General features: G+C 45.7%; 1 long non-coding RNA gene across 1 annotated transcript; it reads right to left on the bottom strand.

The window, feature by feature from the left end:
• Nucleotides 1–81,612: 81,612 nt before the first annotated feature.
• LOC142589015 (uncharacterized) lies at nucleotides 81,613–120,998 on the bottom strand. Its single transcript, XR_012829776.1, has 4 exons — nucleotides 120,901–120,998; nucleotides 115,015–115,319; nucleotides 93,324–93,439; nucleotides 81,613–81,861 (listed from the first exon to the last, which is right to left on the bottom strand). It is a non-coding gene; the product is annotated as an uncharacterized LOC142589015 (long non-coding RNA).
• Nucleotides 120,999–144,179: the final 23,181 nt, after the last annotated feature.

Raw genomic sequence — 144,179 nt, 5'->3', positions numbered from 1 at the left:
TTTTTCTTTAGAACTTATCATTAGACAGCTAAAATACATCCAGCAAAATCCTCATCTTAATATTTCAGTACTTTTCGTTCTAACGTACATATCCGTGCTGATCCATATGTTACAAAGTACTGAAAATGTACCCAATGCTTTCCTCCAGGCAGCTGTTTTTATTCATTATTATGCCAGAAAACAGAGCGTGATGCCACCAACGCTCAGAAACCTAATCGGGAGCGCGCACAATGTTCTCGCACACCTTGTGGGATGTAGCGTAGCGCCGAGGTGCTTCTTGTATAATGTATGAGAATCGGTTGTAAAGGCAGTTGTGCAAGGTTGGGCACATGTGCTTAAGCTCATGAAGTTGATTTGTGCCAAGATAACCTGTTCAAGCTTTCACACTTACTTTATAAGAAGTCTACAGCACCATAAATATGCCGGCTGCTTTTAACTGCACGAAACAAAGCTATTGAAACGATACAAACAATGTTAACATCATTTTATCATTCGAGTGTTCAGATTGGTAATCTCTAGATGCCGAGTAAGTTGAGAAGTTGTTTGCGTAATTAACAAAGCTACGTTAATTGAATTTTCAGTAATGGTTCTTACGTGGCTAAAGAAAATGAGTAATTTGGAGCCCGTCCTCGAGATTATGCAGCCAAGCGAAAAACTTTCGACTAAACATGCTTCTGTAAAAGCCATGCGAAGAAAAATTTTCCAAGTAAACACTCTTGGAAGGCGTAACTGACGCTGAAAAGGAACATATGTAAAGCCACAGAAAGAACTGCAGTTCACGACGGGACACAAAGGAGGAACCCACACACAAACTGTGCTAACAACTTCAAGCGCTGTTCTTTATGTGATAATGAAGCAACTATTCACCGTCAGTCATTCCTTCCAAACCTGTAAAGTCAACCTGACCACATCTTTTTACGATGCTGTCATCAAGAGTATGGCCCCGCGAACATGTTCCCCGTGGCCTTATAGTCGCGTTCCATTTTTATTCGGGCTGTTTTCTCGAAGGCAAGCAGTTTAAAGTTTTGGTGTCAATGCGGCAGTGTACGCGTGCCGCCGAAAGCTTGCTTGGTCGCAGAAGCGATGCAGGACGGAATGATGGTGCAGATTAAGTGCGTCGCTGGCATGAAGACAATGCGCGACCGCCAAGGGAAGGAAAATAACGAAAATGAACAGCTTGGTAGCTGCTCACGGAGCCGTGCCGATAGTGACGGTGCCATCATGACGAAATCTGAGGCGGCGCTATTGATGGCTGCAGCGTTTTTTTTTCTTTTATTCTTTTCTTCTTTTTTTTTTACAGCGAAGTCGTTAAGAGGAAGCTCCGACTCGGCCTATTCAAATAGATGTAAAACGCCGAAACGCTTTTCTTAGATAACCCCTGGACCGATTTTAATGAAATTTGTTGGATTCGGGAGAGAAAGGTAAATTCTAGTGACTATCGGAAGCGGAATTTCTATTTAGGGCCTCAATTTAGACAAAAGATATTCAAAAATTTGAAAGTGCGAAAAGTACACAAGCACGAAGTTTACAAATTATTAACTCCATATCAAGAACTGAGATCGCGGTTCTGTAAACAGCATCCATTAGACAATTCAAAGCGGGCAAACCCAATATGCCGATTTATATCTTACGTGAAGTCGTTACGTTGTGAACAAGGGTTGTGGAAAAGCTGTATATCCATATTACTAAATTTTTTTGAGATTCATGCGTAATATTTCAATTTTGTCTGCTTTAGATGTGCGGTTAGATGCAATGTACCTAATTTTGATATTAGTTTTCATTGCCGAAAGAGTTGTAAACTTTATGGTTTCTTTTTCTTAAAATTTGCGATTTTTGACAATTTTGAATAAACTAATGATGACCTAAATCAAGAATTCGAAACCAACAGACACTAGATTTTAAGTTTTTGTTTTAAATGCAACAAACCTTGTCAAATTATATGCAGTGGCTGTCGAGAAAAACGAATTCTCCTTTTACATTTATTTAGATAGGACCACCACAGCTAAAGCTTCCTCTTAAGGGCTACTTTCCCCGCTATCGCGTCCGCGTGTAGAGCCAAATCCCGAAGATAGCGTAATACCGGCCCGATCCGCAGTGGTGGTGAAGCATGCGTTTAGCGCTCCCCATACGTGGGCTGATCCCGAATGTAACGCCATGCCGGGGAGACCCGCGGCGGAGATGAAGCAGGTGTTAAGCACTTCCCATACGTGGGCCGATCCCGAATACAGTGCAATGCGGGGCTGACATACGGTGGAGGTGCAGTTGGCCATTAAGGGGCCCACATACACAGCTTTGCAGGTCATGTTTCTTCACAGAGTGGAAGGGCACTGAGATTTTTTAGTTATCCGCGTTTATCCTGCATGCGTCTGCGATGAAAACAAGAAGCAGGTATGCCTGGAAAATCTAAGGCGGTGGAAGCAGGTGGTAGCAGAGAAGTTAGCATACATGAGTGCGTGGTAGTTAGCATTGGTAGTGGTTAGCATTGACATGAGTGCGTGGTAGTGATAGTGACCAACGCTCTACTTTTTCTGCGTACTCTAGTCACTGTGAAACTAAGGATGTGGTTAGCATGCCCAGCCACTGAATGCAAATTGCAGAAGTTACGAGTGGTTGAATCCCGCTGGGGCTGATTGTGAAGAAAGCTTCATTTCTCTGTCTACTCTCGCGATGGCGAAGCTAAAGATGAGGAGGAGGCCTGACGGACACAACGTTGATCGTCACTATAATAGAATGGATGGACGATCGGCGGAAAGGACAAGGCACACCAAGTTTTTAGCACTTAACTTGTCCTACAGTAAAGCGCTAAGATGGCTAGTATGCCCTCATGGGAATGGTAGGCCGAACTGCTTCTCATTGCTAACACTGGACTGATACTGAGAAAATACTCCGTCCGCAGGCACCACGCTACACTGAAATGAGCAAAAAAGAATGTCAGTTTTTAAACTGATATTGCCAATTATCTGGTGTCCTTCTTGTGCGTGTGGAGGGCATAAAGCGTCTGGCAATGAAATGGTAGTATCTTCGTTTTTGCTGCAGTTGCACACAAACAAAATTCTTTGAAGTGATCGGACAGTGATCTACCGGCGGAGAAGACCAACCCTCAAATTAAAAATAATTGCTGGTTTCAGATCTTCCAATGTAATTTGCGCTTAGCTACCATCTGTTATATTTTTGTTTTTGTGCTCTTATAAAGAAGAAAACTTCACATTACTACAATATCAACAACCATGTACAAAATAGACTGGCTTTGAAGCTCTGACCACGCACCGCACTTTTGTACATTTAGCACATGTAGTATTGGGGCAACACGTTTGCGCAAAATGATTAGGTTTTTAGTCAAAGCACTGTGACAGGCGGGAAAAACTTGTTGTCATGCCCGGTCGAAACAATACCATCTGAAATCTTATTTACTTATATTCATTTTTGAAAAATCACTATAACCGTTTATACACTTGCTTCGTATGAGTTATATACTAGCTTGCCTCGTCAGTCTCAAAAATGTATTCTCCTTTCGGGAGACGGCATTCGTGAAAAACGACGCAACATGACAGTAAAACATCCATCAAGGTTTCTATCCAATGATTGGCGAAATTGTGCACTCAGGGCGTGTCAACTAGCGTGCGAGTGAAAGTTGAATTATGAACTTTGTAAGCTTGTGTTGCCTCTAGCACGAGCGAGTAGTGTTAGCGATGACATTGGTGTGAAAATGGTCAGCTCGGTCTGCGATTTGTTCTTGTGATTTCCACATTGAACGTCGCAGTTGTCACGATGAGAGTACTTCTGGGACATTATTAGCCCAGGGGGCTGGGAAGGCTCGAGTGGTAGCTCACCTTGAGGAGTAACACTTATTAAGTAACACTTATTATTATACGTACTTTGCGATGATTTAAAAGATGCAGAAACACCACTGGTGATGTCTAACTATTCGTAAACAGGTCCCCAAATTTCAATTGGCCCACCCCAAACACAAAATAGGCCCACGGCCAAATTTCAAGTTGGCACCCCCTCAAATTTATATTGGCCCACCCCCAAATTTAAAGTCGGCCACGCCCGATTTTCTTTTCGCCCAGCCTTCAACTTGGAGTTGGCCCAATCCCCAATTTCATTGGGCCACCCCTAATTTTCAAGTTGGTCCACCCACGAAATTCCATAAATCGTCCCCCAAATTTCCAGTTGACGCGCCCCTAAATTTAGTTGGCCCACCCCCATATCGCCCCCAAGTTCAGATCGGCCGACCCCGAGATTGCCCCCACATTTAGGTAGGACCAACCCCATATCACCCCAAAATACATATTGGCTCGCCTCCACAACACCACCAAATTTATATTGGCCCACTCCAATACCACCTGCAAATCTAGGTTGACCCACCCCCATATCCGCCCCAAACTAACGCGGGCCCACCCCTCGATCACCTCAAATTTAGGATGGCCCACCGCAAATGATCCCCCAATATAGGTTAATCCACCCATCACCTACCCCAATTCAGCTTGGCCCAGCCAAACATCACTCCCATGGTTAGGTTAGCCCGTCCCCATGTTATCTCCAAATTTAGGTTGGCCCACCCCCATACCATCCCCAAATCCAGGATGACCCACCCCCATACCATCCCCAAATCCAGGATGACCCACCCCCATATCAGCCCCAAACTTAGCCTGGCCGACCCCTCTATCACCTCAAATTTAGGATGGCCCACCGCAAATCACTCCTAAATTTAGGTTAGCCCCCCCTACCCCGCCCCCCGATTCAGCTTGGCCCAGCCCCATGTCACGCCCATGGTTAGGGTGGCCCAGCCCCCATATCAGCCTCAAATTTCGGTTCCACCCCCATATCATCCCCAAATCCAGGCTGGCCCGCCCCCCATATTCCCCCAAACTTAGGCTTACCCACCCCCATATCAGCCTCAAATTCAGCTTGGCTCACTACCATTTCACCCCAAATTTACGTAGGGCCACTCCCATATCACTAACAAATTCAGCTTGACCCATATCTGTATCACGCCCAAGTTTATGCTGATGCCACTTCCAATTTCAAGTTGGCCACCCCAACCCTTTTTATGAAGGCCTATATATTTATATGGGAAATGCGTCAAGCTTTTGGCGTTACAGACACGATTTTGCACGATTTTGCTACCAAACTGCTGGGGTACTCGCCAAAGAATGCTGCACATTAAAAACAAATGCACCGAACGAAGGACACCATATGTTGATCCTAAATGCTGAGGGCTAGCCAAGCTAGCTTCTCTGTAGAGCGACCGGGGCAGACACAGCACGGGACATTTATTCAAATGGTTTTTACAGCCACAACTACGGATTGATACCACTTGGCTGTAGGGAACACATTAACAGTAGCTATTAATCCAGACGCTGCACATCTTGTTCTAGTTGGTGCATTTCTTATTTGGATGAATCTTTCGAAATAATTAACGTTCGGGCAGCGACTCAGCCTAGCAGACCCTTTGTTCCACACGAATGTTGCATAGGAATGGCACTGGCCACCGGGTGGCATTGTGGCACAGGTGGACGTGATTCACTCGGAGTGTGTGCCATTAAGGACAGCCGAAAGTCGATGAAAACGGACCTTCCAGAAGAACGCAATAAGAATAGCTATTTTGTTCTCCCAGGTTCCACGCTACAAAGCACGAAAGTGTTTCTTTTCATAAAACAAAGCCATGCGCAAGCTTCTAGTTATGATGTCCAATGAATCAAATCTTCATAAAAGCGATGACTTAACAAATGAACACGATACTGCTACGCTTTATGAAGGAAAAATAGAAAGCATAATATATCAAGAGCATCACTGGTAAACCAGAAGCGAAAGCAAATCTTTAGTTTTGTGATTCTGCCTTCTAGTGAGAGACTACAAAACTAGGTCCTATGCGGTTTTAAAAAAGAAACTGCGAAGCGGGAATCGAACCGCGGCCACCGTGATGCGGGACTAAAGGTGCTCGCTATTCTACCACTCGGCCACGGTTACCGAGGCTTCGCCAGGCGGTACGCTCATGCTTTTATACATAACACGTGAATTTTCACGACAGTTACAAAAATCGCTTTCAGGAACAGTCTTACGCCATATGTGGAGAGTCGAGATAGGCATCAATCGAAAGCTGAGTCTCCGGACTACATACGCTGCACTGCATATTACGATAGACCGGATAGTTTTATTACAGTCATCGTTCTTGCCTCAAAAATGGAGCACAAATTTTCGTCGTTTCCATAGGCTTCCATTGCTAAAACTTTAACCGCTGTGCGAACAAAATTTCTACGTGCCATAGAGTGATCACTGCATTTGGCTCGTGTGGATTGTCTTCCAGAACACGTGTGTCACCTGCCTTTTTCAATAATCGGCCTGCAACTTTTGTTATTCGCGAAAAACCCGCTCGTTCCATTGAAAACGCGCTAGCTTCGTGCCGGGGCCGCTTGGGGCGCTAGTAGGTACGTGTCCGGAAAAGCTGGATATCTTAGTAGATAACAGGGAGATCATTTAAATAATTAAATAGACATTGCACTTGTACCCTCACCAACACACCTAAAAGATCGTAACATGTTTTAGCTGATAAGTAACCTTGTCAATACACCCCATTCTTGTGCGTTCTACTGAAAGTGTGACAGATATGTTCATCTCGGAGCATGAGAAAAGAGACATTGCCAGACTGTTCCAACCAGAAATAAATTGCCATTCTTAACGTGATTGTTCAAAGCTGCAGTCACTATTCTGAGGATGTTTGTTCGGCACGGGCATATTGCATTAACACCCGAAAAATGTGCACAGTCCCGCCGAGTATCTTTATTTCAGCGATTTATAATATAGGAATCATTTGGAATTGTCACATTTGTTTCTTATTTTGATAAGTGCCCTATGTGTCATATGAATCTATCTTGAAACGAAACGTACCGTTTCTGGCACCAGCGACCATTACGGTTGTCTAACTGCTTATCATACTGTAAATACTAAACATTAAAATGATACTGATTGGTATTGGCATGTAGTCTTTAATCAGACGTATACCACGATAAGTAGAGTCATAAGTGGTGATACCCAACTATATATAAAGCTGATAATGAACCGTCAAAATAACTCTGAATAATTTTCCCTCATATTGTCGCCTCTGCCTTACGTGTCTCTTTCTGTGTCCTAGTCTTCCGTACTAGGCTCATGTTGCCATAAATTACAAACTTGCCCAAGCCCTTGTCAGCTTTATTGAACAAGAGAGTCAATTCAGTTGAATCTAATACTGGATGTCAAGTGAGTGATGTGTTCTTCGTTTTATCAAAAAATATGCACTTGCAGTACCTCGCAAGCATTCATCACAATATTTTTTTATTCCACTTATGCATAGGCTGTCATAAATTGCAAAAGAATTTTTATAAGAACAGCCAAGGAAGACTTGGAAAAAGATCGGGGAATTTGAAAATATCGGCATAGGTATGCTGTCTTGTTATATGGCATAGAAGGTTTCCAGAGAATATGTCTATTAAACATGTTTTACAATGTTTCACCTCACAATTAAATGAGACAAATTGGTACAATTTATTGAAAAACAGTGTAAGTGAAGCATACTGACATGGCCATTCTTACGCAATTTTTTTTGTGTTGAATAAAATTTCTGGCCCTCGGAACCCCAGAAAATATGCTCATGTTTGAGAGAACCTTACATAATTTACTGTGATGGCATCCATTCGAAACACTTTCAGTTTTGTTTCCAGGATGCGCATATCTATCGTGCCCTGACACAGTGTTCGAGTGCTAATTCAGGTGATCATGTGGTATACCTAACTTGCAACCCTGCTAACATGCCCAGGAGCCCTCATAATCTGTAAGAAAGTGAGTGGCCATACGAATACAATCTATCCATCTGCCTATTGTTGAAATTATGGCCAATGATGCCTTCATTTAAGAGTATGACGAAGACATTTCTATGCGTATTAACAAAAATAAATGACAATCTTTGGCATGATAGGATCAATACTCCAGTCACTCTTCTGAGCATATCACTCTGCACGGACACATTTAATTACCAGCCAAAAAATGAACAGGCAGTCCGAATGGGTAACCTTATTTCAGCAGTTGATATAGAGATCACTTGGGATAATTAGAATAATGTGTCACATATGAATTTCTATTAAAAGCAACATACTATTGCTGCAGCACCAGCAGAAGTTGGGTCTGTTTAAGTGTTCATCATGCCATAAAATGAAAGAAATTATAACAGTACTGATTTGTATTCGCAAGCAGTCATTAGTCATACTTAAACCGCATTGATTATTGACTGAAGTGGTTTTGGTAAATATATTAGGCTAGCGACATGAACATACAAAGAATGCAGAATTGTTATTTTTGGCCACATTGTTACATCTACTTATTTGCAGCGCACATATCCAGCATCTTTGGAACACGTGACAGGCAGCTCAAGGACGTCCTGGCGACCTTGCCCGCCAAGGTGAAGCAGTCTGTAAATCTATAAATAGTCTCTTTCGATCCTAGCGTAAGTAAGGCCTGCATTTTAAGGCAATAAATATATCGCGCAACAAAACGAGTGAATTCAATATTGGTGCACTTGTTTTCTTCTTAACACTGCATGATTCAGCGCTAGTGGAATTGCTTCAGTTTTTTTTCTCTTTATGCGACATGTGAAAGTGCAGCTAGTTCAGGAGCATTATTAAAGGGAAGCTGAAGAGTGTGTCGAATTCAATAAGGCGCTCATATACAGATGCGGGAACCTTATAAACCATGTAGGTAAAATTTGGGCGTTTTTTTCAATTAGGAGCGACGTAATCGTCGGTTGAAATTGCGCTGTAGCTCCGCCCCCCTTTGAGTGAGCGAGCGGAGCAGAGACCGGAAACCGCGGTGTTGTGACGTCAACTCTGCTTCGTTCCTTCGTAGCGTCCGCCGTGCCTGACCGCGCTTGTTTCTGCGTGCGTGCCATCGTAATCTGCTTCGATAGACCCTGCATTCCTTTGTTGGTGCGTCTGCGTGTATGTTGAGTGGTAGTCAACGTGCGTGGTAGTCAAGGTGAGTGGTAATTAACGTGAGTGGTAGTCAACGTGAGTAGTAGTCAACAGATGAAGGTCACTACACGTACTGCATGAACCGGGAAGCTTTTCACGCGTTTAAACCGTCTTTGTAGATTGCCGACAGCTTTGGACAGCGCACAAATGCCGACGATCGCATCCCCGCTTACGTTCCACTAGGAGGCATGCAGGAACACAACACTACAATTGTTTGACCGGAAACGAGCTCACTAGATCGGCGAAAGATCGGCGAGATCACTAGATCGCTTTGCAAAAAACATACTCACCAAAGAGCATTTCCAACACGAGGAGATCCCAAGACTTTGCTTTCGTTCGCGTCGAAAGCACTGCTCGCACCAGCATCGTTTGCTTCTTCGAGAGGCCGGCTCTTCGCAATCGGCTCGTACATGTAGGGAGTAACGCCGAACTCCTCAGAAAAACGCAGTCTCTCTAAATTTTCCATTACCGTCTCAGAAAAACAGCACCAAACTACCTGGCACCGCGCTTCATGTGTAGCGGCAGCGGTCGGCAGCGGCAGAGTTGACGTCACGAGGCGCACCAACCAATCACAGGCGGAAACGAGACGCGCGAGCTGGGCGTGTCCGCTGCTGCACTTTTCTTCGAAATAAAATATATTTGCGCTTTCTTTCGCTCAATTTCGATACGATATTCGAATTCGGAGGGTTGAAAACCATTATGTACAGATGTTTACTCATTTTTTCTGGAAAACCTTTCAGCTTCCCTTTAAGCTATTGACATTAATGCATAAGTATAGATGAGAAACAGCACATGAACACCCTTGATATACAGTCAACTTTTTTTGCCGCCATATATAAACAAATATGTAAACTAACTTGTAGTTAGCAGGTAGCTAGCAGATTTCGTTAAAGCCGATGTATCGCATGCAAGTGTAATACTTTCTAAATGTTCTCGTGCACAAATGCTCTTGCAGTCTTACATAAAGATTCACGGGTACATGCATTTGAGATTTTGCGCTGATTCCATCCGCATGCATGATTTTCAGTGTACAGTTCACTGGGTATGTTCCAATGTGCATGCGGGGTGCAGTGCATTTTTATAGATATTTCCAATAGAGTGCTTTTAACAAATCCAGCAGTCACACTCTGTCTATATATAATCGAAACATGGTCAGAAAAAAGCGGCTTTTATAGATTGTATACAGGGTGGCGATCTCGCCTTTTTATACAAGTTTGTGAATGAAATTAAAAGATTTAAAAGAAAATACGGTGCAAGATATACTATTATAAAATACCAGCACGTCAGATCTTTGACGGCTGATCACTACAAGTCTTCAGTTCCGAACTTGCTGCAACGTCTTTTTTTTACATTATTCTACGTTGGACAGCTTCACTGAATATATGTTAGCTCGCACACCCTGTGTCGACAATAATCGACAAATAGTGTAACGCTAAGTCTATGGATTAGCTATAGACTGATCTACGTGAATTGTCTACAGACAGCTAATGGACTTATGGCCTTACACTTTTTCTAGACTAGTCTATAAAATATCTGTGTCAATAGATACTCTAAATACTGTCTATAGAATAATAAGAATTCACGTTTATAGACAAATGTCTGCAGAATGTCTATAGAGAAAAGTGTATATGGTTACACAGTTCTACTTTTGGAAACTGAAGTCTACAGAATGTCTATAAATAGTCTATATATAAAAATTTGGTTATCGACACTATACAAACTTCAGTTTACAGAAGTAAAACTGCATATAGTTCTGTTTTTGTTGACTGAAGTCTATGAAATGTCTATAGACAAATGTCTATATGTTAATCTATATACATTTCAGAGATTTCAGACTACAAAAGTAGAACTGCTGTACACAGTTCCATCTTTTATAGACTGACGTGTATGGAATGTTTATAGATAGTCTATAGATATTTGCTTATAGAATTTTGTTGACTTGAGTCTATAAAAGTAGTATATATGCTAGGCCTGTTAGAAAAGTATCCGACCTTAATTTTTTCGAACACCTAATGGATATGAAACAAGAGCGCTTGCATCTGCCGACCTTGAACTTTCGTGCACACGCGTGAATTTCCCCCCTGCCGATAGCGTCAGTCACGGGGACACAGGGATTGAGTCAGGTAGTGAGCAGTGCTCTTGTCGGTATTTTGTAGCAAGGAAGAATGCGCAGTGACTGCAGCATCGCTACTGCATCAAATTTTGCCAGAAACAAGGCGACAGCCAAGTAAAAATTATTCGGAAGATTCATACGGCTTTCGGTGACGATGTTGTGAGGAACACATATATTAAGGAGTGGTACAACCGGTTTAAAGACCGCCGCACATCGGTGGAGAGCGAGCCACGGTTCAGTCGGCCATCAACATGCCGAAATGACCAGGTAATTTCCGAAGTGAACGCTGTGGCGATGTGGGACCATCGTGTGACTATCCTACAAATCCAGGGAAAACACGAGGAATGCGGGAGATTGAAATTCAAGACGATGAGCAAAACGAGAACAAGGTGAAAGCAGCAGCCAACGTTTCGACAAGTGTACTTGTCTTCTTCAAGGCGACATATGCTTTCCTCGCCACAGTATATATAGGTGATGTGGGCCTTTTTAACAAAACATTCTAATGCACTCCCAAACATAAACAACATTCTATGAAAGTACCACCCAATATTATCAAGCAACGAACGTCTGCGAAAAGAGTTCCCGGATGTACCTAGGGTTACCTATCGCCAAAACAGGAACTTTAAAGACATGTTAGTGCCCGCAAAAGTCAGCCAACAGCGTTCCCCCGTAATTAAAGCATGTTGTCGCCCTAGTTGTAATACCTGCAGGCGCCTTCAAAGTGACATTAATATTAAAAGCACCGCAAATAGTTATACATGTGAACTCAAATCCAGCTTGACTTGTACAAGTTCGGATGTGATTTATATTCTTGAATGTTCCTTCTGTAAGAAACAATATAGCGGTGAAACAGGACAATAAAATGAACGTCAGATTAAACGGACATCGCGCAGACACACCTAAAAAGCTTCCCAAAGCCATCGCCTAGCATTTCAACCTACCAGGTCGTAACTTTGATGAACTTAAACTCTATATCTTACAGTAAAATTTCCATTTTGAACAAGAAAGAAAATAGAGAGAATCATACCTTATCCATAAGTTCAAGACATTGCAACCGATAAGCATAAATGTTTCAAAGGGAGCTTTAGAATCTATTCGCTATGCTAAATTTCAAGCTATATGCAACACCACTTAGTTTGATTTCTTGGCGTATACCCCCCCTTTTTTTTCTTTTTTCCCTTTCATTTGCTCTCTTTTTTCAGCCGGCATCCTTGACAGACGCCCTTCACTTTTGACATCCTTTCAGACGCCCTTGACACGCCGGCTAACACGCGTGCCTTGACAACCTGGGCGGGCGGGGGGGGGAGGGGGTGTTGCCCTGGCCTTGGCGTTGTGCACAGCATTTCTTTACTCTCAATTCAACATGCTAACACACCTTCCCTCGTTTCCGAACCCTCCCGCCTTACACCCTCTTCCCTTTAGAAGAACCCCACCCATTTATATATATACTGTGGCGAGGAAAGCATGCTTGGCCTTGAAGAAGACAAGTCCACTTGTCGAAACATTGACTCCTGCTTTCACCTTGTTCTAGTTTTGCTCATCTTCTACCCTAGAAATGTAAGAAGAGGTGGGCATCAGACCTTTTTTTGCACATTCGATAATAACCGAAGAATATGGCCATGATTATCGCCATTATCCAGATTTGGCCAGATAATCCAGATATGATAATGCAGATAATCCAGATAATCCAGATATGTCCAGATGATGGGCGCGACCGAAGACAGGGCCATGAAGAGAGTTGCGGCGAAATTCCTCTCGAAGCTGCTCACGGCGAAGTAAAAGCAACTTCGTGTACAAGTCTCACAGGACACGGTGGATCCAACAAGCGGTGACCCCTACTCCATGAACACCATAATCACTAGTGACGAGTCTTGGGTGTACGGGTACTACTCGGAAACCAAATCTCACTCCTCACAGTGGAAGCATTCCACGTCACCAAAACCAAATGAGATCTGCCAAGTGCAGAGCAATGTCAAAATGATGCTGGCTGCTTTTTTTTTACTCCCGCGGTGTGGTACACCACGAGTACGCACCACAGTGTAAAATAATTACCAAAGAGTAATACAGGGATGTCCTCCATCACCTATCTGATGATGTGCGGCGTAAGGGACCGGAGTTGTGGGCAACAAGAAATTGGCGCATCCATAACGAATATGCTCATGCACATTCCTCGCACTTGAATCAGACTTTTTGGCGAAAAAGCAGGCTCCTGTAATTCAAGAAGCTCCTTACTCTCTTGCTTTGGCCCCCTCGAAGTTCTAGTTGTTTCGCAAAATTAAGAGGCCATTGAAAGGAGCGCGATTTCAGACAAGAGAGGACATTATGGCTGCAACGACAGCTGAGGTAAACTCGACTCCGAAACAGGCCTTCTCAGATTGCTTCCGTCAATGGTAGTACTGCTGGGAGAAATATGTGGAGTGCCACGGTGACTACCTTGAGGGTGATTGGCTTCCCAGCGGTCCAGTTAGGCCAGTTGATTTAATTGGGCGAAATGTCGTATACTTTTCTAACAGACCTCGTACTTTTGTAGACTAAGTCGATAAAATATCTCTAAGCAAGTGTCTTTAGACTATCTATAAACAATTGTCTATGGACATTCCATAGAGTTCAGTCTACAAAAGTAAAGCTGTATGACCCTATACACTTTTGTCTATAGACAGTCTGCAGACATTCTAGAAAAATTTGTAAGGGTAAGACAGCATGCGTCGATGTACCATTCCGTTACAGACAGTTCCAAGGGCTATGGTCAATCACCACTGCTACAAGGATGACCCCCCCCTCCGTTCGCAGCATCTTTTGTTCGAGATAAATGCTGCTATCGGCGAGAACGAACTGGAATTGGCGTTCTCAGCAGAGCAAGACAGTGTACCTATTCCACATACAGCAAGCGACTCTTCCCACCCGGTGTACTCTCAACGAGAGGAAAGTGTTCTTGAAAACAGAGAGACAGAGAACATGAACAAAGGGGTGACAGCACTCTCTTTCATATTGTTACGTGTGGAAAGACACATACGAAAGAGGCTATATACAGGCTATTTACGCTGGAGCCAGACCACTAGGCCGACATTCGCTCGTGCCAAGGGAACAGGTCCACTACTTCGTCGTTCTCGCGGCGGCCCGTCCCTGGAGCATCGCTCGATGATATCGTAATACTACCCTCCGCTGGCAAAGGCGCCGACACGGTGGTGTTAAATATCCAAGGCGCTTGAAGAGTTGTATGGTTTCAGTCAGGTGACGTGGACACTTTCACTGGCTTTCACAGCTGAGGACGTAGTGGGCGTGGCTAGAACGATTTCATAGGTGACATCGGTCACTTGGCGGAGCACGCGATATGGGCCTGTGTAGCAGGAAAGCAGTTTTTCATAAAGGCCAACTTTACGCGATGGTGACCAAAGCAACACGAGGGTGCCGGGCACAAAATAGACATCACGGTGACGGAAGTCGTTGCGTTGCTTTTGTTTGCCTTGAGAGACTTGTAGAGAAGCGCGCACAAGTTCGCAAGCATGATCAGCATAGGCGATAGCATCACAGGCATAAGCATTAGTTGAAGCTATGGTGGACGGAAGCACATTGTCCTGCGGTAGCGTCGGTTCACGGCAACAGAAAAGGTAAAAAGGTGGTAAGCCAGCAGTTTCGAGACGGGAAGAGTTGTACGCAAATGTAAGGTAGAGCCTGGTCCCAGGCACGGTGGTCGTCTGAACCGTATTTGGATAGCATGTCTGTAAGGGTGCGGTTCAAACGCTCAGTGAGGCCGTTCGTTTGAGGATGGTAGGAGGTGGTAAATTTATGCTGTATTGAGCAGGCACGCATGATGTCGTCAATTACTTTGGCTAAGAACGTACGGCCACGGTCTGTTAGCAACTGACGCGGAGCACCACAAAAAAAATGATAACATGCAGGAGGCTAGTCCGCAACATCAGTTGTGCAACTGGTTGGAAGAGCGCGGGTTACGGCGTAGCGGGTCGCGTTGTCCACCGCGATTGCCACCCACTAGTTTCCTGATGTAGATACCGGAAATTGGCCGAGAAGGTCTAAGCCGACACGATGGAAGGGCTCGGCAGGAATGTCGAGTGGCTGCAGCCAACCAATGTGGAGCTGGGAAGGCTTCTTGCATCGTTGACAAAGTTCACAGGCGACGAAGCAACGTCTTACGGTACGGGCAATGCCCGGCCAGAAAAAAATGGCGACGTACACGGTCATAGGTTCGAGATACGCCGAGGTGACCTGCCGTTGGTGTGTCGTGAAGTTCTTCTAGAATGGTTGAGCGGAGGTGTTTAGTTATGGCAGGTAGGAACTCAGAGCTGTCCGGATGAAGGTTGCGACGGTACAGAGTACCATCGCGGAGGACGAACTGGCGTAGAGTGGCATCGGCCGGAGAGTGTTCAAAACGATCGATGAGTGCTCTGATGTAGGCGTCACGACGTTGCTCATCAGCGAAATGAAGTAGCTGCGATAGAAAGAATATGCAAGCAGCACTGGTGATATTGGAGGAGTCGGTGTCGTCAACAGGGTAACGCGACAAGCTGTCAGCGTCTTGGTGGAGGCGGCCAGATTTATAGACGACGGAATATGAAAATTCTTGTAGACTCAAAGCCCATCGGCCCAGCTGGCCTGTAGGATCTTAGTGATGAGACCCAGCCGAGAGCATGATGGTCAGTGAGTATGGAAAAAGGGCGACCGTAAAAGTAAGGACGGAACTTCGCTACCGCCCAGACTACAGCAAGGTATTCTCGTTCCGTAATGGAATAGTTGCGCTCGGATGGTGTGAGGAGGTGACTCGCATAAGCAACAACGCGATCCTGGTAACGCTGACACTGGGCTAATACAGCACCTACGCCATGACCGCTGGCATCTATGCGCAATTCTGTAGGGGCATCAGTGTCGAAGTGGGCGAGAATGGGTGGTGAGGTTAGAAGAATGACGAGACGAGAGAAGGCAGCGGCTTCTGCAGTACCCCACGAGAATTGTACGCTTTTCTTCAAAAGATTAGTGAGGGGTCTAGCAATTGGCGCAAAATCTTGAACAAAACGACGAAAGTACGAGCATAGCCCTAGAAAACTTCGAACGTCTGCGGCTATCTTTGGAACCGGAAACTCTCGGGCAGTGCGAGTTTTGTCGGGATCAGGCTGTACTCCGGAAGCGTCAACGAGGTGGCCCAAAGCAGTAATTTGGCGGAGGCCGAAATGACATTACGGCGAGTTAAGTTGCAGCTTCACCTTTGGAAATACATCAACTATAGCTGTTAGACGCTCAAGGTGAGTGTCGAACGTGGGCGAGAAGACGATGACGCCGTCGAGATAGCAGAGACATGTGGACCATTTGAAACCTTGGAGCAAGGAGTGGCTCAAAGGTGGCAGGGGCGTTGCATAATCCACACGGCATTACTTTAAATTGGTATAGACCATCAGGTGTGATGAACGCTGTTTTTCTCAGTCCATATCGTCCACAGCAATCTGCCAGCATCCCGAGCGAAGATCAATAGAAGAGAAATAGCTGGAACCGCGGAGGCAGTCAAGGGCGTCGTCTATACGTGGGAGCGGGTAGATGGCCTTGTTAGTAATGTTGTTCAGATGACGGTAGTCTACACAGAAGCGCCACGTGCCATCCTTCTTCTTAACCAACACTACAAGTGACGCCCAGGGACTCGAAGAAGGCTGAATAATGTATTTATCTAGCATTTTCTTCACATCACTTTGAATTACTCGGCGTTCTGACGTAGAAACTCGATACGGTCGTCGGTGTATAGCAATAGCATCGTTAGTAAGAATCCGATGCTTGACCGCGAGCGTCTGGCATAAAGGGCGATCGTCGAAGTCGAAAATATCTCTGTAGGACGATAATACTAGGTAAGGGTATTCCGCCTTCTCAGAAGAGGTCCTTCGCAACCATTTTCTGTATCTTGGTATCGGCGGCCGAGGCTGCCACGATGGGCCTGTTAAGCTCGCAAGAAGCATCGGTCGATAAAGTTGCCACGTGGTGGTCGCCGAGATAATCAATGTGGGCAAGGCAAATACCTTTCTGCTTTTTGCTTTTCCATCCATTTCCAATTCCATTTGCTTTTCCAATCCAAAGTTAAAGGTAAGCATGAAAGTGCGGTTCGCAGTAATAGTACGTATACTGTGAGGCACGGTAACGTCATACTGTAGTTAATGTCGGGCAAAGGAGTGGCAAGGTACTTGCCATTAGAGACTGGTGGGGAAGACAAGAGTTCAATATAGCCTATTGATTTTGGCGGCATGCGAGTAAAGCCGGTTGGGCGTAGGTGGTACAGGGGTGCGTCAGAAGGCTCTGCGAGAATCGGCAACTCAAGGCGAAGGGTACTGGCAGAGAAGTCAATTAGAGGAGAATTAGCGGAGCGAAAATCGAGGCCGAGAAAGAGGTCGTGGGGGCAATGAGCAATCACGGTGAAGAGGACAGGAGTGTGGCGGCCGGCGATGCTAACACGTGCCGTATACATGCCGATGGTAGGCACAGTACCGCCATCCGCAACGCGGCCGACGCGGACCGACGCTGCGGTGACGAGCTTGTTCAGTGGTCGTCCGAAGGCAGCACTCATAATAGAAAGATGGGCACCTGTATCGATGAGTGCCTTGTCAGGATAACCACCAATGTCAACGTTCAAGAAGGTCTTAGTTCGTATGTAACGTGAGCAGAGGATTTCAGAGCAGGGCGGAAAACGCAGCTTCACCTCCAGAAGCTGCAGTGCCTAGTTTTCCGGCTGGATCCGGGAGGTAATAGGCGACGAAGAGAAGCGACGGTTTGGGCGAGCGAGACTGATGGCGTCGAGGTGAGGGCGAGTGGCTGTAGCGAAGGTTTGGGGCAGGAGCATCAGCGGCGCTGGGTTTCTGGTGGGTGGCATAGAGAACAGAAGGTCCAAAGGGGCGGGAATGAGCGGCGGTGTATGTCCGAGGACGTGGTGGCCATCGGCTGCGGCAGTGACGAGCGACATGGCCGATGTGACAGCAGTGGAAGCATATCGGCTTGTCATCAGGGATACGCCATTCGGGCGGGTTGTGGCGAGATGTGGCAGAGAAGGACTGCCGAGGACGTGGAGGGCTGCCAGAGAACTGGGGAACCGTGGGTGGAGACGATGAACACACGGAGTTGAGACCCATTTTCTCAAATTTCTGTCTGACGACGGCCTGAATCATCGCAATCGTGGTTGCTGGTGGATGGGGAGGCCTCGCGGAGAAAGCTGGCGAACAGGCGGCCTCGAGCTCGCGGCGAACAATACGGGTTACGCCGTCACAGGGGGTCTGACAGGGGGTCTGACGCGGCCGACCCTCACATGTCGACGTAGCAGCAGTGTTGGGCAGCCGCGTGATTTGATGTGTGATACGGCGGCTCTTAGTTTGATTAAGGTGACGGCATTCTTTGATGAAGGCGTCGATAGTCGATACATGGCCGAAAACAAGCAAATTGAAAGCATCGTCGGTGATGCTTTTTTGCACATGCGACACTTTATCTGCTTCAGACATCGTATCGTCAGCTTTGCGGCATAGAGCCAATACGTCGAAGCTGTATGAAACGTACGGCTCTGTAGATGTCTGAACACGAGATGCAAGAGCCTTTCTCGCGGCAGCCTTGCGCCCAATGGTGTCGCCGAACAGTTCCCTGAGCTTTTCTTTGAAACTGTCCCAACTGGTTACCTCGTCGTCATGCGTTTGGTGCCACACGCGTGGGGTGCCGCCGCGATAGAAGATGACATTGGCGAGCATGATCGTTGGGTCCCACCTGTTATAAGTACTGGTGTGTTCATAGAGCTTGATCAATTCGTCAACGTTCTCTCCCTCTAGGACAGAGAACACAACAGGGTCGCGATGTTGGGCAACTGTGATGATTGGAGCAGTCGGACTAGCCGAATCCGTTGCAGAGGCGGTCTCGTTGCCAGGGGGCATGGTGACAAGCTCGATGTATCGACCATTCCGGAGTTCCGTGGTGAGAACGGGGATCGCTGACCTCCACCAGAATGTTACGTGTGGAAAGGCACAGATGAAAGAGGCTTTATACATGCTAATTACACTGGAGCCAGACCACCAGGCCGACACTCGCTCCTGCCAAGGACACGCACCCACTTCGTCGTCGTTCTCGCGGCGGCTTGTCCCTTGAGCATCAATCGGGGATATCGTAATATCATTGCAGCACAAATAGATGGGGCGGCAAATATTTGAAGGTATAAAAGCTTCTTACATTACATCTAGCAATTAACGGGTTATGGGGACGGGGTTTGTCGTAACTGGCCGTCCAGCTTAAGAAAGGTCGCATCGGCGCAGCCAACCTTTTTAGAGAAATTTCCAAAGGGGCTGAAAAAAACCGGTTGTCTTGAGGCGCCGAAAGCTACTCCAAGAAAGCGATAGTGTAAATTGGATACATTTCTTTTTAGGTAAGAAAGAAAAGGTGGCGGTGGGCGGCCAAGGCTCTTATGAAACAAACTTTGTATGATTAGTCTTTATTGAAATATACTTGCTAAAGCATTGAAAGTCATTGAAAATATAAACAGAGCCGTGGGGGCAGGATACCAGCAGCCGGAAAAATTTGAAAGAGGAATAGTTCAGAGGAATAAGGGCTTTATTTTAGACAAAAAATAGCAATCGAGATTAGGTGGTGCCATAATGTGCGTTTGTTTGAAGATTAAAACATATGCAACTATGTGACAGCTGTTAGCGATTACATGCTGTCACGAGCAAAATTTCTTCGTAATAGGCGTGAGCATTTCAACTTACGTATGAAATATGACTCAGTGGATTTTGTATCTTATGATGAACGAAAATTTGTGGTAGATAAATGTTGCGTCATTGAAGTTGTGGCGTTCGTAATTAAGGTGACTGCCTGCTGCCTGGTGCCTGGTGGTAAAATATATTTCCTATCTTCTCGAGGCTGTTGAGTCTTTTATGAGTTTCTTGTGCACTTTCGCCAAGGTATTGCTAGCTATAAAATAGAACAATCCACACCCTATACTACATTGATTGGCGCACACGTATAAACGTTGTCATCTTGAAAATATAACCTGACGAGGTACTTTTTTATTTTAATGGCTGAGCGTAAGTGTTTGCATGTCGAGCACTAGGAATGGCCAAAGGGATCGGATTTGAACAATGTTAAATTATACCATTTAGCTTTCACTAGAATGTCCCTGAAATTGCTGTTGCGTCTTTGGGTTAGTATGGGATAGGTAGAACAAATATTAGGGTACTGCTGTCCATACGTCCGACGAGTCCGTTCAACTTTTTTACAAGCAGGCTAGACGAAACCGGCAGGGTCTATGCGAGTGTGCCTGATGTCTTTCGTTGCTTTTTGCTTGTGTCACGTTAATATACACCGAGCATTAGCACGCTTAACAGCTTATGTCACGCGAATGCTCACTCTCTGTGTATTGTGGTGCATCGTGCCTCAGTCGGTGCAGGCAGTGCAGATCGGCGCGCTCATCACAGCTGCAATCGCTGCAGCATCTGTATGCCCGGTGCTGGTGTGGCGCTTTCTGAAAACAAAATCCATTATGTTCAGTGCCCCTCGGTGAGATACTATAACAACGCGTGCTTGTCGCAGATGGACCAGTGATACAATCGCGTTCCGCTACAGATTACCTAAGTGATTCGTGAAAATGCATCTGTGCCACAGGATTTCGCAATGACGTAGATGTCGAAGTCGAAAGGGCGATCCACAGTTTGAGAAGCGTTAACTAACCGTAGCAAAGAAGCGCAGTTCCTCACCGCTCCACTAACCGTTGTTCAAGTCCCCTTCATTTTATGTTTCTTTTTCTTGGATTTCTTACTACTATGTTTTCCAGTTCATCGAAATATGGCTCTATGCCAAATACCTCAGCCTTTGCACAGTCATATTTGTCTAATGCGAGTTGTGGCCTCCTAATTATTGAAATTATGGATCAAGCAACGCGGATCAGACCTATTCCTATATCGGAGCACCAAGATTAGTTTTGCTAGGTGCTATTTAGAGGCTCAGATGGTAGCTCACCTGCTTTCTATCAACTGCATTAAAATATTTTTAAGTCAGATTGTGCCTCATGGACAAGTAAAATTTAGGCGTCGTGCTTCTTATTCTTTATTATTCAATTTCATTAACGATGTTTCTTTCCTGAATGTGCGATCAAGGCCATAGATGACGTACATCTGCATATCTAAACCTATACTTTCCTAAACGATGTGTACCTTATTATCTTTCTGCTGATAAATAAGAGATGTCAACTCTTAGCTTTTGCCTACGTATTGATGTTTGCAATGTCCATCGAAATCTTCGTTTTGTTACACGTTAGTGACATACACATTGTTGTACCGTGAGCATATTTCGTCGTCTTCCATGCATACATCACTACTTTTGGTAAAACTTTGTAGAACCGCTAAAGATGCTTAATAGCCAGCTAGATGCACGATGTTTTCATGGCATTGAGTGTAAGTGAGCACGAGATCGTTACAAATTTTGAATGTCTTCTGCTACGCGCTGTATAGTTTGCCTCAAAATGAGCATCATAAGTAAATTTTTATATTATTTTCGACTGAAGGTATGGCAAGAATGGCGTAAAGTAAAATCAAGGAACTGGCAAACCCCGCATATTGTTTTTAGGACGCATGCACTAATGTGATTTTGTTAACAGCGTTGCAGTTTGTTCCATCAGAGAGAGACCCTTCGAGCGAATTTGCTCTCGCCTGATCGCTTTACTATAAACATAATATGGCATGCCCACCCTAGGAGCAAACCCGAAGAAGTGCATTAGATACAGAGATTGTCACTTTCTAAACCTTACGTTTGTTTACATACTCCTATCCCAGCCCACTCCTTCCACAAACATTTGGGGAAATGAAAAGCTCTACCTACGTAGCCATTACGTTATCATTAGCGTAACAAGCGTGAGGTGATAACTTGCACGCATATTTCTTTCACAGACCTTTGCTAGAAATGGAGAATTGTTGGCTAGGGCTATAGTGCATTTAGGCAAAATAATTTCCTTTGATGTTGCGGCCTGTGGTTATTGCAGCTCCTTAAGATCATTTTTAACTGTTTTATGTGCAAGATACTACTGCACTTAGAAAATATTCTCACCGAACGTATGTTGGCCCGTCTTCTTGCAATATGGCCTTTACAAATTGAGAAGATAATTAACAACGATATTGGCATGTTAGGTTACTCCCGCCGTAACTTTTCACCAGCGTCTTCCTTTTTAAAGCTCTTGTGATATAAAACACTCTTTCGATATAAATTAGAATACTTCACTCCAGTGTGGGATCCAAGCACTAACAATTTGGTTGCGTCACTAGAAATTGTGCAGAATTGCTCTACTCGCTTCATCTGCTCCTGTTATAACCGCACTGCCAGTATAACATATATGAAATCTGATATCTCTCTTCCATCTCTAGGATCCCACCGAAAAAATTTTCGCTTGAACTTTTTCCATCTGTTTTACTACCACCCGATCCACCGTGACAAATTCATGCTTCAGCCACATTACATATCTGACCCTGTTCACGATCGCTTTAAGGTTGGTATCGAGCCATGTCCCCATACTAAAACCTTTCTTTACTCTTTCTTACCGCAAACTTCACAAGATTGTAATCACCTTCTTTCCGATATTGTTTCCATTACTGATAACACCAGATTTAAGCGTGCCTTAGCTAACATTGTATAATTACGAGTTACCATGCATTACCATGCTTTGCCATATTATGTTTATTATTTTTACTATTATTTTGTTATTAGTATAATATTATTGTGCACTGTAATTATTCTCTACTCACTCCCCTCTGTAATTCATCGGCCCTGAGGGCAAATAAATAATAAATAAGTAAATAAATATGGCAACAACAAATCCCTGCCAGAAAGCTCCAGGTAAATATACTCCTAAGTCAATTAATGAGCAATTGATGCAGTTGGTGGCTGTACACTGAACATAGAAACGGATGCTTGATCGTTGAAATGTTTAATAATGGAAATCATGAAAAAATAGGTATTTATTGCATACTACCTCAAATGCGTCCGGCCATCTAATACTACTGTTTAGCTCAATCCAATCTCTCTTCCTCGCTTTATACAAAATGGGTCTTACACTAGGAAGGGGAATTTATCGCATCGTAGGCGCTAAACACAGCTGCAGCACGAAATGAACAATAACACATAACTTCTAGCATCCTCTGTTTTATTTATTATTTGCATGCGGCCATTCGGCGATGTTAAAATGCTTCTCTAAGATTTATGACATCATTCTGTTTCAACAAAGTACCGGATGAGGCACCTGCGCGACCAATATGGACATCCTTTGTCGCGTCACTGAACCAATTCTGCGTTGCCTGCGTCACATGCGAATGACTCACATATCCGGGAAATTACGATGGTAGTACGGCGGAGCACAGACGAAAACGCAGCAATTCTGCCAACAAGTTCAGCAAATGTCGATATTTCAGAAACTGCCGCTGTGTAGCTGTACTAAATGTTTCAGGCCATCCAGTCATCCCGTAACACAATAACAGTCATTCAACAGATTTCAGCTTCGTTTCGAAGCCATATTCTTAGACCTAGAAGCTTGTAATGTTCAAATAGGGAGGTACAGGGGGTCTCGCGACTTCTTATCTGTTTCCGGAAAAATTTATATCGGTAATCAAATCGCTTCATTAATTTGAAATGCATTACCTTCAGTAAATATAATTGTTGAAGGAACAGTTGATTTAAAATGTGGGGTCCAACATCCGGATACTGCACAGTGAGTAATTCGGTCATGAGAGACGCCACAGAAAATGGCGCAGATTTCAAGGTATCTTAACACATAAGTCACAAGCAGATTGTTTTTTACATCTTTGCGAATGACTTCATAACGAAGAATCAGAAAACGTATTTATTTCTGTATTCAACTTTGACCCTGCATGTTGAACTAAGTCATGACATCAACTCACCGCTGTACTTAAGTGGTCAAATTGACACCATTTTAATCGACTATATCAAAGCGTTCTATCACATTCGTTATACCGAGCTCATTCTCGAACTCGGGGAATTCTGTACTGGTAATTATGATACTCAATTACTCAAGTGAATTTCCGTCTGCATACAGTTAAGATGTCAATTTGTCAACGTGATTGCTTTCAGTCTCCATCCATTCAGGCAATGTCATGTGTGCCCCAAGGCTGAGCACTGGGACAAATTTTATTGCTTGTTAATACAAACGACATCGTTCAGATCATAGCTAACATGCGCGGATGACTAGAATCCGTCTTTCGCAGATGACTAGATTTGGCAATGAAATGTCACTAATGCTAACGACCAAAAACTGCTCGATGACGTTTCTAATTGGTTCTGTGAGCAGCTCTGCCCATGGCGAATAAACGTACACTTTAGGTAAGCTGTCACGGCGATTTTAAAAACAAGATCCACTGCGCCTTATGTATGTACACGGCGGGTGTCCCCTAAATATGACAAACATTTGATATGTTGTATCATGAGAAGCCAACAAACACTGACACCAAAGACAACATAGGGAAAATTAGTTGTGCTTAATAAATAGAATGAAGAAACGATAAATTAATGGAAATTAAAGTGGATGAAAAAACAACTTGCCGCAGGTGGGAACGGAACCCGCAACCTTCGCATTCGCTTGTGATGCTCTACCAATTGAGCTACCGCGGCGCTGTTGCCCCATCCACTTTCTTGGGTATTTATGCATACTAGTAAACCCTGGGAGTGTGAGCCAGTTAGAATATTTTATTTTACCCTTTTTGAAAATAAACTACTATGCGGTGCCAATTTCATCATCGAAGGAAGTTTCTCGTGCATTGTTTCAAAGCAGACCCCCTCTAGATAAGGCATCCACGCTGCACCCTTTTCGCGCCAAGTCAATGTAGTCCTAGCTGTTCGAATCATCACTTTCAGTACAAGAAGCGATGAAAAGTCTAATCATTCACTTAGCTCGAAAGAATGAAACTGCAGTGATCGCTTTCGCTCTCACTTTCAGTGTCAGAGTTAAGCAGTGGCACTCGTTTGCACGTGCAACTCACCATCGAGCTGTCAGTGGTAGACGCAGTCGTTACAAATCTGCCAAAAGACGAAAAACAAACAAACAAACAAGCCCGAAAACGCACCATTCGAGCACTGGTAAATTGCTGCGATCTATGTTGTAGAACAGAAAGATCGGAATAAACACGCCCAGCTAGCGCAGAGGAATTTGCTGCCATCTATGCTGTTGTCTTATTCAGGGCCTTCGAGGCCCTGAAAATAAAATACATTCATGCACTAAAACGAAAAAGAGTCAAGTAACCGTTGATTTGCAATTAACATTACAGGCGTCTATGTAGTAGAATAAAAACTGACAAAGTTGACATGCTGAATTCGCCCAAAACACTGTGATAACAGTATTATGGCCGTAGACAAGCTGAGCTCGTCCTAAGCTCCTTAAGGTTCAAATGAACATAAGGGATATGCAAAAGTGCAAGCTGAGTGTGTGCAAATCGTTCGTCCGGCCCATTTTGGACTATATCCCCTTCTGTCTCGAATTACGTTTGACTGTCGATAAATGTGTCAAATTTACATAATTTTATGCCAAGGTGTTGGAGACTCCATAGAAAGCAAGTCAAGGCGGGTTGAGAATAACTCTTTGCATTTTTAGACACTCACCATAATTACATAGTAATTAACTATTCATTTATTGTACAGTCAGTCATGCTGCCTTTCGGCCTTCCTTCAAGGAAAATATTGAATCACCCGCTCAAAATAAAAGCACAGGTTAATTATGGGGTGCAAGCATATCAACGAGGGAAAAATATTTCGTGATAACTACAGAAACACCCCATTTCAAATGTCCCGTCAAATACACTCGTGCTTTCACCAAAGCGGTCGTCTGAAGCAATAAACTTCACACAAAAGTGATATGGATGTACTTTAGGAAAGCAGAATGTTCAATTTACTGGAAGCTTAATATTCCCTGTCTTTCCCTTGCAACCACTCTTCAGTAATGGAAAAAGTAAGCCGCGTCCACCAATATGTACGCCGTGACTGAACGGTAGATGTCAGTTGTGTGGCCGCCAAGCACTGCCTACAATGCCTATGCATTACTGTCTATGCATTATGCAAGCACTGCCTATGGGTGGACGTGCGGGGTAATCACTTGCGCAAGACGGAGCTCCGCAGCGGACGTAACGTGGCCGTCATGTCCTCCGAAGCAGATAGTTCAACCACGGCCCCGTCGTCCGCAACGATGGTCATCCCGGCCGCTTGTGTCTCTCATTCAGTTGGTAATTCGCCAAGAACTTGCGAACGTGGGTCTTCCGTCTATCTGCTCCGCTAGCCGTCCTGAATTTCCTTCGTCTGTTGCCCCTGCCCCTGTTAACCGGAGCCAATATGGTCCATATTCGAGCTATGACGACCCGGCCGAATGGCGCACACCTGACTATAGACCCATCTGCTTCTACTGTGGACGTGCGGGCCACATCTCTCGCCACTGTCGAAGTTCCTGGCCAGCCCACTCTCGACCAAGCTTTCCCCCCTACCGCCACTCCCCACTGAATCCTCGCCTGCCTTCACTCTACACCGAGGTTGAAGATGCACCTGACAACGCTCTAGCCACCGCGACCTACCGCTCGCCATCACCACATAGTCGCCGCTGCCGTTCGCCCCATCTGCGTCGCTCTCCATCCCCAGCTTACCGTCGCCGTTCTCCGACGGGAAACTAACTGGGGCAGCTCCTGGAGCTGACACTGCTCTAGAACCCCGGCCTGAAATTCCTCTGCTGACCCTGCCTACTAATCGGAACCTTCTAGACGTGGACGTGGATGGTTTGCCCGTTACAGCACTCATCGACAATGGAGCCCAAATTTCCATCATGAGTGCGGGCTTCGAACGCACTTGAAGAAAGTACTTACTCCTGCTCCGACTCGACTGCTCCAGGTCGCCGACGGTGGATCTCCGGCTGTGCTTGGAAAGTGTACTGCTCGTGTGAATGTAGCCGGTCGCCACACGTCCGTTTTGCTTAGTGTGCTAGAACGTTGCCCTCACAATGTGGTCCTCAGACGCTACTTTTTGGCCGCCAATTCTGCTATCATTGACTGTTCCGCCGGTGATGTACAACTTGACCCACCCTTACCTGTTACCGTTGACTTTCCAGCTCAAGCTCCAACTCAGATTTGTGCCGCGGATTTTAAACTCCTGTCATCTATTGCAGCAACCTGCATCCCTTTCTTAGCCTGCCCACCTGTCCTTACTCCCGCGTCTTCAGTCCTGCTTTCTCACAATGTCTCCTTCCCGCACACCATCCTTTCTGTTGCAGACAATCAGACATGTCTTCCCATCCTAAATTTCGGGCAGTGCCCACAAGTACTTCCCCGAGGCATGTCTCTTGCCAAATTGTCACCGACGCACGAGTGTCACATTTCCGCTCTATATGTTGTTCAATCGTCACTTACAGTGCATACATAGATGGAGGACAAAAAAGAACGACGTAGACAAGCGCTGACTTCCAACTGATTTTTATTTTCAGAAACAAACGTATATACCCTGAAACACCAAGACAAAAGCGCCCTCTACAAGCAGCAACCCGACATGAGAATGCATGAGAAAGTACCAGAATTATCATTGAAGCAGCAGCGATCGCCGATGGCGACTCGGGTAGTAAGCCATCAATCGCACTAACAGACAAAGAACTGGTTTTCCTGAGGTCGCACATGGGCTCTCGCTCATCTTAGGTAACAAATTCTGAATGCATTCTCATGTCGGGTTGCTGCTTGTAGAGGGCGCTTTTGTCTTGGTGTTTCAGGGTATATAGGTTTGTTTCTGAAAATAAAAATCAGTTGGAAGTCAGCGCTTGTCTACGTCGTTCTTTTTTGTCCTCCGTCTATGTATGCGCTGCAAGTGACGTTTGAACCATGGAATACAAACTCGTCCGTACTCAAACCTTGCTTCAGTATATGTTGTGCCGTCTTCGACCAATGCTCATTCTGCGCCTTCTGCATCAGCCCCGACCGACGTCTTTACAAAGATGATTGCACCGGACTTCTCAACCCAACAAGCCGCAGAGCTCCGTGGCCTCCTCGAGTCCTACTACGACATTTTCGACCTGAACCATTGCCCTCTGTGTCAAAAAACGGTCGTGAAGCATCGTATACATACCGGCGATGTGGCACCTGTTCGCCGACGCCAATACCGGGTGCCGCCCTCTGAGCGTCAAGTTATCCAGAGCGAGGTTGACAAGATGCTTGCCAAAGTAATTATTTAAATTCTTCCAACCAGTGGGCGTCCCCTGTTGTTCTCGTCAAAAAGAAGGATAACAGCTGGAGATTCTGCGTTGACTATCGTCATCGAAACACGATCACCAAGAAAGATGTATATCCACTTCCCCGCATTGACGATGCTCTGGATTGTCTCCCAAGTGCCACTTATTTTTCATCTATAGACCTTCGCATATACATGACATATTTTCATATGATATGGGATTCTTGAACTGGACAAGCAACCTTTGTCACTGCAGCCACCTCACTATGCAAGGTAATTTTTTAAACCCGCGGAAGTCAACTTCTGCATAATTTCTGCTTAGTGCGCCCTCAGATATTAGTTTGCCCAGAAACTGACATCACTCACCAAACTGATGAAAACATTGCTGCTTGCATATGGCAGTCAGTATGTAGAATAATATCACTGGGCCAGTCAGACTCATCACTAGCCCAAGAAGAGTGAATGTAGTCATAATTACACTCCCTTCAAGAATAAAATCGGTAGGTACTTGGTGCTAGCACTCTCAAGGTGTTTCTTTGTGCCCATTTCTATGTGCTATATGTCTACTAGTATGTCTGACTTAGTAGCTTAAGCAGAAGTTCTGTTACAATGTATGTTATCCAAGGTAATTTTATTACCCCAAACAATGTTGGCAATACAATGTGACCTATATAACAGGGACATAAAATTTCCTTGTATCTTTTATATATTTTATCTTTGTCGCAAAACTGTACTGGTTCAGGTGGGTTACTAGAAGCGAAGGAAATAGCTTAGCCGAAAAGATGTGTTCTTTGCTCCAAAACTGCAATACTATAACTGATGAATGCCCGTGTGACTTGAATTTGACCGTTCTGAAGACCAAAGCAACGAAGGGTGCACAGTGCCACACAGCAGTATTTACACCATGTCTTGAGTTCCTTTCAAGTGCATCTCTTTAGATCACCTGAGGGATGTTTTAGCACACAAAGTGTATCCTTCTTGGCTTTTGACTTTTAGCAGTTGGCAGAATTCACATGGAGAACTGGCAAGTGACCCGCCACAAAATACCCGCTGTGGAGGCATAGTGGCTATGGCGCGCTGCTACTAAGCCCAAGGGCTTAGTAGCACCGCAGCTACAGCCAAAGCCAGCCACAGCTAGCCACAGCCGCCACATTTTAATGGGGGTGACATGCAAAAATACCTGTGTACCGTGCATTGGGTACCTGTCAAAGAACCCCAGATGGTCAAAATTAACCTGAAGTCGCTCACTACGGCATGTCTTAAGATCAAATTGCAGTTATGGCACGCAAAACCCCTGAATTTATTTCTATATTTAAGCCATGACATGAGTAGCTAGGAATTTGCAATCTTTGTTTTGTGAGGTTGACTCCGGGAGTTCTCAATCAGAGCTTCTACAAGATGATGACATCATTTTGAAAAGTTGGCTGCCAGTACAGAAACATACTGCCCTGGGATATCATCTATCATGCATTAAAAAGAAGTGTGTAGTGGAGCCAACGTATAGACGGTGAAGCAGAACTTTGCGGTTTTACTTCTGACGGACCCAGTGCAGCCTCAGTTGTACAGGCACAAATCTCAATGACAAGCCTTGCTCATCCTCAGTAGGGAAATGGTTAAGTGCATTTCGCTTCCTAGTTTCAAGTTCTGCAACAGTACAATATACAGTTATGTTCACTTTCGTTTTTTGGGGCGGGGGCATAAACTGAACACAATTACCTAATCACATATTTATCATGCAAGTGATGTTTGCCTTTCTTAGTAGTCTATGTAAAGACAGAAAACTAGGCTCAGGTGATTTTATGTCTAAAAGAAAAGACAAGCTTTTATACGGCAACCTGTCAACTTGAAGCCCACAGTAGTAGTTCAGCTTCTATGCCATCTAATTATTGAGCACGAGTCAAATAAATATTAATCCAAAAATGCAAAAGTATTAGTGTTTCATGCTTTTAATTCACGGTAAAGGGACAATAAAGGAAAATAATAAGTTAAATTAGATTGAAGGTTAGCCTCTTGTAAAAACAAATTCATCAGTTGTAGGAAGAACAGAGCTTTTCTAAGCAAGAAAATTAGAGAACTGTAATATCAAAGGGCACCAACTAAAAACTTGAACCAAACTCTGTTGTTTTATGTGCCGAAACCACAACATGATTATGAGGCATAATCATATGAGGATACTGTACATACAATGCACAGCACACATGCGTTTTCGCACTTAACGCCACCCTCAGGCTTGGCAGCGCAGCTTCAAACAGCCCAACTCAGAGCCCATGCTTGTCAGCAACCTTCCGCAGTGAGTGCGTCACTTGGCGCACATGAGGCAGTACTTCCATCTGTTTCAGCTGCTTCTAAGTGTGTGCACTGCTGGCTTTTGCTGTTTTACAGCCCTTAAAGCCCAACTACAACAGTTAGTGCTGCGTAAAAATGATTCAAACAGTATAAATACAAAATAGCCCAGACTGAAATGCATGCAACAATTACCAGTAACTGGCAGTGAGACATGACTCAGATTGCAGGGCTCCTTAGTGTGGCCTGCGGGATAAGCGACCACCTGCTGCTGCCTGCAGTGTGATAAAAATCTGGAGGCGATGCGGTCTCTCGTCATAGCCACTAACCGTGTTGATGCGTCATCTGCTAATACACTATTAAAAGAATATCAAAAAAAAAATTAGACAGTTACCAGCCCCGCAGCTTTGGCGAGATCACTATAGTAGTATTTACTGCTCGAACGGGTGGATGTCTGATTTTCCCCTTTATTTATTACCAATTTAGCCAAAGTGAAATTTCATTGCATTTGGCATTTAAGCCTATGCACTAGGGTTATTGAGATGTGATAATCACAATGCTCCTGTGCTTTGTGACATTACATCACTACATATTTGACAAGTAAGTGTTTTTAGATACATAGATATCTTAATTCTTTTACAACCTAATTCTAATATGACACATGAGAATACAGTAGATTACATTTGAAATCTTTTTAACGGGGACGGGAAAGGACTAACCTTTACAAATGAGACACGCAAGGCTAAAGCATTGTAAGCAAGGCTTCCACGTGTTTTTCAATAATTTTTCATTTTGGTCGGTGTCAGTTCTGTTTTTTCCCTTGACTCTTCCTAACCGGACACGACTTCGTCAGACTCAACTTCAATAACTCATTCAAAATATGCTGCATATCTTAGGTAAACATTTGGTGGCCATATTAAAGCATGTTTCCCGAAATTACCAACCAAGAGCAAAGAAATGTTAGCTACTGTATGAACCAGGCTACACCCATGTTAAACCCACACTGAATAGGCTCCAAAAATGCGCATTCACACAATGCGCAATACCTTTCGAGCTCAGGTTGTCAGGTTCATAGCAGCTGGACTCCCTCACTCTCATCATCGGAATCTCAGAATCCCTACAGCGAAAACTTCAGGAGCTGAAAGCTGCAAAAGTTAAACGCGCAGTTTAAAGCAGCCCGAGACACTGCTTCATGAGCACAGCCGTTGCACTCACTTAAGAAGGTTGATGAAAATATGGGGCCCCATTTGCACTGCTGGTTCAGAAGAGGCCATTTAAGCTTTGTTCCCACGCTTGAGTGTAACAATACAGCTGCTTTAACAAAAAGCACGCAACACCGTTCATGAATTGTGCTCTTGGAATGGTTTACCAAATAACCTCTTACTTGTGGTAAGCTCTACAGAAGCCAACTTGGACGCTGCACTGATGAAAGGGCAAGAAAACATTTGCAAAAACACAGGAAGACCAGTATTGGTGAGCATTGTAACACATGTACTTGTCATCCCCAACTCGAAACATATTGTTGCCAGAAGTAGAAACACAAATGCACAAGTGATATCATAAGCTCTTTTAATATCAGAGTGGGAGTGACTGCGTAATTATTCATTTTCTTAATTTTTTTCTTTTTCTCACAAGTATGTGTAAGACTGTTTTTTGCTTTCAGTTTACACAGGCTGCTACACCTCAATTTGTTTGACCCTGTTTGCTTCTTTGCAATTCTTCCTACCTGCCCCTCTTTTATCAACATCCAGAGACATTATATGAATAGGTCTTGCTTTCTTAGAAAACATATGCACACTGGATTCGCATTGCATACCGTTGCATGTAAATTATTTTGTGTTGCAGGGTTTATCTCAACTCCTGAAAGAACGCAGCACGAGTAGCCCCTTTCCTCTCCCCTTCTACCACAACTCAGAACCTCGCTTTGTCAATCTACCTCGCATATAAAATCTGCATTTTTTTTCCTTATTTGACATCCACTACTCCACACAACAAACGGGCTTATTGTTCCTCTGCTGCCCCAATAAGAGCAGGAGCGTAGTGAATTACAGAGATAAAATCACTCGCAAAGAAAGCAGTTGCAGCCAAAGGCTCCCAAATTTTTTTATAGTTTGTGGATTTTCGCTCATTTTATGTTGCATCAATATTTACAAAAAAAATAATTTCTGTTCTCATATGTATTGACGGATGAGGAGGCACAAGCATGTCCAGAAATTTTGGACCATGCACCTTCTGCTATTTGTCTATCTTCACTGCTATGTGTCGTGATCAAGTGATGAACATACAACAAGGACTGACGAGATGTGTTATCTGTCAACTGTATAATAGGTTACATATGCGACACATGCAAGGCTACATGCCGGCTTTTCTCGCATCTCACATGATGGTGTACGTAGCGCCATCTTGTTGCGGTGGTGCACACACCTCCCTTTCTTTAAAGTGGCCCCAGTCATAAGTTGAGCCGGCTGGCAGCTCTTACTTCTCACGTCCTTCAAACTCTTACGTCCCCTTCTTGTGATTGCTCCCGGTTGCAACGGCTGCAAATACTTACTTGTGCATCGAGTGAGACCACTAGGTGTGCTCACAAAATATGAACGTTAAGCGTGAGCTGGCCCAACTACTGTCCCTGTTGCAGCACTGGACAGGATACGGGCGGCAGTCTGTGTTTGAATAGGGTCTTTTTTCAAAGTCCTGTGTTGCCAGTCGTATTACCTGCGTTGCTTGACCATGTATGCATCATTTCTTTTCTTGAATGTCCCGGTGTTCCACAGTGGCTTCAGCATTCTTGGTGCCACCGGTACATCGGTTCTGAGGCATCTTCCTATGACTTCAGCAAGTGTGAGCCCTTCTTTGCCTGGAGGGAATCATGAGCAAGCAGAGCATATAGAATGTTAAATAACTTCTTTAGCAACTGCTTAACCATCTGTACAGTTCTTTCTGCAGCGCCGTTGCTCTGGTGTAAGAAGGTGCTACCGGTTACATCACGTGATGCTCATTGCTTGACAAACATGCTGAATTGTGCCAAAACGAACTGAGGGCCGTTTTCCTGTCATATTAAAGCTGGTGTCTCAAAGTGAGCGAAGGTCTGGCTCAGTGCTTGAGTTATGTTCTGTGTGGTAGTACGCCTCAACTTCATCTGTGCAAAAAAGCGCGAGTAATAGTCCACCACTAGGAGGTGGACTAATTCTCTTCATTCTCACAGAAGAGATTAATTCCAATCACATCGCATGGGTGTTCTGAAAGTAGGGTGTGTATCCCGAGCTCAGTGGCTGGTTTACAGTGCTATTAACAGACAGGAAATTTTGACACTTAACTCTTGATGCGTTGGTTAGTACCTGGCCACCCGACTGACTGAGTGGCTCAAGCCTTCCATCTTCCAACACCCTGATGACCAGTATGCAAGCGCTCCAGCTCCAACTCCACTTTGCATCTTCAGTGGGATGATAATGTAACTGCCTTTGAGTAAAAACCATCCACCAGTGTCAGTTCGTGGGCAAATTCTGCATACCTCTGCACTTCTGGAGGAAGCGACTTGTTTGGGCCACGACGTACAGTCGTGGATCCCCAGCAAGGGTCCCTGACCTTTGCTAAAATGGGGTCATTCACTTGCATGGCCTTTATCCTCTATAGCAAGTATTGGGAGGCAGGCGGCAGTTTCATCGTAATAATTTCGTGCTCTATGATGGCCTCGCTGAGGGTCCCTGGGCTGCTATTGTCTGTTTCTTTCTGTAGTCTCCTTGAGAGCGCGTCAGTGGGACATATTTCCTTGCCAGAGATGTGGGAATAGGGGTAAAAAACTCCAGCAGTCTCATTCGGAACCGTCGCAGCTGTGAACTCAGTTCAACCAGGCAGTTTGATGAAAGCAACGGCACTGGCGGCTTGTGGTTTCTTTCTACATGAAACTGCAGACGTACCAGGTAGCAGCGGAAATGCTTGTAGGCCCTTGTAACTGCCAATGCTTCTTTCTCTATACAAGCATATTATGTCTCTATGTCAGAGATTGACCTTGAGTCACAGTCAACTACATGTCTACAACCTTCTGTCTCTTGTAGGACTGCCCCAAGACTGTGCGATGATGCATATGCAGACAGAGTGAGAAGACTGACGGTTGTACTACGTGAGCACCGTTGTCGTTGTCAATGGTTTTTTGATAGATTCAGCATCCCTGTAACACAGATCACGTAATGGTTTTGTGAACTGTGAGAGCTCTGGGAGAAATTGACTAGAAATTGAGCTCCTTCTTGGGCCAACCCAAGAAGGACCTCACTACTACATCCTACGTCTGTTGGCTCTGCTACCTGACACAGCACATTGACCTTTTCAGTGTCTGCACTGATACCGTTTGCCAATACAATGTGTCCAAGGAATTCCACCGACTGCTGGTGGAGAAGAAAGGGAACTAACCAAGGGGCCTGATTTTTATTAATCATATCATAAGAAGTCAACGAAGACATTGAGACAACACAGGGGAAAATACTTATAGTTAGTAATTGAAATAAATTATAAATTATTGGAATTGAAAGTGGATGAAGAAACAGCTTGCCGCAGGTGGGGAACGTCCTCGCGTCATAGCATCACGCATGCGATGCTCCACCAATTGAGCTATAACAGAGCACTCTTCTCAACCACTTTCCGGGGTATTTACGTGTTACTACTAGAACTAACCCTATAAGTGTTAGCCAGCGCCACCACTCACAAACCTTGGCGATAGATGTGGAGCATCCTTTCTGCTGCAGGCGTCAAAATTACGTGATCTTTTTGGGTGAAGGCAACTGGTCAATAAAGCCCTACATGCCAACTGAAGGCATCAATGTTGCCAGATTCGAGACCCTTGTTATGTAATGAACGAGAAGAAAGCAGGTTAACCGAGGGGCCAAATTTTTATTAATCATATCATAAGACGCCAAAAAACAAAGTCACCAAGTACAACACAGGCGAAGTTACTTATACTTACTAATTGAAATAAAGAAAATATAAATTATTGGATTTGAAAGTGCATGAAGAAACAACTTCCCGCAGGTTGGGAACGATTCGACATCTTCGCATTACGCGTGTGATGCTCTACCGATTGAGCTACCACGGCACCGTCTTCCCGTCCATTTTCTGGGGTATTTATGTTACTACTAGAACTAACCCTGGGATTGTTAGCCAGTGCCACCACTCAAAAACCTTGGCGGTGTATGTAGAGCATCCGTTTTGCCACAGGCACCACGAGTATGTGATCTTTTAAGGTGAAGGCAACTGGTCAATAAACCCAAACATGCTACCTGAAGGCATCAATGTTGCCAGATTCGAGACCCTCATGATGTATTGAACAAGGGGGTTCACCAAGGGGCCCAATTTTTCACTGCAGGCGTAGTACACACTCTCCTGCATTTAGGGTGATGCCAGCTTCTTGCAGGCGCTGAAGTACTTTGTGCAGTCATGCATCATCTTCTGCCTTCGTGCGGCCAAATACTATTATGTCGTCTTGCAGACATGCTTGGCCGTCCAGGCCTTCTAGTGGTCTTAGCATTTCCCTGTGGAAAAATTCAGTTGCTGCGGAAATTCCCAAGGGCAATCGGAGGAATTTAAATGGCCAATTGGAGTCAGCAAAGTGTTGTACCTCTACGACCGAGGCAACCAGTAACCAATAACCGGCCCTTGCGTCAAGCTTGCTAAACCAGGCAGCTCCGATGAGCTTGACAAGACAATCATCAACGATGGGCACTAAGACTCGTTCTCACAGAATGTTCTATTTCAACCCTCCAAAGTCACTGCAGATTTTAAGCTCGCCTCCATTACTTTTCGCAACACCATTGGTGCACGACACTCTGTGGTCTCTTCGACCTTATGATGACACCCAGGCTCTCCATTCTCTTCAACTCACATTGGACACTCGGCAACATGGGCAGAGGTACTTGCCTCGAGTACATAATAGCACACCGCTTGGCATCAGGGAATAGCGATATTTTGTATTTGGTCGTGTGAAGACTCAGGTATGTAGCCAGGTAGAGGTAGCGGCATAAAATGTTGGCTCGGTAGCTGACCTTGCTAGCTGACTCTGCTACTTCTAGGAGACTTGGTAGGACATTCAAAGATTTGATTGCGGGACGTGAAAAAGTGCGTCATGCAGCTAGTCTATTGCATAAATTTCTTCTTGACACAAGCAGCCATTTCAGCCCGGGGTCGCAGTAGAGAGTCTAACCGTTGCTATTTTGGTCTTGCCAGGTCCGAACAGCCGTTCCTTTGCTTGCTTCAGGTTGCCCATGACTTGTTTGTCGTAGAGCCTTGTTGACATGGCAGTTACATCTGCTCTAGTGTCTAACTATAACTTCATTGGTAAGCCATTGACCATCCCATTGATTTTCCATGGCCCAAGATCCTGTTGGTGAGTTATTTGTCCAAGTAAGCCTCTTCCAAAATAGCTTGGTATGTGCTTTTTGTTCTGCTTTTTGGAAGCAGAAAAGCATTCGGCAGCAGTGTTACATTTTACTGCAGGCACTGCATGTTTTGCCATTCGCTGGGCACATAGTGTGTGATGGTGAACCATAGGTGTTCTGTTGAACTATACCACTTGCATGTTAGTGCAATTTGGTCACGCTGGTTTTCTCGATAATTATTTGACTTTGCTCTTTGAGACGCTGTACATGGTGTCTGTAGCTTCAGGTGACTGTAGCTGTGGCCGTAGGTCCCTTTGCTGTTGTTTGATTGTCACCATGTTGCGAGCAGCGTTGACACCGGCTTCCAGAGTAAGCTCCGCGTTAAGTTGCAGCTTCTCACTTACCTGCGTGTTTGTGGGACCGACCACGAGTCTATCACAGATGAGTTCCTCTTTCAGGGAACTGTACTTAGAGGCTTCAGCTAGTCTCAAGAGTTAGGTGATGAACATATCGGCTGTCTCGTGCGCGTCTTGCTTCTGGCTGTTGAACTTTGCACACTCGTATAACACGTTCATCCGTGGCAGTTAATTTTTTTATGAACACTTGCATTACTGTGTTGTAGTCCGAGTTTCTGAGCATCACATAGCTTGAGCAAGGCTAGCACGTCTTCGGCTTCACGACCCATGGCATAAATGAGTGTGTTCACCTGCGTCACGTCGTATTGCTTATTTAGTTTGGAGATGGCTCTATAGCGCCCGCATCTCGTGAACCACTGTTTTCAGTCCTCGGGTAGCCGAAAATCAAGTTTTTCTGGCAGTTTGATGACGAACGAGTTGAGCGGAGCTGCGTGCTGGGCTGTGGACACTGTAGGTGAAGCCATGGGTAGCAAAGTTTCGTAATCACCGCACTGCGCTGTATGTGTAGACTTCTACTTGCGTGGTGCATTTCTCACAGCGTTGTCAAGTATCCCACCGCTGCCTCCATGCCGTGGTCGGGTGACGAGCATACGTGATTGACAAAACATAAGTGTTAACTGGGAACTGTTTTCTAGGTTGCGTATGCAAAACACGCAAGGCTACATGCTGGCTCGGCTTACACGGTGTGGTCCACTCTCCCCAAGGCATTGTTCCGCATTTTACATGATCGTGTACGTAGCGCCATCTCGTTGCGGTAGCTCCCACTACACAATGAACCAGTGTAACTCAGTGGGCAGCAACTTCAAAAGAAGTATACTTCAGAGGGCAGCCCATGTTTAAACAACTCTCAGCTAACAATGTCAAGACGATTTGCCCTCTTATTAACATGCACATTTTCGCCACTAGACCGTAACCTCTTTGCTACATTATAGCACGGTTTTGGTCCTAATTAAAACACTGATATAACACTGCAGAAATGTTACGAATGAGTGCCATAAATACGGAGAATATTAGAAGGACGTGCACTCTGATTCTTGCTAACTGATCATGTGTTAAATTTCCGGCAGTCTTCTGAACTATAATTTTTAAACGTGCTGCCCAATGGAGTTACAATAATGCATTGCGGTGACATTTGATAGATGGCCGCAGAGCCAATTCAACATTTCATTTTCAACCACAGCTAGTTACCCCTATGCTTTTCTTGGCTTCAGTGCCTTCATTCTTTATTCAGAGATACCCCGCCTTGCCCGGGTGTGTGCCAACAGGGGGAATACAACTTCGGAAAAAACACACCTTCATTCACATAGCACATTAGGTCACAAGATAATCGATACCACTCTGTTACAGTTTGGGCAAAAATGGTAGCATAAAGGCTCGTTCTATTTCGGTATTCTCGAAATATAATGTCATGATCTGTTCTCTTAGACACATGGTGTGGTAGTTTAAAATGAGTGTCTGTATTAATTCCGGTTTTGTTATTATATATGCTAAATAGCAATTTTATTCGCAGTTTTTTTCGGTAAGACGAGAGCGCTTCCCATCCGAGTTCACTTATCATTGCAGTGCAGCTCTCCTCTCGTTTGTATCGCCCAAGAACGAACCTTGTCGCTCTGTTTTGTATTCTCTCGATTTGGTCGATCAAGATTTTCTGGCGAGGGTCCCAAACACAACACGCATACTCCATGATCGGACGAACGAATGAAATATAAGCAGTCATTTTGGGGGCAAAAGATGAAGATTTCAAATTTCGCTGAATAAAATTTAGTGCTCTGGCAACATTTGCAACTTCATTACTCACATGTGCGTTCCAAGAACAATCACTTGTAAACGTTACACCCAAATATTTATACACAGATTTCTGGTCAATAATATCAGTGTTTAAAAAATAACGGGTTACTATTACTTTCCTTCTTTTCGTGAAAGACAGATGAACACACTTTTTGTATTTAGTTGGATTTTACACTTCTCACGCCATGAGACAATGTTGGTAAGATCAACCTGCATATCGATGGAGTCAGGTTAATTTCTTATTTTTCCATACACTACGCAGTCACCGGCAAACAAGCGTAAATGCGAAGATATCCCGGCAGGAATATCGTTAATATAAACTAAGAACAATAGCGGCCCTAAAACAGACCATTTAGGAACTCCCGATGTGACCTCGACCCAAGGAGAAGTAGCGCCGTTCAGCATTACGCCTTGCCGAAGCTGCGACAATTGGCAATCCAGTTACACACTTCTTGATTACCATTTGCCTCATGAAGTTTTTGAAGGAGCAATGAGTTACAAACCGTGCCAAACGCCTTTCGAAAATTTAAGAAGACACAATGTGTTTGCCTATTCTCCTCCACCTGAGCCACTGGGTCGTGATACAATTCACTGAGCTGTGTTGTATAGGACAGTCTCTCGGGAAAACCATGTTGATTGTCTAACAACAATCTCTGCTGTAATAGATGTTTCATTATTTCTTTGTACAAAATATGCTCTAATATTTTACTGGAAGTGGATGTTAAAGAGATATGCCTATAATTGTTTACGTATTTTTAGACCACTCTTATGAACCGGAACTACATGTGCCATTTTCCCATCCTCCGGCAGCACTCCAGCAGAAAGAGATTTCATCGGATAAGACCTTATTATGGTGAACAGTTTCATTTACTCCCGTTTAGTCAGATCCGCATCTTTTTACATATTTCCAAAAAAAGCTTTGGATTTGTTTTCATATTATCATTAAGTCGATTGAATACTGATCCTTTGCAATGTGAACTTCAGTTTTATATTCATTATTTACTTCGACCTGCTTGTTAAACTGATAACTGCTTTGTGTTTTTTTCAATGCGTTATATACTCTCCTTTTCCTTATTAACCACAGAATACTAGGCTTCACCCATGGTTTCTTACAGTTTTTCAGCCCAACTGAATGTACACTGGGTATGTACTTTTCCGTCACTTCCGTAACATTTGTTTTAAGAGGCCACATTTGTACGACAGAATGCTCAAAAAAATAATCGAAAACAGACAAATGAGCAAGCAATTCCTGTGAAATGGCAGAATGATCACCTTTATCAAAGAAAAGCCTGCTGGCGTCATATGGTCATGATTTAAAAATGAAACCCGTTTTCCTTCTTCTAATTCATTCTTGCGAGGGTCTGCAACCTCATAGCCTTGATGCCTTAAGGTAGCATGCATGGGTTTATTAGCCACATGCCTGCTCTCTTCAGTTCAGGTGTTACACGACACCATCGTGCAAAAAACAATGTTCCACATCTGCCCACCACGGCTCTAAATGGCGCTGGCCAACACTCCCAAGGCCACGTATACCGCACATAAATACCCAATTTAGCACAATCGGTAGTGCATCGCGTGTGTACTGCAAAGGTACTTGGTTCACTCACCACCAGAGACAAAATATTTTCGTCCGCTTTCATTACTTTTTTTTTAATATTTTCTACATTTCAATTTCAACCCCAGTTAATTACACCAATGCCTTTCTTGGCTTTATTGCCTGCGACCATTATATAATCAGCAAAAATGAGGCAACGAGAAAATGAAAAGAAATAAATGGAGGACAGGGCCATCCGTGTTAAAAGAAGCACCTTCCTTTTTTCTATCTTTAACCAACATGTGCACCAAATAAATAACTCCTCTACCCGCCGTGGTTGCTCAGTGGCTATGGTGTTGGGCTGCTAAGCACGAGGTCGCGGGATTGAATCCCGGCCACGGCGGCCGCATTTTGATGGGGGCGAAATTCGAAGACACCCATGTACTTAGATTTAGGTGCACGTTAAAGAACCCCAGGTGGTCGAAATTTCCGGAGTCCACCACTACGGCGTGCCTGATAATCAGAAAGTGGTTTTGGCACGTAAAAACCCATAATTTAAATAACTCCTCTGCCTGCACATCAAATGACAATGCCAGAAATACAGCTGGAACCCACGGTCAAATATATGTAAAGCATAACAATGCATCTCCTCCGAAGGTAGTGAAGAGCACATGTGCCTGTAGAGTTGCGTGGCACGGCTCCTCTTGCCAACCCATCATAAGTGATGCTGTAGAGCTTGCCGCTTCAAGCAGCGTTCAAGTAGCCATTCATTATCCTGCACGTAGTATCCAATGTATTGTAGATATCAAGGCAGCTTCAGTCCTGCAGCAAATAATGGGATCAGTTCTGACCAAAATGTTGAGATGTAGGCACTTTGGCAGACGGATGTTAACATGTTGAAGTTTCTGGGATGCCAATCACAATTTCGTTAAACATATTATGGGTCACTCATACAGGGATGGAAGCAGTCAAAGAAGTTTTGGGAGCAGATCTGGGAGCAGCAAATTTGATACACTGGATCATGACTTACCCGTTTTGGAGCATTAAATACATGTTTACACAAGTAGCTTGGTAAAGGTCAATGAGTGAAATACAGGCATATGAAGAAAAGGTGCGCCTTATTTTACTTTACAAAACACTATTTCATTATGGCAGATCAGTTGTGCGGAAGCTTGCAAAACAAGTAAAACTCATGACAGGAAAAATTTTCACCCACCCTACTTTAGCATGAAGCTACGAAGGAAACATGTCCAGGTTTCTCGGAAACCACCATTAAATTACATACTGGATGTGACACCTATCTGTAGCCAAGGAAACAATGACTGCTTTCCGTGAACATCGCCCACTCTATGTTGATAGGCTTATGTTAGTGCTACTCAAGTTTTTTTTTCCTTTGTGAGCAAGCAATTAATATGTAAATGTAATGAATGTTTCATTACATATCCAATACAGTACCAATGCAAATGTTGTGGAATACGCCGAGAAATGACCGATAACAGCATTACAACGACCTATGACAAGTGTGGTCTTTTTTTCCGACAAAAAAAAAACATTCAAATTTTTCTTTAAAAATTCACATGACAATGCGCCCCGAATCAGTAATATAAATGGTCTCAGACGGAAACATTGTCATCAGTGCACTGCATATATTAGGAATGTGCAAACCTGGGGCACAGTCTTGTAAGGTTCGCAAAGTGATCAGTTACCAAGATCACACTACTTCGCGTTTCGTAGGGACTGTACTTGCACGCCAAAAACAGCTGACATGTTGAGAAAAAATTGTAGCTGCTCACTCCCAGTGTCCCTATTTGACAATGTTTACGTAAAGATTGACGCAATAGTTGGTGCGCTGAAGCGTTGTCATGATCAGGGCAGTTTATTTTCAAGTTTTATTTATTTCGCGGGCTTTCTTTCTCGTTAAAAGAAGTCTTCACAAATCATAGGCGGTCCTAAATGCTGTTACCGGCCATTTGTAACCATCATACAAAACTTTTTCGCTGACATCTCCTTGATTAGGTAAATTTAAAAATTTAGCTAACGAAACATATTTGTGCACAATGAATGAGAAATATTTGCAGTGGCTGCCATGAACAACACTCATCAAGGTATAAGTACAAGATTCGAGTAGTACCCTCTGGTAATTTTTAATTCTTGGCAACCTGCAGTTGGGATAGCAGAGTATCGCAGAATAACTGTGAAGTGACGTACTGGTCATTGCATGTTTGTCAGTATTTTACACCTGTTTTGACACAATGGTTGGAGAAAAGACATGAACGGGCATGGTGATTGCACTTGAGCTGTGGTATACAAGTTGCCCTTCTCGTGCAAACGCATCTACGTTAGACAGACGGGAAGGGGTATCAATGATTGCTTGAGCGAGCATAGTTACAACCTTCATAAATGTTAACGAAGTAGGTCCCTTGCCATACATTGCAAGACTTGTGTATGCAAACTAGTTTTTTTAAAGAATGTGTAATCATAGGATGCAGTCGCATTCAACTGATGCGCATGATGATTGAGGCTAATGCCATGGCCAAAGATAAGGAGTAGACCCTCCTTATCTTTATCAGGCAAGGAACTTTACTTTCTAAGTTGGTCAGCACGTTTTCAGTGAACTGCAGCCGCATGCTTTTTGTAAGGTTGTTGTTTCAATTGTTTTTCTCATGTGTGCTATAAGCGCCGCATACAATGTGCAGTAGGGTCATGGAATAAAACCAGTTGGAAGTTAGCGCTCATCCTGCCGCCTGTACTTTTTCTTTCATGCTCAAACTGAGTTATGCTAAAGCAAGACAAGAATCCATTCAGTCAGTTTGTGCCTTCAAACCATTTCAGTGTCCACCGTGCACAATGATGCTATTATAAAGGGACATTGAAAATATTGCTTATTTTCTTTCAATAAATAAACTTTAGTATTAAGTTTCACATTGCATTTTTCAAGTTTTAATTACCCTAGCGTAAATTTTTACACTAGAATATGGAGGATGAAAACAAGCATTTCACTCTTAACACATTTCCTATCGCTAGCTATCGCCAGCGCACGAAATCATTCTGGATGTTGTCTACAACGTCTTTTCACGCCGAAAAGCCGTTTCACCGCAAAAATTGCGAACTTGGGCTGGATTTCGCGGCAACGCCCATGCACCGTGAGTCACATAACGCAAGCAGCCCCATCCGAGCACAAAGTTTCAAGGACATTTTGCTGGCGAACGAGCTCGCCGCGGCATCTCGCGGAGGCGGCGCAATCTACACTCTATCATGGAATCTACGGAGCGCGTGGAAGTCATTTCCGCAACTTTATGGGTATAAAGTTCTTATAAACCTTTGATGTGAAAGGTGCATTGACATTTCCAAACGCGTGCTTTTGATTTTTAATTGCGGAACTTTGTAAGTTTAATGTTCCCATGAATATTTGACGCCAAAGGTGCATTACCTTTTCCAAAGTCGTACATCAGGCCATACAACGAGAGAAGCCAAAGCATCACACTATCAGACAAGTTGACAAAGCCCGCAGAACGGAGGAAAGAAACTCAGGAGAGGCCCTGACGTCACTCTTTGTCAAGCGAAAATGAAGCGGGAAGTTGGCGTTGCTCATGGCGTTGCTCCACCTATCGGGCCAGCCCTCCTCTCTTGTTAAGCTTTCTCGCGAAACCGCGCCGCGCTGCGCGCCACCGCACTGCTCGGACCCGCGCGCTCCGCAGCACTACTAAACAATCGTTAGCATATTAGCATAATTCCGCCAAAGAGGGCAAATTTCCTGCGGATATTCCTTCGTCCGTTCCCATTGCCGTGGTGCGGTACATTGCGTATAGCGTTGCATGCGCGTTCATTTCACGAACTTTAGTTCCTCCTTTCCCACCTGGCTACAGCAACATACGGTAGAGCACGGTCCAGATAACGCAGCGCAACAAAACACGGAGACCAACGCAAACCTGCCCGCACTGCGCCTTTGCCGCGGTACGAAACCTACGGCGCAACACGAGTGAGCGCACACAACTATAACAAAGCCGCCATTGTGGCCCGAAAGGTGGGGCCACTACAGCAAAGAAATAAAAAAAAACAGCGAAACAAAGGAGAACCTACTACGTTATTCCCTCCACACTTTTCTCCTAGCACGCAAAGGGGGTTTCCTTCAGTTTCCTTCCTTCATTCGTGCCGTCATGTCACATAAAGATATATCAACATTTTTCTTTCGCCTGCGCCAAAGCATCCAGTGAAGAAACTGAAGCCAGCCAAAATAAGTACGTTCTTATTTATTTTTTCTACTTTTACTTTTAATCGCGAGGACACATTGAGCCTCTTCAGTTTTTTTGTTCTCGCTCCCCTAAGCCGGGGGCTGCCAGAGCCAGCTAGAGCGCATGCGTTTTTCTCGTGTTGCCCCGACCAACGCGCGGCGCACTTCGGTGTGCGTTCGGTTTTCTCTGGCCGAGTGCATTTTCGCCTGGGAGAGTTTTGGACGCTTCCTAGCTAGCAGCCGAGATAAACAAACAATGGTCGCTCGCCGCCATCACTCTGGGGACTCGACGGATCGCACCGCGTTCGCTTGAGCGCAACTTCTCCAGAAAGTCTTGTCTCGCCGGTGTAGGATACAGAGCAGTATGCGCATGGTTCTTGGTGGACCAAGCGTCTCGTGTTTTCTTCGATATTCCTTTAATAACCACATTAGTTGCCCAAAGTAGGCATTCGATTGTGACCAACATACTTTCCTTTGCGTTTTTTTTTCCATTACGGTTCCCCCACCCCACAAAAGGAAAAAATTAAAAAAAAAATTACCGACGATTACGTTACTTCCTAATGCGAAATTTGAGCGCAGCAAATAAGCTGTTTCACCTTTTCGATAGATTGAGGCAAAGAAATCGAGCAACACATGTATGCGCTATCACAGAATTTTTTTTTGTTTTTCACACGTATTCCTTTAACAAAGACTCCACTAGGTAAGCTTCTGCTTCGGCGGCACGCACCTTTGGATTCTGACGGCGACGGCGCTGGGCCTCTGCTCTGGCAGCTCGTTTAGCAGCAGCAGCAGCAGCAGCAGACGGAGGACTTCCATCGGTCGTCTCGCTCATCGCTCAGAAAGAACTGGCAGATAATTTCGCAGTGGCGAACGGCAGCGGCAATTTCGGCTCGGGCGGTGCACATATACAGATCCGCCGCCACCGATCTGGCTCTCTGATTGCCACCGCACAGGGCGAACGGCAGCGGCAATTTCGGCTCGGGCGGTGCACATATACAGATCCGCCGCCACCGATCTGGCTCTCTGATTGCCACCGCACAGGGGTTGCATTGGAGGAGGAGCGAAGAAAGGAATTAAGTTCGAGCCGGCGCTTTGACAACCGGAGACTCGCAGGAAGAGGGGGGAGGGGGGCGGCGTGTACACCCAGCGGCAAACGATGGGGGCAGAAGCGCGCGCAGCAAGCGGACAACACGATAAAGGGAGGAGGGAAGGATAGCAGCGACTGACTGATGCCGCTGACGCCGATAGTGAGTCAACCCCAGCTGCGGAGTTGGTTTCAGGGACAACGCCGCCAATGCCGACACAAACAATATGATACCCTCGCTTCCGCAGAGCTAAGAACCAGGTCTAGCCGTGGGAAGGTGCTCACATATTCGTCGACGTGCCGGGGCCTACGTGAAATAACCGGCGCGTCGGCAACTGAAGAGCACCCTATCCGCCACACAAGAACAGGGGGGGGGACCCTTTCCTCCTCTTTCTGCATGGCGGCGACGGTGTTCTATGCAGTCACGTTATCTTGACTCTCTAGCGGCGTCAGCGGCATCCAGCGGTATCAGTCGGTCGCTGCTAGCGCTGGGGGGATGAAAGGGGGGCGGAGCTGGTTACGAGGCCGACGACAACGCCGACGACGACGCGAAACCCAGGAACGGACGCCAAAGAGCTGCGCTCTAAAACAGTTGTGGCGCAGCGAATTGTCGCATGGTGAAAGCTCTATTTTGTTGCTTCATTTGCGGAAAGTGATGGGCTATGGGATGCTCCAGCTGCCGGATAATCTTATTATATTATTGCGATAGCAATTAAATCGAGACTCTAGGCGCATTCCTGCCGTCGCTGTCGCCCTCATGTTCCGCATAAAGTCCAAAAGCGATAACATCGTGACCCCGCGCCGCATTCTGTATGTGCGAGTGAATACGTAGGGGTGGGGATGGGTGATTTGACGATAGTGGCTCAGTTTTGTGTGCGCAAGGAAGAGAAGTGAGGAGCAAGTGCGCCGCCTTCCGTCGCGCGCGATACATGTGGGGGCGTGGAATTGGGGCGCGATCAAGGATTCTGTGAATCTGTGATTGCGCAACATGTTTACTTGCCTTGTTTGACCCATTGTGTGCCGTGAGTTTTTCTTAGATACGATGATTTATTGGAGACTTATACGTTTGTTTAGATATCTTTTTGCGAGGTTTTGTGTATGCATGCAGTGAACTTTGTTTCCAGTGGCAATTTTTCGCCCTTTATCTATGTATCTTCGCATTTCTGATGTACCAGGGCGAGTCAACTGAATGTAAGCCTACCCACCTGGCGCAATTATGGTTCTGATCATTATCTGCAAGGCCTGCGCGTACCACGCAGACATCTCTCATTTACAAAAGTGGCCCGCAGGTGTGAGGATAAATGTTCTTTAATGCGCTCATACACTTGGTTGAACATGCTTGCGTGACGCAATGGATGCTCCAGAAGTTGAGCAGCGTGGTGTAGTGAGGTTTTTGACAGCTGAAGGTGTTTCCCAGAAAGAAATTAGTCACCGTATGGCTGCCGTGTACATTGAACATTGCATTTCATTGGCCACTGTGAAGCGTTAGAACAAACGATTCAAAGAAAAACGCGAAAGTTGCAAAGACGATCACAGACCGGGCCAAAGCCATCGTGCAATCGTCACTAACAAAATTGCAAAGGTTGACGAGCTGATCACACAAGAACGGAGGATAAGCATCGATGAACTGGCAGAGCGTGTGAACATCAATCACAGTTTGGTTCACCGTCACCGTTCATGCCATAATGCATGAACATCTCGGTTATCGGCTCTTCTGTGCGCAATGGATGCCCAAGATTTTGAACCACCGCCAGAATACGGAGAAGTTCGGCGCTGCCTTTACTCATCTGATCCGGTATCACAATAAGGGTGAAGATTTTTTGTCTGCAATTGTGATCGTGGACGAACCAAGGTTGCCACTACTACGAGCCGGCAAAGCTTACAATAGAAACTTTCGAATTCACACCCCAAAAGAAAGCAAAGCCCATCATTTCTGCCGGAAAGGTGTTGTTGACTTTAAGTTTTCGATCGTCAGGGACCATTACTGATATAATTTGCTAAATCTTGAGAGACTAGCAATTGTTTCCGATATTGTGAAACGCCGGATCGGCTGCGCGTCGCAATCAAGAACAAACTACGTGAAAAATTTATGAATCGGGTGATCTTGTTCTACGACAATGACTGTCCCCACGTCGCTGATGTGGTTAATATAAAACTGGCGAAGTTCAAGTGGGAAATCCCAGATCTGTCGCCTTGCGACTTCCACATTTTGGGGCAACCGAAAAAACAGCTCAAGGGAACTAGATTCGTCTCCGACGATGACATGAAATTCAGTTGCAGACATTTTGAAGCAGCAACCCAAGGGGCTTTATGAAACAGGAATTACGTGACTCGTTAGTCAGTGGGACAAATGTCTAAATGCTCACGGAGGCTACATTTAAATAAAGAACCCCATTTGTCAAATATTCGCATAGACTCACTTTCATTTGACTCGCCCTCGTATATTCTGCAGAACTCCTGCTTTTTATACGTGCTCTCTGGTGCGACTATAATTTTGGTGCTATTACTCACAATACACGACCGGTGACAGCTGCTCCTGCGTAAATACATTGGAACAAATGACAGCCTCATTGAGATTTTTCACTGGCCGTTGCATATGTACATGTAAACAAGGACCTTGATTGACAAAGTTTCTGTAACATATTTGTCCTCAACTTGTTCATTTCATGGCCTTTACATTTCTCATATCAGCGGCATGCACTACTTTGCTGTTTTAGTACTGGTGCAGTTCTAAAGTCCGTGTGATATTTTCTTTACTTATAAAATAGACAAAAACATGGTAGCATTGACATCAGTTATGCTGGGCAAAATTTTTGGCACATACGAGTATAATATTTTATGAAAAAATACACATTTTACTTGTATTGGCAGTGCGTAACGTTGAAGAATTCGTTTGCAGCATCTTTGGCAATGGCAATGTAGTTATTATTCATGTATTTGATCCCTTGGCAAATTGTTTAAGAGGAAGCTTTAGCAGAAACGCAGAAACGCTTTTCTGATATAACTACTGAATCGCTTTAAATGAAATTTGTTGCATTTGAGAGAGTAAGTTAAATTCTAGTGTCTTTTGGAAGCGGAATCTGGATTTAGGGCCCGAACATTATTTAAAATATTTTAATAAATTCGAAACTTCGAAAAAAAAAGAGGACAAGGTTTACAAATTAATAGCTCTTCATCAAGAACAGATATCGCGGTTCTGTAAACGGCATCAATTACACCATTCAAAGCGGACAAATTCTGTATGTCTATTTGTATTTTACGAGAATTGGCTATGTTATGTACAAGGGTTCTGCAAGAGCCGTATTTCCATAATAGCAAATTTTTAGACACATGCGTAACGTATCAATTTTGTCCGCTGTATATGTACTATTATGTGCAATTCACAGAATTGCGATATCAATTTTCATTGCTGATTGACAGAGTTGTAAACTTCACTGTTTCGTTTTCTCAAGAGTTTGATTTTTGCCATATTTCAATAAAATATTGACAACCTAAATTGAAGATTCGAAACAAACAGTCACTAGAATTTACGCTTTTCTTTTAAATGCAACAAACCCCATCAAATTTGGTACAGTGGTTGCCGAGAAAAACGAGTTCTCATTCTACGTGTAATTATATGGGAGCATCCGAGCTAATGTTTCCTCTTAGGAGGAGGCCGAGCTGAAATGTGAGCCCCTCCCCCCCGAACGAAATTTCTGGCTACGCCACTGATGCACGCCCGTGGGAAAGACTACCGCTGGACGGCTACCATTCAGATCGAAGGAAATTCAGTTTTTTGCAAGCTGGACACAGGCACAGCCTGCTCATTATCGCGCACAGCCAGTTGCAGAAAATAACAAACAAGCAGCCACATAACTGCAACGTAGTTTTAAACATTTGGTTTCCAGAAAAAAGCAACGAAACAAGCTTGTCTCGAAGTTGCAACGAGAGAAAGCAAGATTCAGACAGACTTTTTTGTTGTGGAAGACGAAGTTGCCGTGACATTGAGCGGCGAAGTTGCTGAAGAGTTAGGCTTACTCCAAAGAGACTCTTCTGTCGAGCAACTAGACCTTTACGGTGCTGCAAAGCCTTACGAAGACGTGTTCGAGGGCCTAGGTATATTAGAGGGTACAGTTTACCAGATGAAGCTCAAGCCTAGTTCCTAGGGAGTGGTGAAACCAGCATGGCGGATTCCAATAGCATTGCAAAGCAAGGTGAAAGCAGAGCTCGACCGCATGGAGACATCGGCAGTAATAGCGCAAGTGACAGAGCCCACGGAGTGGGCCAGCAAAAGGGTCGTCGGCACTAAAGGAGAGAAGGTGCGAAATTGCCTAGATCCTTCTGACCACCTTCGATCAGTGGCGCGCTGTACTTTACAACTTTGGACGCAGCCTCCGGTTTCCGGCAAATAAAGCTAGATGAAGAAAACTCCAAAATCTGCAGAATGAGCTCTCCCTACGGCCGTTACAGGTTTTTACGCATGCCATTTGGAATCTCGTCCGCACCGGAAATATTTCAGCGTGGGATGCGTCGGGTACTAGAAGGCCTCGAAGGCGCAGCGGTTGTCAAGGACGATATTCTAGTGTGGGGCAGAATGAGAAGCGAACATGACATAAATCTTGTACACGTCCTGCGACGATGCCAAATGTACAACCTGAAATTGAACGAGAACAAATGCTGTTTTTTACAGGAATCTGTCCGATACCTAGGACATGTTCTGACACGTGACGGGCTGAGTTTGGATCCACACCGGCTAGAAGACATCCTTGCATGTCCATACGCCAAGCAACCAGAAGGAGCTGCAGACGTTCCTGGGCATGGTAAATTTTCTGTGTCGCTTTATTCCGAATATTCCATACGTAACAGCGCCACTTCGAGAACTACTAAGGTAAAATGTCGCGTGCGTTGGGGAAGACCGTTTGGGAAGCAAGCTTCAAGTCTCTACAGGAAGCGCTTGCCACAGCTCTGGCATTAAGCTACTACCAGAAGGACAAACCGATCAAGCTATTGGTAGACGCCAGCCAGAACGGAATTGGCGCAGTAATTATAAAGGATGGGCATCCACTAGCGTACTGTTCACGTTGGCTGACATAAACGGAGCAAAGTTATGCCTAGATTGAAAAAGAGATGCTGGCAATTGTTCAAGGCTGTTAAAGATTTCCTGACTATCTTTCCGCACAGCCTGAAGTTGTAGTGGAATCGGATTGTAAGCCACTATAGATGATATTTAAGAAACAGTTATGCAAATGCTCTCTACGACTTCAGTACATGCGCCTCAGCTTGCAAAGGTACCCGATAGTCGGCAAATACACACCTGGAAAGAAGCTGTTTGTCGCTGACGCTTTATCGCAATTCCTGAGCAAAGTGCTACTGAAAGAACAGTGCCTGAATTACCATGTGAATACCGTCGCTTGTCTTCAGGTTTCAGATAGTCGGCTGAGCCATGTTCTCCAAGAGACCGACGAGGACCCAGTGATGGTGCCGCTTCGACAGTATGCTAGCACGCAGTGGCCGGACAGCAAAGCTGATATCAGTTGCGAACTACGTTGCTACTGGAGCTTCCGTGACGAGCTATATACGCAAGAAAGTCGCATGTTCCGGAGTCAGCGCCTCATCATTCCTGTTAATATGCGCAGAGAAGTACCCGCGTGCCTTCATGCCGCGCACGGAGGAGCTGATAAGATGAAGGTACGTGCCCGAACTGTGCTCTTTTGGCCTTCTATAAACAGTGATATAGAAGTTGCCCGACGCTGCGAGACCTACCAGAAACACAAGCCTCGAAATCGACGCTTGCCAATGGTGAATCATGAAATTCCAAGATTACTTTCGCAAGTTGTAGGAGCCAACATTTGCTGTCACAATGGCATAGATTACTCGGAGGTTGTTGACTTCTTTCTTTTTCGAACTAAGGCCCGTGCAGACACCAGCCGACAAGGTGATTGCTGCTTCCACCGACATATTCGCCACACAAGGATTCCCCCAGCGAATATGCGCCGACAATGGGCCGCCAGTCAGCAGCCAGAACTTCCGTGATTTTGTCGGTAAGATTGGTTTGCCCCAGATCCGTTCCAGTTCTTATTACCCCCAATCAAACAGAATGGTTGAACGTGCCATTCAAGAAGCCAAAAAAACAACTGAAGCGGTATCGGTATGGTACAGTGGACTTTTGTGCTGCATTGCTTGAGTGGAGAAGAAATACGCCTCGCGATTCTTACTTGGGGTCTCCGATACGGCGAGGACGCTGCTACCAGTCACCGAAAGCCACCTGCGACCGCAAACCATACGAAGGGATGATGAAACGGCGGCTCCACGACATCAGGAATAAACAACGTTTCTTCTACAACCAAGGCACAAGACCTCTGCCAGAGCTACCTGTGGCTCCCACGTCACAGTGTAGAGCGTGCCATCAAAAACCTGGTCCCCTGCAACAGTTGTCAATCCTGCCAACAGCCCGAGAGCCTACATTATCAAAACCGAAGATGGGCTTCAGTTGCAGCACACCAGAGAACACCTCCGTATAACACCCACTCCTGCGGCAGACTCATTGGCCCCCACTCAAGAACATTGACTCACGGTGGGAACCACAGAGCCACAATTACGCAGAAGCGAACACAACCACCGACCACCACGAAGATACCCGATGCCAAAACTTGAGTGATTTTGATTTAATAAAAAATGGAGATGTGACGCAATGCACTGTCATGCACACGCGCACTCAGTTGGCTGTACCCCCTTTGATAGTATGTATATAAAAGAGTGTGTTTCGTTCAATAGAGGCCCTTTTCTTGACGCACTTGATTGCGTGCAAACCACACCTTCCGGCGTCAACAACTGGAAATACGTGCATCGTCGTGGCGACACACTACCTCCCCCGCTTCGCTGAAACGAAACCTCTGCCGAAAGGAAGGGCAGCCAAAGTGGTGAAATTCTTCGTCTAGAACATCTTGCTGCGACATGGCTCCCCAGAAGTCTTCATCACCGATAGAGGATTGGCCTATGCAGCGGCGCTCACACAAGCCATTCTGCAGTATAGTCAGACAAACCACTCGAGGGCAATTGCCCACAACCCACAGATGAAAGGTGTTGCCGAGCGTCTCAATAAAGCCCTCGCCGACAAGCTAGCAATCTACGTCGACATCGATCACAACACCTGGGATGCGGCCCTGCTGTACGTGGCCTTCATTTAGAACACCGCGGTGCAAGAAACAATACAGATCACGATTTACGGATGGAAGCCGACGACGACGCTCGAGGCCATGCTGCCGCATGTCACCAACGAAGAGAATCTTGACGTGGCACCTATCTACAGCGCACTGAAGAGGCCCGACAGCTTGGCCGCCTACGTTTCAAGAACTAGCAGAGTACCGACAGCCGACACTACAGCCTCCGAAGACGCTACGTGGAGTATCAGCCCGGCGACCGTGTTTCGGTTTCGACCCCAATACGCCGACGAGGACTCCGTGAGAAATTATTTCGGCGCTATTTCAGAACCTACAAGATCATCCGACGTATTGGTGTGTTGTAGTATGAGGTCGTGCGCGGCGGCATTTCGCACTCACAGCGGCACCGCGCACGATCTGAAGTGCTCCACGTGGTGCGTCTTAAGCCCCTTTACGCGCGCTGAGGCACTTCCCTATTGTGTTGTTTCTTTGCTGCGGGTGTTTTTGTCTCTTACTTTTGTTTGTTTGTGGCATCGAGTCGATTATCTTTAGACGGTGGGACTGACACGTGTATTTGTTTACCTTTATCGAGTGACAACGTTTCACCGCCTAACAAATGTTATCGCACAGCGCAAGACGCGCCTGCAAGTATCGGAAGTTTCCCGAATGTTATCGATGGTTAAGCGTTGTTTGTTGTCACTGAAGCTTGTGTAGTCCGATTTCAGTACGCACGACGGTAGTACGCGCAAAGGCGATGGTGTAGAACTTCCTGGAAGACACGCTGGCACCAGCGCTTACTTCGGAACCTTCGATGACTGGTATATAAAAGGAGGCGCGCTTGACCCAGTAATCTGAATTTCCGCGATCGTCGACTGCATTCGCCGCTGTCACCATTCTCTGAGTGTAGCCTGTTTTTGAGGGCACAAGGTTGCCCGATAAAACGGTAGTTTCGACATTCTCAGTTTCGATGTTTCCTTCACCGTCATTACCAAGTGAGCATAATATCGTCCATTTATTTAGCTACAAACCTGGTAACTAGCAAGAAATGAGCCGCTTAGTCAATAGGCCTTGTTGTCAAATTCCAGTTGCTCAGCTATCCATTTCAGTGCAAGAAGTCCGAAAAAAGACTATGATGAATTTCATCTGGTGTTATCATCGATGGATATTACCTTTTCACTGGTTTGTGTAACAGAGACAAGTTAAGTGATAGCGAAAAGAATTCGTTTCCATTTCCATCGTACACTTCGGAATACTGTCAGCGCGTGTCATGCAGCCACGGCGGTTCCGCAGTCTTTATTTCACAAAGTATACATTACAAGCGCTGGTTAGGTTTAAACCTTAGTATGCCCGACCACGAAACAGTACTGATTGCAATCAATAATTCATGTTTCAAATACCGCTGAAAAAAAAACAGTCTATTTCGCTGCATCTAGCAATCACCGAGCTCTAGGGTAAACACATTTTGCTGCGCTCGGGATGAAATTTTGTACACTGTTTCAAAGGAAAACGAGAACATGGTTATGATGGGAGACATAAACATGAATCTTCTGGATGAGGACTGCGCATATAGCAGAGAATACATTAGCATCTGTCATCGATACGGTATCGAGTCTGTGTTACAACTACCTACTAAGTGGGTCTCCAACTCGTGTACTCTCATCGATCATGCACTAAAAACCTGCTTTATCCCATGACGCTTTTATTGTACGAATCATCATAACCGACCACTTTAAAATTGTGCTTTATTTACCACGTCTTAATCAGGCCTTGGAAACTTGGTACACAAAATCCAGGTTTGACAAAGAACATTCCATAGAGCTAGTTAACAGTTAAGATTGGTCTAGCGTAACATCTATAAATGACGCTGAAGCTATTTATAATGAGTTCTCTGGCATAATTAAAGCTTGTATATCCTCAGCAACAACAATAGTTAGGTGCCTTAAATATTTTGCCTCCCCTTCAAGCCCTTCGCTTACACCAGTATTGTTGAAGAGCATGCGCAAGAAAGAAAATCTGTATCGGGAATACAAAAATAGGTCATTTAATCAATCACTTAGGCTTCGGTACAAGATGTTTTGGACCTTACTGACATATCTACTTAAACAAGCGAAGAAAACTTACTATTAAAATTTAATAAATCAAGCCGGGAACGATTCCCGAAAGCAATGGCCGATACTTCATGCGTTTCTGAATAAGAAACCCACGAGGAATACAATAAATAATATTCAAGAAAAAGACTGCGTAATTACAAATCCTGAAGATATTGCATGCGCATTCAGCAACTCTTTTGCTACTGTGGCTGATATCCAAGGCGATAATGACGCTCACCTGTCGAGCTTGGCTCAACAATCATTTTATCTCTTCCCAACTACACCCAGTGAAATACGCGCAACAATTATGAATCTTAAAAACTGTAGCCCTGGTTTAGATTCCATATGCTCGTATCATGTCAAAGAAATTGTTGAAAGCATAGGTGAAGCGTCCAGTCACGTTGTCAATTTAATCATTAAAGTGTCGTTTTTTCTACTGACTTGAAAAAATCAAAAATTATTCCTGTGCACAAAAAAGGAGACGCCACCTTACTAGCAAACTATAGGCATATATCGGTCTGCCGTGTTTCAGTAAAACAATAGAAAAACTAGTAGCACAGCGCCTATTTAAATGCTTGGACCAGTTCCAACTATTAACACCAAGACAGTTTGGTTTTCTTGCTGGATACTATACTAACCTAGCTTTATTCACCCTCACTGACAATATCAAAGCGGAAATTGATGGGGGCAGATTCGTAGGATCTGACTGAACTATGGAAAACTAACCATTGGTTTTGTTAGTATGAAAATGTGGAATAATTTACCTGCTCACGTGAAATCCTCACCTACATTATCGTCCTACCAACGTTCACGGAGAGGTTATATTAATGCCTTGTAAGCTGCATCTCTTCTTTGATGTATTTTTGATGTTCCTTATTATGAACATTTTTTTATGTTGTGATGTGTGGCCGTAGGTTTCATTGCTTGAATGCTGTAGAAATTGTGTGTTCCGTTCTTTTTTCATAACCGCAATTGACGCCTTTTTATTTATATATCATTATGTACCTAAGAACAAGAGGTCCCACTGCAGTTTCTAACTGTGGGACCTCTTTCTGTATAACTTCTACTGCATATATGTACTACTAATGAATGAAGCAATAAACTTGAAACTTGTACCACTGGTCTTGCAAATAGTTGAAGTTCTGGAGTACTTCCAAGTTCTACGTAGTGACTCCGAGCAGCGACACGAATTGTCACCTGTAAGTTGCTTAGCTAAAGCCCGTACCAATTCTTGCCGTGAATGCGTGGCTGATAGATGCTAATAAATATGTAAAGAAGGTCTACGCTTCCGGTGTGGTTGGTGTATTCATGACATTCGGCTGTTGGATGTTCACCCTCTTTCGCTCCTGGCCGTAGCCGCTGGCAGTTGCTGTCGCTTGAACTGCGTCGCAATTTGTTGCAATGTAAATCCCCTTGTCGTTCCACTTCACAGTGAGAATTTGACCTTCACAGACGTAGTCAAAAAATTGTCTGTATCGTTTGGGAAGTTCTTTTGAAACTTCTATCGGGCACTTTTCCAGTCGATTTTCTCTAACGCTACCAGTAGCTCGAAACCTTTGCATTTTCAGCTATTGTAGTAGAGAGTGAGATGTAGATGAATTTATCATGAAATTGATGTGGTTTGTTGGCGATTCTACACATTTCAGTGCATTCATTACGACGAGCATTACCCGTGGCTCTTTTACGTTCTACTGATCAGATTTTCTGCAATAAACGCCAATGTGAATGGTGTAACCTGATTATATTGAGAAAATCCACAGCTTATAGTGAAAGCGTGGAGGTTTTCTTTTCATGAACATCTTGTAGCAGTGCCGATCAAAACATGCTACCATTTGCATATCAAAACTGAGATTGGTTGAGAACATTCCGAACAGTTGGAGCGAAGCATTGACTAGCCGCAAAAGCGGCCGTATCTTCTACATTTTCTCTCCTTTCTCCAGCAATGTGTTATCAGCAGCATGAATTTATTTCTTGATTTCACAAAATTTGGCGCGACTCATTGTACGCCATAGGAGCGGTACACTGAGGTCTTCAGCTTTTCACTAGTAAAGGTCTGTACGATGAAGCGTTGGCAACCCACTGAAGAATGAAACTACTACACATTGAAAAAAAAAACATCTTCTTCACTGAGCTCCATGGTTTACTTATTCTAGTGTTGCGCATATGGGTTCGATTCTTCAAATATCAGATCAATATTGCCCTTTTTGAACAAGCGAGTTCAGGGCAGAAATGGGTTTTTCACAACTAATTCGGCAAGTGTTGCCCTCAAGGGCTAGCGGCTGAGCTGCCCGTGGAGCTTCTGTACTTCTTAGCGCGCTTCCACTTAATCGCTTCTACGCGCTTTTTTGCCTTGGAATGAACTATAGCATCGTCATCATGTTCATTTTCATGTATATATGAAGTGTGAACCTCTCCTTTACCTAAAACTAGGTTTGGCATTGCATCAACCTGAGCGATTTCGGCATCTCCCTCTTCTTCGTCAGTAAGTACATCATCTGCGTTTCACGGATCAAAAGTGCAACATTGTTCTTTCCTGAAGAATATTCGTTAAGGACCATATCGGCAGCTTCTGAAGTCTAAGAAACGTGTTAAATTTCATTTCAGTGAATTTGGAAAATATGTACGCGCGTATCGGGTCCTGAAATTAAGCTGTGATTTGTTCCCCTATGGCGTGATCTTAGTATATCTGCCTCTGACTTTCGACGATGAACTAGGCATCGGGAACAATTCCTTCGGTGTCTTTGGAAGCAGTGGCGGATGGAATTACGAAATACCTTCTGTTACTGCTGGATGCCCAGCCCAGCAAGGCAATGCCGCAATCGAACTTAAAGGGTGGGGGTCTTGACGTCATCTATGGCATAAACGCGCTGGCTCTGACGCGGGAAATAGGCCGCATCGTTAAGGCGTTTCCAGGAAGAGACGGCATTGCGCAGTCCTTCCTGATGTTACTGTCGAACTGCCAGCCTGTCGGACGACCTATACGGTGGATCTACCTCTTGCAGGCGCTGCAACACGGCCGCACTGAGCAAGATTAAGAGACGCTGAGAACGCGTGAAGTGAGGGCTCGTGCCAGCGTCATCTCAGCAGTTCGATTTTTAGTTCGCATCCAACGGACATGAGTCTCTGTTTTCAATATCTACAAAGCGTCCATTTACATGCTGTACGGAGCGATATTAAGGGCTCAATTAGTTATTACCGGTGACACAGCAAGTCCGTTATTTATGATTCGCCTAACCACAGGGACGGTATGTGGATATTATATATCTCGGTGATCCCTCACCTGAGTTATCGCTAACCCTCTCTATAAATATCCATTTCCAAACTACACCGGTGAAAATATCCAAACACTAAACGTGTGACGAGAAACCAGAGCAGTTTTGCGTGGCCACAAATGTCAGTTGCCGCAGTACTTCCAAGATGGCGAAAAATATTTTACACAAACACAACAAAGTACAGTGTTGCTTCAAATACACCTGGCGTAATTGCTGACAAAAGGGAAGTCATTAGGCATTTTAGTTTGGCACTGTTCTCCGTATGTTTGCCTATATGATTACTATGTCAATTTTCGCTACCCAATCTGTTACTGAAAAATGAGACACGACATCCTTGTTGTGTTACTTGCCTTTTTATTCACCATATGGAATTGATGCTATGAGCTGAGAGTAATTATATAACGAACCTAAAACAAAGCATCTGGCAAAGCGCTTTTGCCATAGGCTGCCTTTTCGCATCACTTGGTAAATATGTATACAAATAGCAATTCTAAAAAAGGGCTGATGAATGAAGTATCAGCTAAGCTAGAATGTTTCTTCCTAGTGCCTAAAGTGACCATCAGCTCAGGGTACAGGTCTTGGAGAAATTTTAGAGGATATTAAAGAAACATAGTGAACGTTATTATGCTAGCTTTTACAGACTATTGTGAAGCGCAGAACCCTTTACTTATTTGATGAATGACCTGCATAACTTTTTTAGGCTGCTGTTTTGAAGTCTTGAATCGTGCACTTAGAATCGTGAATACACTATTTTTTTAGAACATCAAGCTTCAGCTGAATGACGTGGCACAAATCTCACTTTAACATGACCCAATCTGTCAAGACTCGTGCTAGTGTCGTCGAGGTCCTACTGTAGTGGGTGGTCCAGGACGACACGGTACTTTTGTAGAAGGAATATCACTAGCAGGAATATCTCCATTGAGGCAAACACCTCTCCTGGGCATGACCGTTTTCCTGCATTGCCGAGAAGAAACCAAGAATAGGAAAATTTCAGTCCAAGAAAACAAACGAATACGTTCTTGACTGTGAACAGAAGGCAATAGAAAATAATTTTCCCATTGACTCTATGGCAAAAGAAAAAAGTTGAAATTATGGAGGCCTTCAGCATGACGCATGAGAAAAACATCATGACAGCAAATGATGTTCGATAATCATTAGGTCTGGCTTTAGTTTTTCACTCCCCTCTATTGCGATTATGAAAACGGCACCACGTGTTTTTTTGATTATGTTAGCAAACCCGAACACCCTTCAGATATGATGAATTCTAATACTTTTGTTGGCTATTAAAAATCTTAACAGTCAGATTGCCGACTAGTGAGAAAGGCACACATGTGGAGAAAAGCAGTTGTGATTGGCTGGGAAGCTCAAATAATTCTACGGTTTGCTGTCTGTGGAATTGGTAGGCTGTGTTGAGAAGGAAGCCAGTATATAGTCATGATTATTTTTGTATAGCTTATAAAACTAAGATATGAATCTGCAGAAATTAATACGTGTCTCATTACCTCGTCTGAAACGACTGAGCACAGCGTCTCCTTTTCTACAGACGTGTGTTCATGGACGTTTTCCCCAGTAGAGAATGTCTCTCGGCAATTCTTAAACAATTAACAGTTGGCAGACATTGATAAGCTTGCCCAGAAGCACTTGATTACAATGGGAAGGTTGAAATTACTGCTGTAAACTAAATAAGCTATACTTTGAAGCTCGAAGCATACGACGGTTGCCCTTCCGCCAAGAGGGGATGACTGAAGCTCGGCCGTCAGGACAGAGAGTACAATAAATTCCTACGCATCGAAGCGCTGAATTCTACTAGTTCATGGGTGGAAACCCTGTAAATTTGAGTCTAATGTTTATAGCGCCTATAGGTAGAGAAAACAGGGTAATCTTATACGCGGTAACCACTCAATTGCAGTGAAGCATGGTAGAAAGTTGCCTAGTTATTTTTTATATTGTGCCTAATATTAGTATTCATATTACCTAACACATATTCTTGTCCATCACATGTCCTCTTTAACTAATTAAATCCAGCATTTCATGCTGCACTTCGGTGTTCCGCTACAGTCATAGTTATTTTAATGCAACGATACTGTCGAGCCTTCTAAAATTATACTGTACGTGCGATATCGTGTCTCCACGTGCAGAAAACTGAATTCCTGCTATGTGGGAACAAATCCTAAGGTCCCATACATCTCGCGAAGTGTTTCCTCGTTTTTTGTGTAATGTGAACTCAGTGTGTAACATCTATCCATCGATCACTGCTTCGTTACCATGTACGCGTGATTTACATATTAATCACGTTAGCGGTATCCCTTTTATTTACGATCGGAATGTTCGCCTTTAATATTTTATACGTTGTTTCATCTTCAGCTGCAGAATTATTTCTGTACCTCGATGCATTTACTCTGGAACTCGCCAATACAATAATACATTTGATGGCTAAACTTCCAGATCTGTGTCCTATTAAGTGTTTTAGGGCCACTGCGAGTATGTTTCCTCAATTGAAATGTTCTGCAAGTTCTGTTGAACCTTCGCGCACAGGATAATTAAAGACGAAAAGCCCTGCCCTCTTCTTTACATAGCGGCAAAAGGCAGCACACCTCAACTTTATTCCGTTGACGCTTATTCTGAAGGTGTTAAAAGTGTCACCTCTTTGTTATCACTTGATATTTTCAAAGATCTATTATTTATTTTTCTCCGCAAATAAAATCTAATGCAATATTTTCAATTCAGTTTCAACCCATATCCACCCTATATAACATGCACGCGGCAATTCGTGAATAAGCTCCTCTTGTCTGCAAAGTATATTTCCTCTGTTAATCAAGTTTTTTTACTTAACCTTCTGCTTATGTTAGTTAACTCTTGCCTATGTTATCACTTGAACATGTGCTGTCACAGCTTCTGTAGCGTACGCCTACGTACTTGATATTTAATGCGATGAGTGCTACTTGACCTTGTAGCGATCGTCTGTCACTGAGCTTTGTCCCCCACTTCTACGAAATTGAATTAGCTCGTCCGGCCTCCAAGCAGGGGTCATTGCCCGCTGCTCTTTCATGGGACGTGAGGTGGCTGCCCGACAGGGGCGCCACGACTGCCACTCGGCAAGCCTGTTTTACTGTGGAATAAAGCCAGTGCGCTGGTTGTCATTAGCCTGCCAAAACCTGTGCTACTTGCTTCCGCTAAACCGAGCTTCCAACAAACGGTGACCCAGGACATTTATGTTTTTTTTTCGAACACTGACATGGACGACGCGCTGCTCCTAGTCGACACGAGAAGACGACACGATTACGTCTCCTGTCGTCGCCACCGAGCTTCATCTTCCCAACTTTGGGCAAAATAATCCTCGAGCTTGGTTTATACAAGTAGATGCCCGTTTTCCACTCCGGCGCATTACCTCACAAACAGAAAGATGCCTGCACGTCGTCGCCACGTTGCCCTCCATCATCGGCGAAGCTATAGGCGAATTGTTAGCGGATACGCCTTCGGTCACAGCATACGACGACCTAAAACGTATGGTCTTGCAGCGCGTCCAACCATCGCAATAGAGTAGGCTTCAACAGCTCCTCTCCGAGGCACTCGGCGACCAACGATCGACGGTGACAACTCCTGCACCGGTTGCGTCAGTTGCTGGGTGGCCACACAGTCAACGAGAACAACCTTCCAATTTTGTGCGAGCAGTTCTTGCGGCGTTTTCCCCAGTCCCCACGCATGGAGCTCGCGGGTTCTAATAAGACGTGTCTCGATCGGCTAGCTGCACTCCCTGATAGAATATGCGACTGCTCGTCCGCTTCACAGCTACCTATCACAGCTGCGAGAGTCTCAAGGCCAGAAGACCAACTCCCCGTCTGCAGGAAAGAGTCGATCGCCTTACCAGTGGACTGGAGAAGCTGACGACGAGTGAAAACATTGGCGACCAGCTTCGGCGAAAGCATTCGCCTCACAGTCTCGCAGCTCACCTACGGACGCGCCGCAGTAGTTGTGTTGGTATCACCGTCCGTTTCACGAACAAGCAAGTCGCTGCACCCAGCCCCGTTCGTGGACGGAAAACGCACCTGCCAGTCGCTAACGGCGGCATGCGACATCGGCTCTTGCGCAAGTCGCCTATTGTTCGTGGTTGACCACATCACTGGTACCCGGCTCCTCGTCGACACCGGAGCCGAGATGTCTATCATTCCCGCGACTGCCACAGATCGCCAACGCGGCAAGTCCACACCCGCACTCCACGCGGCGAACAACACTGCCATCGCGTCGTATGGGCTCCGGTCAATAACGACAGACATTGGACACTGGCGCTTGTACAGATGGGTGTTTGTGAAAACCGACATCACCTTTGCCATACTGGGAGCGGACCACCTCAGCCATTTCAACCTAGATGTTAGTGATCGCGATAGGCGCCTAAATGATAATGTCACATCCCTCGTTGTACTAGTCCAAACTTTTCTATTCCAAATTCTGCAATCAGCCCTCCCCCCCCCCCCCGCAATTGGTCAAAACATTTTGGACCTGTCTTTTGTCTTTTGAACTCGTCTTTTCGACGCCTGTCTTTCATGCGACATCAGAAAAACCGGCATAGCTACCAATCTGACATGACGTGTACACGCTGATTATTCATGACTCTACCAAACAAAACAGAAATACTTATTTCTGGTTCTACGCCTCTTTGCCGATAATCCACTATTATTGGCCAGAAGTTATTGGATTAGGCTTACGTTATAGGGCCCCTGCATTTCAACCTCACCTAATCTGGCATACGTACATTTCGGCCAGTCTCAACATACAACAAGGTATTCGCTGAGTGTCTGCAGCTCACGAAGCCCGGAAGCGATGCACTCCCATCAAAAACGAGGTGACGCATCGTATCACCACCAGCCGCCCACCTGCCACCGCGCGGCCACGGAAACTCATGGGACGGAGGTTGGAAGTCGCCAACCATGAGTTCGAACACATGCTTCAGCTGGGCGTTATTCGTCCTTCCTCTAGCATTTCGACATTCCGAAGACAGCAATTCCTACTCCATTTGGCCTGTTTGAGTTTCTCCGCATGCCTTACGACTTGAAGAATGCGGCTCAAGTTTTTCAAAGGTTCATAGTCGAGGTTACGCGCGGAATCCAGTTCCTTGTTCTCTACCTTGACGACATATACTCGTTGCAAGTCGCACAGACGAAGAACACGAAGAGCATCTTCGCCTTCTATTTGAGCGACTGGATCAGCACGACCTAGTCCTAAAGCTTCAGAAATAAATTTTCGGAGTTGCAGCCCTGAACTTTCTCGGCCATGGCATTTCAGCCCAAGGCATCAAGCCAGTGGAGTCACGGGTGGGGGCAATGGAGGACTTCCCCTTTCCAACCTCCATAAGAAAGTTGCGCTAGTCTCTGGGGCTCATCAATTTGCACAGGCGCGTCATACCATCCTGTCCGCAACTTCTTCAGTCGATTACGGACTTGCGCCAAAAACTGCCTACATTCCGCTGGTTCTCGCAGCAGGAACACTCCTTCCAAGAAGCCAAAACGCTCTTGGCTACTGCAGCGTTGCTGATTCATCCGTGGCCCGACACGCCAGCTCGCCTTATGGTGGACGCGTTGACCACAGCAGTTGGCGTGGTGCTACCGCAGCAGGATGGTACAAACTGGAGGCTGCTGAGTTTCTTTTCATAGTACCTTCTACCCACAGAACCTTGCTACAGCACCTTCGGGAGGGAGATGTTGGCCATCTATTGTGCTGTCAAGTACTTCTATTTTTCTTGAAGGCTATACTTTTACAATCTCACCGACCACAAGCCGTTAAACTTTGTTTTCAAGATCAACAGTTCCTTGTACTCAGAACCAGAGCATCGGCAACATTAAATTCACTGCACGGGCTAAGCCATCCCGGCATCAGAGCGACACAGAGGCTTATCGCAGACCACTTTGTCTGGCCAGGGATAAAAAATAATGTTCGAAGCTGGGCAAGAAGCTGCCAAGCCTATCAAACCATGAAAGCGACCCGGCGCACGTATTTAGTGGTGCAGCCATTTCAACCACCAGAGAGTCGTTTCAATCACGTGTATTTAGATTTGGTGGGGCCTCTTCTGCTCTGCCAAGGTTTCAGATGCCTTCTCATGTGTGTCTACCAGTACCCAAAGTGGCCTGACGCGACGCTCTGAAAGACCTCACGGCCGAAACAGTGGCGGAAGCATTTGTTGCTACGTGGGCATCGCGGTAATGTTCCCTTGACGAATAACTACAGACCAAGCCCGACAATTCAAAAGCTCGCTTTTTTCTGCCTTGGCAAGACTGCTCGGCACGCGCCTACATAACACCCCGACTTGCCGCCCACACACCAATGGCATAGCAGAGCGTCTCCACCGAAACTAAAGGCGTCGTTGACTGCCACCCTCGACAGACAGCACAGGGTGGAAAGGCTACCCCTAGCACTACTGGGGCTGCGAATAACAATAAAGGGTGGCCTTGGAATTAGCGCTGCCGAGATGCTATATGGATCAGCAATCCGCGCTCCAGGACAGTTTTTCGGCACCCAGCAAGGCACTCCGCCAGCAGTGGCGGTGTACTTAAAGAGGCTACGTTCCAGGCTCGACCAACTTCGGTCTACACCCCCACGTATCGCCCACTGGTAGCCTTGGTTTAGTTTTCCGACAATGGAAACAACCACGCAAGTCTTCCTGCGGCGCGACTCTATCAAGCCACTGCTGACTCCGTCCTACGAAGGCCCCTTTCGTGTGGTTTCGCGTTCAGAGACAACCTTCAAGATTGGCGTACACGGCAAAGGAACATACACTGGCTTGCGAACGCGCGAAACCAGCGTATGTTGACCAGTAACGCTTCATTCCTTCTGTCATTTACACTCAGACACCCATCATCCTCGCCGGGGCTCCACGTGTGGGTCATTGCCCCCTAATCTTTCTTTGGACGCGTGGTGGCTGCCCGAGAGGGGCGCCACCACTGCCACTCTGCAAACCTGTTTCACGGTGAAATAAAGCCAGTCTACTCTTTCTCCTCAAACTGTCAAAACGCGTATTACTTGCCTCCGCTAAATCGAGCTCCCAACAACCTTTTGGGTGTTTGAGCCTATTTATCGATCTATTCAGCTTCTTACGGCGACCCAGTTGTCTACGATCGTGGTCTACTAGGTGTGTGATCGCAGTCGTGATGTCGTAATAATCGCCGAATTGTCGTTCTTCCAGCTTTGACATTTGACACTGATCATGTCGTCATCTTCACGCCTTCTAGGCCTACATCGTGGGCCCGAGCATTTAGAAGCTTCGGCCACTGTTATGTCTATGTAGTAATGATGCCGTTATGGTCGTTTCATCGTTGTCATTCCAGCTTTGTCAATCGCTCTCGTCAAGCCCTTATCATCATGTCATCGTCGTCATGCAATTGTCGTCATAGAGGCTTCCTATGTAGTCACTGTTACATCACTGTCAACAAACTAGTCATCATCCGATTGTCCGGGTACCGTTGTCATGCGATTGTAATCATTTTACTGTCACCATACCATCGTCGTTATGCATTTGGTGCTGGACCCTTGTCGCGATGTCGTCGCGGGCATTTCATCGTCCTTCTAACTCTTTCATGCGACTATCATCATACGGTCAGCGTCTTGCAATTATCCACACAGAGTCGTCGTTACACCACTGTCGGCATGACGTGTCATTGCGCTGTCGTATTGTCATCGTCACCACTTCAGGAGCGTCATGCGGTTGTTGTGATACCGCCGTCATTCTACCATCTTCATCGCTCTACTGATATCTCATTTTGGGGGTCATTCTCTCTTGATTGTGCTGTCGTCACTCTTACATGATTGTACCGCCGTGGTTATACCATAATCGGCAGAAAGCCGCTATTACTCATCCGTTGTTATATAACTGTCACGCCGTCGTAGTCGTGCAATCGCCGTCCCGCAAGCTTCGCCAGCCGACCTTCGTGATGCCATTGTCTTCATGGCATCCATCTCAAACATGCTTCGTAATACAGTAGTCAGCATGTCATTGTCCTCATAGCGTCGCCATAGTATTGTAATTTTGTCATGGCCATCCTGACGTTTTACCATTGTCAACACGCCAGCAAAATCATCCCATCGTAGTTAATAAATCGTCGTGATGCTGCCTTTGAAGATCTGCCCTCCTCATTCCTTCGGGATCTGTCATAGCTAGGGTGTCATTTATTCATAATAGTGCCACCGTTGTCATGTCATCGTCGCCTTTGCCTCGTCGTCAGACAGTAGCTATCATCCATTCACTGTGATACCGCCATCTCCATGCCGTCGAGTACACGCCCATCGCCGAAATTCCAGATTCGTATCCCGGATGTCATCACACGTTCGTCATCTCACCACCTCTGTCATGCGCTCATCGTCATTCAATAATTGTCGAGTCATCACCATCACGCGTTCGTTGTTCTACCATCGTCATCAACCAGAATGGTCCTCTCGTAATCATGTTCTGGTTGCCGTCAGGCCACCCGTGCCGTTCCATCGACATCATTCATTTTCGTCATTCCATCTTCGTTAGTGCGATGTCGTTGCACAATCGCCAACATGCCTCCATGTTATTTGGCACCCTTGGAAATCGAGTGCATGTGGCACCGGACAATGTCGCATACCGTCTTAGAAAAGTTTGCGCCCTTTCGGGATTATCTTGTCCCACAAAAATTATCGTAATCCGCCTTGCTTGCGTTTCCTTGCATTAAACCTCAGCGCTCGCTACCTTCCGGTCGCAATTACAAACACAGTATCATTATTCACCTGCACAAATAAAGGAATGGTATGACATTGGAGACATGAATATTATATGCAAAGCATGCAAAAAGGAGATATGCGCGCTTGAACATCTGCTCAGGGAATGCGGGTTTCTCGGCCCTGGCATTTCCCTGAATCGGTTTTTAGGAATGATCAGATGCCGAGATAATATCCCTCAAGTCCTGGCTGTCCAGTACGCCCGTGATAGGGCTAGGAGGCTTGACCTCCCGGTCTAAACATAGAACTAACCAGGCAGGTGGCAACACCTTGTACAGCACCAGAATAAAGTTTCTTCCACCTCATCCTCCTCCTCCTGCTCCTCCTCCTCTTCCTAGAGAATGCTGTGGCGCGTTGATAACGCGCACATTGTGCTTGATGCGGAACTACCAGGCTTGCAGCGGAAAGAAAAGAAAACGCGGGGAACGCAGGTGACGATCACGGTTGTAGCACAAGATAAGCCCCCAAGGCCACACATTTCGTAATGAGGGTAGCCGAAGCAACGGCAGTCTCTGAATGGAACTACAGCTGTCGCATAAACTATACTTCATAAATGTGGCAGTTGGCTACATTAGTAACGACATGTCATTCATGTCACTCTCTTAGCATGGACACTCATCATGAGATGAGTTTAACTGGTATTTTTTCTGTATAAATTTTTCGTGAATGCTTTATTCTTAGTTATTTCATTTTTATTTGATTATTCAACATCCTTATGGAACTCTATTTTAAGAAGTTGTCACGAAGGCTACTGGCGATAGCTAGGCATGTACTACATTAGGTTGTAGTTGCTATAATTTTTTTTGTATAGCAGCAGCTTCACACAATTCAATAGTGTTGCTATATGTTTCCAACGCATCGCTGTTCCATTCCAGGCAGAGATGTTTGCGAATGGGTCTTCCTGTGCATCAATTGGCTGTGTATGTTTATTGAGGGTCTCGCGTAATCGATAGGTGCTTCTCCTTGCTTGTAGCAATGATAATTTGAAAACGACTAGGCACTCATACACTCGCTGTTACCTAAGTGATTGTAGTGCACTTATAATTTAAGTAAATTTATCAGATACGAAGACGTAAGCCCTGTTTTTCTTATATAATATGTATGTTCATATTTCCATCTGCTATTTCAATATAACTGAAGTTATCTTCGGACAAATACTGAGGACAATAAGTCGTTGTTATCAACTGAATAAAGTGCAGTCTGTGGTCTACACACGCCTCGTTTATTTACAAGTAAACAGGTAAGAGTGGCACCAGGGCCTAGAATATTCTGTAACTCTTAAAAAAGAGAGCAGGCAGCAAACAAATCCTGTTAATTCTCGTAATTATTTCAAGCATATTTATCTTACGCTGCATGAGCGCATCCCTATGGCAAGGTTGAAACACGATTTCGAATACAGTCCGAATTTTCCTAACCTAACAATTTCTCTGATTGAGACTTTCTAGTGGCTTTTGTGCCAATTAAACTAAAAGCAAATATTGTCTACATTGCTATTTTTTCAGCTACGTTTGTGTTGGAAAATACACAGGAAGCTTTCGTCGTAGGATTCTCGTCCCATGTCTTTAACGAATAATTTCCACATATATAAATATACGAGAGCAGCAGTTTTGATAATAATAAGTGTTTGTTCAAAGGCAAGGTGGATAGGTTATTGTTGCCTAAAGCACGAAAGCTGCCAGGGGCTGGCAGATATGCCATTGTGCAAGATTCGCGCATATATTGGCCAAGATTTTGTCTTTTGCGTACGTCAAAGCATCACCAACTAAGTATTATTGCAGGAGCTTCATGTGGAATGCAGAAGCTGCGAATCGCGTCAAACCGACGGCCTAACGCAGAGACGCCGACTGCCGCGCCCTCTGAGCGCTCGCCCTGTGTTCTTCATCCCTTGTGTCTTCCATTGTTTTCGCGCTGATCAATAATTATGCACTCTGAGCTAACGTATCTGTTGGGTGAAGAGATGCAGCAGAAGAAGAAAACAATAACAAATACAAAGTGGTGTCTTCCGATCTTTTCTCTACAGGATATAATCCAAGCTAGCATTAAAGTGGGCCTACACAAAAAAAAAAACACTTATTACTCTCTCCAACACCCAAGTTTGCGTATTTTACGTAGGGTTTTGAGGTTACGGGCGAAGAAAAAACTGAGTTATGGGGTGCTATAACATCACGTTATTCCACAGTTTTCTATTCCAAGGGTGCTATGCAGGTTGCGCCGAGTTTCTCGTTCACCCGAGTTTTACCCGAGTTTGCTCGACGGCAGTCAGTGAACGGAGATAGCGTGAAACGCGCCGAAGCTGTAGGCAAAAAAATATGTAGACAAAAAGCCGCGTATGACAACATGAGCGCACCCTGCGCGGCACACTGCTTCCACGTTTCAAGCGCAGAAGGCTGCACAACGAAACGCGCCAGCGCCGCGTATTGTTATCAACGGATTATCGCAACTTAGCGATTCCGTGACTGTCCCGCTGTCTGTCTGCACACTTGCCGTGAGCCGCTTGCCACGCCTTTCCCGGGCGCGTCAAGGGCGTGCCTTTTCTTTCGGGCGCTATCTTTCTTTCCTCCGTCGAATGCGAACAGGGTACATGCGGTGCATTTTCGCACCTACACTCAGGAGGCCTCCGCACATAGACAGTCCCATATTACACCAACATCCACTAATGAGGAATAGGCAGTGGGAGGCATGGCTTGCGGACGAGGGTCGGGAGAGCCAGTTGGCTCTTCTGGACCAAGCCCAGCGAGCCGCTCGTGCCAGTGGGGCCCTGGAATAGGGGCTCCAACCATCGTGCCTTATTTTATTTACATTGAATAAAGTTTTACTCTCTCTCTCTCTCTCTCTTCCACTCAAACGATTACGTTAAAATACAACATATAAAATAACGAACATTTTTATTTCTTTAGGTATCTGTTTTTCGTTTTCAACGCTAGAAATTTGTGATGATAAACGGAGATCGAGCAAATTATTAAATTTTGCACTTGCCGCGAGTGGCGAAAGTGAGGCGAAAGCTTAGAAGCGGTACATTGAAGCGGGTCGCACGCACGAGGGCGTTCATACGGGGATAAGTCGCCTAGGGGCGCTGCAGTGCTATTCTCAATAAAGTCGGTCATGATCCATGAAGGGTCATGGCCACTCTTTCTCTATTAGGGGAATAGACACGCAGCGCCGCGGTACGGCTGTTCATCGCAGGCGCTTCACTAGGCTATTAAGGCCCCCGCTTTACCAACTAAAAACGGCACAACGGCTGTCGCTGCAAAATGGCGGCATGTTATTTTAGAGTGCGGAGTGACGCAGTTCAGTGAAAATGTACCAGTTTATCTTTGTGCGCGAAGCCTCTGCGATATTTTGCGAAAAGTGCGTGCTTCCCAGCGACAAAATTCATCGCTTGTCATCGCTTGCCCAGTGAAGGTGCCTCTGAGCGCATGTACGCAGTATATGATTGTGTTGTGCAGTCGAACGTGCTTGCGGATTACCTCTGCTGGAGCCAGCAGCGATCGCAGATGGATATCGTAACGACACCGCAGCACTCGCATTTTGGCAGGTGAGGGCTCTTGTGTGCAGTTATGAAATCAGACTTCGAACGGAGAAAGGTGTTGGAACTGTTGAGTGCGCAGTGCTTGTGAAGAAATGCCATTGCACTGGGTCTAGGAGAGCGAGTGATTCTCGGACGCTGATCGTTTTTACGACGCTGTGGCTCCGTTTCATCACCGATGACAGAGCAGCCATCTCAAACGACTGCTGCAATACGCACTCCTCAGCATCGTCGTCCCCCTCGGCGCATCGACGCCTTGCAAGCAGCTACAGTGACGTGCCGATAATTATTTACTGTGTGCTACGCGCCACAATGCAGGCAATGAAACCGTATTGTGGGGCCATCTCAGCCCGAGAAGATGTATGCATAAGCCAGCGACAGTCAACGCTTTGTTTTTGATAGTGGTGCTCAGTACATCACCGATGACAGTGCGTTGTGCGTGTTTTGTGTCGGCGGCCAAGATTGTTGATGCCTCTCAGCTCGACACCGCGTCGCTGTTGCCGGAAGATGGGCGTGGCTTGGCCCAACTGTAGTGGGTGCGCGCACAAGAGTTACACGCCTCGCGCGGGGCGTGACCTCTGGTTTTGATTGACAGGCGAACTCGTGCTAAACTCGTACATCGCGAAACCCCCTCCGAGTTCAACTCGGGAACATGGCGGCGGCAGCAGCAGCCTGTTTCATTGCATCCAGCGGCAGCAAGCGGCAGTATGACCGTCCGGACCCGTTCACCTACATGACCGACGGGGAGTTTCAGCGTCATTTTCGCCTGTCGAAGACATCAGTGCGCTGGCTGTGTGACGAGCAAGGCGAAGACTCTCGTCTGCGGAGACAGCGTGGCGGGCTTCATTCGCTCACCGTCGTAGAGCAAGCCATATGTGCCCTCCGTTTCTACGGGACTGGGAGTTTTTCAGGGAAGCGTCGGCGCCGAGCGTTGCATTGGACGCCATCAAACTACTGTTAGCCACTGTGTCAGAGATGTGTCTGACGCGCTTATCGATGCGGCAGTGCGTAAGCGGTGGCTAGCTTTCCAGAATACTGCGGCTGAGCGGGCATATATAAAAGAATGCTTCCTACTTCGTGGGAACATTACAAACGTAGTCGGGTGTGTCGACGGAACGTACGTAGGAATTAAGGCGCCTTCAGTGTCAGCGTTACTGTGATTAACATTGAAGCAATGTTTAGACACGCCATATTGCCAAATTTGTCACTTCTGTGTTGCCGACTTAAATTTTGTGTTAGCGACATCTCACATGCGGCTGCTTATGATACTTTTTCGCTGGTTGATGACTTTTTGCCGATTGTACTACTTGTCTGTCAGGGTGCCTTCCAAATGGCCCATTTTCTTGGGAAAGAGGTTAATTAAGTACAAATAGATAAATGGATATCACAAATTGTGTGAAGTAACCTATGAATCCTAATCTCATAAAGAACTTGGGGTTCTTCATTGGTGAAGTTACTTAGTATGCACAATGCTGAATTTTGGTTATGCGTAATCTATCGGCCGCACTATGAAACAGCGAGGCATTCAACAATTTGTTGCAGCGCAAGATGTGGATGTTGCACCAAGCCTGTTGTGCCTATGCATGTGTGGCGAAATGAAAATGCATTGAGAATCTTAGTGTGTTGGCTTGCATGAAGAGAATACTTCAGATTGTTTGCTCTGTTCATTGTCGATGCATTTGCCAGAGGTTCAGTGTATCTTCATTTTTGGGGGGGGCGGCGTTATTCTGGATGGATAAATTGTATATTTTCGTCTCATAATGGGGCTCTAATTCTTAAGCAGTAGAGCAACGCACACCCAATGCTCTGCAGAACTCTCAGTACGTGAAGATGTCATGAACCACCAAGGCAAAATTACATGTCGGGAGAAGTGTGGTGCAGATGCCAATGAAAAGTGGGTGTTTAACCCACCATGATAAAAATAAAAATTGCAGAGCAAATAGACCATTTGTACAGCTTTAGAGCAATGATTACACAAAACGTGATATGCTCAAACGAGTAAATGCTCACCGCAGTGCCAAAGTAGGATGAGTGTCATGCAGCATATATTGGCATTGAACATGTCTCGTAACCGTTATTTTTATTGTAAACCCTCGCTGTCACACCTTTCCCTTCGGCACTCCCTTTACTGAAACGTGGCACTGTCTTTCCATTGGTGTCATGATGATAATGGTAACGGCAGCAGCAAGGCTGGTTAATGCTTGCCCCTTTGATTCCTGTGAGTTTAGTGGTAAAGAATATGGCACGTGCGTACATACACCTGTGCTGCAAAATTTAACACTTGTGATTTTTTGGAGAGCTAATTTGTGTTAGGAAATTTCAAAGATGTGCACCATTGTGGCCTAATAACTAGAGCATTGGTGAGGTTAAAGACTGGGTGTATTGGTATGGAAGCTTGAAGTTTAATTACACAACAATTCGATGGGACACAAAGAAGAAAAATACACAGCAGAATGCTCTGCTGTGTCTGTTACTCTTCTTTGTGTGCCGTTGAATTGTTGTGCGATCCAACTTGAAATATAGCATTCGGCTTCTTTGGTGCAGGACCGAGGTAGTGTGAGCTATTCGACAACATGCCAGTGCCTTGCCACACAATTATGGAAGTCGGAAGGTTTGCAAACAAAGCTTTGCTTTCAAATCCACCTGCTCATGTAATACAAGCACTGATTGAAAGAACCATCATACAAAAATAATGGTGAAATCAATGGCCTGTGAAAAGTGTAATTTGTATATTGACGCTGTTGACATAATAGGTGCCATACTGGCCTCAAAATTGCACTGGACAGAGGAGTTTGTATCCTATGTGAAGCACAACCTCCCATTACATGCTGTGCAGATAACCAAGCTCAGTTTGTTTTGACGTGCTACACAACATTCACTGTAATCTGTTTTTGATTCTAAAGAAGTGCCAAACACCACCTCTTTTTCAAGAAAGTCATGGGAATATTTGGCGAGACCTTTTTACAGACCCTCATAATGGAAGTGTGGCCAGCCAGCTTTGCTGGGATGCCTTTATAGATTTCTGCTCCTGATCATTGTGTGCTATCAAGTTGCAGAAGTCTATGCAACTGGTGCAAGGCATTATGTGTTTCTATAGCCGGATACAACTTTAGGACGCTGCGGAATTTGCACTTTAAGGCAGGTGAACACAAGCTTGCACCAATGGGCACGCACTCTAGACTGACATCGTGCCGCCAGACAGACTAATACCTGCTCGTTGGAGAGGGACTATTTCTTCAGACGTGGAGGCAATCGGCTGCTGCGTTTTGGTCATCTGGGCGGGGCCCCTCCTGTCTTCTGAAGTTTTGTCCGACTGTAAAGGATGCTGCTTTTTGTACATCACAAAAGGACAAAGTGTACAATTATTTGGCCTATGAAATGGATACATCAAAAGTGTGCTATCCAAGGGCTTAAGATGTGTGAAATATAGTACATGCAATTATAAGACAATGTTAAAGAATATGTGGTATCGAACATGCATGTAATGGCACATTTGAATCGGGGAGTGTTGCAGTCATATGCACAGTCTATAGGTGATAGCATTATTAAGCTCCTGCTGTTTCCTGTCTTCATTGTGAATTACACACACCGTTCATCTTGTGGCTAATCAACACACACTGTATTCTTGCACATAGAAAGAACAAACAGCACAATGTGTATGCTGCATTAGTGTATTTTTTATTTACATGGTCCAAGAGTGGCACAGGTTGTCTTATGTTTTTGCCTATTTTGAAGGGACACCAAGTGCATGTTACAAGTCTCCTAATATGCACAGCACAATGTTTACTGCAATAATTTTATTTTCGTTCTTGAATAATAAACAAAATATTAAACTGAAAGCTCCTTTATAAGGTGCCTTTTGTGGTTTCAACAGCAGAGCAGTGAGGGCACCGATACTACTGTTGCAGAGCAGCCCTTTGGACCTCTGCCACACTCTCAAGAGCACGTGCCTGGCGCTCGCCTACTGCCACCAGGCAGTTGAGTGCCTCCAGCAGCAGAATGTTTTGCTGCAAAAAAAGTGTATTGGAATGAATCGGCCGCATACAAACCATTATTTACAAAGAAAAGTGCTCGTTGCACTATTAGTACTAAGTGCCCTTAACTGTGGAAACCTTTATGTAGTGTGCATAATAAAACAATGTGTCGGGACAACGTTGCTTTATTTTTCATCACTGGGGTTTTCTTTTTCAGAGCCAATTGTCATGTTGATTAGTGTGCCAGCAGCTGAGGTGGCCCCGCACCTTCACGAGTCCCTGCTGTCGGCACCACAAACCTATTTTTGTTCGCTGCAGAACAAATGCCTCACCGTACAATGCCGTCTTATACGAGCTGATTGCATCCTATGCCTACAAACATCATATTTTTGTCCCATTACGCAATTTTCTGCCATCCTCGGCTGTAGTTCTCTCTCCTTGACATCCATTCTGTCATGCTTATGTAATCACCTGTTATGAATTGGCAACAAGTGATCGAATACGTGCATGGCCTGCCTGCCGATTCCTTTTTTTTTCCTTATCTCAACTAGCATATCAGTTGCCACGGTTTACTACGCCACTGTCTTCCTGCCTTAATGCTATCTCCAACAATTTTTGTTACTTCGCTTTCTGCACAGTCCTTGACATCTCAAGTTTCTTTGTTAACCTCCGGGTTTGTGTCCCATATTGCATAACCGGTAGAATGCAATGATTCTAAACTTTTTTCAAGGATATCGGTAACGTGGCGATCACGAGTCGGTAATGCCTTCCATGTGCTGTTCAACCCATGAAACTTTTGTATAAGTTTCCTGCTTTATATCAGTACCTGCTATTGATATTTCACCTGGATAAAGATACTCTTCCATAAATTTTGCGGGCTTAATGTCACTCATGAATTTCTGTTTTCTCACCAAGTTAGTGAAGGTTACCTTCATCTTTTCCATATTTTCGCGGGCCCACTTGCATGTAAAAGCACGAACACTCATTGGTTCTCACTGCCTTCCTTAAACTGCTTTAGTTCGTTACTACGAAAGTGACTTAATCCGTGCACTCTTATTATGCTAAATATGAAACAGTAGAAATATACTTATCTGCAGTTTGTCGATGTCTCCTTCACTGTGTTGGTAGTGAGATCCATCGTCGGTACCACCTCCTTGTCGCATCGTAGCTATATAGGATGTCCGCCTTTTGCCCACACTATGTAATGTTCGTGACGCTCGCAGTCACGAAGATTGGAGGAACTCGGCGCACTCGCAGAAGCAACACCGGACAAGTTGTTTGTTCAGCACTGCGTCGTGAATAGTAGGTGCGCGTTGCGATCTGTAAAATCTCCGAAGCTATTGGGAGTCTTACGGGGTGCACGGAAAGATTGCTGACGGAGGAACAGAACTATCCAAGAAATAGTGGTCATCGTCAAGCCTGATCACTAAGTCGCGCACTGCAAGCTCGTACGAGTTTGTTTACACTGGGCCTCTTCCATGTTTAGCCGCCATGCTCGCCCTGTGAATGGATGTGATGACGCCACCACAGCGTTCCCTCGCGGTATAATGCGAAGCGTACTAAATTACAAATTAGTCTAATGCACATTCAGTGTACATGTTGTAAGTTTTAAAATGCTTCTAAACCACGTTAAACTAACTAATAATATTGTACTAAATGCGTTTGTTTTATAACTCGCTTGGGCATGTAATGCACTCGGTGGAACGACAAACAAGTGAAAGAAGGCTCGACCATGCACCGACGGTATGATCACGTGAGCCCCAGTTTGTCGACCGCCCCGAAGGCAACGCCCAAGGAATGATAGCCAGCCAGAGTGAATCTAGATAAACCAATGAAACTGGAGGCTTGTCGAAAGATAAACTGTGTCTCGGTGCCATTTGTGCTTTCATCTTGGGGTGTCGCCAGAGCTCGTGAAGATCCCGAGTTTCGCCAAACTCGGCGCATCCTGCATAGCACCCCAATTCTGCAATAAGCGTTCCGCGATTGGTCAAAAACTTTTTTGGTCATCCCCAATTCGCGTGTCACGCGACGTCACGAAAACTGCCATAGCGTCTCATCTGATGTGACGTGAACACTGATGACGCATCATTGGACTGAACAAAGAAAAATAGCTATTTCTGATTCGATGCTTTTTTGCCAGTAGCCCTTTGCTTATTGGCGAAAACTTTTCGCACTGCACCCACATCGTCTGCCAGTAACCTGACGTCGCAGAACCGCGAGAACTGACCACGCCAAAGTCACGTGTACGCATTAAAGATGCAATATTACGGCAAATAAAACTGCATTTTTTTCTCAATCGATTCATGCTGCCCCATTCTGAAAGGAGTAAAAATGGCTGCCGCCCATCGCTCAGGCTCTGGCTACTCGCACCTGGCGGAAAACGTGGGTTTATTGGCGTATAATAAAACGTTTTGCCTGGCCGTGCAACGTTTTTGAACAGTTTTGGCACCTTTACGACCTCTCTCGATCAACTTAGGATTCGTTTTAACGGCATTCTTAAACTTCCGTTGAACGCCGCCGTAATTTTGGACCAGCAATCGCAAACAAAGTAATGTTGAAAGCGGTCCATTCGCAGACGCTGACACTGCCCTCTTCATCCGGTTATCTATTTTCAGTGCGCTGTCTCGGCCCCATCAAAATCCCCTGCACTTCAGCGTGTTCCTCGCCTCCTGGCAGCCAATGACAAACAAGAAACCACTTAATGTAGGCAATATTATTCATTTTGGCAGCAAAGAAAGGTCACATCCTATAAACTAGAAGGGTGTTTGATTGGGTTGTTCAGGCAACCCTACGGGTCACCACCCGATGCTTGCGTCGGCGGCTACGCAAATTTGACGTCAGGAGACTGGAGTAAGAATATATTGCAAGGGTTTTACGTTACAGAGTCCATGATCTCCAAAATTTCCAATGGTTGTTTAACATTATGTACCATGTTTCCTGCATATTCCATACCAAATAATATTTTGTCAACAAACATATTGACACGAAAATTAATTTCTATTTTTATTTTGTACACATTGGAATGGACCAGAGCAACAAGTATCCCTCTAGATATATATTTAGTTATTGAATTATCACGTTTCCTAAGGCGACAAAAATGTGCAACGATTTTTCCTTTTTTTTCCCCTTAAGAAAATCCTAATAACTCTCAGCAATGCATTTGCATGTCAATTTATGAAACCGTCACTGAAGTTCTTCAAGTGCAGCGGTTGAATGCCGGTTCCCACTAACCACTAACATATAGACTAGAGAATTACAAGTTTCAAGCTGTTGCTATAAAGCTTGTTGTTTCATAGCAAAGCACAAGCAAAATTAAGCGATAAATCTCATTAACCCTTTAACTGGCAGCTCAACAATATTGTCGACCTAACAAACACATCTGCGAAAACGAGACAAATCTAAATATTAGTGTGTGCCTCTCAATTTGCATCTGTTTATGTTGCGGCTCAACAGTGGAAATCCCAAAAATGCCAGTCGTGAGTAGCACCAGATGTTTTGATGGCAAAACTGGAGGACTTCGTCATTATTTTCTTAGCGCACAGGGTTGTCGTATTCTCACCAACGCGATTTTTTTTCTTTTGTTTAAGAAGGATGTTACTTTTTATCCCCATAGAGGTGCATCTCAACAACACGCATTGAGCTAGCCAAAGCAAGTATCAAACATCAGTTTTTGACCGTACGTTTACCTTCAACCAGCTGGTGAGGAATATTTTTGACCTACTGCATCTCGCCTACTTTTAGAAAACTCTTCAGTATTTCATCTCGTGTGTATATGAGCAACATAATGAAGAAATAAAGCAATAAAAATATTCCAGGTCAAGCCTTTTTATTCCTGCCAGTTAAAGGGTTATACGTATCAAGAACATGTTCAACACCACGATAAAGTTAGTTGCAGTCACGGGTGCGCCCACCCTGCATTTTTAACGTAATAGCGTCGAGGACTCCGCGTCGCAGAAAGTCCGGCGTATGGCCTCACGCGCCCAGCATCGACCATTTCGTGGGCGAAAAAACTATTCCGGACCACGCATACCCGACTACGCAGTCCCCCCGTTTAGCGCAAACGCGGTTTACTGAAGCAATTGAATTTCTGAAAGTATAATGCACCCGGAAAAATGTGGAAGTACGATTACACTCAACCTGCAGACCTGATGGCGTTGTATGGCTATTTTAATATATGGGGAACACAACTGGTGTTTCGCGGAAGATCAAACACGAGGCCCTCTTTTGCGGCGCTTCCACCATTCACCGAGCGTCACGTCCGGTTCCTTGCCACAGCATCTCGATGGCGCTGGCCTCCGCGCATGCGCGGCCAAGGCAAGAGGCTGCGTAGCTACCAGGACGCTGGCCTTCGTGCACAGCGTTCGGTGCCGGCGTTGACCGTTAAACATTACGGTTGCGTACGCTGTAGTTACCTGGAAGCGTGAGAAGCAGTCATGGATATTTGAGTGCTATTGCGTTCAATCAATCAATGAATCAATCAATCAATCAATCAATCAATCAATCAAGTTTTATATTCGCCGCAGACAGTACATTGTTACTGCGAAAATAGGGGGCCAGAGACTCTTAAAGGCGAAGTATAAGAGTGCTACAAATTGTATTCTACGTGCACGCCCTAACATTTAGGACCATGTTCTACAAACAGATTTTCTGCAAATAGAACCACGCGTGTCTGCCGCAATTATTTTTTTAGCTTGGCAGATAGCTTGCCAGTTGTCATGCATATTTGAATGCTATTGCGTTCCACTCTTAAAGGCGAAGTTTAAGACCGCTACAAATGTTATTCTATGTACACGCCCTTACATTTAAGACAATGTTCTAGAAACAGAATCACGCGTGTCGGCCGCAATTATTTTTCCAGTTTGGCTGACTCCCACATTCCAAGAGGAAGGACTGTCACCTTCAGCTTCAAACCCGTAATTAGTTTCGAATCATGGTAAGTGGTAAAGGCATTTTTTGGGATTATTCTTTTTATTCGATTATCATATGCGTACTAAACGGAGATCACAGCGCCTAAACCCATTTCGTAGGGCCGCCAACCACACTCTATCCCGGACCCGGACCCTAAATGCGTTTCAATTGACAATGTCCTAATTTCCCACGCACTTATTAGAAATGGGCTTAGCAAACCAGGTGGTATTCCTCAACGACAACCCCCTTAGGACGGACGTCGTTCATAAAAAATATGGGATGCAATAAATATTTCTGTTAATTATTAGCCGCACAGACTGCGACATATTTATGCAATGAAAATTACGAAGTCTCAATTTTGGCGGCATCAACATTGAAACGACTTAAAAACAAACAACTAACCTACGGAAAATGCAATCACATTATCGAGCTTCCCAGGTGCGAAGAATCCGTCCTTGTCATGAAATCGCCTGGGGTCAAAATGCTGTGGTCAGGCCAAAGATCAGCGTCATAGTGGGCTGCCCACAGATTAAACAGGACCACCGTACCTCTCGGTATGACGAAGCCATCGACTACGATGTCCTCTCTAGCCCTGCATGAAAGGGCACAATTAAGTACATAGTAGGTGCTAAAGCAATTCCTCTAAATTTGTTAAAGAAACAAAGGTGCCGTATCATTCGACCTATGGCAAGGAAGGAAGGACGGAAGACAAGAGGTGAAAGGCATAGACATTAACAAGATTTGGGTACTCTGCACAAGTGGATTTCGTAAAGGCAGAAAAGATAAGAAAACAAGAGAAGATAAATAGGACTCGAAAGGTGTCTAGGTCTCTTCTTCCGTACCTTGATTCGTTAGGCGTATGACAACGTTTCTACAGATATGATGGTCCTGACATATTTTGCAAATTCTTTGACAAATTTGTCATGCCAAAATTTCATACGCACTATACAGCTGATAACGTGAACGCGCCGACAACATGACAAGCACGAGTCTGCGTTCCGGTACACAAGTAATCGAGAGTATGCGGGCAAGTTTAAGGCCACCTTGTACTCAGACGCGATAGACCGCTAAAGGCGATCTAAACCCGACTATCCAATATCTATACTTCAAAAGTATATATCTATAATGAAGTAGTGTTAGGTTGTCCAGAAGTAGGGAGTCGCTCAGATTTCATTTCTGATTGCACCCACTGTGGCCGGTACCTCTGTACCATCTACGGGAGCTATATCTGGAAGACATGACTAATGAACCATGGAAGGAAATAAGACACTCAGACACTTCTGGAATCCCTGAGACAGCGCACAGTGGAGGTAAATACGATTATTGTGTACATTTTAGTCGAATGTATGCACAAAATATATTTAAATTTCACGGACAGGGTGCATTCTTCTGGAATAAACATTGGTGCTAGTTTATGGCGTGGGTAATGGGTAATATCAATTAGTTTTCACATTCTTTATGAAGCGTTTCACACTTAATGCATCAAGAAAATACAGTAAAATTTGTGATACGATTTGTTTAGAATATCTGCTCATCAAGGTTTCTTCTGTGTAGTTTACGCTCTGTTGATGGTTCATAAATCTATGTATAGTTCTCATTACCTTTTCCCCTGTACTCAACGTCGATCAGTTGGACAAATTTCAGTATCTGAACGTAGTATTGTGTGACACCAACATACTTCCTTTTTGCTAGGAGCAATTTTACTCCACATGGAAAACAAAAAACATTCGTGTAGTCGCATGCATAAAAAGTCTAGGAATGAAAGAAAAAAACCTTCACGAAACAGTTTGTATGGAGTTTCTCGGTAAAAAAATATTTTAAACTCGTTTACGCGCAACGCAGTGCATTTACCAGCCTCTGGAATTGATACTGCAATTATTTATAATGTCATCATAGTCTGAACTACCGCTCAGCACGCGACGACACGCAGGCACCCAGAACATTAGGTCCGACTTACCCTCTTGGCATTGCCAATGGCGGCGCCGGTTTCCATCGGTGGATTTCCCAGCAGCAAGCCAGGGTATAAGGCATACGCCTGCGATCTTCCCATGTGGGTAGCCTCTCGGTACCAACGACTTCGCCGATTTCTTGGTGCGCTTTGCTTTGTATGTCTTGGTTTGCGGCAAAGTTGAGCAGGTGCCAATGCATCGTGTTTGTCCTGCTGAACGTGACAGCAATTAGGAAGGTTTTCACGCTGCCTACGAGAAACCGCTCTGTTGAAAAAACGGCAAACTAAATAGTCATTGAACAGTCAAGGCTGCTGTACAAATATATAAGCTGCGCAGTTGTCCTGAGCGCCACTTCTGAAGCAACTACATGTTTGAACCGGTAATCTTACAACCAGTGTGCATGACTTTAAGCATTTGTTCTATCCAACGCCTTCTTTTATTGCTTTACACAAACAACGGACTGTGTTAATCGCGGTTCAATTTCCATTTCACCCTCCAGGATATTCGAAATAAAAACCGCCCACTTATCGAATTTCAGCTTAGCGCTATGTGCCACCTTAGTTATGGGAAAGCAAAACGAACCTTTTCGCTCCATAGCATAGCTACAAGCACACGTACTGATTCCATCATTCTTTTGTAGCGTCGTTCCACTGCTGTTCGCTGCTATAAGCAAAGGAAGGCATCCGTTGTAACAACGGACACAATCTAGGCCTTCTATTTTTTTACATCACTCACAGTAACATACTCAGGAAATAAAATCAAATTCCGACACAAGATTGCTGCCCCCTTAGACAATGTTGCTAACTGGGTGCTTCTATTATTGCGTGAAAATTGCACTTAAGACATATCTCTCCTTCGCGTTATTGTGACTACTAATACGAAAGTTTTCACCCCAGCAAAAATTAAGGTAATATAATTAAATTTGGTAGTATCTTTTACCACACTAGCTTCTTTTATATTTGCACTGCAGGGAAACGCTAACTTTTGTCTAAAAGCTGTCCAGAGGGCCCGTGAACGAGCGGAGAGGCATGGCCTCTCTGTTCCGACATGAGACTAGCCAACGGCTGGGCAGGCACCTGTAGGCCCCCGCTTAGCTCCTCAGGACCCCAATAAAGTCGTTTGCTGCTGCTGCTGCTGCTGCTGCTGTTTCTTTAATTTGTGACACTCCTATTTGCTGCAACTTAATTTAATATATTTAGGCCCTTAGGACATCTACCGGTTAAAGTGCATTAAAGATCACATAGCAGACGCCAAGATGGTTGCTGCAGTCGACGTTTAATGAACTTCCGTGAAGAAAGCGGGAAAATTACAGAAGTTACATTGTAATTTGTAACAGAAAATGTTTAATTAGTTGCGCCGAAGGAAAATTTTTATAGATTTATTCATAGAAAAGTGAAGACAGCTTAAGGAAGTGTGTAAAACCAGGTTTTGCGAAACAAGAAAAAACAGAAGGCCGGTGTGGGAGTTATTACGCGTCGCACTTCCATGTAATCATAGCAGTGCATAGCACAGATATTGTCACGCAGTACTGACCGTGAAGAAAGCAGCAAAAGTGGGAATGACGAAAGTAGCGTTTTATTGGGCGAACGTCTGCCCTGAAGAACAGGCTATACTTGAAGAACGAACGGCGACAGCGGCGAACACAGCCGGAGATTGTCGAAACTCTGAGGTGCCAGTCAAGTGCGTCGGCTTTTATACACAAGCCGTCGAACGTTCCAGAGTAATCGCTGGTGCGCGCGTGTCTTCCAGGAACTTCTAACCGGCCTAGAAAACTCGGCCGCTGCGGTGGCAGAGGTAAGTGGCGCCATTCATCGGGAGGGCGGGAAAACAAATCCACTTCCCTTGTGCGACCTCATAGAACGGCGCTACCCGGCGCTCGCCGATCCAGGAAGCCGTGCCCTTTCGCCCCTCATCCCAACTCCTCCCCCTTGCCTTCTCTCGCAACGCCCTCACCTTCGACTTTATCCGCACGCGCCCGGTGGCCCAGCGCAAGCTTAGACCGCTGCATGACGTTTCATGTTTCGTCATCTGCTGTTATCGTGAGGCGTGCGCTGCTGTGCGTTGACCGGCGTGGGCAATTTGGTAAGTTTTGTGGTCCTCGGCAGCTGTGTGCTTGTTCTCCGCGATGTTTCACCTGTTTCACGACTCGCACCGCTCGGACATTGTGTAGTGGTGCACGAATACCCCAAGAACAAGCCCTGCAAGGTTGTTCCGAGTGCCTAAAAGAACAGGTGATCGGGCAGACCGAAGGACATCAGAAGGTAGTACATGTACACGAACACGGCCCTGTCCATGTGTGTGCTCCATGAGTCTCCGGATGTCGTTGCACCTTGATTGTGCTAAACTTCCTTCTTACCGGTAGAAAAAGCTGGCAAATAGATGCACCTCCTTATTGTCACCTGGTCTATGAATTGTATATTTATGTGCAATGTCTCCTTCTGCCATTTGAGTAACTTGCCCAGCTTTCCATTCCACTCTCAGTGCTTTTTGTGTGTGTCGCGTTTTACAAACGCACTAAGAGCTGAAAAATTACTGTTCGTGTTTTTGTATTATCTCACTAATCGCCGATGAGGAAACCGCGCGAAGAACCTTCATGATACCCTTTCCTTTCCTCTGGAAAGCATTAGCAATGCAAGTGCCCTAAATGCAGATTATCACAGTTCGTGTTTATCACACAAAGCAGTGCCCAGTACGTACGACTTAGTGCCCTAAATGACAGAATTTTACTGCTAAGCATTGCATTCAGGGTGAAAGAAAAGTCGTGTTGTTGGCTTAATTTACCTGGTCTTTGATTGAGGAATATGTCTTTCTGCGAATGTTTTCTATGTGCTGCTGTAAAAGCCGACTACCTTATGTTCACCCTTGCTACCGTTACTCAAGTTGTGGCCAAGTGCAAAATAGTGTGATAATGTGTATTTCAGTTTTTAGTACAATGTTATTTTTGTTCTGCCATGTCTTTTTTATTTTGTTCAGTAGTAATTAACATGTGGCGCATTTCATATACTTTTGTGCAGGTTTATAAGTAAGCTCTCGTTTTTTTTTCTTGTATGGCTGTAACTCAAACAATGTAAGCATTTTATTCTATTAGCTATTTTTCGTGTGCTTGTTTTTGTCATTACCAGTGAGTTGTGCCTTTCTTTATTTGTCATGGCTTTGTGCAAGTTATGTGCAATATGTCAGTGAGTATATCAGAAATATTTCTACACTTTGGTGTTTAGGGCATTATATAAAAAAACTTTCATATGTGTGTACACGAAACGGCCTTCGCGTTTTCTTGAGTTTTATATTTTTTGTTATTTCACTGTCTCTGAACTTGTGTTGTTTAGTAATCGTGTACTATAGCGGACGAACGAAACGGGAACAGCGGAGCGCGTGGCCGATTGTACCATCAGCGAAACCTGCTGGCATCTCTCAATTCAGGCGGTAAATGCGAGAGTGCGTGTCCCACTGCGATATGTTCGACCGCAGTTTCCTGTGCGCAAGTTTTTTTTCATACCGGCGCACCGCTGACATTGCCGTCACAGCAGCTGTTCGTGGCACGCGGTGTTGACTAAAGGCAGCCCGCACATGCGAGACGAGCGTTTGCTTTGCTCACTATCAATCATTGCTTTTTATTTATGTATTTTTTTGCCACCATCGTCTCTTTGCCACCACGGGCGCTTTAAGTGATGGAAGGTAGCAGCGCGCGTGTCACTCAATTGTACCGTTAAAAATGCCGATTTCACAAGAGCCACACCTTAAGGCGGTTGTGTTGCCTTGACGGCGCTATTGTATATAACTGCTGTACCCGGTGTTCCTAAGTCATGTCTGGTGTGTCGAGAGAAGACAGACTTCAGATGATTGCTCTTTACCGGTACAATGTACGGCAACGTTACATTGCTGCATTGCAGGCCACCAGTTGTCGGCTGTTATCGGATTCTCCAAGCGTGCGTGACGAGGGACGGCTTGTATATCTACCTCATGCACACGGATGTCGAGCTATGACAGAGGACCAGGATCTTCAAATCGTGGCATGCGCAGCTGAAGCGCCAGTTTGGAAGCCCCATATGCAGCTGAAGCCCCACCGGCGAGCCGCATCAGCGGCGCGCCTGTGCGGCGGTATGATAAAACTACCACACAGGAAACTGCGGTTGAACATATCGTAGTGGTACGCGTACTCTCGCACTCACCACCTGAATTGCGCATGGCCAGCAGGTTGCGCTGATTGCATTATCGGCCACGCGCTCCACGGTTTGTGTTTCATTTGTCCATGGCTGTACATGTCATCTATTTTTCACCTTTGTTTACTTTCTGAGCGTGTATCATACGAAGTTATGCGAAAATATATGTTTTCGGTAACGGAAGTCAATAAAACGAGGCTAAAGAACTGCTGTGTTAGAAGTGGAATTTATATATGTTCTAGCATATGCTGGCATAATAAAAGTATGGACAAGACTGCGTGCGTGCTGACGTATAAAGAATCCACGGCGCACCCCGCGCCAGTTCACGAACAATGCCGGGGGTGCGTACGCGCGCGACAAAAAAAAAAAAATACCCGCCGCGAACAGACAAAGAGAAAGCAAAAATAAAGGGGCGCGGGGCATAGGGGAGGGTGGAGAGGGAGTGGAACGGGTCGTCATAATAAAAAGAAAGCAAAACAAAGAGTGCTAGGATGAGGAGGTGCCGCGCGCCTGCTCTTTCTGTTGCAATGACAACGTAAACACTCGTGTGCACCGCCATTTTGCCAAAGTATCGCCCTCATGCTAGGGCCCTAAATGAAGGTGACCTTGGCGTTAGCGCCGAACGAGCGTCTGCTCAAAAACAGCCAATGGCAGCAATGCGAAGATTCACCCCTGGGGTTCTACATCATTCGCGTCGCGCATACATGCAATCAGATTACACAAGCTTCGGTGACAACAGACAGCGAATAGAACCATCGATAACATTCCAGGAACTTCCGATACATGCAGGCGCATCCCGCGTTGCACGATAACATTTGTTAGACGGTGGAATTAAAGCGCTCACCGGAAAAAGGTAAAGTCCACGTGTCAATGTAGAATGCCTTCGCGCTCTATCCTTGGTTAATGCTTCATCGCGCATAGTGCTGTTGAATCAGGCGGGCGTTCCTTTGACCACTTTCCTCTGCATTTATAGCATTGCATGTTTTAAGCGTGCAATGGTTTTTGCCCCCGCTGTCGGTGACGTTCAAGAGACCTCAACCGAAAATTTAATGTCATTGTCCATGCGCTCACGAAGAGAACGTAGCTAGAATGAAACGAGAACATCCGGGCATTGTTGCGAGCATGAAACGAAATCATCCGGGCTACCAGTCAAGACGTAAGGAAATGCGGTATCTGACTCGCCACAGTTTGTACAGGAAACCATTAATGAGCTAGTTACTGTCTAATGGTTTTACAAAAATATTGCTTTCGATTTGTTATTATTGTTTGCTTATAATATCACTGAAGCTGTAAGTTCTAGTACACAAAAGTTCCATTTGGTATTTCTAATGGTGAGGTTCAGAAGGAAGATGCCGGGCACCCTGCAGCCAGTCGTCACCTTCTTGCGCTGACACAGGGTTGACTGTGCTCGCTTTCACGCAAGCAGTCCATGATTTCCGCGGCGCGGGTTTTGGCAACGCCGGGAGGTGGTAGAACGTTGCGTGACCAAGCAGGCCGTGTCTGGTGGGGCGCGGATTGCTGCTTCGCCGAGACGAGAGTTGCGACGAGGTTCAGCTCAAAACAGGTTCATTTCCACTCAGCAGGCTTTCAGGCCTGCATCACGTCGTGGCCGTACACACTTTTGCGTGGTTCCTCATTTCAGTGAGGTCGACATCACAAACGCCTTAGTCGAGCAATGCAGCCCAATTAAAGGAGAGTTGGGAAGCGTTCTCTGGAAAACGATCGCTAAGCGAGTTATACGCCAGAGCAGCAAACTGCTCGACTGCGCCGCCAACGCCAGGATTATGCGGACGTTCACGAAGGTGATAACAGTGCCGCAGACCGCGGCCACCTGCCTAAGGCCGCGCATTTGAAGCCAAACACTTCGACGCGACAAGAAGAAAAAGTAGTGACAGACGCTGAGGGCACAGCACTGGTGGAAGTAGAAAGGCGGTTAAAAGAGCCGGCACCATAGACAGCAAAAGACGCTTTATGGACGCAAGTCTCTCCTGTCACTCTCTGTGACCGGAAACAATTGCGTCCATGTGGACCAGTGCAAAATATGGTGTGGTGTGGTGTGGTGTGGTAGGGTGTTGTGTTTTAGGCTATCCCCATTGCGAACGCGCACTATATCCATTTTAAGATTGTGGCTACTATCATCTCGAACCGATCACCGTTACCGGTAGCCGTTTTATGCTTACATTTACTCTCGATTACGGAAGAACCAGTATTTTTCTTTTGTGACTGTGCTATTGAGACACTGCGATTTATAGAGCGTATTGGCGTGCGTACAGGTTAGCTTCTGTTAGGCGTTTTCCTTGAAGTGATGTGAATACTTACATAAACAAAACCAGTGCAACAACTAGGGAGTGCGCCGAAAACGTGCAAGGAAAAACTTGCGCAGCACTATAATGTGTGAAAATTGATATGTGCTAGAGCTAACGAAAGAAAGCAGCGCATGGAACCAAGTCCTCACACGCTACTTGCCAATAACGCTCTCTATTTTACGGAACATGCATATCGGCCCCGACTACCACAATTTATCTTGACACAATCAAATATATAAATAAACGTACACAGGGCAACCACAGCTTTGAGTAGTTTTGCGCATGGAGCTTTATTACTAGCTTTAATGAACAGCACCAGTACCGGAGCTTCAATGCTCACAGGCAAGACGCTTTCTTGAGTGTAACGAATGTGGGTCATTGCCATAAGGTTCTGATCGAGCTTGGCGCAACAATTCGAGAGTTATCGAGTAATGTTTGAGAGCACTTTGCTGACGCTGGAAACGCACGTCGACGAATAAAATAATATGAATAATACTAGGGTCAGCATAGGTTTTGTTTCCACAGCAGTGCTCTTTTATAAATTTCGTGTGGACGGATATCAGTGAGTCTAAGAACTACATGGCTTGGCTTCGTTGAATCGTGGAACAAAATTGTAGTTCCGTGTTCATGAATTATTGACAATGAAGGGGATTGTTATAATGTAGAATCCTTAGCTGCGATGAACTTGTTATATTATAGAATCCATGGCTACGATAAACTAGCCTCACAACAGCCTAGCAACTGAGCCGTAACGAAGACGGCGGACGTCGAAATGTTGATTATTCATTTTGAATATATTCTACTGTATACAAGATTACATTATTCGATGAGCACTGTGCCTGCTTCCTCCGTTACTAAATAAACAAGCACCCAGTAAAGAGGGACAGCTAGCTTCTCCATATTCGAATACAGTTTGCAGTGGGTGCTACCCGATGTCGTTGCGGCTGTCCCAGCATTTACATGTCGGCTCCGTACTCATCTTCAGCCTATGCCATCCCTTGGCTACGACAGAAATGACAGTAACTTTCGACATGCAAAAAAAATTGACCAATGGTTACGATACTCCCTAATGCGAAATTTGAACGCAGCTGTACACGTGCTTTCATTTCGCGTGTACTGGATGGTGCGTACAATGTGTCTCGGGAAGCACGTTCCAAGCGGAGCGAAGTGTGGCGCAACTGTCTCGCTAATCCGGAGATCGCAAGACGCTTGCCGTGGTTGACGTGTGGGCGGAGTTCATAGAGGCAAACCTTCGCTAATGCAGCGCTTTGGTGAACAGACACGGTGCGGTACTCAGGCTCCATCTGGTAGCCACTGTGGTCACAGAGTCTGTCTTGCGCGGCACTACCTTTTTCTTCTCACGCTTTCGCCATATCTTTTTGCTCTGCTTTCAGCATCATGGTTCCGCTGCGCCCAGCTCCTCCGCTTTCCTCCTCGTTCTCTCTTCCCTATCACCATCTCTAATCTCCCGCTGCGCTTCAAGTTTTTCCTGAGCCTTCACTGGGCTCATTCGTTTGGTTACGAGGCACGACGCCGACGCTCGCCGCAGGAACGGGCGCGTAAGAACTGCGCTCTAAAAGAGCAAATCCCGGTTGCAACCTAAGAAAGCGTTAGGCAGCGCTTAGTAAGACGCCTAATTTGTGGCACTTCGGGGCACTATATGTTATCAGTGACGCTCCCTTTACTGTCGTGTCATACCCGTACGTGGGATCCAACCGGTACTGCGAGCTCGGTTTCCTCAAGGAACAGTTCGTAGCATCATGCTTTTTCTGGCTAGAAACGCTGCGATCCGGAGGCGCACCATCGGAAGCGGCAGCGTCTGCGCCTTCGACAAGAAGTGCAACGTTTCAATGACGCATCTCAAAACGCTAGCTATTATCAGGTACGAAAGCGAACACGCTCCCTTTACTGTGATGTTACCGTCCTGCATCGCATGATCACACCAGTGCCACCGTCCACTTCTTTAGGGCGGTGGTGGATTGCAATTTTACATTGGCGCATCAAAATAATTAAACACTGACCGGCAAATCACGGTTAGTTCCCCTAAAAAGCTAAGCCACAGTAAATACACGGGTCCATTTTATTGCTTAATTTGAACTGACAAACCTAATACTCTCTGATCCATGGCAGCACTCCGAACGCAAACGACATGCACAGTTGCACGACACATATGAAGAAGAAAACGCTTCCCTTGAGATGAGCGCTTCTTAGAGGGCATCTTAAACGGGCGACGTTTCCTGCAACATGTGATTCTTGCTCGCGCAAGAAAATGCGATCTGGCGCTGCTGTATCAGCATGGACACCTTGAGCGGTCGATACGTACAGGCAGCGCAAAAAATAATTTTAAACAAACGGCTAAGCGCTCGCCTTGAGATACAGATATTAGAATTTTTACAAGAAGTATGGGAGCTTGTTTTGTTGATGCGCTCTGAATCTTTTCCATTCCGTCCATCAACTTCCAGCTTCCAGCTCCGTGCGTCAACTTCCAGCTAGCGAACTGCGGGGTGTTGGCCTTTTCGTTTTGTTTCTCCCTCGCGTAACCCAACCGGCGCGCCCTGGATGCTCACCTTTGGTTCCGTCGCTTCAAGTACCCAACGGGGCTGGCTTTAATGTTCAAGGACCCCGCAACCCCAAATAATCATCAAAAATTAGAAATCGAGTGGGAGGGAAGGTAGACTACACAATTTTTTCGGAAGATGCGAACTAACCGCTGCTTAATCCGGAACATGACACTAGCGCTGCTAATGCACCTGTGCTGTGCGTATAATTGCTATCACAATAAAGCAACATAGGTTAGTGCGCAGAAGTGCTGCTTCACAAGACATATGCCTTTGTGTTTCATGCTTCAGTGGTAAGAAACTTTTTGGACCTGAATGAATGCAAGAAGAGGATTAAACGCTTTCACAACCACAGTCTTGTTAATACACAGTGGTGCTCAATTTGTCAATTTGTGTGACGTTTTTTTTTTCTCAAGAGGTGGCTAAACTATGTCACAATGCTGAAGTACTTCCCCTATGATCATGCGACGTGGTTTTTAACCTTTTGTGGCATATTGTCCACTACATTGAACAAATTTTGATATTTTTGGACCAAGCTGAGTGCTTCGGAGTTGCTCTTGTACACAACGTCAAGTTTAGTAGGCAACAAATGTTTTCTATGGCTGCCTTAGAAGGTGCCACCGACCGCCATATTTATCAAACTTTGCTTCAAAGATAGCGTCCTGCTACGTACCCAAGCTTTCACCTAACACTGTCGTGACACTGCCTTTTTGTGCATATAACGGCCTACCCGCGATATAAGAAGCCTTCAGAGGCAAGGCGTGTAAATACTGTGGCAGGGGAATGCGAAGTTCTGTCTGCAGAACACGTATTATAAGAAATGGACAGTCACTTTAGCCTATGCCGAAGAGGGCGAAGGCGAAAGCCTGCGCACTCAAGAGTCATTCATCAAATTACTTGACTTTCTGATTGGAATGCATTGTTCCTTATTGATGCTTGTTTTCTGCCACGAGAAGTGGTGGGTTCGAGTGCCTTATTTAATTCTCTATTAATTAACTGTGCCTTAAACATCTTCGCCTAAACACCAAAAGTTGTCGGCTCGACTTCCGAATCAGCTTGAGGATTCGGCTCGAGGTCGTGGATTCGAGTGCCTTATTTACCTCTGTATTAAGTACCTGTGCCATAAATTCCTTCGCCTAAACACGAAAGGTTGTGGGCTCGACTTCATAATGAACTGGATGATTCGGTTCGAGGTCGTGGGTTCAAGTACCTTAAGTACCTGGATCCTAATGAAATTTGCCTTACTATGGCAAGACGAGTGGCAACGGAGCCAGCTGTGGAAGAAGACGACCACGAACGCGGGGGCAGTGGCGCGAGTGTGTGTTTGCGCGAGGCGAGCTCACTTGACTTTCTGTACCGGATGCCGCGTTTTCCACGCCATCGTGGATATGGGCCATTCAAGGCTTTCGCCTTAAACGTCAACTGCAATGGACGCCATGCATCACAGGAACAACAAAACGCGCACGGAAGCATATTCTGCATAATGCAGTCCTGGCTCTTTACACCTTCAAGGAACTAGTTCTTCGTATTTGCCCCATATTTTCAGGTAGTGACACTCTGTGCATTATACGTCCCAGCAAGCTATTAGGGAGAAGCAATTGAATGAGGTACCCGCCGCTCTTACCGTAGCAATGTACCCTGCCCTACCCCTCTCACCCCTGCCCAAGCAAGTTTCTTTGCCGGCGGGAAAGTCATGGGTACTTCAATTAATTGTACTGTTGAAAATACGAAACTGCGCAAATATGCAAAGCGTCGGTCAGTAATTGCGAAGCGACATATAAAATGCGCGAAATGCAAACGTATCGCAGGCGTAGCCAGGGGGCAAGGGGGAGCACACAGGGAATGTGTACCCCTTTCCCTTCCACTTCCAAAATTATTAAAGCAAGATATGTGGTATAAAGTAAAGTGCAACAACAATCGCGTGTCCAGTTATCTTCACCCCCCAATATAAATAGCAGGCAATGCCGCTGCAATGTGTACTTGAAATTACCGGCAAAAGTGGATGTTTCTTTCATATTCTATAACGCAGAGTAACGTGCGCCACATCTAGACGCTTGTGTTGCAATGCACTTCTGATAGTCATGCAAAAAGGTTGTCTATTACACCAATAGACTACGTTCGGCACATACACTCACTGGAGCTGCTGCGCAGCATGTTGTCCCCTGTAATGAAATTTCTGCGTCTTGTGAAACATTTGAAAGCAGAGAAAACAGTTTTCTTGATGTTTCTGTACGCAAATTGACCAAAAAGTAAAAGTAACCACAATTTGCTTGAGTAAGCTTTCTTCATGCATCAAAAGTACATTATTTCCTATCGGATAAACTACACGAGCAACGACGACGCCTAAAGTACTCATAATAATTGCGAACGAAAATTTTCTATAGTGTAGTGGCATTCGAGTACTAGCAAACCAGCAACGAATAGAAAACGTAGCTTTTTTCTATATCGCTACGACAAAACTCCTCTTTAGTTAGTTGAAGTTTTACCCAGTATTCTAAATTACCTCTCTCGATTCCTCTAAGCAATTGCCCAAACACTTTACACGATACGCTCCCCAAAATTTTTGAAAATCGACGTTTTTTTTACTGGCGCAACATGCAAGAACTAAAACATGTTTTCTCCCCCAAGAAACGTAATATAAAATCTCATATGGCTCTTTAATATATATATCATTTTTCAGAAGAGCAGCAGTGCAATTTCACCTTGAAATGTTGGCAATGGCTCCGGTCTCACTTCTTCTATCTTCTTCATATATCCCTCGATGAATCCTCGTCTATCGTTTTCACACGTACTTGGCTGGTAATTCCGAATCTGGTGTCTATAAAAGGGTTTATTCGTTTCGGTCGATTAGTGTTCATAATTTCAGGAGACACAACAACAAAAAGCATCCTGAAATAATGCAAAACCCTAATTACGAAATCTGCGTGTCTCAAGAAGAATACATTCCTTTAGAAGTGTACCACTTTACCACCATGTTTCTGAAAACAATCGCTGCTATTCGGTTAACGACCCTCAGGCCAAATTTGGTAAAGGTAATTGATGCCTGAGCCCAATTAGAACATTTCTTATTTTCTTTCTGCATGAGAGCAGTATCGCCTTTCCCAAATGTCTGAAAGTAGAAGCTTTAATAAAAACTTGAGCCTTCTCACATTTTATTGGTAAACGCATTTTCCAGTTGTCTTTGGAGGCGTGTTACGTATTTGCCTGTTTTCACCTGATATTCGGACTTTAACTGGTGTAGTTCGTTACTTACCAGAAATAAAGCTTTCCAAACACGTTCACCATAGCTACAATCCTGGTTATTTGTTGTGGCACCTATGTGGGCCGGTTGAGCTCAATATGTACGGTGCTCGTATCAGTTATTGTCTGTCTATAGCTCTAGTTCCGCAGACGTGTACAGCGCATTGCGTTGAAAAAAATATAAAGTGGTTCGCTGTTTCCCATCCATGTGCCCTCGTGGCACCAGGAGGGTAATGAGTGCGAGCCGCTGGCGTACAAATGTAGCATAATAAAAGCATAATCACGAAGAATCATGACTATATTATGAAAACTCCTTCAACACAAGAAGGCACACAAAATATTTTCGCCTGGTTTGAGTTTAACGACGTCATGATAATCTGAACGAAGACTTTTCAGCTCAACGGAAGAAAACGCTGCTAAACAATTGATAAGATATCGAGGAATGCAAAACTTTACAAGCTCAGGGTAATGTACCTATTTCTCCTTTTGTTTCACCTGATATGCTAACATTCGCTCATTAAGAAGAGCCAGTAATTTGCCATGCGAAAATTTGCGATTATTCCTTGTGGAGGTTACTCATTTTTCTGTACGTGTATCAGGCTTTTCAACGAGCACTTACCTCATTACTGCATTTGCGTGTACGCGACTTTCTTCCGCACGCAACATCTTTTCGCACGCCTATGTGAGTAATTGTTTAGATATATGTTTAGGCACATATTGGGCTTGATGTCTGGCGACACCTTCATTTTTGCACTCCAATAAATGCTTTCAGCACTTTAGAAGAAGTCGCATACACTCATACTTCGATTCAGTGAAAATTTGTTTATCGTTTAGCGTGCATGGCACAAGTGCTTCTTCGGAATATTCTTAGTAAATCGAAGTATGTTCTCTTGCTTTTAGATACGGAAAATGCTCTGCTTTCCGCTTGTATAAGAAGCAGCTATTTCGAAAAGTTTAACGAAAATGTACCTAGCATAAAGAAATATGTTCACAGTGAACTGATAGTAATTTCCCGCATTGGTATAAGTCCTACAACATAAATTTTACAACAAATGTCTTCCTTGTTTATGCTTGTTTAAGCTGCAGGATATTGAAATCATTGTTAGCACGAGGTGAACAAAAATTCGAGGAAGTCTAAGTACTCGTGAGGAGTTGTGAGTGCGACAGCACTAACGTCCATGTGAACACTGCTGAAGATACTCGAGTTTTGCTTCGGGGTATGTTATCGAGTTTTGCAAATAAATTGGTGCGGGTTCTTTTGTTTTTCTTTACAGTTTCTACGTTAACAAGCTGGCTGTAGACCGGAGTCACTCGGACGATATTGCTGAGGAACCAACGAAGCCGCATGCCACGGACCTCCTTCTTGCCGAGAGACGGAGGAAGCAGGAGTGGCCACCAAGACCGGCAGGCGCGCGTAACAGCTAAGCCCATTGAGAGGAAGGGTGAGAGAGAGAGAGAGATACTGAACGCGCGCTGGCAGCTCCCGCAGTCCCCAGTGGCGCGACGGCCTTCACCGACAACAACCATCTCCGTCATGGCGCGCTCGTTGCGTGGCGTCGCGGCGATGCCCGCTCCCCTTAATCAACAGCTGGCGCACTACTGAAGTAGGTGTGACGGCAGGTGATGTGGACACAGCACGCCTTAATGTGAAATTTGAGCACAGTTCTATACGTGTTCTTTTGCCCCGATATATTGGCTGGCATGGCCAACTTGTTTAGTTAATCGGGAGATCGCGAGAGGCAGCACTTGGATGACGCGAGGGCATGATTCACAGCAGCCACCGCAGACTGACCTCCACTGATGCAGCGCTTTGTTGCCATATATGCTATTGGTCGACGCGCTCACCGCATGTCATCGTTGAACAGACGACGGCATGCCACTCTGGCGCCATGTCGTAGCGGTCATCACCTTAGTGCCCGTCTTGGTCGGCACTGCGCTTTTCTTCTCCCGCTTTTGCTCCTCCTCCGCTTTCCTTCGTCCACTCTCGTCGCTGTCGTCGTCTTTCATCCCCGTTACGCTCTGCGTTGAGCTATGCACTGCGTTGAGCTATACACTGCGCTATACTCTGCTTTGAACTAATTGAGCTACCGATTGAGCGCTCAATTGGTAGAGCATCGCACGCGAAATGCGAAGGTTGTGGGCTCGGTCCCCACCTGCGGCAAGTTGCTTTTTCATCCACTTTCATTTCCACTAATTTATCGTTTCCTTATTTCATTTATTAAGCACAAGTAATTTCCCCTATGTTGTTTTTGGTGTCAGTGTTTATTGGCTTCTTATGATATTGTATATGTAGGGGTCATTCCACCCAACCGTGGAGCTTGAATTATACATTGCATGTTAATGAATGCGTGTTCCATACCAATGTGACAAAAATTGAGCAGATTAGGGGCCGTAGAAAATTCGTATATAAATTTTGAAGACAAGGCCTTCGCAGCTGACCTCAGACTTCAAGCGGATTTTTTTTTGTATTTTGGTAGTATCTTGTAGCCTGTTCTAGGAAAAGTAGAGCAGTGTGATTTACTTGTACATATTGCAATGAACATGACAATAGTATAAAATGATATCTCGTCAGGTCCAGAACAAGTACAAGTAGTCCACTAGTAAGGATGTACCATAAAGGTTCGTGTAATAGCCGCACTTTGTTGAGCACTTCTGACGACGTGCTACCCTTACACATGTCCGGGATATTTCTTCAAATTGTTTGGACCATTCGTTTTTGAAACTTGAACGCTTTCCTACGGAACACCTTCCTCGCTTTGTTCGTGGCTGAGAGCTGCATGTTCGACTTCAGCCACTGTGGTACGCTTTTGCCGACAACACCGAAGTTGTGGCTAGCTTCTTGCTTGCCATGCTCCTTGGAGTGTGCACATTTCATCGAGTTTAAAAGCAACGTCATACGCTACCGAACTGTTCGTCGCAGCTGCGCACTCCCGACAATTGACAGATCGACCGAAGCAGCTGACTACAAAAACTCGGCGGACAAATAAGGATGGCGGCACTCACTTGTGCGTTGCCTCGGGGAACAAGGAAGAGCAGAGTCGAGACCACGCGCTGGATACCAGAGCTCAAAGCGCTCCCCTCGCCATTTAGTATATGTTGCAAGTGTGCATCAATTACTGGAGGAAGCACGCGATGAACTCCAGAAAGCGTGCTGCACACAAACAGTCACTGATGCATGCGCGTGGCTTCTCTTTTGTTTCATATTTTCTGCTTCCAAGTTGAACGTGTGGCTCAAACACGGGCGAGCCTCTCACTCAAGATTACAACGCAATTAAAACGCAGTGTACACAACGATAGATGTACAGAAATATAGGCCTCTCTTCGTCGTCTCTCTCCAGTGCCACCGCCAAGCGTCCTCTAACCTAGGCGCCGCGCCCTCGCCCAAATTGCAGGAGCGCCCGAAATGCAAAACTACAAGCATGGGCAGTATGGCATGTTACATATGACAGTATGACATATAAGCATGGGTAGTATGACTACAAGCATGGGCAATATGGCAAATTGGGAGACCTTCAGAATTTTTTTTAGAATCGTTAGACTTTTGGATGATAAATTATTTTTTCTCGCTCAGTGCATATAAATATCAAGAGAATGAAGGAGATATTACATCTGGCGTCTTAGACACAACCGAAGCGTATGACAGCATAGATCGTTACATATCGTTACGTGTGGAAAGACACACACGAAAGATGCTATTTACACGCTATTTACACTGGAGCCAGGCTGACACTCGCTCGTGCCAAGGGCACCGACCGACTTCTTCGTCGTTCTCGTGGCGGCTCGTCTCTTGAGCATCGATCAGTGATATCGTAATATTACCCCCCGGCGGCAAAAGCACTGTCACGGTGCTCTTAAAAATCGAAGGTGCATGGAGAGTTGTAGGGCTTGAGTCGGGCAACGTGGACAATATCACTGGTTGTCACAGCGTAGGACGTAGTGGGCATGGCTAGAACGATTTTATAGGTGACATCGGTCACATTGCGTATCACGCGATATGGGCCTGTGTAACAGGAAAGCAGTTTTTCACAAAGGCCGACTTTGCGCGATGGTGACCAAAGCAACACGAGGGTACCGGGCACAAAATGGACATCACGGTGACGGAGGTCGTAGCGTTGTTTCTGCTTTTTTGAGACACTTGTAGACGAGCGCGCGCAAGTTGGCGAGCACGGTCAGCATGGGCGATTGCATAACGGGCATAATCACTAGTTGAAGTTGTGGCGGACGGAAGCACAGTGTCCAGTGGTAGCGTCGGTTCGCAGCCATACAAGAGGTAAAACGGGGGAAAGCCAGCAGTTTCGAGACGGGAAGAGTTGTATGCAAAGCTAATGTAAGGTAGAGCCAGGTCTCAGTCACGGTGGTCGTCTGAAACGTATTTGGATAGCATGTGTGTAAGGGTGGGGTTCAAACGCTAAGTGAGGCCGTTCGTTTGGGGGTGGTAGGAGGTGGTAAATTTATGCTGTATTGAGCAGGCACGCATGATGTCGTCAATGACTTTGGCCAGAAAGGTGCGGCCGCAGTCTGTAAGCAATTGACGCGGAGCACCATGCATCAAAATGATATCATGTAGGAGGAAGTGCTCAACATCAGTTGCACACCTGGTCGGAAGAGCACGGGTTACGGCGTAGCGGGTCGCGTAGTCCGCCGCGACTGCAACCCACTTATTTCCTGATGTAGCTTCCGGAAATGGACCGAGAAGGTCCAAGCCCACACGATGGAAGGGCTCGGTAGGGATGTCGAGCGGCTGCAGGTAACCTGCGGGGAGCTGGGAAGGCTTCTTACGTCGTTGGCAAAGTTCACAAGCGGCGACGTAACGTCGTACGGAACGGGCAACGCCCGGCCAGAAAAAACGGCGACGTACACTGTTATAGGTTCGAGATACGCCGAGGTGTCCTGCCGTTGGTGCGTCGTGAAGCTCTTCTAGAACGGTGGAGCGGAGGTGTTTAGGTACTACAAGCAGGAACTCAGAGCCGTCCGGATGAAGGTTATGACGGTACAGAGTACCGTCGGTGAGGACGAAGAGGCGTAGAGCAGCATCGGCTGGAGAGTGTTCAAAACGTTCGATGAGTGCTCTGATGTAGGCGTCACGGCGTTGGTCGTAGGCGAAAAGAAGCAGCTGGGATACGGAGAATACGCAAGAAGCACTGGCAATATTGGAGGAGTCAGAGTCGTTAACAGGGTAACGCGACAAACTGTCAGCGTCTTGGTGCAGGTGGCCAGACATGTACACCACGGAATATGAAAATTCCTGTAGCCTCAAAGCCTATCGAGCAAGCCGGCCTGTAGGATCGTTTAGCAATGAGAGCCAGCAGAGAGCATGATGGTCAGTGACTACGGAAAAAGGGCGACCGTAAAAGTAAGGACGGAACTTCGCAACCGCCCAGACAACAGCAAGGCATTCGCGTTCCGTAGTGGAATAGTTGCGCTCCGATGGTGCTAGGAGGCGGCTCGCATAAGCAACAACGCGATCCTTGCCACGCTGACGCTGGGCTAAGACGGCACCTACGCCATGACCGCTGGAATCTGTACGTAATGCTGTGGAGGTATCAGGGTCGAAGTGGGCGAGAATGGGCGGTGAGGTTAGAAGAGTGACGAGACGAGAGAAGGGGGCGGCTTCTGCAGTACCCCACGAGAATTGTACGCATCTCTTCAAAAGGTTAGTTAGGGGCCTAGCAATTGTCACAAAATCTCGAACAAAACGACGAAAGTACGAGCACAGCCCTACAAAACTTCGAAAGTCTGCGGCTGTCTTCGGAACCGGAAACTCTCGGACAGCACGAGTTTTGTCGGGATCGAGCTGTACTCCAGAAGCGTCAACGAGATGGCCCAGAAGAGTAATTTGACGGTGGCCAAAACGACATTTGGACGAGTTAAGTAGCAGCTTCGCCTTTCGAAATACATGAAGTATAGTTGTGAGAGGCTCAAGGTGAGTGTCGAACGTTGGCGAGAAGACGATGACGTCGTCGAGGTAGCAGAGGCACGTGGACCATTTGAAACCTTGGAGCAAGAAGTCCATCATACGCTCAAAGGTGGCAGGGGCGTTGCATAATCCAAACGGCATTACTTTAAATTGGTACAGGCCATCAGGTGTGATGAACGCGGTTGTTTCTCTGTCCATATCGTCAACAGCAATCTGTCAGCATCCCGAGCGAAGATCAATAGAAGAGAAATAGCTGGAACCGTGGAGGCAGTCAAGGGCGTCGTCTATACGTGGGAGCGAGTAGATGTCCTTCTTAGTAATGTTGTTCAGATGACGGTAGCCAACACAGAAGCGCCACGTGCCATCCTTCTTCTTAACCAACACTACAAGTGACGCCCAGGGACTCGAAGAAGGCTCAATAATGTTTTTATCTAGCATTTTGTTCACTTCACTTTGAATTACTCGGCGTTCCGACACAGAAACTCGATACGGTCGTCGGTGAACAGGCCTAGCATCGCCAATAAGAATGCCACGCTTGACCGCGAGCGTCTGGCCTAAAGGGCAATCGTCGAAGTCGACAATATCTAGGTAGGACGACAATACTTCGCAAAGGTCTTAAGCCTGCGTAGAGGACAGGTCCGTCGCAACCATTTTCTTTATGTTGGGATCGACGCCCGAGGCTGGCGCGAGGGGCATGCTAAGCTCGCGAGAACCATCGGTCGATAACGCTGGCACGTATTGGTCGCCGAGACAATCAATGGTGGCAAGGCAAATACCTTGCGATAGAATTGCGGTAGACAGGCATGCGAGTGTGGTTCGCAGTAATAGTAACGATACTGTGAGGCACGGTGACGTCATACTGTATTGGGATGTCGGGCAGAGGAGTGAAGAGGTACTCGCCGTCAGGAACTGGCGGGAAAGACAACAGCTCAATGTAGGCTATGGACTTTGGCGGCTGGCGAACAAAGTCGGTGGAGCGTAAACGGCAGTGGGGTTCGTCAGAAGGTTCTGCGAGCATCCGCAACTCAAGGCGAAGGGTACTGGAAGAGCAGTCAATAAGAGCAGAATGGGTGGAGAGAAAATCGAGGCCGAGAATAAGGTCGTGGGGGGCAATGATAAATTACGCTGAAGAGGACAGGAATGTGGCGGCCGACGATGCTGACACGTGCCGTCAGCATCGCCGTACACATGCCGATGATAGGCACCGTACCGCCATCCGCAACGTGGACGACGCGTGCCGACGCTGGGATGTGGAGCTTGTTCAGTCGTCGTCGGTAGGCAGCACTCATACTAGAAAAATGAGCTCCTGTATGGATGAGTGCCGTGACAGGATAGCCGTCACCGTCGACGTGAAGAAGGTTTCGATTAGTAGGTAACGTGAGCAGAGGATTTGAGGGCAGGGTCGACAACGCAGCTTCACCTCCAGAAGCTGCAGTGCCTAGTTTTCCGGCTGGGTCCGGGAGGCGATAGGCGGCGAAGAAAAGCGCGGGATTGGGGCGAACGAGACTGGTGGCGTCGAGGTGAGGGCGAGTGGCTGTAGCAAAGGTTCGGAGCAGGGGCAGAAGCGGTAGGGTAAAGGGTGGCATAGGGTACAGAAGGTCCAAAGGTGCAGGAATAAGTGGCGGCATAAGTCTGAGGAGGTGGTGGCCATCAGTTGCGGCAGTGACGAGCGACGTGGCCGATGCGACAGCAGTGGAAGCAGATCGGCCTGTCATCAGGGTTACGCCATTCGGACGGGTTGCGGCGAGATGTGGCAGAAAAGGACTGCCGGGTACGAGGAGGGCTGCTAGATAACTGGGGAACGCTGGGTCGAGACGTGGAACACACGGTGTTCAGACCCATGCTTTCAAATTCCTGTCTTACGACGGCCTGGACGGCCGATCCGCCAGCTACCACCATCGCATTGGTGGTTGCTGTCGGATCGGGAGGCGTCGTAGAGAAGGCTGGCGAACAGGCGGCCTCGAGTTAGCGGCGAACAATGCGGGCGATGTCGTCACATGTGGTGGTCTGACGCGGTCGACCCTCACATGTCGACGTAGCAGCAGTGTTGGGTAGCCGCGCAATGTGGTGTGAGATACGGAGGCTCTTAGCCTGTTCAAGGCGGCGGCATTCTTTTATAAAGTCGTCGATAGTCGAGACGTTGCCGCAAACAAACAAATTGAAAGCTTCGTCGGCGATGCCTTTTAGCACATGAGCCACTTTATCTGCTTCGGACATATGATCGTCAGCTTTACGGCATAGAGCCAAGACGTCGAGGATCTAGGAAACGTATGGCTCGGTAGATGACTGAACACGAGACGCAAGAGCCTTTCTCGCGGCAACCTTGCGCCCAATGGGGTCGCCAAACAGTTCCCGTAGCTTCTCTTTAAAACTGTCCCAACTGGTTATCTCGTCGTCATGCGTTTGGTGCCACACGCGTGGGGTGCCGCCGAGATAAAAGATGACATTGGCTAGCATAATCGTTCGGTCGCACCTGTTATTAGCGCTGGCATTTTGATAGAGCTTGATCCAGTCGTCGACATCCTGTCCCTCCATGCCAGAGAACACACCTGGGTCACGATGTGGGGCAACCGTGACGATTGGAGCAGTCGGACAAGCCGAAGCCGTTGCAGTGGCGGGCTCGTCACCGGGGGGCATGGTGACAAGCCCGGTGGGCCGACCACTCCGAATTTCCGTGGTCAGGAAGGGGATCGCTGACCTCCACCAGAAATGTTACGTGTGGAAAGACACAGACGAGAGATGCTATTTACACGTTATATACACTGTAGCCAGGCAGCCAGGCTGACACTCTCTCTTGCCAAGGGCCAACTTCTTCGTCGTTCTCGTGGCGGCTCGTCTCTTGAGCATCGCTCAGTGATATCGTAATAATATTGTTAGGTGAAACGACACGAGGCGTGACTATTTACAGTGTATTTACAACGAGGTGCACATCACCTACCAAGATGATGGACAGCCTGCGCACCAGACTGACCCGTCTTCTTCGTCGCCTGCTCCATGCAGAATGTCTCTCTCGGAATGAGTTGCCTTAGTAACAGTATACCGAGGTATTATGGAATGCCAAGGTATAGGAAACGACTATACAGCTTTTCAGAGACATTTACTGAGAAAATAGCGTTTGCGTTGAAAGGGAAGATGTTAGGAGCGAGGAAAAAGTTGATATCAGCAAGGGACTGACACTGGGGTGCCCTCTATTCCCGCTGCTGTTTATAATGTAGTTGATAAGGATGGAAACGGCGCGAGAGAGAACCCAATATCGGCTTTTATCTCTCATATCAACAGGAGTGCAGCATTATACAGCAGCAACTGTGCACGACGATGTACACGACTATTCTAGCCACTACTGAAAATATTACATCGACCCAAGCTAACTCTAAAATTCTCGTGGCTGGTGATTTCAATAAACCTGGTATTTCGTGCAAAACTGGTGATATCTCAACTCATTGTTTTCACTTATCTGCCCAGTAGAACTGGTTACTTGCTTTCATATATGTTACATTTCTGTGCCAATTTAACAATATACTAAATTCTTGTGGCATTGTACAGGACTTATGCTTGTGTAACGCAGAAGCTGTGAATGTGAATTGGAAATGTAAATATTGCCGTTGTCAAGCCAGATAAATATCATGCACCACTTCATATTACATTACAATTTGCGACACGTAGTAGCGGGTGATTAAAGGGTACAACCTTTCCGTCCTTTAATTTCTCAACTGGAGATTATGTGGGTCTTTACCACTATCTTAATAATGCGGACTGATCTTCAGTAGTAGAACTAAGAAATGTTAATCACCATGTCACGGCATTTATGAATAGTCTTCAAGCAGGAGTAAAAAAGTTTATTTCCCTAAAAGGTGCTAAACGCTCTAAATTTGGCCACTGGTATTCTGTTGAACTGAAAACAGCATTCAAGCTTAAAATGGCGTTCGCACAGGAAGGCACAGCGTGCAAATCAGGAACACTGGCATATAGATTTTGAAATGTGCAGGGCAATCTCTAAACGTCTTTACAAGCCAGATTATTCCGTCTATACAGCACACGGGAAGGCGAGTACTTCTACAAAATCAAAATGTTCAGTTAATGCGAAAATGTGAATAGGCATCTAACAATACGAAACAAGACGTCTCCCTGCTTAGCGGCGACACCCAACGTGTTCCATATGTTGCGGGTGCCTTCGCCCTAAACTTCTGGTCGCTGTACGGTGAAGGGTACAGTGACGTAGTTAGTGTGCTTTCCAATTACCTTTCCCTGGGTACATGTCTAAAGGTCTCAGAGAAACCTGTTTTTAATAGCATGAAACAATTAAAATTGTATTTGTTGCGTGGTCTTGATGACATTACACCGGCTTTCAGGAAGAAGTGGGGGTCTTGTTCCAGTGCTTGTATTTTTAATTCTGCTTTTAAGACGAACACATTCCCAAAGGCTTGGAAAACAGCGCGGGTCGTTCCCGTCTTTAAATCCGCGGTAAAAACTGCTACGAGTAACTACAGGTGTATTTCTATCTTATGCACTGCATCTAAATTATTCAAGTCTACCCTGTACTCAATCATAGCATCTTTTATTAAAAATGCTATAATCCCTCAGGAGCACGGTTTCATTTCGGGATGCTGGACAAATACGAACATCGTTAGCTTCATGATGCATACCTCTCAAACTCTGCATAAGAAAAGACTGCTGGATATCACATATTTTGACATCGGAGAGGTGTTTGATGTTGTATATGCCACAAAATACTCCTTCAAAAGTTAACACAACTTGATCTGCACTATTCTGGCACAATGCTTATAATAATATTGACACGTGTACTCATCTTTATCGGGCGACCACGTTTCCCCGCTTAACAACTGTAATCGCACAGCGAGGGACACGCCTGCATGTATCCGACGTTTCTGGAAAGTTATCGATGCTTCTACCCGGCTGTCTGCTGTCGTCGAACCTTGTGTTATCTGATTTCATCGCGTAACGCGAATCGTGTAGAACTTTGTGGAAGGCACGCGGGTCCGAACGATTAGTCTGGAACATTCGACGACTGCTCTATAAAAGCCGACGCGCTTGACCCGCTGATCAGATTTACGACGATCGCCGACTGTGTTCGCCGCTCTCGTTGTGCTTTAAGTGTAGCCTGTTTTGTGGGCACAGGTTCGCCCAATAAAAGCTAGTTTTTGCCTTTCACAGTATTGCTACTGTGTTCTTTGACGTCACGACCACGTGACATCTGGTGGAGGTGCTTGTGCGTTCATGTACCGAACGCCCCCGCAAAGCCGCGATCCAAGCCCGAAGCCCGAGAACAAAACCAACGTCGTCCAAGACCAGCGTGCTAGCCGCTGACTGCAAGGACTGCCCCCAGAGCAAGGACTTCTACCTGAGACGAGCAGGAAGATTGCCACCAAGTCCACCCCAATGGCAGCCCCAGCATCCCCCGTCGTGCTGCAGCAGCCCAGGGAGCCCCCCACGTTCCGCGGTTCAACATTCGAGGACCCGGAACCCTGGCTTGAGATGTACGAGAGAGTCGCTACCTTTAACAACTGGAACAGCGACGACAAACTGCGATATGTCTTCTTCGCTTTGGAAGACGCAGCCAGGACGTGGTTCGAGAACCGAGAAGCCACCTTAACGACCTGGGAACTTTTCCGAAGCGGCTTCCTGCAGACATTCGCAAGCGTCGTACGCCGAGTACGAGCCCGAGCGCTATTAGAAACCCGGGTGCAGCTACCTAATGAGACGACCGCGATCTCCACGGAAGAAATGAGCCGTCTCTTCCGCCACGCCGACCCTGAAATGCCCGAGGAGAAGAAAGTCCGCCTGCTGATGCGTGGTCCAAAGGTGCAGGAAGAACTTTTTGCAGGAATGGTACGAAGCCCACCGAAGACCGTCTACAAGTTTCTTCGCGAAGCCACCAGCATCGAGAAGACACTCGAGATGCGAAACCGGCAATTCGAACGCCGCACGAACTCGACAAACTACGCCGGAGTTCAATCACTGGCCACCGACGACCTGCGCGAGACTATCCGAGCGGTCGTGCGGGAGGAGCTACAAAAGCTGTTCCCACCATCACAGCCTCAATTGGCTTCGATTGCCGACGTCGTGCGTGAGGAGCTCCAACAACAACTTGGAGTAGCCCCTGAATCGCCCCAGCCTGAGCCGCAAGCGATGACCTACGCCGCCGTCGCACGCCGTCAAGGTCCCCCTCCGCGACCGCGCCCGGGGCCCTGTCACGCCGCAGTTCCGTCGTCCGCCGCCGCCACCGCCAGCACGACCACCCGTCGCCCAGCGCACCTACGCGAGGAAGACGGACATTTGGCGCGCTCCTGACCACCGCCCGCTCTGCTACCACTGCGGAGTAGCGGGTCACGTTTACCGACGATGTCCATACCGGGAGATGGGACTGCGAGGTTTCGCCGTGAACGCTCCGCGCCCGCAGCAAGGTGAACGCCCCCGCGATATCGCCGATTACCTCGCCGCTTCTCAGTGGAGCTCTCGACGACCGTCGCGTTCGCCATCACCAGGCCGCTACCTGTCGCCGCAGCGCCGACCATACACTGGCCCAGCCCGAGGCCGGTCAGCGAGCCCATATCCGGAAAACTAAAAGCACCAACCGATGGAGGTGCGGTTGCTGTTCGTCGAACTGACGAAGATCCTCCGCCGCCGACGAGGACACCGAAGAAACTACCTCGACGACATAACGACACGCCGCCGTCCCGACGAAATCAGGAAGCCAAGACTACACCGATGAAAGACGACTTGACGACGCGACGTTCCAGCTTCAGTTCAACGCGACGCAGCCGTGATCCGACGCCAAGACCCAACTGCAACGCCAGACGAAGAACCACCGACCTCGACGTACTTCTCGACGGCCACGCAGTCACTGCCTTAGTCGACACAGGGGCCGATTACTCCGTAATGAGTGGACACATCGCCGCCCAGTTGAAGAAGGTTAAGACTGCATGGGAGGGCCCCCAAATTCGGACCGCTGGAGGACACCTCATTACGCCGACTGGAATCTGCACGGCAAGAATTACCGTTCATGACCGGAATTACCCTGCCACCTTCGTTGTCCTCCAACAGTGTTCACGGGACGTCATTCTCGGCATGGACTTCCTGAATCAACATGGCGCAATCATCGACCTGAAGTCGAAATCGATAACGCTGTCACAAGATCAAGCGATACCGCCGGAGAGCTGTCGTAGTCACCACGCCTTGAGTGTGCTTGAAGATCAAGTGAGCATCCCGCCGCGTTCCAGCATTATTATTTCCGTCGGCACTGAAACACCCGCTGACGTAGAAGGCGTCATCGAGGGCGACCAACATCTACTGCTCGACTGTGAAATTTGCGTCGCAAGAGGGATCGCTCGACTCCACGGAGGGCAAGTGGAAGTTATGCTAACCAACTTCAGCCAAGAGTTCAAGCACATCAACAAGGGCACGACAATCGCATACATCGAGGAAATTGTGGAAACCAGCAATGCCTTTGTCCTCTCGGATTCAGCCGCATCTACCCCGATGAGAATTGTCCCCGAACCAGACTTCGACGTGAATCCAAGTCTTCCTATGAGTAAGCAGCAACAGATCAGAAGTCTTCTCCAACGATACAAAGACTGCTTTTCGACGTCATCGAGGATTCGACAAACACCAGTTGCAAAGCATCGCATAATAACCGAAGAGAGTACTCGACCACTCCGCCAGAGCCCTTACCGAGTTTCGGCGCGAGAACGTGAAGCTATTAGGCAACAAGTCGACGAAATGCTGCGCGACGACATCATCCAGCCGTCGAAAAGCCTGTGGGCCTCTCCTGTAGTCCTGGTAAAGAAAAAGGACGGAACCCTACGCTTCTGCGTCGATTATCGTCGACTGAACAAGATCACGAAGAAGGATGTGTACCCCCTTCCACGGATTGACGACGCATTGGATCGGCTCTGCAACGCTAAATACTTCTCGTCGATGGACCTCAAGTCTGGCTACTGGCAAATAGAGGTCGACGAGAGAGATCGCGAAAAGACTGCCTTCATCACGCCAGACGGCCTCTACGAGTTCAAGGTCATGCCATTCGGACTTCGCTCGGCGCCTGCAACGTTTCAGCGCGTCATGGACACGGTGTTAGCCGGACTGATGTGGCAGACGTGCCTTGTTTACCTGGATGACGTCGTTGTGTTCGCCGGAAATTTCGACGAGCACCTTAGGCGGCTTGCGACAGTGTTAGAAGCCATCAAGTCATCAGGGCTCACTCTGAAGCCGGAGAAGTGCCGTTTCGCTTACGGTGAGCTTTTGTTCCTAGGCCACGTGACCAGCAAATAAGGAGTACGCCCCGACCCACAGAAGACAGCTGCCATCGTAAAGTTCCCGCAGCCAACCGACAAAAAGGCAGTGCGCAGATTCCTTGGCATGTGTGCCTACTATAGGCGCTTTGTCAAGGACTTTTGACGCATCGCGGAGCCGCTAACACATCTAACCAAATGTGACGTCGCGTTCAAGTGGGAAACGCCGCAGGCCAAGGCATTTCAAGAACTCAAACGACGCATGCAGTCGCCGCCGGTACTTGCACACTTCGATAAGGACGCCGATACCGAAATCCACACTGACGCCAGTAGCCTAGGCCTCGGTGCCGTCCTAGTCCAGAGGAAAGAGGGACTTGAAAGGGTGATATCGTATGCTAGCCGGTCGCTGTCAAAAGCGGAAAGCAACTATTCTACGACTAAAAAGGAATGCCTTGCCATCATTTGGGCTACAGCTAAATTCCGCCCTTACCTCTATGGCAGGCCATTCAAAGTCGTCAGTGACCATCACGCATTGTGTTGGCTAGCTAACTTAAAGGACCCTTCAGGACGGCTGGCGCGGTGGAGCCTCAGACTTCAAGAATATGACGTCACGGTAGTATACAAGTCCGGAAGAAAACACTCCGACGCAGACTGCTTATCGCGCGCCCCCATCGATCCCCCGCCGCAAGACGACGAGGACGACGACGCCTTCCTTGGGATAATAAGCGCGGAAGACTTCACTAAACAGCAGCGAGCCGACCCGGAGCTAAAAGGCCTCGTCGAGTATTTGGAAGGGAACACCGACGTTGTCCCTAGGGCATTTAAGCGCGGGTTGTCTTCGTTCACGCTACAAAACAACCTGCTCGTGAAGAAGAACTTCTCACCAGTCCGCGCCAGCTACCTTCTTGTTGTACCGTCAGCGCTGCGTCCAGAAATACTGCACGCCCTACACGACGATCCAACCGCTGGGCACCTCGGATTCTCCCGGACGCTGTCGAGGATACAGGAAAGGTATTACTGGCCGCGTCTGACCGCCGACGTCGCCCGTTACGTCAAGACATGCCGAGACTGTCAACGACGCAAGACACCACCGACAAGGCCAGCAGGATTGCTACAGCCGATCGAACCCCCGCGCCGACCATTCCAGCAGATTGGGATGGACTTGTTAGGGCCGTTTCCGATATCAACATCCGGGAATAAGTGGATCGTCGTGGCGACGGACTATCTCACCCGTTTTGCTGAAACTCAAGCTCTACCAAAAGGCAGCGCAGCCGAAGTGGCGAAATTTTTCGTGGAGAACATCCTGCTGCGACATGGTGCCCCAGAAGTCCTCATCACCGACAGAGGAACGGCTTTTACAGCAGAGCTCACCCAAGCCATTTGCAGTACAGCCCCACAAGCCACAGGAGGACAACTGCCTACCATCCGCAGACGAATGGTCTTACGGAGCGCCTGAACAAGACCCTCGCCAACATGCTAGCAATGTACGTCGACGCCGAACGCAAGACGTGGGACGCCGTCCTGCCGTACGTAACCTTTGCGTACAACACGGCGGTGCAAGAAACAACACAGATCACTCCGTTTAAGCTGGTTTACGGCAGGAACCCGACGACGACTCTTGACGCCATGCTACCGCACGTAACTGACGAAGAGAATGTTGACGTCGCTAGCTATCTCCAGCACGCCGAAGAAGCCCGACAGCTCGCCCGCCTGCGAATCAAGAGCCAGCAGAGGACCGACAGCCGACACTACAACCTCCGACGACGCTTCGTCGAGTACCAACCTGGCGACCGTGTTTGGGTCTGGACCCCGATGCGCCGACGAGGACTCAGTGAGAAACTACTCCGACGCTATTTCGGACCCTACAAGGTCATCCGACGTATTGGCGCTCTGGATTATGAGGTCGTGCCAGACGGCATTTCGCATTCACAGCGGCGCCGCGCACGATCTGAAGTGGTCCACGTGGTGCGCCTTAAACCCTTTTACGGACGCTGACGAACTTCGCCATTTTTGTTATTTTCTCTGCTACGAGTGCTTCTCTTTATTACCTTCGTTTGTTTGCAGCATCGGGTCGATGCTTTTTAAGACGGGGGTATTGACACGTGCACTTATCTTTATCGGGCGACCACGTTTCCCCGCTTAACAACTGTAATCGCACAGCGAGGGACACGCCTGCATGTATCCGACGTTTCTGGAAAGTTATCGATGCTTCTACCCGGCTGTCTGCTGTCGCCGAACCTTGTGTTATCTGATTTCATCGCGTAACGCGAATGGTGTAGAACTTTGTGGAAGGCACGCGGGTCCGAACGATTAGTCTGGAACATTCGACGACTGCTCTATAAAAGCCGACGCGCTTGACCCGCTGATCAGATTTACGACGATCGCCGACTGTGTTCGCCGCTCTCGTTGTGCTTTAAGTGTAGCCTGTTTTGTGGGCACAGGTTCGCCCAATAAAAGCTAGTTTTTGCCTTTCACAGTATTGCTACTGTGTTCTTTGACGTCACGACCACGTGGCAATATAACTTTACGACCGGTGCTGCAGCGCTAGCTTAAATTGTCAGTCCTCAGAACATTATGTGGCTACAAGTGGAGTTGCTCAAGGGTCTGTCCTGGGCCCTCTTCTTTTCTCGTTGTTTATTGACGACGTTTCGGCTGTCATTAAAAATATTTCAGTGAAATTATATGCCCATGACGCGAAACTTTTCAAAGCAGTAAAAATGTTAATGATTGTGCCAGTTATCAGAAGGACAATGCGAATATTGCTGGCCATAGAAGCTGGCCATGAATCCATGAAATACGATATTTGTCAGCTTCACGCGAAAGACAAATGGGACCTTATTTCCGTATAGCGTTAAAGACGTTCTCGTGCCAAGAGCTGAGGGAGCAGAGGACCTTCGAGTGTATTTCGATAGCTCTCCGAGTTTCGTGCCCCATTCTCAATAGACGAGGCAGCGTGCACTTCGAACGCTTGGCACAGTATGTCCAATGACGAGAGGCTTCAAACAATCCGGGCCATTTGTAACTTTGTATAAGAGCGTATGCACTATCGTTCTAGAGCACGCCTGTATCGTTTGGGGCGGCACTTCTAGGTCAAATGGTGAATTTTTCGAAAGGGGGCAGAAAAATTTGAAATCTAAATTTAGATGTCAGTTCTGTAAGAAAACCGTCCATCTCTAAGGAGTTGGCACAGACATTTACGTTAGCTGCCCTCACCTGTAGACACAAAAAAAATTGATGTTCTTTTTCTCCACATATTAATCGACGAAAAAATTCGCTGCTCGCACTTGGTTTCTGATGTGCCTTTTTACATACTGCATAATAGCACAAGGAAACAATGCGCCTTTCAGCCTCCCGATTTTTGTGACCCTCTATCTAGGGCGCAGGTGACACATAACGCCCATTCAGAGTGCCTAGATATCTTCATGCCTAATTTTAATATTTTTCTGAAAGGAGTTCCGGACGCATTTCAATAACAGAACTAAAACTCCCATCTGTTGTGTGTTCTGTCCTTCACTAATTCTTTTCTGTGTCTTCACATTTCCTTTGTATCCTCTATTTGTACACATTTTATACTTTGTTAGAACCTGTATTCGCGAAATTATTTTTATATGTGTGCGCGAGCGCGTGTGTGTGTGTGAAGGGGGGGGGGGGGGGGGCTTGCACTGTTTTTTCTCTGCAATGTTTTGCCGAGTGCTCCAGCACCAAGACCTTCGATGTTGTTCCTGGGCACCTTTCTACGCCCTCGTCCAGTCGCGCTTATACACTCTACCATGGATAATATTTGGCCAACGTTGGCGTCTTTGGATGGGGAGGGCTACTCCGTGTCACATCACAAGAATAAGTATTAAAATTGAAAGGCTAAAGCGGAACTGCACAAAACAAAGGCATGAAGAATGAACTAGCCAGGCTTCAAGTCAGGTGAAATGAATTGCTTATGGACAATTATTAACAAAGTCACTTGAACAGAGTGAGTGAGATACACAGACACAGCGCTTCACAGAAGCGCTGTGTCTGTGTATCTGTTTTTTTCTGTCCTCGTCCAGTGGCGCTTATACAGTCTACCATGGATTCCAACCAACTAGCCCGCCAACGTGTTTTAACCAAATATTATGTAGCCAGAAGTAGCTTTCTCTTGTCGTCCTACCTTCAATCGTCTAAAGTGTTGATTTTGTAGTGACCAATTGGTCTACCTTTAATTTTATACAAGAGCTACAGTAGCAGCCAGCAGTAGGCTGCTGCGCTAACACTGTACATAATAAAGAAGTGGTAATGCATGACGCATTATACCAATATCTTAGGTTAAGTAAACTTAACAGCATAGGCAATGCATTGTTTAGGCGTAGCGAAAGCCGTTACCTGCCGTGCTTACTAAAAGCGATTATTTTCTTTGCCAACATTACCGCGTTTTGTGACCGCTGGAGCGGCAACTTGGCTGTTCTCTGTGTGTATAGACCAACTAATCACAACGGACTACGCAGGTGCAGTGCTGGCTTCCTTGCGCCACCCCCTTCCTTGCGCTCGTCTACACGCATAAACGGTAGAGGCACAGCTGGCCATGCAGGGAAAGAAAGTCGCAGTTGTACCTGAAAGACCAAGCATCGATTGCAATAGGAAATTCGTGGACAGCTATACGAAGTAACGACAGTATTTTTATCGGCCGTGTAAAACTGTATATATAAGAACACTAAATAAATGAACTAATTAGACTACCTAACTAACCGCAACAAAACATAGATGTGCAGCGTCAACTCTCGGATTGCCTTCTTGTCGCATCTGATATAGCACTGGACACTGTGCCAGGCGGTTTGCTCTTTATATTGTATATTGTTACACTAACGAAGGATTAAGAACCGGAGACTATTTACAATGTATACTTACAAAAGATAACTGCAGAGCTTTCCAGTTCAGCCGACAGTTCGAAAGCCAGAGAGCGTTCGTCGTCTTCATCGGGGCGCCCGCGTGCATCGCCCACAAGAAACACGCAATATGCATGAATCATTACCCACGGCGGCAGAAGCACTGTCCCGGGGTGTCTAAGTATCGGTGATAACAGGAGAGCAATAAGGTTTGAGCCGTGCGGCAAAACGTCAGTTGAATCCGGGACAGATGAGGCACTGGTACTGACTGGGGCGATTTCGTACGTAACTGGAGTCACGGCACGCAGCACTCGATATGGGCCTATGCACCGAGACAGGAGTTTTTCGGACAGGCCAACGGGACGAGTCGGGGACCACAGGAGTACCAGAGATCCAGAGGAAAAGGAGACGTCCCTGTTTGATTATTATTGTAATTGTTATTATTGATATTGTTGCCGTTGGGGAACCTGCTTCAGAAATTACATTGTGTGCGGATTATTGTGCTTTGTTTAAAGAAATTATTTGCTCAAACAACTGCAACCACCTGAACACTAGTCTAGGTAACATACATGAATGATGTAAACGACGGGGAATGTCACTCAATACGAGCAAATGTGTCTGGCTTCCAGTAACTTGTAAAAAACATCCACTTGCATATACTTCTTAGAGTCTTTACCATTACGAAAAGTAAGTTGCTACAAATATATTGGTGCGATACTGACTTCTGTCCTATCTTGGAATCTTCATATAGATAATGTTTGCTCATGTGCCTTCCGCAAGCTACGTGTCCGGAAACATAAACTTAAATCTGCTCCTAATAATGCTAACTTCTCTTCTACGCTGCTCTTGTGCTACCAAAGCTAGAATATGCGTGCATTATATGGGACCCTTATACTAAACGTGACATTGATACTAGTGAAAGTAATATGAAAAAGGCTCTAATGCTTGTATTTAACAAATGTTACCACCCTAGTTTGACCTTGAGTCCGTAGTATTCAATAAGTAAATAAACAAGCATGGTGTCACGTGCGCACCAGCATACAATAACACATCGGTCCCGACGACCGCGGAAACTCGCTGTCGAAAAGCTAGCGTCAGTAAACGGTGCAGCAGCAGCGAGTGACGTCACATTCGTGCGGCATATCGCTTCAACAAAAAGTGAGCACCGAGAAAACACACCACGCAGAAAGCTATAAACGGCCGACGCACCTTGACTCTGCCACCAACGAAGATCGCTTTCAAGCTACGGCTGGGACACATGTGCAGATGCAGCCCGAGTAGAAAATGCCCCCCCCCCCCCGTTTCCTAGCAAAACTCGGTGTCTTGCGCACGACAGGAGACGACGCGCTTCCTGCGGGCGAGATTAAGCCGTGCACGTCAGCTCCCCTCGCACGCCTTTACTCGCACAAACAGCGTAGGGCGCCTGGAAACGGTGTTATCACCCTCGGACTTTATACGGAACCTTGCGGCGACGACGACGCTCACGGCAGAAAAACGCTTGCTGTGTCTATATAATGGCTATCGCAATGAAATGACCAGAAATGTCGCCTTCGCGTTTCCCCGACTGCACGGTAATGAGAAAATAAATGCTTCTTGCGGGTAGAAAAAATTGAAATTGGTCTACATACGCGTGTGCTGTATCTGAAACCATGATGCATTCAAGGCACCCATAGTACTTGCTAGTAGTCAGGGACTCCGCTTTACACAAGGTTTCGTATAATTTCTATGCGCAGATGCTTGTTCGCGTGCGTGCGTGCGAGTACTGTGTTTAAAGGCTTTGTTAACTCACACAAAGCTTCTTTGTATATAGAATCTAACTCATTGAATCTGCTCGATTTTTTAAACAAAGCCTCACCACTCCGCGGCCTTCTACTGGCACAAATTATGATGTGCTATAGCAGAGCTGGGAAAGTATGAATCCTTAACTGAATTACCTTTGGTATGTTAGTCACCACATAGGGAATTCTGTGCCTTTAGTCACAATGATAGTCGTAATCCAGAAGCATTCCTAACAACAGATGTCCTCCTCTCGAGGTTAATTCAATTCATTCCAATAAATTAGGAGGCAAGACAATTATTCTGAAGTGGTTTCCAAGTCATAAAAATTTTAAAATATACGCATTTCACTTACCGAATAAAGTTATCCATCTCATCCATTATCCCATCCACTTTTCCATTCCTTGAGAAAGGAATGTGGTAGAACAGGTTTCGGATCAGGCTCGGTGAGAACTGAATGACTGCACCTCCCAGAATTATGGTTCTCATCCTGTCTAGAATACTGGTCACCTTACGTAAACCCTCGTCGTCGCCAACAAGTCCGTTAGGCTAGAAAAAGGACATTATGTTGCTGGCGACGCAGGATAGGATGAGCGGGCGAATGTGCACAGCCTGGCCCTTTATGTCGTTTATCCTGGCATCAAGTTGACGGAAGTCATCCTGTAATTTAGAAAGAGACGATATCACATTTTGCTATTTCTACCGTCTTTTATGCTCTGTAAGATACCTTGAGCCACAGAAAGCAACAAATGTAGTTTTTCTCCTGTTTCTCCATGACATGTAACGGCATTTCTCAGTGAAGGGCTTGTGTTATTGGCATCGCTTTCAACGAGTACTGATTTGCGTTTCCGACTTCCAATATTTGCGCTAAGTGAAAGTTCAGGACCTATCAATCCGCCTGCCATCAGAACAGTTGAGTAGCCTTGGAGTGTCATAAATGTTTCACTGCTTTATTTCTAGGCAACAAAACCAAAACTGTGCGATTGAAACTGTATCCGTACTAATTTCGTGAGATGGGAGTTTTTCGCTGTAGAGCACGACAATGCGGCGATTCAGCCTTAGCTCCGGCTGAATCGGTCGTGCGTTCTGCCGCTACTAATTCCTCGGCCCGATGTAGTAAGCTGACATAGCAATGAGCAAGCCCGGACGAAAGCCAAGACGTCGCGATGTCTTGCTCCAATGTGACGACTTCCACTGCTGTGACGTCAGGAAACATACGGCTTCTTGAAAATGAGATCAAAATAATTCGTAGAAAGGCTATGATGGTAAATTTTTATGCAGCAATAACACTGGCCCATATCTTTTCTAACGTTTCTAAGTATAAGACCCTCATTTTATGGAAAATAAGATCAGTCGCTAATGCCAAGTCACTACTCATTTTAGATGCGTAATGATGAAAGCCCGCATATATTCACATCCTAAGGACGCGAACAGAATTTCACGAACACAATGATTCACTGCATTGGTGGGCTGGTACGGGCATGAAACTCCAGGACTAGGACTGTGCCAGCATTTAGCACATTCTAGAAGCTAAGCCCGAGTAAAATAATAATTTTAGCTGTACACGTGCCGGTTCTTTGATGATTTGTAAGTAATAAAACACTGCTCAGCGCAATTATTTTTTGCGCATTTATCACTCAATAATGAGCTTCAGTGTATTTGTGTGTGTATACGGTAACATGCACCCAGTCAGAAGAAACACATTTTGCCGCCATTTGGCTTTTAGTTCTGCTCGGCGGCTTGAACGAATATTGTTCTTGTTTAAGAAGTTTTAGAGCTTTAGGTGCACAAAGCCCGATCTCAGTATGAGATACTGCGTAGTGGGGTACTCCGGGTTAAATGAGAACACCTCAAGTTTTTTGCCGTGCGCCCAATGCACTGTGCAGGGACGTTTTAACGTTTAACCCCCATTAAAATCCGACTTCATTGTTGGCATTTCCGCCCGTAACGTCGCGCTTAGCAGCACTACGCTTAGACTCTAAGCCACCGCGGTGCCTTATTATCGTTGTTCGTGCTTAAAAAATTGCTTGTTGAAAGAAAGTATGTAATAAGCATTTAAAAATTAGGGAAGGAACCATCTGTCATGATTATGTTATCCATGCGATGCATTCCTGAAAGGAATAGATGACGCAAATGTGGGTAGAGAGCTGCGACCGTGGGACGATGACGACCATCAAGTGATAGCGCTAGAGTGACAATGATGGTATTATAATAGCGTCAAGATGGTGGCGTAAGGACCATGGTATGATAACGACGTTGCAAAGACTACTGCATGATGACTATGCAATGACTACGGTAGTCTGACGACGAACGTGCGACTCAATGCGATACCGCTGCTGCTGTCATATCGCTGGAGAGACCATGTTGAAATGAGTACAACAGTATGACTACGGCATAACGACAACGAGCTCTGTATGGCGGCGATGGTACGGCGAGAAAGTTATGATCAATGTGAAATTATGATGGCGGTGTGACCAAAAAGCTATGATGACAATGATTACCGATAGTACAATTGCTATGAAAAAGAATGAAAACATAACCACCATAATTGCATCGCGGTGACTTTGTGATGACTACGCGAAGTTGGCAATGGTTTGAGGAGGATGGAATTACGACAACGACGGGTTTGAGACGGCGTGATGAGGACCTGACAACTCACCGACAGCAACAAAGCAAAAATGATGGGATTAAGATGATGACATGAGAACAGGAGAATGATAAGATTGTCATGATGAAGTTGAAGAGGTTGCTGTACTGGAGCCATCTGTATAGACGTGTGTGTGTCCTGAATACCGTATATATATCTGGTACGGCGCTAGTTGGTGAGCAGCTCGAATGAACATGTCTCTTTTGCTGAATATCCCATCTACTGACAATTCGATTTTTCGAACTGTAAGCAGCCATGGAGGGCATTCGATGTCTGAGTTCCAAAATTCATTTCTTGGTAATATATGAAGATGTTCTTGAATTTCTATATGAACATAACTTCTATCTCGTTTCGTTATGTCTACAGCCAATTGGTGGTTTTTATGCTGGGTTTGAAGACGGAAATAATGCCGGCATGTTTGTGTAGTTCGCATAACTGGAAATGGTGATTGGCGAGCCTCAGCTATTACAAGAGAACTAGAAGTCGCTCGCGGAATTCCTAGACATAGGCGTAGTCCTCTAGCTAAAAGTCTTTGAAGTCGCTCTTATTACGTTTGGGAAAGTCCGTGTAAGATGGGCGCGGAATACGCACCTTTTTGTCGTATTAATTTATTGTAAACAGTCAGCATGGACGATACTGATCCGCCCCATGATGTGCCTGCAAGTCTGCGAAGTACAGTCACTACGGCATTGACCTCGTTTTCGAGTTTCTTTATGTGGGGTGCCCAGGATCGAGTACTTATGTGGGGGCCTATCGAGTATTATGCCTAGAAATCAATGCTGTGTGACAATCATTAGAGGGTGTCCTTCCAGATTAAGAGTGACATTTTTTAACTGCCTTCGAGTGAGGGCAATACAGCTGTCTTTGCATGTGATAGTACCATACCTCTCTCTCTCAAACATTTGTTGATTATATTTATGCCATCTTACAATGCCATTTGAAGTAGTTGAACATTAGACCCAGATGTCCAAATAGACACATCATCTGCATACAGTGAAAATTTTAACTGTGATGGCAGCCTTCTTGTTAAATCAGCCATGACGCAGTTAAAAAGGAAAGGGCTGAGTACGCTTCCTTGTCGTACTCTCTGTTTGACAACATGTTCACCACTCTTTCCTTCACCCGTCTTCATCATCATCATCATTCATTATACTGCAGCTCAACAAACAAGAATCATTTAAGTTATCTCATGCGACTTCGTCTACAACGGCTGAACTGTTCGCAATCCTATGTGCGATAAAATTTATATTGTCAGTAAGAGATGCGCAAAAATGGGTAATTTTCAGCGATTCACAGGCGGCTCTAACATCACTCTGCAACGCAAAGGAGAAAACATTCAGTGACAGTATAATATATGAAACACTTAAAGACCTCACAAAGGCAAGCGAAGCGAAACATGCAATAGCATTTCAGTGGATACCAGGGCATTGCGACATTCCTGGCAACACAGCAGCCGATGTAGCAGCACGACAAGCACACCTCAAAGACGATACGGCTCCGCTCCCAATATCAAATGATGAATTACGCTGCATTATAAGGACAACGTCTCTCAAAATGTCTAGAAACACTTGGTTTTACCAGAATTCTAAAAGCTCGGACTTATACCATATTGATCCATTTATTGAATTCAAATTCTCATTGTCATTAGATAAAACTATGGAAACCCTTATTCATCGATTAAGGCTAGGCACTGCCTACACAAAGCATTTCTTACACAGAATTGGCCGTGCGGAAACCCCCGAATGTGATTGTGGATTTGTAGACGAAGATATATATCACCTCCTTCTAGATTGCCCGCATCACGACACACCAAGAAGCCGACTTAAATCAGCGCTAATTAAATTAGACCGCAGACCTTTCAGTTTAAGGAAAGTTTTGGGCTCTTGACCAACAACGGCCTTGCAGAAGAGTGCTTTAAAAGCACTAAAGACTTTTCTTGAAGACAGCGGCATTGCTCGACGTTATTAGTGCTTTCATTGTTCCCTTCATTTCATTGTTACTGTATATATCGATCTGTTTGTGAATTATGTTGACTGTTCTGTTGTGACTGTATGTGATAATGCATTTACACGATGTATCTACCACCCGCTGACTAGACAATGTGTTATTAGGTGACAACATCATTTGTACTTTTGAGACTTTCATCTACATTTACATTGTATATTGTACGTACCATGTGTTCTTTACGTCATAGTCTTCCTGTCTAAACGTTGCGTGATAAGCCCTGGTGCTTGTGTGAAAAGACTATTTGATATGTAACCTTGAACCCTGTACGATGTATGACAGCACCACTCAAGAGATGAGGAGTAGCCGGCGCCTTAAATTTTGCGCCAACATCTCCTTATATCATATCAATAAAAAAAGTGTCATGAACCAATGAAATGGCGGCTATGGAATGACGACGCCATCATGACAACGACTGTGTGGTGCTGTTCGAAATCAAGTCTACGCTCACGTGAATCTGCTGCAGCCGCAGGCTTTATAATTTTGCACTCTATGCAATGTTGGTTTGGCCTATGTACGGTGTTTTTTTGAGCTGCCGCATCTCCAGCATCGGCTCACGTGTTTTGGAGACAAAAGTGGCGCGTCCTTGGGCGTGACCTTGTTCTAAGCTTGGCTACGACTAGGTAAAGAAATACATCGCGTTTAAAGAGAATTCGGGAACAGCTCCTGAACGTATTTTCACATTATACGAGTAAATGTTGACAAACTTTTTTTTCGTTTTGGGGGATTGAGGTAGCAAACACCGGCATATGTGAGGCTTGTCTGCATGCGTATGACTGAAGGTAACCACCATGGCCTTTACATATCTACCATTCCGGTTAGAAGACGATGTTATTCTTGAAAAGAAGTTTACCAGAGATCTCGCTTTTTATGCAGAATGCTGTGAAATGAGAAAATTGCATTTGCTTTTTCTTTCAGTTGGTGGTCAATGCTACAAATATTTGTAATGAAAACTTCATGCATTGATTTGTATGCATGAATAAGCGCGAAAGATATGAAAAACACATGACAGACATAACATTGAGTAACAAAATTTTCTAATAAATATGCAGCATAACATGCGCCATACAGCATACGACACCCATGCAGCAGAAATATGCAACATACGAGACCTTCCCAAAAAGATTTAGGACAGCGGGCAGGTCTAAACTAAGAGAGAGAGCCATTTTAATTACTTAGGAACATCACTATTTAATTGAGAAAAGCGATTCATGGTGTGCAGACACATTTATACCAGATTTACCCAGGCAAAGTGCACTTGCGGTTTCAGGTTTCCTCTTCGTCGCGCCTTGTTATGGAAGTTTGTCCTGTCTAAGAGTCGTATACAAGGGCCATCTTTAGAGTCATAGGTGATTTGATGGCTGTATCCATTCTTATGTTGTTTTTTTTAGTGTTGCTTCGCACGGTCATTGCAACGTTATGCTCTATATCCTATGCGAATTTCGACCAAGCCAGGCTGCTTCAAAACAACGTAAAACCAGAGATGGCAGCCTTTTGAGTCATTTATTCGTAGTATACGGTTGTTTTGCGATATTTACGTACCCGACAGAACAATATCCCTTTTTATACATCGAGGTAATTTGTTCTCACCATCACGCGTTCCTCCATTGAGGTTTTTGCAAAACCAAGGTCGCGTAGCACGCTCATGCAATACCGCTTGTTTCCAATCCAGCATTCCCCGTTTTGCGTTGCCAGCCCTGAAAACAATTAGAACAAGATGCTTACAGCCCAAATACACATAAAATATTTCAATAGCACAGAAGCATGCCGATGCGTGAGATTATAGTGGAAATAAATGAGGAAAAGGTCGTGCACTCAGGAAATGGTGTACGCAAAACTTTAATGTGTATAGAAAATGATGTATACAAATGCAGGGAGGTTAACCAAAGGGAGTTACGGTCGGCTACCTTGCACTGGGTGAAGGAGTAGGGGGATAAAAGAAGGAAAAGGAGTGGAAGGGGGAGATAAAGAGATAGAAAGAAAGGAGCATAAGCAAACCGCGTGCACTATACAGTGGTAGGGGGCGGCTTTTTTAAAGTCTATCGTGAAGGCCTGTAGACCGCAGGAACGTTACTAACGCAAGCGGGGCCTTGAGCACGGGTGTTTTTTTCGAAGAATTGACCTAAAGCATATAGTTTTGATAGTGGACGATTGACTATCTGGTCCAGCACTCTGGACATCACTTGTCCCTGGGCAGTATATCGTGAAAAGATACTGATAATGAGTGCGAGCGTCTCTTCGCTGCTGCACGTCTCGGACGTGGGACTGTTGTTCAAACCAATAAGGAAGGCATATGCGTTCGTAACTGCGACGCCTAGCCACAGATGGTACAGCGTTGTCTGTTCATGTCGGGGCCACCCAGCCGGTAGATGCATACGTATATCCGGAAATAACGAACGGAAACGACACGTAGTGAAAACATTCTAGGCCCACAGGGGCAAAGTACATTCACGGTACATTAAATGCAGACCAGTCGCAGTGCCTGTTCGCGAAAGCGGACTCCGCACGTTCATGTGGATGGCTACGCCGGCGTGGTCATTCCCACTTAGGCTGCAATGTCCTGGAAACCATTGAAAAATTGTGTTGTGTTCCTTGTCATGGCTTCGATGATATATCTGTCGAATTTCTGCGGCAATTGTTCATTGGGTCTGTGCAGCATTGGGCTTTGTATGTACTGAAGGGCCGTCTTAGAGTCACTAAAGACTGTCTATTGTTGCGGTGGTTCCTTATTAGTGAAACCAGATGCAGCATGGAGTGCCGCAACTGTGTACCCGTTGATGTGGTCACACATGAAGTTTGATTTTTTCAGAGTGTGCCGGGATGATGACTGCAGCAGCAGAGCTGCTGAGTTGCGCCGAACCATCTGTGTAGACATGTTGCTGGAATCTGTGCATGTTGTTAATGTGTTCCAAAGTTGATTGTTTCATAGCTTGCAACGGCGTTTTAGCTTTCTTTTATTCCTGGAATTGCCAGTGCACTAGCGGCCTATGCAGACGTGACATTGAGTCTGATAATCGTGTAGTAGGTGTGAATTGTGATGGCAAGTAGGACTGATGTCTCATAATTCTTTTGGCAAATGTTGAATGTGGCCTCTTTGCCGGCAAGTAAGCCAAATGGTGCGAGGGAATCGGAGTCAGGGGCCCGCATGTGTGCTCTCAGGGCATCTGTAGCAATGTAGACTGTCAAAGGAGCGCCTCTGGCAATGGCCACTGTCGCAATCGATGACGTAGTTTTTGGGAGACCAAGGCAAGTTCCGGGTGCTTGGGCTTGCGCACTCTGTAGTCTGCGGATATTCGTAGTGCAAGTATTTCCTAATACAGGTAAGCTGTGCCGCAAGAAGCCAAAAACGAGTGCTTTATATAATTGTGACATTGATGGTACTGTGGCATCCCAGGACTTCCCGCCAAGAAAAGGACATAGCCCACAATGGCTGCCAAACGCTTTGTCATGTACGAGACGTGATGGTGCCATGACATGCCTCTATCAATGATGACGCCAGTAAATCGGCCCAATCGTCTGTATGGTGCAGTTTTATCACTAATCCGCAAAACATATGGGGCCATCGCTTTCAGAGTAAAAGCAACCAGTGCACACTTCCCAGGCGAAAGCTTCAGGCCTTGCCTGGTTAGGTGTGTTTACACGGCTGTTGAAGCCCTCAGAGTCATACGTGGATTGTACATGTGTCACTACTCAAGCCCATTTCTAAATGCCGACTGCCTATACGGAAAGCATTACGGTTTGCGGTAACGAATCAGGGAGACCAACTAGCACAATCTTGAACAGGGTAGGGCTGAGTACTCCGCCTTGCGGTACTCCGCTACTTGTATAGCTACACCGCGTTGGTCCGTTTTCAATCAAATTTAACAGACATTAATTTAAGATAGCTGCGTGTCCAGCGGAAGGCGTCTCCACCAATCCCTACAGCTTCTAAGAAGTCTAGAATTGCCGCGTAATCTAATCTGTCCTAGACACCTTTGTTTTATTTATTTCAGATGTTCCTGTTGCTTGACATACCTTACAATGTCAATAACGCTATTTGTTGACAAGCGTCTGCGTCACAAGGTAGCCATTAACTCTGCAGAGACGTTGTAACATTCCAAATAGCATTCTAACCGTGTAATGATCCATTCGCTCCATTACGTTACTGAAACAGCTGGCCAGTGATATTGGACGGCAAGTTGTCAGTTCCAATGAAGATTTGCCAGGGTTGAGGAGTGGTCATGGTATAATCTGTAGAACACGGGCTGTGACTGTGATCATGGAACGGTGTTCCAAATAAACAGTATAACTAAGTATGTACCACCAGGTATGTGCCCCCTTTTCATGCTAAATTGTGTCACTGTGTGACACACTAGATATGGGCCACTCTACAGTGAAACAAAGGGTCACTGGGTATTTACCATGGGGTATGTACTGCATTTCACTTAGCCTCTTGGCACCAAGTTATATCAATGCTTCTCTGCGATGGACCTCTCTGACACCAAAATGGATCACAAGATATGCAACATTTTTGAAAACCACAAAGAAATAACTTCTTAGTTGCTGCGCGGACTGAACACCCTGTCCTATGGATTCAGCCAACTTTGTCCAATCACATAAACACAAATGCACCAAGTCTGCACTTCGTGTCAGCGCCACTAGCTGGCACAACGTGTCCAGAAGGAAGCACTAACGAAGAGCGTGGCTGCACACACGCCTCCCGCATGACGCGTTTCTGCGGTGGGGGTACCGTGCAGCTCTCCATTGCTTCATTGCTATTTGCATTAATGTCGACATTTATTCTGAAAGGGGTTCTGGCACAAGTTTTTATCGAGTATGCCAACAGCCAACATATGAGCAATGTGATTAGAACTGCATATTTCCCATTCTTATCAGAAGTTATTTTTTAGTAAATTGACTCATTCATCTTTCAATAATTTGAGAAGTCACAAAACGATGCTTGGTATAGTACTCGGGCCTGCGACCAGCATTTATTTTTAGGCCCTATCCATCCTACGATAGTTGCAAATTTAAGTTAGCCTGAATATAATTAATGCTGTGTCCAGTTTCTGACAAACTTTGACATGAAATGGTAGCAAAAAATGTCATGTCTAGCGCAATGTTATTCGCGATACAGTTCTGGAATCATAATGTACTCATAAATGTCTCACTATCTATATTTCATTCCTTTAGTGTCAACGCAGGACCTACTTCCATGGGATTTTCAAAGGTCTTTTCCGAGGAACCTACAAAAACTACTTTTTGTGAGTTTCTAATCTTCTCACAAAGCGCTCTCTATACCAGCTCTCAACTTCTGAGTTGTAGAGAACTGGGCGCAATTTCAAGTACCCTCTTAATTTGTAGCAGAACCTTCGTTGCCTTACGAATCACTGTTATCAGAATTTGCGTCATCAATTGACCCTCGAAATCTGTCTCAATCTTATTTTCGTGGTGCCGTCGGAGTTGCAGTTCGAAAGATTGAGGCCGTGGAAAATTAATCTTATGGGAGTGAATACGTTCTGTTGTGTAATCTTGTGATCGATGAGCATCTTTATTCTTGCGTTAGCATTAGGCGTGTTGAAAAGGGAAAACGGGTGTCTGTGGGAAGTGTGGGAAGCTTATTAGCTGGTAAAGATAAACATGTATGATACATATTTAATGCAACTCACAGTCGGTTCTCAGGACCACCGTCAGTTTTAATTAGCTCCACGGAGAGGAAGGACGTGTCTCGAGTGAGCTACTGAAAAACACTGCAATGTGGTGAATGTGGCTTAAATAATGTATCCAGGATCTCAAAGAGGTGCGACGTAACGCTAACGCATTTCGATCTCATGTGGCACTAAGTTACCGCTGTATTAGTTTTAGCAATACTCCGCGAAGAGGCGACAAAAGCTTAGAACGTAATTTGTCCCTAAGAGCACTAGAGCAGTAAAAAAAAAAGTAGTCGCATTAGAATTCATGTTTTGTCTTACTTTTTTTGTAGTCGCGACCGACGATAAAACAACCAGAACGGTACAGTCCATCGCTATTTCTGCAGGATTTCTTGATACTGTTTACATCGCTCAGTAAAACCACATCCGTAAAGTTCAGGTTCAATCTGCCGGAGAAGAAAATGATATGAGCCATGCATGTCAGTATGGCGGCGGTTTGATGCATTCGCAAGTTTGCAAAACTTCAAAGTGCATGAAATTGAAATGTGTGTTATATACTTTGGGTTCAAGCAAATGTGTCCAAGTATGAAGGCCTAAGCAAGTGGACAAATTCTCCTTTCTTGATTATCGAGATGTAGACTGTTCAAGCAAATGTTATATATAGCTGAGCGGCGTTGATAAAACTAAGCTAACTCCTCATTGCTTGTTAAATTTCTTTTAGTGGCGGAAGCAAAGTATTTCTCTAAAGTTCGTGAGAGACGGTACGTTGAGTTCAATATTTCTTCACGTTACCCTACAGTCAAAATAGTCGGTTAAAGAAATATTACCGTATAAGCATGCTAAGTTGCATGAGAATTCATGAACAAATAAAAGAGACAGTAGCCGCTGTGAATAGCAAATAAAGGTTAGGTGTCTGAAATGAGTAAAAAAGTTGATTATTTTTAGTAGGTGCGGGATATCTATCAAAAAGAATTTTATTTTGGCGCTGGGATGTTCTTATCACACTACCTTTGCCTTACCGACAATAACGAAGCAAAAAATGCAATGAAAGCCTCGATAAGTAAGTACGTCTTTAGCCGCATCAAAGGGAAAGAAAGGCTGTTCAATCAGTTTTAAAGCCACGCGACACAGAAATCACTCGGTCACGAAAAAGTAATTTACAAATCTGTTATATATTGACCTACAGAAAGCGAAAGTAGCATTTCTGAGCTTAAGTGAAACAGTTTGAAAAATGAGGGGGGAGTCGTGACTGAAGTGGTGAGTTTCACCCGACAGGCGCCGCAATGACCGCGATAGCAAGCTTTAGCGTTGTGCTTTAGCTTCTCAGGCGGTGTTCTAACTACACGTGGCTTCCATGAAGAGCATGCGAAATATGCGGGTACGTGAAAATTTATGGCACCTTCAAAATTTTCTGCACACCGTGTAAGGCCAGTAATGACATCGCACACGTTCCTGCACCACTGCCCAAAAAGAGCTGTGCCAATAAAATGACATCACTTTCAGATTTCGGCACCGATAGCTTGCTTCACTTTAACAAAATTGTTTTTTCTGAGAAGATTAAACATAACAGGCATCCATTGTCATTGATTTATTTCTATGTGTTTGTTTGTTGCTTGGAATTTTTCAAAAGTCTGAAAAATAACATTTACTAAAGAACCTAAGACCTGGTATGAACAACATTAGTGACTGAATAGTGAACCAGTATTACCCACTTGTACGGCATGGATAAGCATATTCCATGCATATACTTAATATTATGCGCGGCCACATGGCGACGCCCACGCTGACGGCGATCGCGAAAATTTGTTTGTAGTTTGCATATACTTGCTATCACAGCAAAAGTGTGAGGAAGCGTGGAAACTCTTTCGTGAATTATATAACACACATAACGCTGGTGTGCCGTTAGGTATGCAACTTCGTTGAAGAAAATGTTTTATTTTGTTAATTTAAATTTGTTAATTAAAAAAATAAATTTTAGGGTTTTACATGACAAAACCACGAATCAAATTTGTTTAACGATTACTTTTGCATTGTTGCTGTGAGGTAATTCTCACAAACTTCCCTCTTGAGCACAGATTATTTATTTACATAAACTATACTGTCTATGACAGCTTGTTTCTCACTCCTACCTATGACAATGAAATTCTAATTTCCAACCTCGTGATAATCATTCTGAGGGGAGCATGGTGTTAAGGCTTTACGAATAAAAGCAGTTACATCTGAAGCTGCGCAAACTTTAAATGATATTTTAAATAATGTGCAAAGATGTGATTTTTATCAAATTGAATAAAAGTTGCTCTCAACACTTAATTTAGATGTGTGGTCAGTATGATGAACTAAACATTAGAGACACATATGCGTGATATCGTTGCATTAAAATGTTGCATAACGCAATTCACGTACATGTTTATTAAGTTTTTCCTTTGAAAGAATGCGATTACAAATCAACATTTCGACTTTAGTACTGGTTTGTGCGAGATGGCGCCACGCTGCTTTATTGTCTTGCAATCGCGTGATGCGGAACGATTTGAAAACGACTTAGTTAGCTTTCCGTGAAATTTACGTGATGCCAGTTCATACAAGGTCGTCTAGCAACCACTATGTAGCCTTTCGGCGCTGTGGTAACCATACTATGCAGAAATTCCACCTGGTTTTCCAAACATACGAAGTCCATCAACAGCAGCGTTGTGTGAACGTGTCGTGAACAATTTCCTGTATCGGTTTTCACTCGACAAAGTGAAGCTTCATCTATGAATTTCCAGCGTGTATTGGAAGATGTTGCCACTATTCAATTCCTTGGCGTGGTAACTTTATTTAAACTAAAGCAGAACAATGAACGAGGTTACTTGGTTCTTTTGATTTCCTTTACGAACGCGTTAATTTAAAGCGCTTCACGAGGGAACTATAACAGATAAACCAAACTTCAGTTTGCGTCTTCTTTCTTTCCGTAGTTACGTTAAGCCAGCACGCACGTAAAATAAATCAATACATGAAACAGCTCGGTGCGGCCAGCTCTATGTAACCTCGCTACATCTAAGGGTCAGTCTTTATAAACCATTTATGCCATCTACTGTCATCGGTCTCAAGCATGTCAAGCCTGAGTTGCCAAGTCGAGTAGAATAGAAATCACTGTCCCACGCCTATGTTAGCCTCCTGTAGCAGGCCGATGGTGGTATTCAACGCTAGTAACGCTGCATTTGTTATACCAACATGATACATATGATCTTTCAACTTCGGCCTTGCGTTTCTGTAGTGTGAATAAGTAATAATCAAAGTGCGCCGCATAAGAAGCTGATGTCTATTGGCGAAGAAACAATTTTTGTAAGATGGAGGAGTGTGTCGTAGGGGACGAGTTGAACAAAACGGAACAAAAATATATAGTTTTCATCCTTTTCTACTGGGCAAATAAACTCAGGCTCACGCGGCAATGAGACTTCACCTGGATATCGCACACGCTTCCACCATGCGCGACATTGAACAAACAGACCTATAACTCAGCATCTGCGAAAGGCTGGGGCGCTCGCGCATTCTTCAGCAGCTCACTCGACCGCTCGACAAACGTGAATACCACTGCACGGTATGGGGTTAGTACTAACCAAAGCTATTTTATTCAAGGTAGAAAACCTCATCGAGCGAACTAGACGGTCGCGCAGATAATTTTGTCGATTACAAAAGTAAACGTCACACCTTATTCCGTATCAGAATGGTGCTCACGGTGCTCACGCTGTTACAAATCGTCCTGCTTTTTACCTACTGACTGCTGCTAAACCACAGCTTAGAACTACAATGCGAATGTTCTAGTAAGGTCAGATTAGTGAACCAAATTATCAGAAATACACATTTGATCTCCGATGCTTATTGTCAGCTCAAAGACTCGCGCACACATCGCCCTAGGTGCTCCGTTGGCATCGACATTGGCTAGTCCCTTCTGTACGCCTTACAGAACGGTTTCAAACTTACAAGATGCCACGTAATACTAAATACACTATGCCAGGCCAAAAATAATTACCCGAAACAGCGTATATGCCGAGCGTATATTCGAGATGCAACACGGAGCCTAACGAGAAAAACTGCGCATAGTTGGCACCAATGCCTACGCCGTATGTCGGTTCAAACGTGAACGAGGTTTGTGGCCCGGAAACTGCTTAGTAGCGCACAGCTGCGTCGCCTGCAGCAGCGCACGCGGGAAGAGGCTTGAACCGAACCAAAGTGCGCTTTGTTTTTTCACTAAGTTCTTGTTGTAGAACCATGCAGACGTTCCCGCTGTTGCCTGCGTGCACTGTAAAATAATTTACACCGTTAAAGGTAAAAAAGCGTGTAATTGTGTCTACAACTTAGGATGCCCTTAGGGTGCCAGTTATATAAATCACACCTTAAGTGTGTGAGTTATAGAGACTTACACCCGTTTCGACTTTTAAAAGTATAATTTACCTAACAGTGTGGCGCTGGGCCTGCGTGCGTGCTGTGTCCGCGTGTCACCTACCAAAGTCCTGGAGACATTTCGTTGCTTTTGAATGGATGAACATTTAATACAGTAAGTGCCAGTGACTTGGCAACAACGGATAAACAATCCGACTTTGCATGTCGGTATATTTTTTACTGAACTCCAAATTTCTGAATAACAAACCCAAATGAAGCTGTAGCAACTGTGTTTAAACAATTGTCTTACGATTTTGGGCTCTCAGTGTTTTAATTATAGAAGAAATATGATGCATAGCCTTGCTCACTCTTGATTGCTTTCGTTTTGTTGTATTCTTTCATAAACTGCAACTAACGGCATGCTTTGTGCTCTGTCATTCTATGATTGAGCCAGCATGCTATAAATTATGAGACTCATTCAATCAGGCTAACATTTGCAGCTACGTGCTTTTACCACGCAATACATTCACTGATTTCCTGGGCGACTGGTTGAAGCAGTGCCTTGAAGATGTGAGACGCTCACCTCAGGACCTCAGGAACTTAAGCGCTTCTTCGTGCTATGCTGGAACTCCGCTTACAAAAACTGCAGTTTTATTCGAGTGAAGGCGATTATTTTTATTTGCAGTTTTATTCAAGTGATGGTCAAGAGATTCAAGGCGAATGTAATACCAGTGTGGTATCTACGGGCACAAAAGAGTTCATATTGCTTCCTACCTGCATTAATCAATGAACAGCTATATCTCCGCTAGCAGCATCAAAAGCCAATATGGCGCTCCTGCTCTGCTGAAACGGCACCGTGTTATCGCCTTTATCACCACAAGCAGAACTCTGATGAGTGACTTTTGTTACGCACGATCAATTTGGGCTTAGAAAAGGGGTGATCGTGTGTTCACCAGGTGCAATAAAAATAATTTTATAAACGCGCTGATATCGTTTCAAGCTTCGACAACAGTAAAAGTGTGCAATGAGGCCACTTATATGTTTTTAGGGTTCGCGACGGGTTCATTTCTCCACCTGACCGACATGTGATGCGCACATTTCACCAGCAACTAGGGAATGAAGAAATGGTGAAGAGCCCCTTGCAAAGCCACGAGGAAGGCCGGTGGTGAATGGAGTCAGAGAGAAGCGCGCAGTGAAAGCCACTTTTCGTCGCTGGGAGGTTAGGTGGCCGTGCCAAATGCAATGAAAAACAGGGCACTCGGTGATCCTGTCTTTTTTTTATTTTGAGCTTATGGCGTTGCTATTTTCAGCTGAAGTTTCAGCGATGGTTGCCCATAACGCGCTCTCTGGTAGAGGTTTCTCTCTGTTCTTGTTTACTAAAGTGTACCAGTTGAATTTCACTATTAAAGCTATCCAAGATAAACCAACGGAAAGTAAGTTGACATCACGGGGATGTTTTTCTAAACAAAGCGAAACTGGAAAAGCCAGCATTCGAAATAGCGGTCTTGGTAGCCGCGAGCCTTGCAAGAGCCAGCTCTCAAGCGCAATATCTAGTAGTCGTAGATTATACCAGCGCAACTAGAACGTAAACGTCTCAAACAATGGGAGTTATGTTTGAAGGGGCACCATGATACGGATTTTTTTTTTATGGATCGCGTATTGATGTCATCGGGCAGCGTTTCTTACCTATTCATGGGCCCGTACTCCTTGGACCATTCGACTGCTTTCGTGCAGTGGAAACCACGCCAGTTGAGTTATTCGTGTCCAAGAATGGTGCTCACAGGTGGCATGGGCGTGCGCACTGTTCCAACAGGGAGGTTTCGCTCTTTACGCCAGCGTTCTAATACTAGCTTCAACAGGCAACATATGGCGAATGTCAACCCAAGCGCAACTAGGCACATGGCGTAGATTGGGCTCTTCCTTTGCTCCTGACTCGTATCCTAAAGACAGACCAAATGAAAGTAAAAATGAATTGCACATGCTGCATAAATGTATAACGATAAGCGAATTTTAGCTAAACCACCGCAATACATAATTAAAGACTGACCAGATTACGGGTCGTACTTGTATGGTTATACAGCTTTACAGATCATTTCCTAATTTACAATTCAGTGTTTTCCCGAAATAGCTCAATATAATGAACGCGTGTAAAGCCATCAACTAGAAACAGCCATAATTAACTACGAAAACGGGCCTGCTGCTACAGAAGCCTCAAATATGGCTGATTGTGTACTGGATGCTAGGAGCACTTCCAGTGTATTTACGAGGTGGAGCTAATGAAATCAGACACTTCTTCAGACAGGGTAACCACCGCATATTATCCGACTTTATTCACAAGGCTGCAGCCACTTTCCTCATTTTCTCCGCAATATGCATTGCCAAACAGTTCTATCATCAAAAATAAAGATCAATCCACTTTGTCCCCAATCGTCGCAGAACAAGGCAGCTCACGGGAAATGAGTTGTGCAACGTCTCTGCTTATGACAAGGTGCGAACATTGGGGGTTTTTGTAAACACGGGAATTTCTCCGAAATTATTCAATATTCTACTCAACCAGCCCGATCTTTATCAGGAATACTGCGTACGTTTAGAAAAAGAAACATTTCGTCTCTATGATTTTCAGTCTTCCCCATTGCTGACAGAGAAAAGCTTAATTTGTGCGTAAATCAGTGCATTATTTTCTTGTGTGTGTTATCGTTAACTGAAGCAAATGAATGCAAATTGTTGTAAAATTAACTTTACCCACACAAATGCTTGCGAAGTGAATCGAAAATCTTATTTGTCTGATTAAAGTGCGAAAATACTCAGGCTTCTGGAACAGTGCCTAATGACGTAAAGTCCTTAAACAGATTCCCTACGTTATATAACTACGTATTCAAAGTCGAAGCACTTTTTGGCGTCCACGGCTTAAGGCAGAAAATAGCAAACAGGTGTATTAAAGCAATTAACATGCAATGGGTTATATAGAAGTTAAGGCAAAAGTCCGAGATTCATCACACCCTTCGTAGTCTAGAAACGCGGTGTGCGGTACAGAAAGTAATGCGAGCTTCCCTAGCGCCGACATGCGCAGATAGCATTACTCGCGCGTTTGTCGTCTTCTTCCACAGCCATTTCCGAGTGCGCTCATCACACCAGCGCGCACATACTGCCCTTCGCAATCGTGCCACTGCTCCTGCGTTTGTCGTCTTCCCCAGCTGGCTCCAAGACGCTCACCTCGCCAGCGTTCCCATAGCCACCCTCGCGATCGTTCCACTGCTCCATCAACGCCTCCTATAATGTGGCTCCATTCACAGCTGGCTCCAAGGCCGCTGATCCTGCCAGCTTTCCCATTAGAGCCCTCGCGATCGTGCCACTGCACTCGCATTCATCGTCGTCTCCTTCCACAGCTTGCTTCAAGGCCGCTCATCATGCCGGCGTTACCACAGCAGCCCTCGCGATCGTGCCCCATCTGTCGGGTTCGTTGTCGTCTCCTTCCAAAGCTTGCTCCAACGCCACTCATCATGCCAGCTCTCCCATAGCGGCTCTCACGATCGTGCCACTGCTCTCGCGTTCGTCGTCGTCTCCTTCCATAGCTGCCTCCAAGGCCGCTCATCATGCTAGCGTTCCGGTAGCGGCTCTCGCGATTGTGCCACTGCTCTGGCGTTCGTCCTCGTCTCCTTCCACAGCTTGCGGCAAGGCCGCTCATCATGCCTGCGTTCCCATAGCGGCGCGCGCTATCGCACCACTGCTCTCCCATTCGTCGTCGTTTCCTTCGACAGCTTGCTCCCATGCCACTCATCATGCCAAAAAAAAGGGAAATTAGTTAAGATATCGCTAATTCCGACACTCGAGCCCACAGCATTCGGTGGGAGTCGCACCCTTCAGCTTATGGGGAACTCGAACACCCGACGTAAGGATTTAGGGCGAATTAGGACATTGTTAATTAATATATGGTTACTTAGGCACTCGAACTCATGAGCGTTGTTTGGAGTCGCACCCACGAGCTTTGTTGGGAGTCGCACACAAGACATTCGGTGTTAACTACGGCAATGTTGTTTAAGGCACAGCTAAGTAAGTTAGCATCAAATGAGGCACTTGAACCCACAAACTTTCGCGGAGAGTATGCAATTAATAAGTGAGAATGCATTGAAATGAGAATCTGAAGTAACTTAATAAATGTCTCTAGAGAACGCAGGCTTTCACCTTCTGCCTTTTTGGCGCATGCTAAAGGGACAGTCAATTTTATACTGAAGTATTGCACTAATAGCTGAACAACAATGCTGCAATCAGCGATAACACCGACAGAAGGGAACAGGTGGAATAGCTTGAGGTGCGAAAAAGTGTTCCGATGCTAGGCAAAATATGATTTCTGCAACAGGTTCTTGAGCTATGCAGCGTCCCGCAAGGCAATCTTATTACTCAGCCCCTAAAGACGTCGTGAAGTGATGTATTGCAAGTATTGCCACGTGACAGTGAGGGCTAAGACCACAGTAGCAATAGTGTGAAAGGAAAAATTAACTTTTATTGCGCGAACCTGTGCCCACAAGAACACGCCACACGGAAAGCACAACGACAGCGGCGAACACAGTCGCCGAAAATCTGATCTGCGGATCGAGTGCGTCGGTTTTTATACATCAGTCATCAAAGGTTCCAGAGTGATCGCTGGTGCCCGCGTGTCTTCCAGAAGGTTCTGCACCATTCACGTCGCGCAATGAAATCAGGGGTGCTATAACGCAAAACTATTCCAAACTTTAGTATTCCGTTTCTGCAATCAGCCCTCCGAGATTGGTCTAAAACTTTGTTGGACCACCCCCGCCCCTCCTGTCTTTCACGTGACGTCACGAAAACCGCGATAGCTCCCCATCTGATATGGCGTGTACACACTGATTATGCATGATTTACCCGAACAAAGGAAAACTGTTTATTTCTGATTCGACGCTTTTCCGCCATTAGCCCTTGGATTTTTGTGAAAAGTTTTCGGGCTGCACCCACTTCACCTGTCTGTCACGCTACGTCACAAAACCGCAAAAACTCACCGCGCCAAAGTGACGTGTACGCGTTAAAGATGCATTAATATGCCGAACCAAACAGAATTTCCTTCGGAATAGCCGCAGGCTGCCCCGTTCCGAAAGGAATAAAAGATGGCAGCCGCCGATCACTCAGGCACTGGCGATTCGCACCTGCCGGAGAGCATGAGTTTCAATTGCGTATAATGAAACTTATTGCGTGGCCGTGCAACGATGTTGAACACTTTCGGCACGTTTACGACCTCGGTCTGCCAACTCTTCTTTACTGAGAATCGGTTTTAGCGTCATTCTTAAGCTTCTGTTGCATGTCACCGCGAGTTTCGACCAGCCAGCGCAAGCTAAGTAAAGGAAAGCGGACCAATCGGAGGCGCCTGCCCCATCCTGTTCTGCCGGTTATCAATATTCACTGCAGTGGCTCGGCCCTATGGAATCCTTCTCCACTTGAGCGTGCTCCTCACCTCTTTGGAGTCAATTAGATAAGACAAGCCGTTCAGTGTAGGCAATGTTATTCGTTTTTCAAGCAAACAAAAGTAGCCTCCTATGAATGAGCAGAGAGTTTGATTGGTCTGTTCAGACAACCCTTCGGGTGGCCGCCCGATGCTTGCTTCGGCGGTTACGCAAATTTGACATCAGGAGATTGGAATAAAAACATATTGGAATAGTTTTACGTTATAGGGCCCCAGATTACACAAAGTTTCGAGAAACTGCCGATGCATGCAGGCGCGTCCGGCGCTGCGCGATAACGCTTGTTAAGCGGTGAAACGTGATCACCCAATAAAAATAAACAATTACACGCGTCAATACCCGCATCTTGATAAAGCATTGTCCCGATGCTACAAACAGAAATCGAAAAACAAAATTACACGTATTAAACAAAAGTAACAAAACAAGAAAGGAACAAAGGCTAAAATAAGACGGTCCATAAAATTAAGGTAAATAATTCAGCTATGCAAAGTGCCAATGTTCGTTACCACTGGTAGAACGGCTTAAGTCGCACAACGTGGACTATTTCAGGTCGTGAGCGGCGCCGATGTGAGAGCGAAATGCCGTATGATACAAACTCATCTTCGAGTGATGCAATGAGTCGTATCGTTTTGTAGGGTCCGAAATAGCGGCGTAGAAGCTTCTCTTTCAGTCTTCATTGGCGTATTGTGGTCCAAGCCCAAACACGGTCGAAGGCTGTGCTCGACGTAGCGTCGTCGAAAGTTGTGGCGCAGGCTGTCGATCCTTTGCCGGTTCTTCATCCGCAGGCGTGCGAGCTGTCGGACGTCATCGGCGTGCTGAATGTAGGTGGCAGCGTCAAGACTCTCTGCGTCGGTGACGCGCGGCAGGATAGCGTCAGGACTCGTCGTCGGGTTTCTGTCGTGAGTCAGGTTGAATGGCGTCATCTGTGTTGTTTCTTGCACCGCTGTATTGTGAGCGAAGGTTACGTATGGCAGGACGGCATCCCAGGTCTTGAGTTCGACGTCGACGTAAATTAGTAGCATGTCGGCGAGGTTCTTATTCAGGCGCGCTGTATGACCATTAGACTGCCGGTGGTAGGCAGTTGTCCTCCGGTGGTTTCTCTGGCTGTACTTCAGAATGGCTCGGGTGAGCTCCGCTGTAAACGCCGTTCCTCTGTCGTTGATGAGGACTTCTGCGGCGCCATGTCCGGCAGGATGTTCTCGACGAAGAATTTAGATACTTCGGCTGCGCTGCCTTTCGGCAGAGGTAGCGCAGCCTCTGCCAAAACGTTCGTTTCAGATAAGCAAGTTAGGTAGGCCGTCGCCATGACGATCCACTTATTCCCGATTGTTGGCGCAGGAAAGGGCCCCACAGTGTGCATCACGATGAAATGGTCGGCAAGGAGGCTCGATCGGCTGTAGTAGCACCGCTGACCTTGTTGGTGGTGTCTTACGTCGTTGATAATCTCGGCATGTCTTGGCGTAATGGGCGACCTTGGTGGTCAGGCGCGGCCAGTAATTCTTTGCGTGTATCCTGGACAGCATCCGGGAGAATCCGAGGTGCCCAGAAGTCGGAGCGTCATATAGGGCGTGCAGTATTTATAGACGTACAGCTGAGGGAACAACAAGAAGGTATTTGGCGCAGACTGGTGAGAAGTTTTTCTTAACGAGTAGGTTGTTTTGAAGCCAGAACGAAGACAATCCGCGCCTAAATGCCCCAGGCACCACGTCGGTGTGCCCTTTGAAATACTCGGCAAGGCTTTTTAGATCGGGTCTGATCGTTGCTGTTCAGCGAAGTTTTCCGCGGTTATTAGTCCAGGGAAAGCGCCATCACCCTCGTCATTTGCAGTGGCGGGTCAATAGGCAATCGTCATCGGGGTGTTTTCGTCTGGACTTTTGGGTTACAGTGATGTCATAATCTTGCAGTCTAAGGCTCCACCGCGCGAGCCATCCTGAAGGGCCCTTGAAGTTCGCGAGCCAACCCAATGTGTGATAGCCCTTGACGACTTTGAATGGCCTGTCTTATAGGTAAGGGCGGAATTTCGTTGTAGCCCAAACGATGGCGAAGCATTCCTTTTCGGTCGTAGAATAATTGATTTCCGCTTTTGAGAGTGACCGGTTACCGTAAGCTATCACCCGTACAAGGCCGTCTTTCCTCTGGGCTTGGACGGTACCGAGGCCTAAGCTATCGGCGTCAGTGTGGATTTCGGTGTCGGCGTCCTCGTCGAAGTGCACAAATACTGGAGGCGGCTGCATGCGTCGCTTGAGTGCTTGAAATGCATCGGGCTGCAGCATTTCCCACTTGAACTCGACATCGCATCTAGTTAGATGAGGCAGTAACTCAGCGATGCGTGAAAATTCCTTAACAAAGCGTCTGTAGCAGGCACACATGTCAAGAAATCGGCGCACTGCCTTCTTGTCTATAGGCTGCGGGAACTTTGCAATGGTAGCTGTCTTCTGTAGGTCTATGTGGACTCCAAATTTGCTGATGACGTGGCCTAGAAACAGAAGCTAATCATAAGCGAAGCGGCACCTTTCCGGCTTCAGAGTGCGCCCTGATGACTTGATGGCCTCTAGTACTGTCGAAAGCCTCCTAGGTGATCGTCCAAATTCCCGGCGAAGACGACGACGTCTTCCATGTAAACAAGACAGGTCTGCCACTTCAATCTTGCTAACACCGTGTCCATCACACGCTGAGACGTTCCAGGCACCAATCACAGTCCACATGGCGTAACCTTGAACTCACTGAGGCAATCTGGCGTGATGAACGCGGTCTTTTCGCGATTTCTCTCGTCGACTTCTATTTGCCAGTAGCCAGACTTGAGGTCCATTGACGAGAAGTATTTAGCGTTGCAGATCCGCTCCAATGGGTCGTCTATCCGTGGGAGGGGGTATAGATCTTTGTACATGATCTTGTTCAGACAATGATAATCGGCGCAGAAACGCCGGGTTCCGTCCTGTTTCTTCAGCAAGACTACATTAGGTGCCCACGGGCTTTTCGACAGCTGGATGATGGCGTCGCGCAGCATTTCGTCAACTAGTTGCTTAATAGCTTTACGTCCTTGCGTCGAAACTCGATAAGGGCTCTGGCAGAGTGGTCGAGAGCACTCTTGGGTGATGCTTTGCGGCTTGTGTCTGTCGAATCTTCGAAGACGCGGGAAAGCTACAGTGGGCGGTGTTCGGGGAATCGCCAAATTTTCGTCTTCCTGGACGGGTGGGTGTGCTGGCGGCGGCGTAGGTAGACGACAGAATTGCGGCATTCAAGGGCCCTGGCGCGTTCACGGAGGGGGACCTTGACGGCGAGTGACGGAGGCGTAGGTCATTGCTCCCTGCGGGGGCTGCGGTGATTGTGGTTTCACCTCAGGAACTCGAAGCGATCGCTGAACCTCTTCTTTTACAATTTCGGTGATTGAGGCCACTTGAGGCTGCGACCTTGGCTACAACTTCGGCAGCTCTTCCCGTACACAGCTCTGATAGTGTAGTTTACAATAGTGTACAACCGCGGCGTAGTTTGTAGAGTTCGCGCGGCGGTAGAATTGCCGGTTGAGCATTTGTAGTGTCTTCTCGATGCGGGTTCCCCCTTCACACCACGCATGATTAGGCGGACTTTCTTCTCCTGATACATTTCCGGGTTGGCGTAGCGGAATAGACGGCTCATCTTCTCAGTGAAGATCGCGATGGTCTTATTCGGCAGCTGCACTCGGATTTCTGCTAGAGCTTGGGCTCGTTCTTGGCGTACGACGCTTGTAAATGTTTGCAGGAGGCCGCTTGTGAACAGGTCCCACGTCGTTAAGGTGACTCCTCGGTTCTTCAGCATGTTCTGGCGGCGTCTCCCAATGCAAAAATCCCATGACGCAGTTTGTCGTCGTCGTCTTAGCTAAGTAGCGGCCCCCTCATACGTCGCAAGCCAGCTTTCCGGGTCCTAAAATGTTGAACCGCGGTACGTCGGAGGCTCCCTGGGCTACTGCTGTACGATTGGGGACGCTGGGGCTGCCATTGCGGTTTACTTGGCGCCATCCTTTCTAGTCGTCTCAGGCAAAATTCCGTGCTCCGGGGGCAGTCCTTTCAGCCTGCGGCTACCTTGCTGGCTCTTGCCAACGTTGATGTTGTCTTCTGGATTCGGGCTTGGGTCACGGCTTTATGGGGGCGTCCGGTACATAACCGCAAAGCACCTCCACCAGATGTCACGTGGTAGTGACGGTAAAGGACACAGTAGCAATACTGTGAAAAGAAAAACTAACTTTGATTGAGCGAACCCGTGCCCACAAGAACAGGCTATATCGAAAGCACAACGATGGTGGCGAACACAGTCGGCCATTGCCGAAAATCTAATCTACGGGCCAAGCGCGTTGGCTTTTATACATCAGTCATCGAAGGTTCCAGAGTGATCGCTTGTGCCTGCGCGCCTTCCAGGAAGTTCTGCACCATCCGCATCGCGCGATGAAATCAGATTACACAAGATTCGGTGACAACAGATAGCGGATAGAAACATCAATATTTTTCGAGAAACTTCCGATGCATGCAGGCGCGTACTGCGCTGTGCGATATTTGTTAAGCGGTGAAACGTGGTCACCCGATAAACAACTACACGCATGAATATCTTCGAGGTCCTTGTAGAAGTTTGTAGAAAATAAAAATTGTAAGGTTGAACGCCTTGAACGATGGGACATCTTGCATTCTGCAACAATGACTTTTCTTTTAGCGGATTTCAGAATTGTTATGCCAGAATATCGCTGCTAGGATTATTCTGACTTTTCTTGTCATGAATTTTAGTTTCCGTTCGAGCGTCTTGAAGCAGTCGCGGAAGTCGTCTAGCAAGGCCAAGTGTTTGAAGAGTACCATGATGATGTTAAGGAAATCACAAGAGGACGAAATATTCTCAATGGCGAATATAGTATCCATATTTCACTTAGAGATATAAACTTACATATACATTTAAAACTAAATGTGTGCAATCAGCTCAATGAGCTACTGCAAGCCTGAGCGCCAAAGACTCAGATGTCTCAAGAATTTTATGAATATAGAGTTGTGAGACATTGACCCATGCCAGAGGGTTGATGGAGTAGACAGCAAATGTGTGTACCTCACATACCAATTCCAATTGGTAACACTATCTTCCGATTATGAAACCTATGGATACTAAAGAAATGGCTCATCGATTACGAAAAGACGGCGATCTCTCTCTGTATCATCATATTTACCAAGGGAAGGGAAGTGGAGTTTCTGTGTTGAAATCAAGAAAGTTGCCGTACTTGATGGCGACTGTTGTCGCAAGCACTGGTTACTTAGACCCATAAGTGAGCCTTTAGTAGTACGAGTGAAATACTAGAACATGCTGATTATAATTGCTACGATGCGGCAACTAAAAGCAAATCATATTTTCGGAAAAAAATTGTTTCGTCGCTACTTAGTACACTTCAATGAGTTTTACTGAAAAATGTTATTAGTTTTTGTACAGTTGAAAAATAAAATGTCCGAATCAAACAAAGACCAGGTAATCAAACGTCAGAGGCCAAGCTTACCCCTCGGTTACCTGGAAGACCAACGACAACTTGTCGTCAGTGTCATGAGGGCAGTCGAAGTCAGAGGGTTCCTGGACTAAGGAACTTTCCTGCCCCGGGGTGATACTGGGCCTCGCTTGGAACACTGTTCTGAACAATGAGCGTCTCTCTCTCTCTCTCTCTTTCTGATACAGTTGTAGCTACTAGCACGTTCTTACTACCATGAATAATAAACTCGGGTGAGGACAACTCAAAAAGATTTTGTTAAATTCCCATGGCTGCTAGAATTGTTTAGAGCAGTGAGTCTTTATTTAGAGTACACATATTTCAAGATCTTCTCCTAAGTACAATTACTACTGGGCTTAAGAGCTACGTTAGCACTATTAAAATAATTACCCTAATGTGAGCAGAAGTCTTTGCACAGTGCAATGTGATAATGGCTTTAAGAAGAAGCATAATTCCAATAAGTTCTACTATACATCTTTCCCTCAAACTCATGGGATGGAAACATTTAACAAAGACAACACTTTAATTGGTACCCAATTAAAAAGTTGTCTTTTCAATTGTCAATTTAATTGTCAACTAAAAAGTGGGGGGGGGGGCGCGGGGGTGCATTGTGTAAGTGTCCAGTTAGCTGACTGGTTCATTCCGTCTCCTGCTTGATTGCTGATTGACTGGGGGCGCCAGTCTCCTTTTGACGCGTATACTAGTCCAGCCAATCGCGTCATTATTGGCATCGCTAGGGCCATCACAGCTCATGGAGAAGAAAAAGGAGGTGAGCTTTCACGGAGCAGGAGGAAGGAGCAGCCGAGAACGCTTCCTTGACTGCGGCCAGATTCTCGAAATTGTAGTATGGGTGCACGAAACTCTAATCGAAATCGTCCACCCTAAGATGCTCCGCCCCGGTGTAACAGAATCATATTAGGGCCGCGCTCTATACCAAGAGAAACCCTTCGATTGCTTAACGTATGGCGCACCCCCTTGTGACAGAAAAAGTATAACAAAGCCGATAACCTTAAAGCACCAGCTCTCCGTGTCAGAAGATAATAATAATAATAATAATATTTGGGGTTTTACGTGCCAAAACCACTTTCTGATTATGATGCACGCCGTAGTGGAGGACTCCGGAAATTTTGATCACCTGGGGTTCTTTAACGTGCATCTAAATCTAAGCACACGCGTGTTTTCGCATTTCGCCCCCATCGAAATGCGGCCGCCGTGGCCGGGTTTCGATCCCATGACCTCGTGCTCAGCAGCCCAAAGAAAGATAATCGAATGTTCAAGTGGTGAAGGCAAAAAATGAATATAGAAGCGAACTTGCGACGACAGTGTAAAGCCATGTTTTTAGGATACAGCAACAACAATATAAAGGCTACCCAACATGATACAGATGGCCACGGCGGCGACGATCGAGTAACGAAAAGGGCAACATAAGCATAGTTCTATACCCGGCGTCTATGGCTCCCCGGTTGTCGCCGTAAATCTTTATTTACTGCAGAAATTTATTGCTTTTATGTGAGCAAATGTATGGCGAAGCGAACAAACATTTGCGTTCACACCTTCTCAGCCTGCAAAATTATTTTATTCAGAGCACCCACGCCATGCCAAGAATCAATAGTTCCATTCCTCGATGGTCATCATTGGGAATTCTGTACTTGCCATCGGATCACGTGAATCGGGTGTAAGGTCGACCACTTAAACACCGGCTGCGTCGACACGTATGCCATGTCTAAAGGCGTGGCCGTCGGACATGACCTCATACACGCGTCGATGAAGGCGGCGTTTAGGTTCCTATACAACTGTCGATTTAAGCCTTTTTACTAGCCAGACCGCTTTACAACATCGCCGTTGAAGGACTAATTCGCAGATTGTAAGGCAAAGGAATACGCTACGGTACACTTCATTGCATGCTGACGTCCTCCGAAGCTCTCGGCAGAATCAGCACTTTGAATCTGTGCGAAAGGCCTCTCTTGCTCGGCGTGCACCTGCCATAGCGTTATATTTCCTCCGTACTTGCCCTTCATAAGCCAGATCTTTATATGCATAAGCGACTACGAATATTTCACCACAGAATGAAAGAGAGATAACGCAGCTACACGCATTCATCTGCGACGCAAAAACTGGTTTCTGTGCTTCGTGACATTCATAAAGGTGGCATGGAAGGTCCCGTTGACTGGTGTTTGCTCAGCGCTGCGTGAGGTTGTAGTATTTACGAAATATTCCAACATTGTTTAATAGTGCAATACGTAAATGTCGAGTACATGATGAACACAGGTTCTCCTACATGCGAAACATTTGTATGGAAATTTACGCCTCCTGGCACAGAAATTACCTCAAGCCTACGTAAATATGTTCATGCTGTCTGCTAATTCTATGTTTCGCTTTCTAAACATGAACATAGTAATAAACGCTTGCCTACACATCAACAAATACCCGCTTTCCAGGGCTTCATCACTGACGTATTAAATGTTGATTTAGTGCAGCAATATACTGTATAGCATCAATGTGATCAAATATATCGCGTACAAACATCATGAACGATTTCATTTCAACCTAAGATGCTCAGGCATAGTTAATTTCGTTTTCTTTAATTTTAAGGACTTAATAGCGATAAGATTGACATTCCACCATCTTTGATTCATGTCCGCTTTATGTCTGAATATATGAGGAAAACTGGTGTATCACGCGCTGAACACTGCTTTGAGTATATAATTATGGAACAATTATCTCCCAAGAAGGCAAATCAGCTTTTTTTAAAATATTGGCCAGACAGCTGAAGTGTAATAAACGGGTGATTTTTATCCACACCTGAGTTGCATGAAGCACTGGCAATTGAATAACAGGTTTGTTCTTTTCAGATTTAGATTTTTGTTTATAACGTGAAGCTTACCTTCCTTAGAACCCTCAATAATTCCTTTACAAATTCATTGCGACAGGTTCAGATAGACTCCTTCAACATGAGAAAACTGACTGCATGAGATATCGCAGCGTGTGTATTGGATGTCAATTTTACCGTTTAGGACTTCAGCAAGCTTTAAAATAAATAGCTGCCATAGCTATGCCAAAGAGAACAAGCAATATTGGACATTGGAGCATGTCCTCCTAATTTAGCTGCTTGGTACCCTCGTTGTTGCTTACGTTTCTAAATGTTTCAACTATATTTTTATGATTTGGTACGTATTCTTGAATGGGGATGAGGGAAATTACTTCTTTACTGTTCTGGCTTCACCCTTCCCCCTAAACACACTACATATTTGCATAGGTAAATAATAAGACTTGAATGGTGCGACCGGCTCCTTTAAAGACATTAATTTTTGGCTGCCTTACTAAATGCGAGATAACATGATGCAGCTTTGATTAGTAAGAATCTTTACTCGCTCGAATGGCTAAAAACAAAGAATTTGGCAACCGTGACAAAATTTCGTCTACTTACAGAAGCTGCGAGTTGTGGTCGCGGCAGCGTAGACTGTATAAACTGGTGGAGGGTAATCTTTCTATATTCATTATACGAAAGCAACGGAAGCAATGCAGGCGGCACGTGGAGGATAATAGCAACAGCATTTTGTGCATTTGATTCGAATTTTCTTTTCTGGGTCATAGTCGACAACCTTCCACTAGTCGCGAAAGCTGCGCTCGGTCACATCGGCCGGAAACGCTTGGCTCCGCAATTTCTTTATTTTATATCAATGAAAAATATCCGGTAAGTGCAGTGATTCACTCGTCGAAATAGTCAGCAAATACAGGAAATAGTTGGACACTTAAGCATATGCCTGCCCGCGCACGGCGGCTTGGTTTTGGGAACTCATCTAGTAGCTTGAGAAAACCTGCAACCTATTGATGTCCGGCATTTCCCTGATGAAATATAACCAGAGAAGATGGACGACTCACGTATGTGCTATCGCTTGATAGGGCATACGCATTGCGCCGACC

Source organism: Dermacentor variabilis, chromosome 7 (genome assembly GCF_050947875.1).
Source record: "Dermacentor variabilis isolate Ectoservices chromosome 7, ASM5094787v1, whole genome shotgun sequence".
In the NCBI taxonomy this organism is placed as follows: Eukaryota; Metazoa; Arthropoda; class Arachnida; order Ixodida; family Ixodidae; genus Dermacentor; species Dermacentor variabilis.
Note: the sequence above shows the minus strand (reverse complement) of the source record. Positions and strands in the feature narration are given on the sequence as shown.